Raw genomic sequence first — 144179 nt, forward strand, 5'->3', positions numbered from 1 at the left:
TTAGGTCCACTTCCGGAGTGCCCCACTTGCGGCAGATTGACTGAAACACTGCAGGATGCAGGGACCACTCGCCGCTGTCCACGGTTTGACGGCTGAGATAATCTGCTTCCCAGTTTTCCACGCCTGGGATGTGGACTGCGGATATGGTGGACTTGGAGTCCTCCGTCCATTGAAGGAAGCGTTGAACCTCCAACATTGCCAGGCGGCTGCGTGTCCCGCCTTGGTGATTGATGTAGGCAACCGCTGTCGCGTTGTCTGACTGGACTCGGATGTGCTTGCCCGCCAACAGGTGGTGAAAGGCTAGGAGAGCTAGAAGCACAGCTCTGGTTTCCAGCACATTGATCGAGAGGGCTGACTCGGACGGAGTCCAAGTGCCCTGCGCTCGGTGGTGGAGACATACCGCTCCCCAGCCGGATAGACTGGCATCCGTGGTGAGGATCACCCAGGACGGGGCCAGGAAGGAGCGCCCCTGAGACAGAGAGAGGGGCCGAAGCCACCACTGAAGAGAGGTCCTGGTCTGTGGCGACAGAGCCACTAGCCTGTGCAAGGAGGAAGTCCGCTTGTCCCAACAGCGGAGAATGTCCAGCTGCAGAGGACGCAGATGGAACTGGGCAAAGGGAACAGCCTCCATTGACGCCACCATCTGACCCAGCACCTGCATTAGGTGCCTGATGGAATGACGGCGGGGCCTCAGCAGAGAGCGCACCGCCAGTTGGAGGGACTGCTGTTTGACTAAGGGCAGCTTCACAAGTGCCGGCAGAGTCTCGAACTGCATCCCTAGGTACGTGAGCCTCTGGGTCGGAGTCAGAGTGGATTTGGGCAGATTGACAAGCCACCCGAATTGGGCTAGAGTGGCGAGAGTGAGCGAGACACTCCGCTGACAGTCTGCGCTGGATGAAGCCTTGACTAGAAGGTCGTCCAGGTAAGGAATCAATGCCAACCCCTGGAGGTGCAGCACCGCAACCACTGCTGCCATGACCTTGGTGAATACCCGAGGGGCCGTGGCTAACCCGAAGGGGAGAGCCACGAATTGGAAATGTTCCTCTCCGATTGCAAAACGTAGCCAATGCTGGTGTGAAACTGCAATTGGCACATGCAGATAGGCATCTCTGATGTCGATGGATGCCAGGAAATCCCCTTGGGTCATTGAGGCAATGACTGATCGCAGAGACTCCATGTGAAAATGCCGCACCTGAACATGCTTGTTGAGAAGCTTGAGATCCAGGATGGGCCGGAAGGAACCGTCCTTTTTGGGGACTAGGAAGAGATTTGAGTAGAAACCTCTGAACCGTTCCCGGGCGGGAACCGGTACAATTACTCCGTTGGCCTGCAAGGATGCCACGGCCTGAGAGAAGGCGGCGGCCTTGGAGCAGGGGGGAGTTGACAGAAAAAATCTGTTTGACGGGCTGGAAGAGAATTCTATCCTGTAGCCGTGGGAGATGATATCCCGCACCCACTGATCGGAGACGTGTTGAAACCACGCGTCGCCAAAGTGGGAGAGCCTGCCACCGACTAAGGACGTTGCTGGCGCGGACAGATAGTCAAGAGGAGGCTGCCTTAGTGGCAGCAGCTCCTGCGGTCTTCTGTGGACGCGCTTTTGGGCGCCAGTTGGATTTCTGGTCCTTGGCTGAGTTAGTGGACGAAGCCGAGGGCTTAGAGGATGACCAGTTGGAGGAACGAAAGGAACGAAACCTCGACTGGTTCCTACCCTGGACAGGTTTCCTGGTTTTGGTGTGTGGCATGGGAGTACTCTTCCCGCCAGTAGCTTCCTTAATAATTTCATCCAGCTGTTCACCGAATAGCCTGGACCCAGCAAAAGGGAGCCCAGCAAGGTACTTCTTTGAAGAAGCATCTGCCCCACTCTCGAAGCCACAAGATCCTGCGGATAGTGAGGGAATTAGCCGAAGCCACCGCAGTGCGGTGAGAAGCCTCCAGCATGGCAGACATGGCATAGGATGAAAAAGCTGAAGCTTGGGAAGTTAAGGCAACCATTTCGGGCATAGATTCCCTGGTGAGGGAATGCATCTCCTCTAGAGAAGCAGAGATGGCTTTGAGAGCCCACACTGCTGCAAAAGATGGGGAGAACGAGGCCCCTGCCGCCTCATATACAGATTTGGCCAGAAGGTCAACCTGGCGGTCAGTGGAATCCTTAAGAGAGGTGCCATCAGCCACTGATACAACGGTCCGGGCTGAGAGTCTAGACACCGGGGGGTCTACCTTTGGTGAATGAGCCCACTCCTTGACCACCTCAGGTGGAAAGGGAAAACGGTCATCAGAACCACGCTTTGGGAAGCGTTTGTCAGGACAGGCCCTAGGCTTGGTCACAGTGGCCTGAAAACTGGAGTGGTTAAAGAACACACTCCTTGTCCTCTTAGGCAAGGTAAACTGGTGCTTTTCTGCCAGAGAGGGTTGTTCCTCTGATACTGGCGGATTGAGGTCCAGTACAGAATTAATGGACGCAATCAAATCACTAACATCTGAGTCACTTTCGGACAGATCAATGGGGCACATGGAGGTAGCCTCCGAGCCCCCAGTAAAGGCATCCTCCTCGTCCGGCGAGTCAGCTTCTGAAACAGAGCCGCGGGACGAGGAAGGAGAGGGAGCCCTGCGTCTCCTTTTAGGAGGACGGGGTCTGGGACCAGATGATGAATCCTCTGTGAGCTCCGCTGAGAGAGCCCTATCAGCAGAGGCACCCTGTGAAGGGGGCTGATGCATGTTCAGCAAAGTCCGGGACAGCTGTCCCATGGAGTCGGCAAAAGACTGGGAGATTGACCTAGAGAAGGATTCTACCCAAGCCGGGGGTTCAGCCACAGGAGCCGGAGCAGCCGGAGAGACCACTGGGGGGGCGATTCCAGGCTGAGGCATTGTCAGGTTAGAGCAGGCATCACAATGTGGATATGTGCTCGGTTCATCAGCACGAGCTTACATGCAGTGCATACTGAATATAGCTTTGGAGCCTTGCTCCTCGTGTGAGACATGCTGCTGAAGTGGGGGCTCTGCCAGAGTGACCCCCAGAGAGTATATACAGAGGCCCACAACCAGAGGTTGTGGCTTACCAGACCGCTGGAGCGGTGTTGTGTGCCCTCCAGATCCCGAAGCCCGGACCCCCAAGCACCTCAGCAGGGATGCTGCAGCCAGTGCTGATTGCAGAGAAAACGCTGATAAAATGGCGCCGGAGCGAGGAGAGGGGGCGGGGCCAACCCCGAGAGCGGGATCTGGAGGGCCAAAGAGACTTACAGGGGAGGAGACATGTACTCAGTGAGGAGTGTCTCTCCCCTGTGCAGAACGGCCGCTGGGCGGAACCACACTGTCCCTCTGCATGAATGACATGCGAGGGCAGTGAAACCGAAAGTAGGCCTCCGGCGAAGCCGGGGCCTAAATTTGAGCGGTGCGGCCGGCGCGCAGGCACCCTCGGCGCGGTTCTCAGGCGACAGCCAGAGAACCGGCCGGAAATGTCAGAAAACTCACTCAGCACACTCTCCCCACATAATAAAGTACAGGGACCCCCAGAATATAAACGTCTCAGGTACTTAGCTTGCTGAGACGCAGGGCCATGTCCCTGGGGATGAGTGCTCCGTCCAGCAGGATCCTGAAGGGCTGCGGATGGAGACCGGTCTCCTGCAAAGCATGGAGAACCGTGCTGGCTCCCACTTCAAGCCAGAGCCCGAGGGATGGTGAAGGAGCGCGGCATGTAAGACTCCAGCCTTGGAATCAACCTTAACAGCACCGCCGACACAGTGGGGTGAGAAGGGACATGCCGGGGATCCAGACTTGGACCCGCTTTTCTTCAAAATCTTTCCAAAAATGAAAAATCAGATGAGAATGCATGTGTGGATGTATGCCTCCTGAACACAAAGCAATGAACTGGCTAGATCTGGTTCTCCAGGGGGTGTATAGGCTCAGAGGGAGGAGCTACACTTTTTAGTGTAGTACTTTGTGTGTCCTCCGGAGGCAGAAGCTATACACCCAATGTCTGGGTCTCCCATAGGAACGATAAAGAAAAGTAAAATTTTCATTTTTTCCTTCCACATTGCTTTGGTTCCTGTGAAGCACCTAAAGGGTTAATAAACTTCTTGGATGTTGTTTAGAGCAGTGTGAGGGGTGCAGTTTTTATAATGGATTCACGTTTGGGTATTTTCTGTCACCTCGGCCTTTCAAAGTCACTTCAAATGTGATGTGGTCCCTAAAAAAAAATATTTTGTAAATTTTGTTGGAAAAATTAGAAATTGCTGATGAACTTTGACCCTTTCTAACTTCCTAACGAAAAAAAAATGTCTTTCGAAAATTGCGCTGATGTAAAGTAGACAAGTGGGAAATGTTATTTAGTAACTATTTTGTGTGACATATCTCTCAGATTTATGGGCATAAATTTTCAAAGTTTGAAAATTGCGAAATTTTCAAAATTTTCGCACAATTTCCTAAATTTTCACAAATAAACGCAAAAAGTATCGGCCTAAATTTACAACTGACATGAAGTACAATATGTCACGAAAAAACAATGTCAGAATCGCCAGGATCCGTTGAAGCGTTCCAGAGTCATAACCTGTCAAAGTGACACTGGTCAGAATTGCAAAAAATGGCCCGGTCATTAGGGTGTTTTAGTGGCCGCGGGTGAAGGGGTTAAAGGAATGGGTGGAATGCAGTACTAAGACAGGTTATTAAACTTGGGGTTATTCAGTTTGGAAGAATGAAGGCTTAGGGGCAATATTATTACAATGTACAAATATATGAGGGGTCAGTACAGAACTCTCTCTAATGATCTTCTTATACCTTGGCCTGCAACGGAGAAAATGGGGCATCCACTACAGTTAGAGAAAAGGAGGTTTAATCATAATCACAGATGCAGATTCTTTACCGTAAGAGCAGTGAGACTATAGAACGCTCTGCCACGTAATGTTGTAATGGTTGATTACTAAAATTTAAGAGGCTCGGATGCCTTTCTTGAAAAATATAACATTACTGGTTATATGCACTAGATTCTATGATTGGGCATTGATCCAGGAAACTAGTCTGATTGCCATATATGGAGGCGGGAAGGAATTGTTTTCCCCTAATGTGGCACTTAAGCTGGGGTCACACATAGCGACGCAGCAGCGATTACGACGGGCGACCTGACCTTATCAGGACCGCTGCTGCGTCGTTACATGGTCGCTGGTGAGCTGTCAAACAGGCAGATCTCACCAGCGACCAGTGACCAGCCCCCAGCCAGCAGCGATGCGTGGAAGCGCTTGGTAACGAAGATAAATATCAGGTAACCAAGGAAAGCACTTCTCTTGGTTACCCGATATTTACCTTAGTTAGTAGCGTCCGCCGCTCTCACGCTGCCAGTGCCGGCTCCCTGCTCCCCTAGCCAGAGTACACATCAGGTTAATTACCCGATGTGTACTCCAGCTACTGTGCAGGGAGCAGGGAGCCGGCACTGGCAGCGTGAGAGCACACCGCTTAGCGCTGGCTCCCTGCACTCCTAGCCAGAGTACACATCGGGTTAATTACCCAATGTCTACTCCAGCTACGTATGCAGGGAGCACGGAGCCGGCACTGGCAGCGTGAGAGCACACCGCTTAGTGCTGGCTCCCTGCACTCCTAGCCAGAGTAAACATCGGGTTAATTATCCGATGTGTACTCCAGCTACGTATGCAGGGAGCAGGGAGCCGGCACTGGCAGCGTGAGAGCGGCGGTGCTAGTAACTAATGTAAATATTGGGTAACCAAGGAAAGGGCTTGCCTTGGTTACCCGATATTTACCTTGGTTACAGCTTACCGCAGGCTGCCAGAAGCCGTCTCCGTGCTCCCTGCTCGCTTCAGTTCGTCGCTCTCTTGCTGTCACACACAGTGATGTGTGCTTTACAGCGGGAGAGCGACGAGCAAAAAATGAAGCAGGACATTCAGCAACGAGCGGCGACCTCACAGCAGGGGCCAGCTCGTTGCTAGATGTCACACACAGCGACGGGACGTCGCTGCTACGTCACAGAAAATGGTGACTTAGCAGCAACGTCGTTGTCGGCGTCACTGTGTGTGACACCACCTTTACTGTCTGTCGTATGGGATTTTTTGCCTTCCTCTGGATCAACATGTTAGGTTGGGCCATGGGTTGAACTTGATGGACTTAAGTCTACCTTCAACCTTAAAACTATACTATTTGACACTGAAACTATAATATCTGTCATATCAAGTAAATAGAAATAGTAAGATAAAAAAAACAGTTGTCTTAACAAAATACACTGATAAATGACTTGACATTTGCTATTAGGAAATTAACAGATTATGCTTGTTAGAAACACTAGGACATTTTTAAGGGAAAATTGAACTTTTAGAAAAGTCCAGCCCACACAGTTTTTCTCCTAACGTGGGACAAAGATATAGGATAAAAAGGAGATAACTGTATTAGTCACCAAACTAGCTATTTAAAGCAACATTCCAGTTCAGTTGTTTTTATTGAACATCATATGTTTAGAAATATGACTCAATGAGTCATTACCTGGACAATTCTGGAACCATATCAGACGCTATAAACACTGCATGTCTAAACTATAAGGAAATGAAAACTACAGACTTTTGCAACTGAACCCTCACCTTTTAAATTTGGTGTTGGCTTTTGGTTTCTAGTTATCTAGCGTTAACCTGATGACAACTTTCAAGTGATTGTTATATGTACATTACACCAGCCAATATAGTAGAAACTATAAATTTTAGTAAGAGATGTATTAAATTCTTAATCCTCATGCAATTAGAGTATCATTCGACTAGAAAAGGTCTGGAGACTGATTACACATAACATTGTAACTACAAAACACATACAGCTGCATGCTAAAATGCTAACAATGAATAAGGGTATTGCATTAGTGCTATAAGCATATTTGAAAAAAAGAGATATTTAGCTTATGTATTGGCCAATGCATGTGAGCCCAGTCACCACGGCAAGGTATCTCTATATACTGGGAACTTAACTTGAAATGCCTCTATCTGGGTTAAAAACCTACACGTCTGGGCAGCTAAACTCCAGCTATAAAGGGGAATGAACACAGCCTGGTTACAGGGCGGATTGCTCAATCAGAAAGAAATGCACTACAAATATATTCACCAATCTGAAAGTGAAAAGAAATAAATACAAACACCAAAACCCTTTATTTGAAAAAAAAAAAATTACAACAAAAACAGTACCCTCTTTCACCCCTTTATTAATGCTCAAAACACCTAGGTCCAATGTAATAAACACGATGTCCCATGACAATCCCAGTTCTGCTACATCTGAAGTGACAGCGTGCGGGCATAGAATATGACCACTCACTGTGAGGCAGATAATGAATGAGCCATGTAATGAGCAGTGATGTCACTTAGGTTATTTGCAGTCACAGATGGAGGATCCCATGGTTCTCCACCTGTGATCGCAGGTAACCTGACCTCAGGTGACCTCACTGAGTTCACAGACCTGCATCTCCTGGCAGGAAATCCACGGATTTGGTGCTGAAATTTCTACAGCATATTCCTGTACCCAATATACGCTTCCTGGCAAACAAATACATCAAAACACCAACCGGTTTTGATGCAATAGTGATACGATTGTTTTTGCCAGGAGGTGTACATTTGGTGGAGGAATATGGGGTAAAAAAACTCAGCAACAAATCTGCATCTCTTGGCAAAAGAAAATGCACAAAAACTGTTTTGAAGTCATTTTGATGTGTTTTTCTGCCAGGAGGTGAAAATTTGGTGCTGAAATTTGGTGCAGACATTTCAGCACCAAATTTGTTCCTCCTGGCAGAAAACAACCCAAAACGGCATCAAAACCGTTTTTTGTGCATTTTTTGGGCCATGATAGGCAGACTTGGTGCTGAAATATTTCCACCATATTCCTGCACTACATCTCATCTTTTGGCAAAAAAAAGCGGTTTTCTGCCAGGAGATGCACGTCTGTAAACTGAGTAAGGACACTCAGTTCAATGAGGTTAGCTCAGGTCAGGTTACCTGCGGTCACAGGTGGGGTACCTTTAGCTGAGACCGCAAATAAACTGAGTGACATCACCACTGATCATATTCTATGCCCACGTGCTGTCACTTCAGATGCAGCAGAGTTGGAATCGTCGTGGGACCTTGTGTGGATTATGACGGCCTTGGATGTTTTGGGGGTTAATAAAGGGGTGAAAGAGAGTGAGGATTTTTTGTATTTTATTTCAAATAAAGAATTTTTTTCTGTGTTTTGTGTTTATTTTTTTTCCCACTTACAGTTTAATAATAGGAGTCTTATAGACACCTTCCAGTACTAATCTAGGACTTCTTGGAGGTTGTGAGCTGTCATTAACCCCTTATTATCATGATTGCCATTGCACCAAGACAATTGGGATGACATGGGTAAAGTTCCGGGATTGTCGCATCTAATGGATACGACAATCCTGGGCAGCTGTATGCTGCAATTTAAAGGCTGGTGGGGCCAATAAGCATGGGTCTCCCCACCCTGAGAATACTAGCTCACAGAATAATTTAAAAAAAAGCCACATGCAGTTCCTCTAATTTTGATACACAGCCAGGATAAGTGCATGGCTTGTGGCTGCAGCCTGTAGTTGTATGCTTTATCTGTGCTAGGTATTATAATATAGGGGTACTCTATGCCAATTTTTTTATTTTTACACTCTAGGGACACAGACAGTGAATCTGATTGATTGCAATCAGACATGCTGTGACAGGGTGGGAGCACGTCTGATTGCAACCAGAGATGTGGGGTCTGCCAATGGGCAGGGGAAGAAATGAATATGCATGAAGTTAATGAGCGGCCCCAGAAGTAGCATTGGAGCAGCACGGGAGACTCGCTAAGACGCCTGTTCAAATCCCTTCATCCATTCTAGTACTATTTTTAAGAGCCAGATTCTGGTTCCCATAGATGTATGGGGAGCGCGTCCGATCAGATAACCAGGGTTAATTCCGGGCCAAACCGTTGCTTTTGTAAACGTATCAGTCCTTCTCAGTGATGTCGGTTTCAATGATCATTTTATAAAAATAAAAACTGTCTAACAAATAGAATTAAACTGTAGAATTTCACTGCAATGTTGTAATAGCAGTTACATTAATTTGTTCTATATATGGTAACTATAGCCCTAAAATTCAGAAAGGAGCATGATAGGAGCCAAGAAGGCATTATACTTCTTGTCCAAAATGTGTGACCAAGACAAAGCATAGGCCACTCAATATGCAGTATGTTGTACATGTTGTGTGTACAGTTAGTGATCTTGGCTGAATGGTGTGTGACCACTAATGCTAATTCACTTGCAATCCCTATGACTTGCAGGGAGCAGCCACATAGAAAGGCCTGACAAATTTCATACAGAAGTAACATATAATTGGAGGCTGATTGAGTATTCCAACTTTGCCTGAGTAATGTTACACAGTGACGCACAAAGAAAAGCTGCCAATTCTGAAAGAGTCATAAGCATGGACGCCAGAGGACAAGGATGAGGAGGTGATGGCGGCGGAGTCAAAAGAAATTACAGCTGCTGCTGATCCAGACAATAGAAATGGGCGAATCGGCAGATAGATGTGCTATACACAGCCAGCAACAACTGCGGCTGAGGCTATATGCTGGAGAGAGACGCTCTGCCTCTGACAGAATCTCCTCAGCGTTCACTTCCCGCCTAAACTGCTCCTAACCAATCAGAAGGCGCAGAGTTCTCCCAGCATTATCACTGGACTGAGAATGACGTCATGTTCCAAGCCCGATACTCCCCTCCCCGTCAGAAAGCTGACACTACAGCAATGGCCGCTGGCTCCTCCCCTCAGGCGATCACCTGACCTGTTTCTTTCCTTGCCTGTGCCAGGGTTCAAGTGAAGACCTTCAATGTCTCGTACAAATAAAGGGTAACTGCGGGGTGCGGGAGTTGGGGGGCGCCATAGACGGCGGTGCTGCTCTTCAGGGACTGCCTGAAGTTGTAGCCCAGCTGCCATACACCGTGTGTGACTGCTCGTAGTGTTACTGTAGAGGAGGAATTGTCCTTAGTGTATTGAGTCCTAGCAGCTATAGTATAGGGGTCCAGGTCTCACTGTGGTCCTGTTCTGTTTGCATTCATAAAAGTGCATTAGAATAATGATCTCTCTTAAAAAGAACCCGTCTGGTGTAATATGTACCCAGTACCACGAGCAGTTGTGGGTGCATATTGATAATCCCTACCTAACCATCCCTGTATACACTAGCATAGAGAAAGAGATCTTTAGAAAAGTACTTGTAAAGATCCTATATGTGCTATATGATATATGCTAATGAGCGCGGGGACTAGTCCCAAGAGCATTACTTCCCCTGGCTAGTCGGACAACTTAGCATGATTTACGCTCCTGTGCAGAGTGCGCAGAATCAGACGATGGTCGCGCTCACCTCTCCGCTGCCATCGCGTCTTGAGTCCTGGATTTTGGCTCAGTGCGCATGATCCTGGACTTTCGGTCATGCGCACTATGAAGCTGGGTGTATGCGTCCAAGTTTCAAACCCAAATAGTGCACATGACCGAAAGTCCGGGATCGTGCTCACTGAGCTGAAATCAAGGACTCGGACATGATGGCATCGGAGAGGTGAGCGCTACCATCCTCTGACGCTGCACATTCATTAGCAAGTTCGTACACCCACAGGGGAGTACTAACATGCTAAGTGGACCTACTAGCCAAGGGAAGTAACGCTCTTGGGACTAGTCCCTTTCCTTATTAACATAAGATAAAAGATCATTAGAAATACTTTTTCTAAAGACCTCTTTATCTATGCTAGTGTATACAGGGATGGTTAGGCAGGGATTAGCAATATGCATCCAGGACAGATTCCCTTTAAAGTGGCATTCTCCATCTTGTAAAGTGTCAGCAGAAATTCTGTAATAACAACACTTTTCTCCCATGTCCATAAAAAATCCACAAAAATGTGATGAATCTGTGATATTTTATGACCAGAGAAACTTGTGCCGATTATGACTGTAAAATTGTCCTCACTGTTTACAGTGAATACAGCTGTGGTCACACTGGCGGGCACGGACAGAAAAAGGCTCCTGTGCAAAATTAGACTATGGGCCCATTACAGTCCTGTAACTCATCAAAAATGCACAATTGATATGGAGGTGATATAGACCCCTTACCTCTTGGCTGCATACAGTAGTTTAGACCAAAAATACATCTGCCCCGTGTGATCGTGACACTCATAATCTTGGTGTGGTTTCCAATGTGTAAATAATGTTGGCTGCCAATGATTTTTTTTTTATAAGGTGCTTAGATAACAATAAAAAAAATCTAGTTGATAACTGGATTGGCATATAACTAGAATACACCATTACTGTATAACTGGTGGGGGTCCCGGAGATCAGACCTAAGGTTGGAATACCCCTTTAAAGTGGTTGTCTCAACATTTAATCAAAGCTTTTACTCCATAAAACTGATATCGGAGACTTGGAAAAGTTGAAAAAAAATTTACGCAACTCAGAGTTGCTCAAAAGTTTAGCAACTTTTGGCGTTTTCACGCCAGCTCTGCAAAAATAGGCTTAATAGGGGCGTGACACCACAGCTTGCTTAATTCATGACTGCAATTTTATCCATTAAAGAACATGAGAGTAACCCTTTAACGAACGAGTTCAAGACCTCACAGATTTTCACATAATATATTTTCAGACACGTACAGTAATACACCATCTCTGCCCTCTCCATGGGGAGTCTAGCTCTGACTGTTTCCCTGCTCCTGCAGCAGCACGCTCTCCATGCAGTTATTGACCCTAAAAACCTCCATGCAGCGTCAAATGCTCACCATCCAAACAGTTTAGTATGTGCTCAGTGGTCGCAAATATTTATTTATGTTGTTTCATGTGCCCTTTAGACGTTTGGCTGTCACAGAGACTAGAACTGCAAAGGGCAGTATGTCTCATTTCAAAGAGCAGTGTGTACCGATTCATTTTCCCTATTTTGCTGCTGTGGGGGAAATAATATCTTATCGCTAAGGGTTGAATTATAGAAGCTGGACCCACCGTGATTTGTTAATTACTCTTGCAGCTTTTTTTGAGGGGAGAATCTCTTTAGGCTGCAGACACATTAGCGTATGGCATCCAATGCGAGAGCGACGGATGCGATATGCTAGTTACTACCGGCTCAGGCTCTGCTCTGAATGTGAGCCGAGTGTCTTGCGATCAGGTCACAGCTGTGAAGCTGAGGGCAGGCGCTGCGGAGGAGAGGGAGGGGTTAATCCCCCCCATCACCTCCATTGTAAGCCTGTGCGTATATCGCACTGCACTGGGATAACATCCGGGTACAGTCCGATGTTTCTGGCAGCAAGCCAAGTAGTCCTCTAATGATAATCTGCTGCTGATTAAACAGTGATTTTATCCAAACTACACTAAGCAGCTCAGTAAGTGACATTATTGGAATCAGGATTTCTGCCCCTACGTTATGCTGTCCTCAGATTAAGTGACAAAAACCTGGTGACAGATTCCCTTAAAGGTCTCCTTCACATGTACATATAAACCACGTGTGTGAAAAACTGGTATTGGTGTCATCAGTGTTTTTCCGCTTAAAATAAATGGTTATAAAGCTTCTCCTATACTTTCAAGTTAAACATGTACAGCAAACGGACGGCGTCCTCATTCCATTCGTGTGCTGTACCTGTTTTTCATGGACCCATAAACTTGTATTGGCCCCAGTCTTCTGTGCCGCTGGGAAAAAATGGAAATTTTTCCATGTGGTTCACACAGACACACACACAGTCCACGTGAAAACACAGACGTGTGAAGATCACCATATGATATAATTGGTACGTGTGGTATACATGAAAAAAATATGGATGTCACACATACTGGAAACACGGACATGTGAAGGGGGCCTAAGTGAGATCTTGTTTACTTTAGTCTCTGCTTATGGTCTCATTAAAATATCCGTGTTTGTTCGCATACACAAATAAATTATGAGTGTCATCACTATGTGTTTTCCACTTATGAAAAGTTAAATAAATTACAAAGCTTCTCCTATCCTTTGCAATGGTAATCATGGTCATCAGAAATATTCTTATTTATGTTTAGAGCCCCATTGATTCTATGGTTCTGTACATGTGAAAATGTGTTTACATGCAATTTACAAATATAAATTACAATGCAATGAGCAACTAAAAAAGACAGATAGGAACAGAGTGGGAGAGGACCCTGCCCTCACTGTCTTACAGTCTACAGGTCAGGCCCCCTTCACATATCCATTTTTGGATGTATTGGAGACACATTCACACACATTAATGAAAATGTATCTGGATCTTCACACCTCTATGTTTTAACACGGATCATGTGTCCTTGTGAACAACACATGTGTCCATGTTATCCACACTGAGACATGTTTGTTTTTAACTGGCAGCACAGACACATGGACTCATGAATGTCCATGGGTCTTTGAAAAATACATACACCACACGGATGACATCCGTGTGCTGCACATGTTTAAAGGGGTGGTTCACCCATAGTTTTTATTGTCTAGTTCGATATTATATTGAGAAACAATGTTTCTCTCAAATACCTTGTGTTGGCAATAGTGCCTGTGAGAGGCGCTATTGCAGACTGCTGTTGCTGTTCCCGCTCCAGTGACGTCACCGTCAAGTGCCGCACACGTCATATCCCTGCGGCCGGTCCAGTCTTCCTGACTCACTGAGCTGTGAGCCGTGTTTCACCGCTCGTCACAGCCCATCTGCTCCCTCACAGCAGAACGCTGCACGCAGGAGATGCGCTGTGCTGTGACAAGCGGTGAAACACTGCCCACAGCTCAGTGAGTCAGGAAGACTGCAGCCGGCCGCAGGGATGTGACTTGTGCGGCACTTGACGTGACGTCACCAGAGCGGGGAACAGCGGTCTGCAATAGCGCCTCTCACAGGCACTATTCCCAACACGAGGTATTTGAGAGAAACAATGTTTCTCAATATAATATCGAACTAGACAATAAAAAATATGGGTGAACCACCCCTTTAACATTGCAAAATATAGGAGAAGCGTAATTTTATTCATTCTTTAACTAGGCTGGAAAAAACACAGCACACACGGATGGACAAAATGGATCGTGCAATAGATATGTTTTGATAAACGGACGTATGAAGGGGGCCTTAAAGGGAAGCAGAAATTTCGCAATAAACCTAAAAGATTCCCCTTCTGCAGCTCCAGGGCTGCATTCTAGAAAGGTTCCTGTTGCTATTGTGCTCCCTTTTGAGACCTAAATAAATACTTTATAAAGTCTTACTTTTTTGTATGCAAATTTTTTTTATGGTCACCGGGGCGAGCTGTCTTGCGTCTGTTATTCGCCTCCTGCCGCTGTACGCCGTCCCCCATTGCTCATTTCCATACATGAGGACGCCGCCCAGTGCTCCCGAGGTCTCGCACATGCCCAGTGGCACTATCGCGGGACAGCACTGTGTAAAGCGTGACCGCTGGTGAGGTGATTGCGCAAGCGCGAGATTATGGGCGGCGCTGTGATTGTCATCAGCAGCGTCATCCAAGTACCCGCCCATAATCTCGTGCCTGCGCTTTTCCCACTGCCTCCACCGTTATGCGCAAGCACTGGCCATATGAACCGACGTCGCCTATTATCGCAAGCGCGAGATTATGGGCGGCGCTGTGATTGTCATCAGCAGCGTCATCCAAGTACCCACCCATAATCTAGCGCCTGCGCAATCACCTCACCAGCGGTCACGCTTGACACAGTGCTGTCCCGCGATAGTGCCACTGGGCATGTGCGAGACCTCGGGAGCACTGGGCGGCGTCCTCATGTATGTAAATGAGCGATGGGGGACGGCGTAAAGCGGCAGGAGGCGAATAATGAACGCAAGACAGCCCGCCCCCGTGACCATAAAAAAACATTTGCATACAAAAAGGTAAGACTTTATAAAGTATTTATTTAGGTCTCAAAGGGGGGACAATAGCAACAGGGACCTTTCTAGAATGCAGCCCAGGAGCTGCAGAGGGGGAATCTTTTAGGTTTATTGCGAAATTTCTGCTGACAGGTTCCCTTTAATGGTATTTCACACTGATGCCATCTGTGTGGTGTCAGTGATTTTCACAGACCCATACATGTGTATTGATACTTCTCATCCGTGATGCCGGTAAAAAAATGGATATGTCCCTATGATTTTTGCACGTACACACAGGCTGCAAAAAAAACCATGGACATGTGAACAGCCACATAGATTTTAAAAGGTACGTGTTGTATCTGTGAAACACTGTGTCTGAATGAGGCCTGTAACATTGTTATGACATCTACGGTATGTGGAGTCCTAGAAGGTATACTTGGGGGGATTAATTAAGATTGGCGTAGCGCACGCCAGTCTTAGGGCTGCTTCTCACTTGCGAGTTTCTCGCAGTAGAGCAATGCGAGAAAATCTCGCATTGGAATCGGACACATGTTAGTGAATGATTCAGCTCTCATCTGCGATTTTTTTCTCAGTCCGCATCGGACTGAGAAAAAAATCGCAGCATGCTGCTTTTTTGCGAGTTTCTACTGCGAGTCTCTCCAATGCAAGTCTATGGGAGCGTGTAAAAAATCGGATGTCACGGGACGGCACTCACACCATCTTAGTGACATCCGATTTTCTAAATACATTTCTCGCATGTTTCCTAAAACACTGGAAATGAGCGATGTCTCCCAATGTCTGTCAGTCACTATCTCTGTCAGTCGGTCTCTCCCTCTCGGTCTCTATACTCTCTCTGTCGGTCCGTCACTATCTCTGTCCCTCTCTCACAGTCTGTCGGTCATTTTCCCCTCCTCTCTCATACTCACCGTTCCCCGATCTCCGGCGCGGCGCTGCACGGCTTTCTCACTGCTGCGGCGGCTTTTACTATTTTGAAAAAGCCGGCCGCTCATTAAACAATCTCGTATTCCCTGCTTTCCCCGCCCACAGGCGCCTATGATTGGTTGCAGTGAGACACGCCCCCACGCTGAGTGGCAGGTGTCTCACTGCACCCAATCACAGCATCCGGTGGGCGGGTCTATACTGTGCAGTGAAATAAATAAATAATTAAAAAAAATGGCGAGCGGTCCCCCCCAATTTTAATACCAGCCAGATAAAGCCATACGGCTGAAGGCTGGTATTCTCAGGATGGGGAGCTCCACGTTATGGGGAGCCCCCCAGCCTAACAATATCAGTCAGCAGCCGCCCAGAATTGCCGCATACATTATATGCGACAGTTCTTGGACTGTACCCGGCTCTTCCCGATTTGCCCTGGTGTGTTGGCAAATCGGGGTAATAAGGAGTTAATGGCAGCCCATAGCTGCCACTAAATCCTAGATTAATCATGTCAGGCGTCTATGAGACACCCTCCATGATTAATCTGTAAGTTACAGTAAATAAACACACACATGAAAAAATCCTTTATTAGAAATAAAAAACACAAACACATTCCCTCATTACCAATTTAATAAGCCCCAAAAAGCCCTCAATATCCGGCGTAATCCACGGACCTCCAGCGTCGCTTCCAGCATGAAGGTGACAGGAGCTGCAGAAGACACCGCCGCTCCGGTCACCTCCAAGCAGCAACTGAGGTGAGTAGCGCTATCGGCTGAGCTGTCACTGTTGGAGGATCCAGCGGTGGCCGCGATTAACCTCAGTGACACCTCAGCTGATCGCGCTACTCACCTCAGTTGCTGCTTGGAGGTGACCGGAGTGGCGGTGTCTTCTGCAGCTCCTGTCACCTTCATGCTGGAAGCGACGCTGGAAGTCCGTGGATTACGCCTGATATGGAGGGCTTTTTGGGGCTTATTAAATTGGTAATGAGGGAATGTGTTTGTGTTTTTTATTTCTAATAAAGGATTTTTTCATGTGTGTGTGTTTATTTACTGTAACTTACATATTAATCATGGAGGGTGTCTCATAGACGCCTGACATGATTAATCTAGGATTTAGTGGCAGCTATGGGCTGCCATTAACTCCTTATTACCCCGATTTGCCAACGCACCAGGGCAAATCGGGAAGAGCCGGGTACAGTCCCAGAACTGTCGCATATAATGTATGCGGCAATTCTGGGCGGCTGCTGATATTGTTAGGCTGGGGGGCTCCCCATAACGTGGAGCTCCCCATCCTGAGAATACCAGCCTTCAGCCGTATGGCTTTATCTGGCTGGTATTAAAATTGGGGGGGACCGCACGCCATTTTTTTTAATTATTTATTTATTTCACTCCACAGTATAGACCCGCCCACCGGCTGCTGTGATTGGGTGCAGTGAGACACCTGCCACTCAGCGTGGGGGCGTGTCTCACTGTAACCAATCATAGGCGCCTGTGGGCGGGGAAAGCAGGGAATACGAGATTGTTTAATGAGCGGCCGGCTTTTTCAAAATAGTAAAAGCCGCCAGAGCAGTGTGAACGCCGTGCAGCGCGGCGCCGGGGATCGGTGAGTATATGAGAGAGGGCTGCTAACTTCAGTCACTCGGGGGATTAGTGGTCACCGTTGAGTCCTTCACTGGTGACCGCTAATCAGGACGCGGCACAGACAGAGCCGCAGCATGACAATGAAGTCGGGTTAAGTTCACCCGAGTTCATTCTGATTGTGCGGCTCTGTCTGTGTCTGCTGTCATTTGCCATTCAGCTCTGCTACATGGCTGTCTGTGTCTGCTGTCAGCGGCCATGTAGCAGCGCTGAATGGCAGATGACATAGTAAAAAATACGCATTACACACGCATTACACACGCTAGTAAAATCATTAATTTATTCAGAAATAGCATCGCACTTGCGTTGCACTCGCACCTAACGTGAACTAAAATCAGCCGAGTTTTTTTTCAGCCCAGTCGGACCGATTTTACTCGCATAGATGTGTTTCCACCCTTAAAGGGACTCTGTCACCAGGATCCTACAGCTTGTTACACCACTGTATAATGAAGACGGGAGGCAGGCTTATCTTTCGGGCAGAACACGCCTCATAGCCCGGAAGATAGAAGGTATAAAAGAGGATTTTTTTCCAAAATGACCCCTCATCCAGGAGGCATACAGATATGGCTAATTTCACCTCTATGCTACCTGTATGCCCATATTAATAACTAAAAACCTTCAAAAGTATGACAGATTTCCATTAAAGGGGTTTTCTGGGTTAGATGATAAATTTCTGCAGTCACTGCAAATTGGTGAATCATGACAGCATGCATTATGCACACTTTCAGGATTCCTTTCAATTGCCAGATCAACTTGGAGGTCAGGTGACTGCCATTATACAGCTGCAGCCAGCACATAGAATTTTGTATTGTTTCACAAGTTGCACCTTCTCACCATTGAAATCGCAACACCAAGAACGCAATTTGATGTAGTTATGGAAATCACATGATTGCTGCTTATTAATCGTATGTAAACAATGAAAAACATGGAAACAATGTTCTAAACATTTGTATTTATTCATCATTGAATATCAAGAGTTCTACTTTCAGAAACACATTCACTTACATGCCTTGGGATGTTATTGATAGGGCAGTTTATGGCTGTCTGACAAATGATCTGCCACGCTGAATGCACGCAATTTATTCAAATCTGCTGCTATCTGCTCTCTTTGCAATTGACCACATATGACATCCTAGATATGCTTGATGGGAGACAAGTTCAGAGAAGCTGCAGGACATGACAGAACGTTTAGGCGACTCGTCTGCTCACAGTAGCGTGAACAACCTGCAGCCTGGCGTTCTCATGTTGAAATACAGCTCCTAGGAGACTATTAGGAGAGATGGTCATTACCACCGATCGACTCAGTGTAACCCCAAGCTGTTAGTGTACCTAGAATGAAGACTATGGGGATTGAGCTATCATACATTATATCCACTGTAAACTATACTTCCTGAAGTAGGACTGGTGTGACTTCCTTTTGAAGGCCTTGAGCACATGGTCTCAAGATGTAGAGTGGAGGCTGTAATGGAGGTCTTAGGCTATGTGCGCACTTACCGGATTTTGCCGCGGATTTTTTGCGGTTTTGCTGCATGTTTCGCTGCAGAAAATGTTCATAACATCTCTGCAGTGAATCACCAGCAAAACCTATGGGCAAAAAAAATCCTGTGCGCACTAGGCGGAATTTGACAGCTGCATGTTTTGCTGCGGGATTCCCGCAGCAAAAACAATTGCATGTCAATTCTTTTCCGCACGTCGCTGCGGGATTTCACTCCATTGACTCCAGTGTTAATCGTGAAATCCCGCAGGGAATAACGCAGGCAGCAAATTCTGTGCGGTTCACTGCGTTTTCCTGTGTTATTCCCTGCGGTATTTCGCGGTTTACCTCCGGTAATGTACATCGCCTGTCTGCGGTTTTGCAGGGAAGTGATGTCATTACAGGAAGAGGAAGTCGTGCAGAGAGTAAACACACACACAGATCACACTCACACAGACATCACAGACACAGGTCACAGACATATAGAACACACATAGAAAGAAAACGGGAATATAGAAAACAAGGAACGTGGGCTCCGCTGTATATTTACCTTCCAGCCGAGGTAAGCACACAGCGGCGGCCCGGTATTCTCAGGCTGTGGAGGGAGAGGGGCAGGGTTAATGTCCCCCACCTCACTCCCCCTCCCGCAGTCGAGAATATCAGCCGCAGCTGCCCCGGCACTGTCGCATGCATTATGCGGCAGCACCGGCGTGTCCCCGGCTCTTCCTGCCGCCGTGTAGCAGTGGCGGTCAGGGTAATACAAGGGGTTAATGGTGGTGGATCACCGCCATTAACTCCAGGCTTGATCATGGCAGCGTCTATGTGACAGCTGACATGATCAACCCGTAAGTAAAATGAAAAAACACAGACACCGAAAAATCCTTTATTTTAAATAAAACAAACAAGCCTCGTTCACCATTTTATTAACCCCTCCCGCACCAAAGCTCCGGCGTAATCCACAGCTCCGACGTCCTGCGCTGCTTACATCCAGCCGCGACTGTCACAGACACAGCGCTGAATGAATGCAGCAGACAGCAGAGGTAATTACCGGTCATTTCCCACGGCCGGTAATGTGAACTTACTGCCGACCGTGGGAAATGCAGCGATCTGTCCTCTATCTATCTATCTATCTATCTATCTATCTATCTATCTATCTATCTATCTATCCCTCTATCTATCCCTCTATCTGTCTGTCTATCTATCCCTCTATCTATTCTTCTGTCTATCTATCTACTATCTCAGAATTAAATGACTTTTTTTTTTTCCAATGTGCTTTATTGCATTGAATGCAATAAAGCACATCCCAACCCGCACGCGGCAAAACCGCGGCAATACCGCGAACAATACCACGGTGAAACCGCGGCAAACCGCATGCGGTTTTCGGGTGTGGTTTCCCGCGTTTTTTTACCGCGGGTGCGCTAATCTTTGAGAGCATGCGGAATTTTCTCAAGAAAATTCCATTTCCCAGTGTGCACATAGTCTTATCCTCTTTAGTGATGAGTCACACTTTTGCCAATTATGCAATGATAACCAGTGATTCATCTAGACACCACATGGTCAACACAATGCCAAGATGATTGTATTGGGTGGGATAACTTATGGTAGCTGGCTCCCTTTAGTCTTCATTCCAGGTACCCAAACAGCTTAGTGTTACTTTGATTTGGTCATGGTAACCGTGGAGTGACCGATTCTTCAAAGTATGAAGGATCTGTTTTCAAGATGACAACGTCAAGCTGCATTTTGCTCTTGCGATCAGCCTGTCTGGCTTAAACGTACTAACATGGGCTGTAGCATCTTTAGACTTATCTCCCATCCAGCACATCTGGGACGTCATTTGTCAGCAATTACAAAGGTAGTTGCTGCAGTGAATATTAATGATTTGCGTTCCCAAGTTCATTCTGCGTGGTTGAACATTCCTCAGATAACTATTAATAACCTTATTTATAACATTCCATGGCATTTAAGTTTTTGTATTTCTGGCGTTCATACTCAATACTGAGTAAATTGAGATGTTTTGAAAATTGTGTTTACATTTCTTCATAATTTCCATAATTCTACAACATTTTATTCTTAGTGTTGTCATTTTAATGTTGTGTAGATATGATTCTATTCTAGTTATGAGAACAGTGCTCCCCACATGCCAATAATTGATGGCTAATGATGTAAATCCCTGCAGTCAGCCATTGGGGATGGAGGCAGGAGACTGTTGGGGTCATAAAGCGCAATTATAAATATGACTCATTGGCTTTCTTGTTCACTATTATTAAAATGGCACAATATTTTTGGGTTGTTTAGAATACAGTCATAGCTGAAAGTATTGACACCCTTCAAATTGATTCAGAATATGGAGCATTTCTCCCAGAAAATGATTGCAATTACACATTTTGTTTTACACATGTTTACTTCCTTTGTGTGTATTGGAACAAAAAAAAAAAAACACAAAGAAACTAAAAGACAAATTGGACATAATTTCACATAAAATTTCTTATGACCATCAACAAGCTTCTTAAGGGGGCCTTACACGCTACGATATCGTTAATGTTTTATCGTCGGGGACACGTCATTAGTGACGCACATCCGGCGTGATTAACGATATCGCAGCATGTGACACTTATGTGCTACCTAAAAAAATCGCAAAAGCGGCCAAAAACGTTTGCCGCGGAGAGGTCGTCCTAAAACAAAAAATCGTTTACCTCTCATTAGCGATGTTGTTACTCGTTCCTGCAGCAGCACACATCGCTGTGTGTGACACAGCAGGAGCGAGGAACATCTCCTTACCTGCCTCCATCGGCAATGCGGAAGGAGGAGGTGGGCGGGATGTTTACGTCCCGCTCATCTCCGCCCCTCCGCTTCTATTGGCCGCCTGCCGTGTGACATCGCTGTGATGCCGCACGACCCGCCCCCTTAGAAAGGAGGCAGATCGCCGGCCAGAGCGATGTCGCAGGGCAGGTAAGCCGTGTGACGGGGAGCGCGATTATGTGCGCGACGGGCAGCGATATGTCCGTGTCGCACAAACGATGGGGGCGGGTACGCACGCTAGCGATATCGGTACCGATATCACTACCGTGTAAAGCCCCCTTTACTCTTCTCAACTTCAATTTTAGGCCGCTCTTCTTTTGCAAAGTGCTTCAGATTTCTCATATTTGAAGGGTGCCTTCTCCCAATAGCAATTTTAAGATCTCTCTACAGGCGTTCAATGGGATTTAGATCCGGACTGATTGCTGGCCTCTTCAGAACTCTCGAGTGCGTTCTTTCCATCCATTTCTGGTTGCTTTATGTTTGGGTACATTGTCCTGCTTGAAGATCTAGGATGCAAATCCCGCTTTCAGACACCGGGCACCACATTGCGACCCAAAATCCTTTGGAAATCTTCAGATTTCATGATGCCTTGCCCACAGTCAAGGCATGCAGGACTAGAGGCAGCAAAACAACTCCAAAATATTTTTGAAGGTAAATATTTTTGAACCTTCACCAGGTACTGTGTTCTATATTTTTTGTTTGTAGGCCTCATTCCGTTTTCGTTAAGCAGTAAAATGATGTGCTTTACCAAAAATCTCAAGCTTGGTCTCATCTGTCCACAAGGTGCTTTCCTAGAAGGATTTTGGCTTACGGACATTATGGCAAACTGCAGTCTAGCTTTTTTGTCTCTGTGTCAGCAGTCCTCAGGGTCAGGGTCCTCCTGGGTCTCCTGAAATAGCGTTTTATTTATTCATATATCGACAGATAGTTTGCAATGACACTGAGGCATCTTGAGCCTGCAGAACAGTTTGAATTTATTTGGAACTTGATTGGGGCTACTTATCCACCATCCGTACTATCCTGCGTTGCAACCTTTCATCAATTTTTTTCTGTCGTTCACATCAAGGGAGATTAGATTCAGTGCCATGGGTAATAAACCTCTTGATTATATTGTGCACCGTGGACAAAGAAAGATCAAGATCTCTGGAGATGGATTTGTATCTATGAGATTGTTGAAATTTTTCAGCAATTTTGGTTCTCAAGTCCTCAAACAGTTCTCTTCTCCTCTTTGTGTTCTCCATGCTTAGTGTGGCACATAATACAAAGGTTGTTAACTTCTCCCATTTTACATGGTTGCAGGTGTGATTTTCATGTTGCCCACACCTGTTACTTCTCATAGTCAAGTTTAAATGAGTATCACATGCTTGGAACAAAGTTGTTTTTTCACAATTTTGAAACAATGCCATCAAATTTTTATGGCCCATTTTTGGGGTTTTATCTGAAATTATGTTCAGTTTTCCTTTTCTCTTTTTTTTTGTGATGTTTCAAAACACTCAAAAGAAATGTGTATAACAAAACGTGTAATTGTAGTTATTTTGTATGAGAAATACTTCATTTTCTGGAACAATTTCCAGAGTGCTAACATGCCATGACTGTAAAGCGAGCTTTACACGCTACGATATCATTGCCGATATCGCTAGCGAGCGTACCCGCCCCCATCTTTTGTGCGACACTGGCATATCGCTGCCCGTCGCGCACAAAATCGTGCACCCCCATCACACAGACTTATCTGCTCTTCGATGTCGCTCTGGCTGGCGATCCGCCTCCTTTCTAAGGGGGCGGGTCGTGCGTCGTCACAGCAACGTCACACAGTACGTGTCCAATAGAAGCGGAGGGGCGGAGATGAGCGGGACGTAAACATCCCGCCCACCTTCTTCCTTACGCATAGCCGGTGGAGGCAGGTAAGATGTTCGGCGCTCCTGCGGTGTCACACACAGCGATGTGTGCTGCCGCAGGAACGAGGAACAACATCGCTAATGAGTTTTAAACGATTTTTGGTTTTAGGATGACCTCTCCACGGCAAACGATTTTGGCCGCTTTTGCGATCGTTTTAGGTCGCACATAACTGTTACACGCTACGATATCGTTAATGACGCCGGATGTGCGTCACTAACGGCGTGACCCCGACGATAAAACATTAACGATATTGTAGCATGTAAAGCCCCCTTAAGAGCTAGTCAGTGTGACCTGACATGATGATAATAAGCTTCCCCCTTGATAGAGAAGTACATTTTCATCACTGATCGCCTTTAAATATACAATATACGGTATATCTTGTTACTGAGCTTCTAAATATTTGGGATTTTCCAATTATGCCCTGATATTGCAGCTTATATTAGGTCATTATTTTCCTATTTATAGATTGTATGACTTGTCTTAAGTTTGCTGTGTCTATATGATGATTAATAGTAGAGCATTTCCCAGGCTCATCCCTCTTTTTTCCATAAAACTTAAAAGCAAGTCATGGCAGTGTCTGCTGACTGTACGTGTTATGCTTTCCATAACTTTCCACATTCCAGTTACTTGTATAATCAGGAGGTGGGAAGTTGGCAATAACCTTCACTGCCATTCAAATGATGCAAGACTTCCGGGCAACAAGAAAAAGTTCTTTGTTTTGGTTATGACACATCCCTGCTGCAGAGAAAAGACAGGACCCCGATAAAGTTATACAGACAAGCAGATTAGGTGGGCAGAGCTGTAATTATGTTACAGTGAAATGCCTTTTAATGTGACCTCTGATAATAATGAAAGTCTCATAATCTGACTCGTTTACAACATAGGATCAAACGACAGACCATTCCTCTGAATCAGCACAGACATAAAATCTTAACGGAAATTATGTTATTATTTGGTACTGTCCTGGAGGTTTTCTGTCCCTTCAAGTGAGTTTAATCATCCTATAACCGAAAATCAGGACACAGGACATTCGCAGCATATGCTCCACTGATGCAATTGTACTATCGCTAAAAATAGTCTCATGCGCCACAGAGATGTTGCCAATTGGACTAGTACAAATGTGGCAATTCTTTGACCGTGAAGCTAGGGCCCCACTTTGCGTTTTTAACCTGCGTTTCTGCAGCGTTTTGAGCTGCAGCATTTTATGGCCAAATGGCTTGCGTTTTGTTTTTCCATGTTATCCTATGGAAATTGTGAAATTTCTGACCACACTTTGCGTTTCAAAACGCTGCGTTTAATTTGCATATTTTGTGGCAAAAACCATGCGTTTAAAGAAGCAGCATGTCAGTTGTTTTTGCCATTTTGGGTGCGTTTTGCTAACATTAAAGTCAATGAGAAATGGCAAAAACCAAGATTCTTTCAAATTCCTGCGTTTTACTTGCATTTCCAGTGCAGAAAACATGCGTTTTGGACTTCAAAAACACATGCTTTTTGGACATCAAAATAATGATTTCATATGTCCCTTTACACACACACATAGTCCGACAATTAAAAACAAGAATTTTAATAAATTATTGATATTTTTCCATTAAATATCATATTACCGCTATAATTTAATTAAATTAATCTATTTTCATTATTTTTCACAAAAATATAGATTTGTTTCTTTTTTTCCAATTTTTTCATTGAGTTTGACTATTTAAACTTTATTTAGCAGTGTCATGATGTTCAAAACGCATCTATCAAAACGCAGGTGGAAAAGCAGGTAAAAAGCGCTGAAAACGCATCTACAACGCGGTAAATACGCATGCGTTTTCAGCGATAAAGTTCTGAAAAAGGCAATTTTGGTCAAATCAATTAAGCCCAAAACGTGCGTTTAGAACTGAAAGTAGGAAAACGCAAAGTGGGGCCTGAGAATGCCTTCAGTTGAAGTGTCGTAAGGTAAAAAGTTCACTCTTTTAAGCATACAATAAAACGTATTCATACTTGTCTTTGAAGAATCCTGCTGCCATTCCTTTTTGTTTGTAGGATATTTCATTATCTTTTTGACATTTCTATATAACTTCATATTTAATAATGCAGCCATGTATATGGCAGATTTTGTGTTTGCATTTTTTTTTCTCAAACAGGAGGAGAGAGTTCAGTCCTTTTTCCCTTTCTCAGTCATTGTAAAAATTCTTATACAACATGTATATTTGTCAGGAATAAAACGTTTATAGATGTCTAGGTTTACAATAATGTGTGGTAGTAGTCGTGGTTTCTGTCAGAATCCCTGAAAAGCTGTATTCTGATTAGAACCCTAAGCCCCTTTCACACATCAGTTTTTCTTCATCGTTCCTTATGGGAGACCCAGACCATGGGTGTATAGCTTCTGCCTCCGGAGGACACACAAAGTACTACACTAAAAGTGTAGCTCCTCCCTCCGAGCATATACACTCCCCGGATGACAAATCCAACCAGTTCAATGCTTTGTGTTCAGGAGGTCACACACACACATGCATCCTCTGATTTTTGAATTTTGATTTCAAAGATTTGGAAGAAAAGCGGGTCCAATCTGGACTCCCGGCATGTCCCTTCTCACCCCACTGTGTCGGCGGTGCTGTTAAGGTTGATTTTACAAGGCTGGAGCCTTCACATGCCGCGCTCCTTCACCATTCCCTGAGGCTCTGGCTTGAAGTGGGAGCCATCACGGTTCTCACTGCTTTGCAGGAGACCGGTCTCCATCCGCAGCCCTGTTCAGGATCCTGTCGGACGGAGCGCTCACCTCCCAGGGACCTGGCACCTGCGTCTCACAAGCTAAGTACTGAGACGTTATTACCACAGACAGTGGTCTTTCCAGGGGTCCCTTGTACTATATATTTTGGGGAGAGTGTGTTTTATGACTGTGTGAACATTTCCGGCCGGTTCTCCAGTTTTCACTGGAGAACCGCGCCGATGGTGCCTGCACGCTGGCCGCATGTTTAAATCTAGCCCCGGCTTCAGTTGCGGCCTACTTTCGGTTTCACTCCCCCTGCATGTCAGTCATGCAGAGGGACAGTGTGGCTCCGCCCAGCGGCTGTTCAGCACAGGGGAGGACACTCCTCACTGAGGAAAGATTCCCTCCCCTGTATACCTCATTTGTCCTCCGGATCCAGCTCTCAGAGAGGCCCCGCCCCCTCTCCTTGCTCCGGCGCCATTTTCTCGGCGTTCTCAATGTCTGCATAACACATTGTGACAAATGGGGGCCTGGGCTGGGGGATCTGGAGGGCACAGAGATGTCCCTATGTTAAACGGTCTGGCAGGCCACAACCTCCGGTTGTGCAGCTGCTTATATACTCTGTTTATATACTCTGCTGGGGGTCATTCTGGACAGGAGCCCCCACTTCTGCAGCATGTCTCACATCAGAGCAAGGCTGCAAGGCTGTTCTTATTATGCACTGCATGTAGATCTGTCTGTACCGAGCACATAACCACATTGTGATGCTTGCTCTAACATAGTGGTCCCTCAGCCTGGAAGCTCATCAGTGGTCCCTCCAGCTGCTCCGGCTCCGGTGGCTGATCCCCCGGTTTGGGCAGAATCCCTCTCTCCAGGGGACAGCTGTCCCGGACACTGCTGAGCATGCATCAGCCCCCTTCTCAGGGCGCTTCTGCTGCTACGGCTCGCTCAGCAAAGCTCACAGAGGATTCTTCATCTGGTCTCAGTCCCCGTCCTCCCAAAATGGAGTCGCAGGGTCCCCTTTCCTTCCTCGTCCCGCAGCTCTGATTCACGAGCCGACTCACAGGACGAGGAGGATGCCTTTACTAGGGGCTCGGACGGATCTGTCCGAAGGTGACGCAGATGCTAATGATTTGATTGCGTCCATTATATTTGTACTGGACCTCAATCCGCCTGTATCAGGGGTACATTCCCCTCTGGCAGAAAGGCATCAGTATACCTTAAGAGAACAAGGAGTGTGTTCCTTAACCACTCCAGTTTTCAGGCCACTGTGACCAAGCCCAGAGCCTGTTCTGACAGACGCTTCCCAAAGCGTGGTTCTGATGACTGTTTCCCCCTTCCACCAGTGGTGGTCAAGGAGTGGGCTCATTCACCAAGGGTGGACCCTCCGGTGTCTAGACTTTCAGCCCGGACAATTGTATCAGTGGCTGACGGCACCTCTCTAAGGATCCCACTGTCCGCCAGGTTGTCCTTCTGGCCAAATCTATATATGAGGCGGCGGGGGCCTCGTGCTCCCCATCTTTTGCAGCAGTGCGGGCTCTCAAAGCCATCTCTGCTTCTCTGGAGGAGATGCATTCCCTCACCAGGGACTTTATGCCCGAAATGGTTGCCTTAACTTCCAGGCTTTAGTCTTTTCATCCTATGCCATGTCTGCCATGCTGGAGACTGTCACCGCACTGCGGTGGCCTCGGCTACTTCCCTCGCTATCCGCAGGCTCCTGTGGCTTCGAGAGTGGAAGGCAGATGCTTCTTAAGAAGTTCCTTGCTGGGCTCCCTTTTGCTGGGACCAGTCTATTCGGTGAACATCTGGATGAAATTATTAAGGAAGTTTTTTGGCAGGAAGAGTACTTCCATGCCACAAACCCAGGAAACCTGTCCAGGGCAGGAACCAGTCGAGGTTTCGTTCCTTTCGTTCCTCTAACTGGTCGTCCTCTAAGCCCTCGGCCTCGTCCACTAACTCAGCCAAGTCCGTAATCCAACTGGCGCATGAAGCCGCGTCCTCAGAAGTCCGCAGGAGCTGCTGCCACCAAGGCAGCCTCCTCTTGATTATCTGGCCGCGCCAGTAACGTCCTTGGTCGGTGGCAGGCTCTCCCTCTTGGGCGACGTGTGGTTTCAACACGTCTTCGATCAGTGGGTGTGGGTTACCATCTCCCACGGCTACAGAATAGAATTCTATCCAGCCCGCCAAACAGATTTTTTCTGTCAACTCCCCCCTGCCCCAAGGCCGCCGCCTTCTCACAGGCCGTGGCATTCTTGCAGGCCAATGGAGTAATTGTACCAGTTCCCGACTGGGAACGGTTCAGAGATTTCTACTCAAATCTCTTCCTAGTCCCCGAAAAGGACGGTGCTTTCCGACCTGGATCTCAAGCTTCTCAACAAGCATGTCAGGTGCAGCATTTTTGCATGGAATCTCTGCGATCAGTCAATGACCCAAGGAGATTGCTTAGCAGCCATCGACATCAGAGATGTCTTTCTGCTTGTGCCAATCGCAGTTTCACACCAGCGTTGGCTACGTTTTGTAATCGGAGAGGAACATTTCCAATTCGTGGCTCTCCCCTTCGGGTTAGCCACGGCCCCTCGTGTACTCACAAGGTCATGGCAGCAGTGGTTGCGGTTCTGCACCTCCAGGGGTTGGTAGTGATTCCTTACCTGGACGACCTTCTAGTCAAGGCTTCATCCAGTGCAGACTGTCAGCGGAGTGTCTCGCTCACTCTCAGCGGCGTGTCTCGCTCACTCTCGCCACGCTTGCAAGTCCACTCTGACCCCGACCTAGGACCTTACGTACCTAGGGATGCAATTCGAGACTCTGCTGGCACTTGTGAAGCTGCCCTTAGTCAAACAGCTCCTTCATCTGGCGGTTAGCTCTCTGCTGAGGCTCCGCCGTCATTCCATCAGGCATCTCATGCAGGTGCTGGGTCAGATGGTGGCGTCAATGGAAGCGGTTCCCTTTGCCAGTTCCATCTGCGTCCCCTGCAGCTGGACATTCTCCGCTGTTGGGACAAGCGGACCTCTTCCTTGCACAGGCTGGTGGCTCTGTCGCCACAGACCAGGAGCTCTCTTTAGTGGTGGCTTCGGCCCCTCTCTCTGTCCCAGGGACGCTCCTTTCTGGCCCCGTCCTGGGTGATTATCACCACGGATGCCAGTCTATCCGGCTGGGGAGCAGTGTTTCTCCACCACCGAGCACAGGGCACTTGGACTCCGTCCGAATCAGCCCTCTCGATCAAGGTGCTGGAAATCAGGGCTGTACTCCTAGCTCTCGTAGGTTTTCACCACCTGTTGGCGGGCAGGCACATTCGTGTCCAGTCAGACAACGCGACAACAGTTGCCTACCTCGATCACCAAGGCGGGACTCGCAGCAGCCTAGCAATGTTGGAAGTTGAACGTATCCTTCAGTGGACGGAGGACTCCAAGTCCACCATATCCGCAGTCCACATCCCAGGCTTAGAAAACTGGGAGGCAGACAGCGGCGAGTGGGCCCTGCATCCGGCAGTGTTCCGGTCAATCTGCCGCAAGTGGGGCACTCCGGAAGTGGATCTAATGGCATCCCGGCACAACAACAAGGTCCCGGTTTACGTGGCTCGCTCCCACGATCCTCAGGCCTTGGCAGCGGACGCGCTGGTTCAAGATTGATCCCAGTTCCGTCTGGCCTACGTGTTTCCCCCTCTAGCTCTCTTGCCCAGAGTCCTGCGCAAGATCAGAATGGAGGGCCGTCGGGTCATAATCATTGCTCCAGACTGGCCCAGGCGAGCTTGGTTCCCAGACCTGCTCCGTCTGTCCGTAGAGGTGCCGTGGCATCTCCCGGACCGCCCAGACCCTCACAGGGTCCGTTTTCCGCCAGAATTCTGCGGCTCTCAGATTGACGGCATGGCTCTTGAGCCCTGGATCCTTACGGCTTCAGGCATTCCTTCCGAGGTCATCTTCACTATGACTCAGGCTCGGAAGTCTTCCTCGGCCAGGATTTACCACAGGACTTGGAGAATTTTCCTGTCCTGGTGTCGTTCTTCCGGCCATGCTCCTTGGCCGTTTTTCCTTGCCGACCATCCTGTCCTTTCTACAGTCCGGTCTGCAGCTAGGACTGTCCCTCAATTCCCTCAAGGGACAGGTCTCGGCTCTGTCAGCGTTGTTCCAGCGGCGTTTCGCCCGGCTGGCCCTAGATGCGCACCTTTATACTGGGCGCATCTCACATCATTCCGCCTTACCGGCGGCCTCTGGATCCCTGAGACCTTAATCTGGTCCTCACGGCCTTACAGAAACCCCCCTTTGAGCCTCTTAGGGAGGTTTCGTTGTTTCGTCTTTCTGGTGGCCATAATTTCTCTCAGGAGAGTCTCTGATTTGACTGTGCTCTCTTCGGAGTCACCCTTTTTGGTCTTTCACCAAGACAAGTTGGTTCTCCGTCCGACTCCGGGCCTTCTCCCTAAGGTGGTGTATCCTTTCCACCTTAACCAGGACATTTCTTTGTCTTCCCTTTGTTCGGCCCCTGTGCATCGCTTTGAGAAAGCGTTGCATGCTTTAGATTTGGTGCGGACGCTCCGGATCTATGTGTCACGCACCGCTGTTCTTAGGCGGTGCACCCCTTTTTTTGTGCTGACCACAGGTCAGCACAAGGGTCTCTCGGCTTCTAAACCGACCCTAGCTCGTTGGACTAGGTCGGCCATATCCGATGCCTACCAATGTTCTCAGGTGCCTCCCCCGCCGGGGATTAAGGTGCACTCGACCAGAGCTGTCGGTGCCTCTTGGGCTACGGCTCAGCAGGTCGGTCAGGCTGCCACTTGGTCTAGTCTGCACAACCTTTCGAAGCACTACCACGTGCATGCTCATGCTTCGGCAGATGCGAGCTTGGGCAGACGCATCCTTCGGACGGCTGTCGCCCATTTGTGAAGTTAGGTTTTGCCTACTTCTCAGTTTCTGTTTATTTCCCACCCATGGACTGCTTTGAGACGTCCCATGGTCTGGGTCTCCCATAAGGAACGATGAAGAAAGAAGGGAATTTTGTTTACTTACCGTAAATTCCTTTTCTTCTAGCTCCAATTGGGAGACCCAGACAGTGGGTGTATAGCTACTGCCCTCTGGAGGCCGCACAAAGAACTACACTTAAAAGTGTAAGGCCCCTCCCCTTCTGGCTATACACCCTCCCGTAGGAGTACAGATTCCTCAGTTTTAGTACCAAAGCAAGAAGGAGGAAAGCCAATAACAGTTTCAAAAACAAATTCAATCCGATAACACGATCGGAGAACTTAAGAAACAACATGAACAACATGTGCACCCGAAAAACGAAACCCTAAGAACAAATAGGGCGGGTGCTGGGTCTCCCAATTGGAGCTAGAAGAAAAGGAATTTACGGTAAGTAAACAAAATTCCCTTCTTCTTTTTCGCTCCTAATTGGGAGACCCAGACAGTGGGACGTCCAAAAGCAGTCCCTGGGTGGGTAAAAAGATACCACATGAACGGGCTGTCAGACAGCCTCTTCCTACAGGTGGGCCACCGCCGCCTGAAGGACCTGTCTACCTAGGCTGGCATCTGCCGAAGCGTAGGTATGCACTTGATAGTGTTTGGTAAACGTGTGCAGACTCGACCAGGTAGCCGCCTGGCACACTTGCTGAGCCGTAGCCTGATGCCGCAATGCCCAGGACGCACCCACGGCTCTGGTAGAATGGGCCTTCAGTCCAGATGGAATCGGAAGCCCAGCAGAACGGTATGTGTGAAGAATTGGTTCCTTGATCCACCGCGCCAGGGTGGATTTGGAAGCTTGCGATCCCTTATGCTGACCAACGACTAGGACAAAGAGCGCATCAGAACGGCGTAGAGCCGCCGTGCGAGAAATGTAAATCCTGAGTGCTCTCACCAGGTCCAACAGATGTAAACCCTTTTCAAATTGGTGAACTGGATGCGGACACAAAGATGGTAAAGTGATATCCTGATTGAGATGAAAGGAAGAAACCACCTTGGGAGAAAACTCTGGAATTGGACGCAGTACTACCTTGTCTTGGTGAAACACCAGGAAGGGAGATTTGCAAGATAACGCCGCTAGCTCGGACACTCTTCGAAGAGACGTGACCGCCACAAGAAAAACTACCTTTTGTGAAAGCCGAGAAAGGGGAACCTCCTTCAAAGGCTCGAAAGGCGGCTTCTGGAGAGCAATGAGAACCTTGTTCAGATCCCAGGGTTCCAATGGCCGTCTGTAAGGAGGAACGATATGACAAACTCCTTGGAGAAACGTGCGTACTTTAGAAAGCTGTGCCAAGCGCTTCTGAAAGAATACGGATAGCGCGGAGACTTGACCCTTAAGAGAGCTAAGCGACAAACCTTTTTCCAACCCAGACTGCAGGAAGGAAAGAAAAATTGGCAATGCAAATGGCCAGGGAGAAAACCCTTGAGCCAAGCACCACGCTAAGAAAATCTTCCACGTTCTGTGATAGATCTTAGCTGAGGATGGTTTTCTAGCCTGTCACATTGTGGCAACAACTTTATGGGATAAACCTGAGGCCGCTAGGATCCAGGACTCAATGGCCACACAGTCAGGTTCAGGGCCGCAGAATTCAGATGGAAAAACGGCCCTTGAGACAGCAAATCTGGACGGTCTGGAAGTGTCCACGGTTGGCCTACCGTGAGATGCCACAGATCCGGGTACCACGACCTTCTTGGCCAATCTGGAGCGACGAGTATGGCTCGATGGCAGTCGGACCTGATTTTCCGGAGAACTCTGGGTAACAATGCTAGAGGTGGGAACACATAGGGGAGTCGGAATTGCGACCAATCCTGAACCAAGGCGTCTGCCGCCAGTGCTCGGTGATCGTGAGACCGTGCCATGAAAACTGGGACCTTGTTGTTGTGCCGTGACGCCATCAGATCGACGTCCGGCGTCCCCCAGCGGCAACAGATCTGCTGAAACACGTCCGTTGGACTTCTTGAAAAGCTTGGCGACTGCGTGTTCCCCCTTGGTGGTTGATGTACGCCACCGCCGTAGAATTGTCCGACTGAATCCGAATCTGCTTGCCTTCCAGCCATTGTTGGAAGGCTCGCAGGGCAAGATAGATTGCTCTGATTTCCAGAACATTGATCTGCAGGGTGGACTCTTCCAGAGTCCACATCCCCTGAGCCCTGTGGTGGAGATACACCGCTCCCCACCCTGATAGGCTCGCATCCGTCGTGACCACTGCCCAGGACGGGGGAAGGAACGACTTTCCCTGTGACAATGAGGTGGGGAGAAGCCACCAACGCAGAGAGTCCTTGGCAGTCTGAGAGAGGGAGACAGTCCTGTCGAGGGACGTCGATTTCCCGTCCCATTGGCGTAGAATGTCCCATTGTAGAGGGCGCAGATGAAACTGCGCGAACGGGACTGCCTCCATTGCTGCTACCATCTTTCCTAGGAAATGCATGAGGCGCCTCAGTGAGTGCGACTGGCTCTGAAGGAGAGATTGCACTCCAGTCCGTAGCGAGCACTGCTTGTCCAGTGGAAGCTTCACTATCGCTGAGAGAGTATGAAACTCCATGCCAAGATAAGTCAGAGATTGGGTCGGGGTTAGATGAGACTTTGGAAAGTTGATAATCCACCCGAAACTCTGGAGAGTGTCTAGTGCCACCTTCAGACTGTGTTGGCATGCCTCTTGAGAGGGTGCCTTTATAAGCAGGTCGTCTAGATACGGGATGACCGAGTGACCCTGCGAGTGCAGAACAGCTACTACTGCTGCCATGACCTTGGTGAAGACCCGGGGGGCTGTTGCCAGACCGAAAGGTAACGCTACGAACTGTAGGTGTTCGTCGTGTATGACGAAGCGTAGGAAACGCTGATGCTCTGGTGCGATCGGCACGTGGAGATACGCATCCTTGATATCTATTGATGCTAGAAAATCTCCTTGAGACATTGAGGCTATGACGGAGCGTAGGGATTCCATCCGGAACCTCCTGACTTTTACGTGTCTGTTGAGCAACTTTAGATCCAGGACGGGCCGATACGATCCGTCCTTTTTTGGGACCACAAACAGATTGGAGTAAAAACCGTGACCTTGTTCCTGAAGCGGGACGGAGGTCACCACTCCTTCCGCCTTTAGAGCGGCCACCGCCTGCAACAGAGCATCGGCTCGGTCTGGTGGTGGAGAAGTTCTGAAGAAACGAGTTGGCGGACGAGAACTGAACTCTATCCTGTACCCGTGAGACAGAATATCCCTCACCCAACGGTCTTTGACGTGTGACAGCCAGATGTCGCCAAAGTGGGAAAGCCTCCCACCGACCGCGGGTGTGGGAATCGGAGACCGCAAGTCAGGAGGACGCCGTCTTGGCAACGGTTCCTCCGGCTGTCCTTTTTGGGCGTGACTGAGACCTCCAAGAATCTGAGCGTCTCTGGTCTTTTTGAGTCTTTTTTGACGAGGCGAATTGGGACCTGCCCGGTCCTCGAAAGGACCGATAACCAGACTGACCCTTCCTCTGTTGGGGTCTGTTTTGTCTGTGTTGCGGTAAGGATGAGTCCTTACCCTTGGAGTGTTTGATGATTTCATCCAAACGCTCTCCAAACAATCGGTCACGAGAAAAAGGCAAATTGGTTAAGCACTTCTTGGAATGAGAATCTGCTTTCCAATGTCTCAACCACAGGGCCCTACGCAAAACAACGGAGTTGGCTGACGCCACTGCCGTGCGGCTTGTAGCGTCAAGAACAGCATTAATCGCGTACGACGCGAATGCCGCCATTTGCGAGGTCAATGGTGCTACCTGCGGGGCACATGCACGTGTGACGGAGTCAACTCGCGCAAGCCCGGCTGAGATAGCTTGGAGTGCCCATACGGCCGCAAAAGAAGGCGCTAATGACGCTCCCATCGCTTCATAGATGGATTTCAGCCAGAGCTCCATCTGCCTGTCAGTGGCATCTTTAAGTGCCGCTCCATCTTCAACTGCAACCAAGGATCTAGCTGCAAGCCTGGAAATTGGAGGATCCACTTTTGGACACTGGGTCCAACCCTTGACCACCTCAGGGGGAAAAGGATAGCGTGTATCTTTAAGCCGTTTAGGAAAACGCCTTTCAGGATAAGCGTGGGGTTTCTGGATTGCGTCTCTAAAGTCAGCGTGGTCCAGAAAAGTGCTTAAAGTACGCTTAGGGTATCTGAAATGGATTCTCTCGTGCTGCGAAGCTGACTCCTCCACAAGAGGAGCTGGTGGGGACAGGTAGCCGCTGGGTCCGTGGAGCCTGCCGGTAGAAAAGTCCCACAAGCGGTGCAGGAAGCATATAATGTCTGTGCCTTGGCACCCTTGCGTTTTACGGACGACATGCTGCTGGCTCTCTGCAATGTGAGAGAGTCTATAGCCAAAGGGCGACCAGCGCTATGCAATACAAAGTATTTGTAGAAACAAAATACTAAGAATAATACTGGCACAAGAGGGGGTGAGCCCTGAGGGCTGCTTACCGCCCGCTGAATAGCGGGTAAGAGGCTGCAGATTCCTTGTCTGGGTCTCCCCGGCTCCCCTCTGCAGCTCAGCGTGTCAGCAGGAATGGCTGCCGGCGTCTGTGGAGAGGGGCGGTCCGTGGGAGTTCCCAAACAAAAGTGCGGGAAACAGTGTCCCCTCTGTGCCGATTGTGAGGGCTGGAGTATGTAAAAACGACTCCAGCCCTCAGCGCTGATGCACTGGCCAGCGTCCCGCCCCTCTCCTGACTGGCAGGTCTGGGGGCGGGAACGAACGGAAGCAGGCCGCAAAAGCCGGGGACTCGAGTTATCAGCACGGCCGCCGTAAAAGCGCGGGCCGCGCTGAAGTCCCCGGCGCACCACAAGTGCCAGCCGCGCCGCAGTCCCAGCGGCCGGCATGACCGATTCCTAGACGTGGCCAGCGTCCCGCCCCTCTCCTGACTGGCAGGTCCGGGGGCGGGAACGAACGGAAGCAGGCCGCAAAAGCCGGGGACTCGAGTTATCAGCGCGGCCGCCGTAAAAGCGCGGGCCGCGCTGAAGTCCCCGGCGCACCACAAGTGCCAGCCGCGCCGCAGTCCCAGCGGCCGGCGCGACCGATTCCTAGAAGTGTGCCTGCTTCAGCGAAGCTGAATGAGGCCATGGCACAAGCGCCGCAGCGCTGATGTCCCCGGCGCACTACAACACCCAGCATGCTGCGGTGTGAGCGCCAAATGCACGGGGACACAGAGTACCTTGAGGAAGCAGGGCCATGTCCCTGATGTACTCCGCTCCATCCAGCATCTTCTCCAGGGGCTGTAGATGGAGCACGGTCTCAGTGCCTGGAGACCGGTAAATCCCACTTCACCCAGAGCCCTGTAAAAAGGGATGGGGAAGGAATCAGCATGTGGGCTCCTGCCGCCGTACCCGCAATGGGTACCTCAACCTTACAAACACCTCCGACATACAGTGGGGTGAGAAGGGAGCATGCTGGGGACACTATATGTGTCCTCTTTTCTTCCATCCGACATAGTCAGCAGCTGCTGCTGACTAAAAACAATGGAGCTATGCGTGCGTGTCTGACCTCCTTGCGCACAAAGCTAAAACTGGGGAATCTGTACTCCTACGGGAGGGTGTATAGCCAGAAGGGGAGGGGCCTTACACTTTTAAGTGTAGTTCTTTGTGCGGCCTCCAGAGGGCAGTAGCTATACACCCACTGTCTGGGTCTCCCAATTAGGAGCGAAAAAGAAAAGAGAATTTTGTTTACTTACCGTAAATTCTTTTTCTTATAGTTCCGACATGGGAGACCCAGCACCCTCCCTGTTGCCTGTTGGCAGCTTTCTTGTTCCGTGTGTTTTCACCGGCTGTTGTTGTAGACAGAGGTTCCGGTTATTCCGGGTTTTACTCTATCTCTACTTATGGGTGGATGTCCTCCTTCAGCTTTTGCACTAAACTGGTTGGATTTGTCATCCGGGGAGTGTATATGCTCGGAGGGAGGAGCTACACTTTTAGTGTAGTACTTTGTGTGTCCTCCGGAGGCAGAAGCTATACACCCATGGTCTGGGTCTCCCATGTCGGAACTATAAGAAAAAGAATTTACGGTAAGTAAACAAAATTCTCTTTTTTGCCATCAGTCACAATTCGTCAAATTTTGAAAAAAACGAATCCGGCGATTGATGCCGCTGGTTCCATTTTTTTCTCATCGACTTGTATTAGCGACGGATGGCCTCACGTTTCATCCGTCGTTCAGCGGATCTGTCGAATAATGTTTGGCCGTCGTCTCCGTTCCACAGACAAAGTAACGTTCTTTGTGTATGTCGAAAAAAACGGAGAGCGGCGGATCCGTCGCCGTCCGTCATTTGGTAGAATGAAAGCCTATAGGCACAGGATCCGTCGTCATCTGTCAAATAATGGAGTCTGGCAACAGATTCCGTTTTTTTTAACTGAGCATGCTCCAATTATTTAGCTAGTCGGATCCGTCGAAAAACGGATCTGTCGCATCAGTTTAGCCACAATCTGCAACAGATCCGTCGAGAAAACAGATTGTGACTGATGGCAAAAAATTGATGTGTGAAAGGGGCATAAGGGAGCCATTCACTTGAATGAAGCTGACAGAGACGCTGGACACTGCTTAGCCTCCGTCCTGGCAGTATTTTTCATATGACAAAAAGGTAGATGAGGCACTCACCACTTTGCATTAAATCTGTATCTTTATTTGTGGCTTCACGTACAAAACAGTGATTAATGAGAAAACCTTGGCGAATAGCTGTTTCGCCTGGAGATCACGCTTTCTCTGACTCAGAGGTAAGTGAGTTACCCATCTACATTTTTTTAATATATATCCAGGGTGAGCACCAGCAGATTATACTGCTGATCGAGTTTGTATACTCGAAAATGGATATTTTTTCAGCCATTTTCCACTATACTACAGTTTTGGATTCATATTTTTCAGACATATACAAAAACATGACAAGCAAAGTTCTGTGCAAATCTGAATGAATACTGCCCGGACGAAATGCAGACAGTGTCCACAGCAACTCAGTTTCATTCAAGTAAATGGTTTTGTAAAGGCTCTCGAAGGAAAATAGTTTACAGCTGATTCTGACAGACAGGTAATTTTATTAATGTTAACTCAGCCTAAGGCTATGTGCGCACGTAGCGTTCTGCCCTGCAGAAATTTCTGCAGCGATTTGAACAGCACATGTGCGCTTCAAATCGCTGCAGAAAGAGTCTGTAATGAAAAAAAAAAAAGCCGATTCCATGCGCTCTGAGTGCAGCCCCTCCCATAGACAGAGCGGGGGCTGCATGCAGAGCGCAGGAAAGAAGTGACATGTCACTTCTTAGAACGCGCGCTTCGGGCAGCAGCCAAAGCACAAAGCTCTAATACGCCACGTGCGCACGTCTCCTGCATAATCTTCATAGATTATGCTGGGGATGCAGGACGCATGCAGTTACACTGTGGTGCAGATCGCAGCGTAACTGCATGCAAATACTCTACGTGCGCACATAGCCTAAAGGTAATACATTTAGATTTTGTTCACTTGCTTCAATAATTTAGTTTGCATTGCAGGGGGAAATTATGGAACCTCCTGTTGGCACAACATTCTAGGAAGATCTTCTCCTGCCACAAACAATACCAGCCTGCTTGCTACATGAGCAGTAGAAGCATAGTATTGCCTGATGTGAGTCCTGAAGAAGCCCAGCATCATTCGGCCTTGGAAGAATTGAAAATGCCCTTTTCACGTGCATTCATTGGAAGCTTTTTCCAAGATCAACCTCGGTTGGGAAACCAATTTCTAGAGGATTCTCTTCTTCAGGGTTACCTCAAGAGACATCTTCCTCCTGTGGTATGTAGACAGTTTTTTTTCTGTGCCTCTAAAGTGTTTATTCATTGTCCATCATCCTCATTTACATATCAATTCAAACCTGATTTCTCCAGTAAAGCCCTGATTAGACTGGGCAAAAATTGCTCGGAAAATCACAATAACGTTCAAAAAAGTGCAATATTGGCAGTGTGTAATAGCTGCTACCGATTGTAATATAATTTGATTTTCACGAAACCAGATCTTTCAACTTGCTTAAAAATTATTGCTTGTTGGCATAAAATTTGACAGTGTAATAAGTCACTACCACCTTGTTAATACATCGCACTAGAAGAGTGGATTCGTCTTTATGGGTTTATAGTGGCGTGCAAAAAGGTGAGCCTACTAAATTTCAATCTGTCACCATTGGCTGATTTCAAAAGTAAATGTGCATGTGTAGAGCGAACATACCCTCAATTCACAAATACCACCCCCAAATGCTAAAATCTTGGTTTGACCTTAAGATGCAATAAATGCTTTTATGAACGACTAGCAAGTTTCCATCAACCGCAACAGCGGTTTTGAGCAAACTTTTGCTTGTGTAATGACGAGCTTGTACTCCTGATAATGGCGCAATAAATATTCGTTCGTCATTCACGATCTTTGAAAAATATTCCTGTCTTAATAGGGCCTTAAGGGAAGAAAGGATGGGCTATGTAAAGGTATTGCTGGACTTGTCTTCGAAAGAGCTACATGTGCATATAAATAGTTTGGGGTGTGAAATCCTACTGACAGATTTCCTTTAACCCCTTCATGACCTTGGATATATGGGTACATTCAAGGTCGTGTCTCTCCCTCCCCCTAATCATGTCGAGCCTGCATGTTTCGGCAAATCTGATCGAAGATCCACCTATACCTGTTAACCAGTTAAATTCCACTGATAATCTCTGACAACGGCATTTTATGCCCACTTGCGGTCAGCGCTCCCTTCTCCACTCCCATCGGCAGCTTGATGATACGACAATGGGGTGCCGATGGGTTGTCATGACATCTTGGGGGTCAGCTGATGACCCCTGTCACTATGTAGCATTTCTGCTGTACAGAGTGGTGCTGTAGCATCGCTCTGTAGAGAAGAAGCGGTCGGACTATGTCAGCTTCAAGTCCCCTAAGGGAACTAGTAAAAAGTGGAAGAAAAACATTTTTAAAAATATGAAAAAAACATAAGCTCAAATCGCCCCCCTTTTGCCCAATAAAAAAATACACATATTTGTTATCGCCACGTTCAGAAATGCCCGATTTTATCAAAAAAATGATATGAGAAAAAAAATCAAATCACCAGAATTAAGTTTATTTTGGTCTCTAGCATTGCAATAAATTAGAATGAGAGGCAATCAAAACATTGCATCTATCCAAAAATGGTATAATTAAAAACGTCAGCTCAGGACACAAAAAATAAGTCCTCATACAACCCCAAATCCCAAATATTGATAACGTTATGAGGCTTGCAAAATGGTGACGAGCGCAATTATTTTTATTTTGACAAATTTCAGAATTTTCTTTCACCACTTAAATAAAAAAAAACAACATACATGTTTGCTATCTGCGAACTCGTACTGACATGGGGAATCATAATGCCAGGTCAGTTTTACCACATAGTGAACATGGTAAGTAAAAAAAAAAAAAAAAACCTAAAAACAATTTTGAAATTGCACTGTTTTTTTGCAATTTTACGTCACTGGAACATTTTCCCGTTTTCCAGTACAAGATGTGGCAGATTGAATAGTGTCATTCCAAGCTACAACTCATCCCACAAAAAACAAGCCCTTATAAGGCTATATTGATGGAAAAATTAAAAAGTCATGGGTCTTGGAAGAAAGGGAGGGAAAAATGGAAAATCGCCGGGTGGTGAAGGGGTTTTCCTTAATATTCATTTCTATGGGTTCACTACCAGAGCACAGCTGTTACACAATGTACAAAGCTGTGATGTCCCGGTTCTTTAGGCTATGTGCGCACGGTGTGTTTTTCGCTGCATTTTTGCGCGTTTTTCGGGTGCGTTTTTGGTCTTTAAACTGCATGACTTTGATACCCCAGCAAAGTTTGAGTTTTCATTTTTTCTGTCCGCACAGTGCTTTTTTTTTTTTTTTGCTGCGTTTTTGAGGTAAAAAAAAATCAACATGTCAATTCTTTTCTGCATTTTAATGTGTTTTTCCACCCATGCAATGCATTGGCAAAACGCAGTGATCAAAAACGCAGCCTTTTCGCACCAAAATGTGGAAAAAATGCATGCGTTTTTACCGGTGCGTTTTTGCCGCGGGAGCGTTTTTTTGCGGCCAAAAACGCAGCATCTTTGTGATCACAAAAAAAGGTAACATGCGCACATACCCTTACTCTGTTTATTATTAGCCCTCATAGAACCTGCAAACACATGTCAATTCTTAGACCCCATTAAAAGGATATTCCTATCTCTCCTATCCCAATATATAGTAGGTATAATAATAATATTATCAAATACCTCCAATTAAGGTGGTGTCACACACAGCGACAACGACGTCGCTGCTACGTCACCATTTTCTGTGACGTTGCAGCGACGTCCCGTCGCTGTCGCTGTGTGTGACATCCAGCAACGACCTGGCCCCTGCTGTGAAGTCGCCGGTCGTTGCTGAATGTCCAGCTTCATTTTTTGTTCGTAGCTCTCCCGCTGTGACACACACATCGCTGTGTGTGACAGCGAGAGAGCGACGAAATGAAGCGAGCAGTGAGCCAGAGCTGGCACCTGGCAGCTGTGGTAAGCTGTAACCAGGGTAAACATCGGGTAACCAAGGGAAGACCTTTCCCTAGTTACCCAATATTTACCTTCGTTACCAGCGTCCGCCCTAGCTGCCAGTGCCGGCTCCTGCTCTCTGCACATGTAGCTGCAGTACACATCGGGTAATTAACCCGATGTATACTGTAGCAAGGAGAGCAGGGAGCCAGCGCTAAGCACGGCTCCCTGCTCTCTGCACATGTAGCACAGCGTCGTTCTGATCGCTGCTGCGTCGCTGTGTTTGACAGCTAAGCAGCGATCATAACAGCGACTTACAAGGTCGCTGTTACGTCACAGAAAATGTTGACGTAACAGCGATGTCGTTGTCGCTGTCGCTATGTGTGAACCCAGCTTTAGATATGTAGTATAGTTCTCCTGATTAGCTATGTTGTTTACTTCTTGTGCAGGACATTGCAGTTTAGGTATCCATGATTACAACCACTCATATAGTGACAGTTAGTTGCTCGTGGTCGTAACCATGGATAACTAAGCTACAATGCCCTGCACATAAGGTAAGTGACAGCTAATCAGGAGAATTATACTACATTTCTAATTGGAGGTATTTGCTAATTTGATTATTATTACACCAACTAAATATTGGGATACGATATTGAAGATGGGAATACCCCTTTAATCTGATATTGATGACCTATTCTGGACTGTCTTTTTTTTTAAATCAGTTAAGATGAAGAGAGGCTGATGGTAGCTGACTTGTTCAGAAAAAAGTCCTTACGTGTTTGCTGTCCACTATCTTCCTAGATATCACCGGGTAAGAAGTGAGGGAAATGCAGCGCAGTCATCCAGTAATTAAAAACTGGTTTTATTTAATCCATTAAAATGTATATGATCCAGCAACAAAGGGTTAACACTGACGTATTACTGGCAATCACTTGCCCTTAATCATAGTATAGTAGTATATCATTATACTATGATTAAGGGCGGGAGATTATGATAAACGCGTTAGTTGTAACCCTTTGTTGCTGCATAGTTTACATCTTAATGGCGTAAATAAAGCCAGTTTTTAATTACCAGACAGCTTTGCTGCATTTTCCTCCCTCCTTCCTCGTGCTTCTCCCATGCTGTGCTGCACCAGATTTGGATAAGCATCCTACAGATCCACGGATCTGCCCGCTTATAAAAATAAATAAATAAATCTTTATTTTTATATAGCGCTAACATATTCCGCAGCGCTTTACATACATCAGGAAAACTGTCCCCATTGGGGCTCACAATCTAGAGTCTCTATCTGTATGTCTTTGGAGTGTGGAGGAAACCGGAGTGCCCGGAGGAAACCCACGCAAACACGGGGAAACATACAAACTCCTTGCAGATGTTGTCCTTGGTGGGATTCGAACCCAGGACCCCAGCGCTGCAAGGCTGTAGTGCTAACCACTGAGCCACCGTGCCGCCAAATGAACTTAACGGCATGGTAAGTTCCTCTTTCATTCCTTGTTCACATTTTTCTAGATCCCTCTCACCCATAAACATATAGGGTTCAATTGGTAAAGCTTGCACATTGAACATGAAATTTAGCATGCTTGAGTCTTCTTTCTCCTGATGTCTTCTGTGTCTGGACAGTAAGGTTATCTACCGTACTGTAGATCATTGGCCGATCATGGCAAATTGGCCAATTGAAAACTACAGCTAGATGGTGTGATGACACTCAATATAATAACTTGTGGATGTGATATTGTGAGCTTCACTGCCCTGGTATATATGGTATTGGCAAGCAAAATCAAGGAGGAAACTATCCTTTATAAGAAAGTTACCCTGCATACTTCACCCACTGCAAGCAGCAAAGCTGCCAGAAATTCTGTTAGGCTAGATTCACATTTCCGTTAAAATGTATCAATCACAATCTGCGGCTATGGTAAACAACGCAATTCGTTTAGCGGATTCCGTTGTGTCCCACAGACTTGTATTAGTGGCGGATTGCGACTGATGACCTTGCATTGCATCTGCTGCGTTTTTTGACTGACCGCCGAGCGGGAGCAGCGAAGAATGTAACTTTTTCGGGCCGTCAAAATGAACGCACCTCGCAGGAATCTGTCGCAGTCGGTCACGCTTGTAATGTATGTCTATGGTGCTGGATTCCATCGTAATCCGTCTTACAACGGAATCCAGCTCTGGATTCCGTCATGTTCTACTGAGCATGCCCAGCATGTTTGGCACGCCCACTGGGCTGTCCCAAACACAAACGGATCATGACTGATCCGTCAAAAAACGGACGCACAGCGGATGTAACGGACACGACGGATCAGTTTTATCACAGGATTCCAGTGAAAGGAATCCTGTGAAAAACGCATCCGTTGCGTCAGTTAACATCTAAAAAACGACTGATCAGTTGCTGACGGATTTAAAACAACGGAAATGTGAACCTAGCCTAAGTGACAGATTATGTTACTGTCATCAGATTAAGAGCCCGCATCTCCTGATCTGTTTGGTGGATGCATAACATTAAAGTAATACAAAGATATATTGTGCAATGCTAAATTTACTTGATATGTCTATAAAGACCATGTAAAAAAATTAATCGTATACTAATTTTTCCCATTAGGTTAACTTTGTTCTATAGGATAGCTCTGCTGGTGGAATGAAAACAATCTGCTTTAATATATTAATCTATATACTTTTATGTGTAGGTTTTGAAAGAAGCTAGCCAGGATCTGGAACGTTTTGGACAACGTTTAGTAGATGAGATTGACGCGCTTGGGCGTGAATGTGAGCTTAATCAGCCACACTTGCAGCATTATGATGCCTGGGGACAAAGAGTTGATCGTATCGTCACTTGTCCTGCTTGGCAAAGGATGAAGGTGGTGTCGGCAGAGGAAGGCTTGGTGGCACAAGGATATGATAGAAAATATTCTAGTTGGAGGTAAATCTAAACATTTTTAAACACTGAAACATTTACAGTACATGGAAAAACTGTTACACATCAACATTATATAATATTTTTCTCCCCTCCTTATAAGTCTCAGCATTTAGAACACTTAAATAACAAACACATGATTTGTACTCCAACATTTTAATTTTCATAACATATATAACTTTTAATTCTCATAGTCTTCAACAGGGCTGTGGAGTCGGAGCTCATTTTGGTGGAGTCGGAGTCTGTATAAAATGCACCGACTCCGACTCCTAAAATATATAATTCATTGGGGACAGTAGTGCAATGCAGAATGTGCTGAATATTTTACTAAATAATAACATTTTAGTTTGTAATCTACTGTATATTACATAGTGTATTACATATTTACAATTTATTACAGTTTTTTGTGTTCTAAAGTTGTATTCCAATAAATATATTTTCTTTGTCGCTCTATTGGGAGACCCAGACAATTGGGGTGTATAGGCTATGCCTCCGGAGGCCGCACAAAGTATTACACTCAAAAGTGTTAAGCCCCTCCCCTTCTGCCTATACACTCCCCGTGCTCCCACGGGCTCCTCAGTTTTTTGCTTTGTGCGAAGGAGGTCAGACACGCACGCACAGCTCCACAGATTGGTCAGCAGCAGCTGCTGACCATGTCGGATGGAAGAAAAGTGGGCCCATATAGGGCCCCCAGCATGCTCCCTTCTCACCCCACTCTTGTCGGTGGTGTTGTAAGGTTGAGGTACCCATTGCGGGTACGGAGGCTGGAGCCCACATGCTGTTTTCCTTCCCCATCCCCCTCAGGGTTCTGGTGGAAGTGGGATCCTATCGGTCTCCAGGCACATGAGACCGTGCTTCATCCACAACTCCTGTGGAGCCTGCTGGATAGGAGCCGGGTATCGTTCAGGGACATGGCCCTGCTACTTGGAGGTACTCTGTGTCCCCGTGGGGACCGCGCACAGCAACACTCCAGCTTTGCTGGGTGTGCTAGTGCACCGGGGACCGCGGCGCTGACCGGGTTAATATGTGCCATTACACACTCAGCGTTGCTGAGTGTGTTTATGTATAGGGACTGCCGCATTGACCGCCGCTGCCTTGGAAACACTGCGGCGCGGCTGGGACTTGTAGTGCGCCGGGGACTTCCACGCCGGCCGCGCTTTTACGGCGGCCGCGTTTATTACTAGAGTCCCCGGCTTTTTGCGGCCTAGTTTCCTTTCCTCCCGCCCATAGCCCTGACAGGCAGGGGAAGGGCGGGACGCTGCATAGAACGAGCAGCACTGAGGGCTGGAGCATGCTTTGCATACTCCACTCCCCTCACTGTGCACAGTGCAGGCACCAGTTCCCGCTCTTTTTGGGTCACGCCCACGGCTCCCTCCTCTCCTCAGGACGCATTCCTGTCAGCTCCTCGGACGCTGCAGAGGGGGACAAAATCTGGGAGACCCAGGCAGGGACTCTGGTGGCCTCACAACCGCTTTAAGCGGGTGGTAAGCAGCACCTGTGGTGCTAGCCCCATTGTGCAGTAGTGTAACATTATATCTTTATTTTACACTGTATAGTGCACAGTTGATTTCTGGCTATATACCCTATTGTGTTGCTCAGGGAAGATAATAGCATGGCGCCCACAAAAGGCAGGGGTGCCAAAACACAGGCTTATTATGCTGCCTGCGCCGCATGTACGACCCCGCTGCCGGCAGGTTCCACTGACCCTCATTGTATACAGTGCTCGGGCCCTGTGACACTTACTCAGCCAGAGCCTCTGCTAAGAGGGGCCCAGGGGGAGCCACCTGCTGACAATGTCCAGGTGACGGGGACAGAGTTTGCAAAACTCTCTGAGACTATGGCTAAGATACTAGAAGCCTTGCAGTACAGGCCGGTATCTCAGCACAGGGACTCTGTTGAATCTTTGTTCCCTGGCCCCCCTCAGTTGGACCAACAATGTCCTCCCGGGGTATCTCATAGATCCCAGGCTGAGGGTTCTGACACAGACCCCAGCCCCAGACCGACTAAGCGAGCTCGCTTAGATTTTCCCTCGACATCATCATATTGTTCAGGGTCTCAGCGAGGGGAATCTCGAGTTGATGAAGCGGAGGTAGCTGATCAGGATTCTGATCCTGAGGGCGCTCTCAATCTTAATACTCCAGACGGGGACGCCATAGTGAACGATCTTATTGCATCCATCAATCAAATGCTGGATATTTCTCCCTCAGTTCCTCCAGCAGAGGAGTCGGCTTCTCAGCAGGAGAAATTCCGGTTCAGGTTCCCCAAGCGTACACCGAGTATGTTTCTGGACCACTCCGATTTCAGAGAGGCAGTCCAGAATCACCATGCTTGTCCAGATAAGCGTTTTTTCTAAGCGCCTTAAGGATACACGTTATCCCTTTCCACCTGACGTGGTTAAAGGTTGGACTCAGTGTCCCAAAGTGGATCCTCCAATCTCCAGACTGGCGGCTAGATCCATACTTGCAGTGGAAGATGGGGCTTCACTCAAGGATGCCACTGACAGGCAGATGGAGCTCTGGTTGAAATCCATCTATGAAGCGATCGGCGCTTCTTTTGCCCCAGCATTCGCAGCCGTATGGGCGCTACAAGCTATCTCAGCAGGTCAAGCGCAAATTGAAGCAGCCACATGCACGTCCGCGCCACAAGTGGCGTCCATTACCACTCAGACCTCGGCATTTGCGTCTTACGCTATTAATGCTGTCCTGGACTCTGCGAGCCATACGGCGGTGGCAGCCGCCAATTCGGTGGTACTCCGCAGGGCCTTGTGGCTACGGGAATGGAAGGCAGATTCTGCTTCCAAAAAGCGCTTAACCAGTTTGCCAATTTCTGGCGACAGATTGTTTGGCGAGCGTTTGGATGAAATCATCAAACAATCCAAGGGAAAGGATACATCCTTACCCCAGCCCAAACCGAACATACCCCAAAAGAGGAGAGGGCAGTCGAGGTTTCGGTCCTTTCGGGGCGCGGGCAGGTCCCAATTCTCCTCGTCCAAAAGGCCTCAGAAAGAGCAAAGGAACTCTGATGCATGGCGGTCTAAGTCACGTCCTAAAAAGACCACCGGAGGGGCAGCTAACAAAGCGGCTTCCTCATGACTTTCGACCTCCTCATTCCGCATCCTCGGTCGGTGGCAGGCTCTCCCGCTTTTGCGACACCTGGCTGCCACGAATAAAAGACCGCTGGGTGAGAGACATTCTGTCTCACGGTTACAAGATAGAGTTCACCTCTCGTCCCCCGACTCGATTCTTCAGGTCATCCCCGCCTCCCGAGCGAGCCGAGGCTCTTCTGCAGGCGCTGGGCATTCTGAAGGCAGAAGGAGTGGTGGTTCCTGTTCCTCTTCAGCAACAGGGCCATGGTTTTTACTCCAACTTGTTTGTGGTCCCAAAGAAGGACGGGTCTTTTCGACCTGTCCTGGACCTGAAACTTCTCAACAAACACGTAAAGACCAGGCGGTTCCGGATGGAATCCCTCCGCTCCGTCATCGCCTCAATGTCCCAGGGAGATTTCCTTGCATCGATCGATATCAAGGATGCTTATCTCCACGTACCGATTGCTCCAGAGCACCAGCGCTTCTTGCGCTTCGCCATAGGGAACGAACACCTGCAGTTCGTGGCACTGCCGTTCGGCCTGGCAACAGCCCCACGGGTTTTCACCAAGGTTATGGCTACTGTAGTAGCGGTCCTCCACTCTCAGGGTCACTCGGTGATCCCGTACTTGGACGATCTGTTGATCAAGGCACCCTCTCTAGAGGCATGCCAACACAGCCTCGACGCTACCCTGGAGACTCTCCAGAGTTTCGGGTGGATCATCAATTTTCCAAAGTCAAATCTGACACCGGCCCAATCGCTGACATACCTTGGCATGGAGTTTCATACCCTCTCAGCGATAGTGAAGCTTCCGCTGATCAAGCAGCGGTCACTACAGACAGGGGTACAATCTCTCCTTCAAGGTCGCTCACACACCTTGAGACGCCTCATGCACTTCCTGGGGAAGATGGTGGCAGCAATGGAGGCAGTTCCTTTCGCGCAGTTTCACCTGCGTCCTCTTCAATGGGACATCCTTCGCAAATGGGACAGGAAGCCGACGTCCCTCGACAGGAACGTCTCCCTCTCGCAGGCGACCAAAGCTTCCCTTCGGTGGTGGCTTCTTCCCACTTCATTATCGAAAGGGAAATCCTTCCTACCCCCATCCTGGGAGGTGGTCACGACGGACGCGAGTCTGTCAGGGTGGGGAGCGTTTTTTCTCCACCACAGGGCTCAGGGTACGTGGACCCAGCAAGAGTCATCGCTTCAGATCAATGTTCTGGAAATACGGGCAGTGTATCTTGCCCTGAAAGCGTTTCAGCAGTGGCTGGAAGGCAAGCAGATCAGAATTCAGTCAGACACTTCCACAGCGGTGGCATACATCAACCACCAAGGCGGCACACGCAGTCGGCAAGCCTTCCAGGAAGTCCGGCGGATTCTACTGTGGGTGGAAGCCACGGCCTCCACCATCTCCGCAGTTCACATTCCAGGCGTGGAAAACTGGGAAGCAGATTATCTCAGTCGCCAGGGCATGGATGCAGGGGAATGGTCCCTTCACCCGGACGTGTTTCAGGAGATCTGTTGCCGCTGGGGGGTGCCGGACGTCGATCTCATGGCGTCCCGGCACAACAACAAGGTACCAGCGTTCATGGCACGGTCTCAAGATCCCAGAGCTCTGGCGGCAGACGCCTTAGTTCAGGATTGGTCGCAGTTTCAGCTCCCTTATGTGTTTCCTCCGCTGGCACTGTTGCCCAGAGTGTTACGCAAGATCAGGGCCGACTGCAGCCGCGTCATCCTCGTCGCTCCAGACTGGCCGAGGCGGTCGTGGTACCCGGATCTGTGGCATCTCACGGTCGGCCAACCGTGGGCACTACCAGACCGACCAGACTTGCTATCTCAAGGGCCGTTTTTCCATCTGAATTCTGCGGCCCTCAACCTGACTGTGTGGCCATTGAGTCCTGGATCCTAGCGTCTTCAGGGTTATCTCAAGACGTCATTGCCACTATGAGACAAGCTAGGAAACCAACGTCCGCCAAGATCTACCACAGGACGTGGAAAATTTTCCTGTCGTGGTGCTCTGCTCAGGGTATTTCTCCCTGGCCTTTTGCCTTGCCCACTTTTCTGTCCTTCCTTCAATCTGGACTGGGAAAGGGGTTTGTCGCTCGGCTCCCTTAAGGGACAAGTCTCGGCGCTCTCTGTGTTTTTTCCAGAAGCGCCTAGCCAGACTTCCACAGGTACGCACGTTCCTGCAGGGGGTTTGTCACATCGTCCCTCCATACAAGCGGCCGTTAGAACCCTGGGATCTGAACAGGGTGCTGACGGTTCTTCAGAAACCACCATTCGAGCCAATGAGGGATATTTCTCTCTCACGCCTTTCGCAGAAAGTGGTTTTCCTAGTTGCAGTCACTTCACTTAGGAGAGTGTCTGAGCTAGCAGCGCTGTCATGCAAAGCCCCTTTCCTGGTGTTTCACCAGGACAAGGTGGTTCTGCGTCCGGTTCCGGAATTTCTCCCTAAGGTGGTATCCCCCTTTCATCTCAATCAGGATATCTCCTTACCTTCTTTTTGTCCTCATCCAGTTCACCAATGTGAAAAGGATTTGCACTTGTTAGATCTGGTGAGAGCACTCAGACTCTACATTTCTCGTACGGCGCCCCTGCGCCGCTCGGATGCACTCTTTGTCCTTGTCGCTGGCCAGCGTAAAGGGTCACAGGCTTCCAAATCAACCCTGGCTCGGTGGATCAAGGAGCCAATTATCGAAGCTTACCGTTCGGCTGGGCTTCCGGTTCCCTCAGGGCTGAAGGCCCATTCTACCAGAGCCGTGGGCGCGTCCTGGGCTTTGAGGCACCAGGCTACGGCTCAGCAGGTGTGTCAGGCGGCTGCCTGGTCGAGCCTGCACACTTTCACGAAGCACTATCAGGTGCATACCTATGCTTCGGCGGATGCCAGCCTAGGTAGACGAGTCCTTCAGGCGGCGGTTGCCCACCTGTAGGAAGAGGCCGTTTTACGGCTCTCTTACGAGGTATTATTTTACCCACCCAGGGACTGCTTTTGGACGTCCCAATTGTCTGGGTCTCCCAATAGAGCGACAAAGAAGAAGGGAATTTTGTTTACTTACCGTAAATTCCTTTTCTTCTAGCTCTAATTGGGAGACCCAGCACCCGCCCCTGTTTTTTTGTGTACACATGTTTGTTCATGTTGAATGGTTTCAGTTCTCCGATATTCCTTCGGATTGAAGTTACTTTAAACCAGTTTATAATTCTTTTTCCTCCCTCTTGTTTTTGCACCAAAACTGAGGAGCCCGTGGGAGCACGGGGAGTGTATAGGCAGAAGGGGAGGGGCTTAACACTTTTGAGTGTAATACTTTGTGCGGCCTCCGGACGCATAGCCTATACACCCAATTGTCTGGGTCTCCCAATTAGAGCTAGAAGAAAAGGAATTTACGGTAAGTAAACAAAATTCCCTTCTTATGTTCTATCCAAATATCTTGATTATTGTATCATAAAAATTATTAAATGTCTGATGTTCACATACACATTTTCATGTACTACAATAAATTTTTCACCTAACTATAAGCAATATATATATAGGAGTCTGAGTCGGAGCAAGAGAAATTGAGGAGTCGGAGTCGGAGTCGAAGGTTTGGCTTACCGACTCCACAGCCCTGGTCTTCAAGCACTCTAGAAGATACCCAAAACATAAAGGGGTTATCCGGCTTATTTTGCCTTTTTTTGTCATTTCACTATTGGGCCAGCCCCTCTCCCCGACTCAGAGTGGTCATGTGACCGCTCCTGCTGTGATTTTGCTGCTTCCTGTGATGTCACGTCGACACGGGCAACACAGGAGACTTCATGTTGCCGTCCTGCTGGGTGGGTACAGTGCGTGGAGTCCCCGTCCACCTTCCCCGCACCACCTCACAGTTTAATTGAATTTTTGTATCTTGATTTTTTTTTCTTTTAGCGCAGAGGCCAAAAGTATATATTACAGATTTTTTGATTATATCAATTTCTATACATAGAAAGAACACTGCTTAGGGAAAAAATAACACAAGGACGTACATTTTCTAAAATAACACCCTAAGATACTGACCACAGATAAAATATTTACACTTTGCTGATTTCCTGTAAGCATTTTGTGTTGATCTAGATGATACAAATTATCATACGATCAGTGCTCTAGTGATTTAATGCCACTATTTCACAATTTTATTTTGAAATGTTGCAACTTGACATAAATTGAAATAAGTCTATGTCAACACATTCCGGATGTACTATAGGCTAATTCAACTTGTATTTTTCAAAGAATTGACATTTCAATATCTGTCACAAATAGCTTCATAGTGTTGAGGTTGAAAGAAGACACAGGTTGAAAATATAATCTCTCATGTTCATCCAGATGAAGGAAAAACCCAATGAGACAGTTGCTAATTGCTCCATATTAGGGAAAACATTTCTTTTCAACTTCATTTACAGCAATCTGACTACTTCCCTGGATCAACCTCCCATCACAGAATCCATTATCCATATCTTGTAATATTCTATTTCTCAATAAAGGAATCCAGGGCCTCTTAGTGACTTGAATATTACAACATGTTGTAGCAGAGTGAGCCAGAGTATCACTGTTTGTTCAGTAAAAAATCACTGTTTTTGAAAACCTTTCTTGTCTGTAGACATGGAGGATGGTTCTTTGTCATTATTGCAGGACAAGCTGTGAAAAGATCATTAGTAATGAGTTTGATAAACTATCTCAATATTGTAGTTCACCCATTCCTGTCATGTGGATAGGAGGAGGTGGAGCAGGACAAGCCAACTACAGATGGGTTTTATAGGCATCCTTCCTCATCACTTACGGTATATGATAACATATCTGTGAAGCTTACCTGGCTAGTCCAAGCCCCTCCTTTCACCAAAATATAGCCGACTTTCCCCCTGTAGTTGCAATCAGTCCCTGAAAACTGCTGGCATTATCAGCAGGCACGTGTGAACACTACACTTTTACATTGTAGAAATCGGTTCCGGATAATTACTATGGGCTTCAGCTGACACTGCCTTAGGTTCTAGACATCCAGTGTCTCATGGGTAATACAACCCAGCATATTGGAAAACTAATTGTCATAAATATTCCTGATGGCTGGAAAAAAATGTAAGCCACCTGAGTGCTTTTTTTTTCTCTGAATCCATGCAGTACTATAGGCTGGCTTTTTCTAGCCCATTATATGATGGGAATACTTCTATACAATTTTTATTTTTAACCCTTTAATGACCCATGACCTATTGGGTACGTCATGGATCGTGTGCGGTTAATCCCATCCCCCTGCCGTGGGCAGGCCGCGGCGATCTGCGCACATATCAGCTGTTTTCAACAGCTGCCATGTGTGCCTGCTATTCGCGGGTGGAATCACTTCCACCCGCGACTATTAACCCCTTGCATCGTGCTGCCAAAATCTGGCAGCGAGATGTATATGCGCGCTGCCATTATGCTGACTTACCGCGCCCCCATCGGAAGTCACGTGACATGATCACGTGACTTCCGGTGGTTGCCATGGTAGTACAGGGTCATGTGATGACGCCTGTAGCTAACATGAGTCATTTACTCTCAATGCCGAAATACTGCCGGCATTTAGGCTATGTGCGCACGTTGCGTATTTGCATGCAGTTACGCTGCGATCTGCACCGCAGCGTAACTGCATGCGTCCTGCGTCCCCAGCATAATCTATGAAGATTATGCATGAGACGTGCGCACGTATCGTATTAGAGCGCAGCGCTTCGGCTGCTGCCCGAAGCGCGCGTTCTAAGAAGTGACATGTCACTTCTTTCCTGCGCTCTGCATGCAGCGCCCGCTCTGTCTATGGGAGGGGCTGCACTCAGAGCGCATGAAATTGGCTTTTTTTTTTTCATTACGGACTCTTTCTGCAGCGATTTGAAGCGCACGTGTGCTGTTCAAATCGCTGCAGAAATTTCTGCTGGGACACGCTACGTGCGCACATAGCGCATAGAAGTAAAGCAGCATATATGCAGATCTTAGCTCACTGTGATCTGGAGATATGGCAGAGCGATCAGATTGCTGATCGCTATAGCCCCCTAGGAGGACTAGTAAAATAAAAAAAATAAAAAAGCCTAAAAGTTCAAATTACCCCCCTTTCACTCCATTGAAAATGAAAGGGTTAAAAAAACAAAAAGTATACACCTATTTGGTATCGCCGCTTTCATAAATGCCCGATCTATCAAAATCTAAAATCAATTAATCTGATTGGTAAATGGCGTAGCAGCAAAAAAAATTCCAAACGCCAAAATTACGTTTTTTGGTCGCCGCAAATTTTGCGCAAAATGCAATAACAGGCGATCAAAACGGAGCATCTGCCAAAAATGGTACAGGTAAAAACGTCAGCTCGAGACGCAAAAAATAAGCCGTCACTGAGCCATAGATCCCGAAAAATGAGAACGCTACGGGTTTCGGAAAATGGCGTAAAACGTGCGCCACTTTTTTTGGACAGACTTGTTAATTTTTTTTAACCCCTTAGATAAAAGTAAACCTATACATGTTTGGTGTTTACAAATTCATGCCGACCTGAGGCATCACATCCACACATCAGTTTTACCATATAGTGAACATGGTGAATAAAATATCCCAAAAACTATTGTGCGATCACACTTTTTTTTTGCAATTTTTCCACACTTGGAATTTTTTTGCTGTTTTCCAGTACACTATATGGTAAAACGTATGGCTCCATTTAAAACTACAACTCGTCCCGCAAAAAACAAGCCCTTATGTGGCATCACATCCACACATCAGTTTTACCATATAGTGAACATGGTGAATAAAATATCCCAAAAACTATTGTGCGATCACACTTTGTTTTTGCAATTTTTCCACACTTGGAATTTTTTTGCTGTTTTCCAGTACACTATATGGTAAAACATATGGCTCCATTTAAAACTACAACTCGTCCCGCAAAAAACAAGCCCTTATGTGGCAAAATTGACGGAAAAATAAAAAAGTTACGGCTCTCAGAAGAAAGAGGGGAAAAAACCCACCCGGAAAAGCGCAAAATGTCCGGGGGCTGAAGGGGATAATGTACCCCTTCCAGTAAATAATATGATATCATATTAGATGTCACCAAGGAGTTCTGTAACCATATCAAATCACAAGATATATATATATAGATAATATCAAAAGTAATTGTGGCTTTTATTACTCATTTATTATTTTTATACAGAACACGGCTATTGCACATCATGATTTCATAAAGAAAGTGTAAATCTTCTGCCAATCATTAATTCTACTTTGAAATGAGTTTTAGTGCCAATTACTGCAGTGCCATCCATACCAGTGCAGTCATATTGCACGCCCTTGTACACCTGCCACCATTTTACGCTCCTCAGTTCCTCACAATTTCAGGAGTCCTCCTTTCTGTTCATTGCATTTAGAGGTTAGGATCCTGTTTTGATCATAACAATTGACAGTTGTGCACATCAGTTAGGCTGCTTTCACACATCAGTTTTTTGGCATCAGGCACAATCCGGCGAAAAAACTGATGCGACGAATCTGGCGAAAAAATGGATCAGTTGTAACAGTTTTTTCTTCAGTTCCTTCAGTTTTTTGACAGATCTGGTGTGATGCTGAGCATGCTCAGTTCAAAAAAATGGATCCGGCGGCCGGATCTGTTTTTTTGCCGGATCCGGCGTCCATAGGCTTCCATTATAAAACATGCCGTACGGCGCTGGATCCGGCGTGATCTGTTTTTTTTTTTGCCAGACACAAAAACCTTCACTTCAACGTTTCCGGCCGCCGGACAAGTACCGGATGAAACGCAAGGCCATCCGGCACAATCCAGCGCTAATGAAAGTCTATGGGGGAAAAAACGGATCCGGCGGCAACAGACACCTGATTTGTTTTTTCATGTTTTTGCCGGATTGTGCCTGATGCCAAAAAACTGATGTGTGAAAGCAGCCTAAGTTGGATAACATTACATTTAGTTTTGAGCCCCTGAATGAAACAAGAATCATTTACGTAAAACAGACCTTTTGAAAAATTGTAGCAAACTAAACTATAGACATTCTGTATGTGAGCACGACATTCATTGTGTAATAAAGTGTGCTCTTCTGAATTCAGAGATCAGAACTTAGGTCAGAGCTGATATGCGTTTACTGTCTTAGTTTTTCTTTAAAAAGAACCAATTAGCATAATTTTAATGTCTTCTGACGCCCTCGTAATGAAGAATTTGCTGCAATAGTGATAAATGCTAATGAGCAGGAGCCAGAATTAAAGTCCATGATGGCAGCAGGGGGAGGAAGGCCAGGCGGGCAGACAGGGGCAGGAATACATATTCCCGCCCCTGTTGCACTTGTCAATCAAATAGCAGGGCTTTTCTGTAACTTTGCTTGCAAACATTACTGTAATAAAACATCCAATCTCAGAACTGAAGATATGCCTAGTGCCACTATAGCACTGGCTTTACTTTATAAATGAAAATTCTGCTGGTTGGTTCTCTTTTAGTCATCATTTTATTAAAAGGTCATTACTATACTCCAGATTCCAAAACGTATTGGCTATATGAATGTAATCAACATTACTTCTTTCTTCATCGTTCCTTATGGGAGACCCAGACAATGGGTGTATAGCTTCTGCCTCCGGAGGACACACAAAGTACTACACTCAAACGTGTAGCTCCTCCCTCCTAGCATATACACCCCCTGGTAGCCAGTCCTAGCCAGTTTCAATGCTTTGTGTTCAGGAGGTCACACACACATGCATTCTCTGATTTTTGATTTTTGATTTTTTATTTGATTTCAAAGATTTGGAAGAAAAGCGGGTCCAGTCTGGACTCCCGGCATGTCCCTTCTCACCCCACTGTGTCGGCGGTGCTGTTAAGGTTGACTTTATAAGGCTGGAGCCTTCACATGCCGCGCTCCTTCAACACCCTCTGAGAGGCTCTGGTTTGAAGTGGGAGCCATCTCGGTTCTCACTGCTTTGCAGGAGACCGGTCTCCATCCGCAGCCCTGGTCAGGATCCTGTCGGAAGGAGCGTTTAACCCCTCTCCAGGGACATGGCCCTGCGTCTCAAAGCTAAGTATTGAGACGTTTTTACCGCTGAAAGTGGTCCTTCCAGGGGTCCCTTGTACTTTATTTATTGGGGACAGTATGTTATATCACTGTGTTAACATTTCCGGCCGGTTCCCCAGTTTTCACTGGAGAACCGCGCCGACGGTGCCTGCACGCTGGCCGCATTCTTAAATCTAGGCCCCGGCTTCGCCTGAGGCCTAGTTTCGATTCTCCACCCCTGCATGTCAGTCAGTGCAGAGGGACAGCGTGGCTCCGCCCAGCGGCTGGTCAGCACAGGGAGCGGACACTCCTCACTGAGGAAGGATTCCCTCCCCTGTATACTTCATTTGCCCGCTCTCAGAGTAGGCCCCGCCCCCTCTCCTCGCTACGGTCGCCATTTTCTCAGCGTTCTCTGTGTCTGCATAGGCACAGAGATACCTCATTGTGACAAATGGGGGCCTGGGCTGGGGGACTGAGGGCACAGTAATGTATGTTAAACGGTCTGGCAAGCCACAACCTCCGGTTGTGCAGCTGCCAATATTCTCTGTTTATATACTCTGCTGGGGGTCGTTCTGGAGATGCATTCCCTCACAGAGCCCCCACTTCTGCAGCATGTCTCACATCAGAGCAAAGCTGCAAGGCTGTTTTCTTAAAGACATCAGTATACCTTAAGCACTGCATGTACATCGTACTGTCTGTACCGAGCACATAAACACAGTGATTCCTCAGCCTGGAGGGTCCCTCCAGCTGCTCCGGCTCTTGCTGAGCATGCATTAGCCCCCTTCTCAGGGCGCTTCTGCTGCTACGGCTCGCTCAGCAAAGCTCTCAGAGGACTCTTCATCTGGTCTCTGACCCTGTCCTAAAATGGAGACGCAGGGTCCCCTGTCCTTCCCCGTCCCGCAGCTCTGATTCACGAGCTGACTCACTGGACAAAGAGGATGTCCTTACTGGTGGCTCGGACGCTACTTCATGTACCATTGATCTGTCCGAAGGTGATGCAGATGCTAATGATTTGATTGCGTCCATTATATTTGTACTGGACCTCAATCCGCCTATATCAGGGGAGTATCCCCCCTCTGGCAGAAAGACATCAGTATACCTTAAAGAGAACAAGGAGTGTGTTCCTTAACCACTCCAGTTTTCAGCCCACTGTGACCAAGCCCAGAGCCTGTCCTGACAGACGCTCCCCTTAAAGCGTGGTTCTGATGACTGTTTTCCCCCTTCCACCAGAGGTGGTCAAGGAGTGGGCTCATTCACCAAGAGTGGTCCCTCCGGTGTCTAGTGTTTCAGCCCGGATAGTTGTATCAGTGGCTGACGGCACCTCCCTAAGGATCCACTGTACCTTACTTCGGTACTGGACCTCAACCCGCCAGTATCAGAGGAGCAACCCTCTCTGGCACTAAGGGGCACCAGTTTACCTTGCCTAAAGAGAACAACGAGTGTGTTCCTTAACCACTCCAGTTTTTCAGGCACTGTGACCAAGCCCAGGGTCTGTTCTGGCAAACGCTTCCACAAAGCGTGGTGCTGAGGACGGTTTTCCCCTTCCACCAGAGGTGGTCAAGGAGTGGGCTCATTCACCAGGTGATCCCTCCGGTGTTTAGACCCTCAGCCAGGGCCGTTGTACCAGTGGCTGATGACTCCTCACTTACGGCTTGCTGTCCGACAGGTTGTCCTTCTGGCCAAATCTGTATAGAGGCGGCAGGGGCCACGTTCTCCCCAGCTTTTGCAGCAGTGTGGGCTTTCAAAGCCATCTCTGCTTCTCTAGAGGAGATGTATTCCCTCACAGGGAATCTATGCCCGAAATGGTTGCCTTAACTTCCAGACTTCAGTCTTTTTCATCCTATGCCTTATCTGCCATGCTGGAGACTCTCACCGCTCTGCGGTGGCCTCGGCTAATTTCCTCGCTATCCGCAGGCTCCTGTGGCTTCGGAAGTGGAAGGCGGATGCTTCTATAGAGTTTCCTTGCTGGGCTCCCTTTTGCTGGGACCAGACTATTCGGGAACAACTGGATGAAATTATTAAGGAAGCTCTTGGCGGGAAGAGTTCTTCCATGCCATAAACCTAAACCAGGAAACCTGTCCAGGGCAGGAATCAGTCGAGGTTTCGTTCCTTCGTTCCTCCATCTGATCGTTCTCTAAGCCAGCTCAGCCAAGGATCGTAAACCCAAATGACGCACGAAGCCGCGTCCTCAGAAGACCGCAGGAGATGCTGCCACTAAGTCAGCCTCCTCCTGGCTATCTGGCCACGCCAGCAACGTCCTTGGTCGGTGGCAGGCTCTCCCATTTTGGCGACGTATGTTTTTAACACGTCTCCGATCAGTGGGTGCGAGATACCATCTCCCACGGCTACAGGATAGGATTCTATCCAGCCCGCCAAACAGACTTTTTCTGTCAACTCCCCCCTGTTCCAAGGCCGCCGCCTTCTCACAGGCTGGGGCATTCTTGCAGGCCACTGGAGTAAATGTGCCGGTTCCCGAATGGGATCGGTTCTGAGATTTATGCTTAAATCTATTCCTAGTACCCGAGGAGGGCGGTGCCTTCCGACCTGGATCTCTCGCTTCTCAAGCATGTTCAGGTGCGGCATTTTCGCATGGAGTCTCTGCGGTTAATCATTGACCTAAAGAGATTCCCTAGCATCCATCGACATCAGAGATGCCTATCTGCATGTGCCAATCGCAGTTCCACACCAGCGTTGGCTACGTTTTGCAATCAGAGTGGTCCAATTCGTGGTTCTTCCCTTGGGGTTAGCCACGGCCCCTTGAGTATTCTCAAAGTCGGGGCAGCTGTGATTGCGGTCCTGCACCCCTAGGGGTTGGCAGCGATCCTTTTATCCTAGACAGCCTTCTAGTCTGGGCTTCATCCAGTGCAGTCTGTTAGCGGAGTGCCTCGCTCACTCTCGCCACTCTAACCAATTCGGGTGGTTGTCTTCTGTCCCAGTCTACTCTGACTTCGACCCAGAAGCTCACATACCCAGGGACGCAATTCGAGACTCTGTCGGCACTTGTGAAGCTGCCCTTAGTCAAATAGCAGTCCCTCCGCTGGCGGTCGACGTCGTTCCATCAGGCACCTAATACAGGTGCTGGATCAGTCGGTGGTGTCAACGGAAGCGGTTCCCTTGCCCAGTTCCATCTGCGTCCTCTGCGGCTGGATATTTTCCGCTGTTGGAACAAGCGGACTCCCTCCTTTCACGGAGTGGTGGCTTCGCCACGGACCAGGGGCTCGTTTCAGTGGTGGCTTCGGCCCCTCTGTCTCAGGGACGCTCCTTCCTGGCTCCGTCCCGGGTGCTCCTCACCAAGATGCTAGTCTATCCGGCTGGGGAGCAGTATATCTCCGAATCAGCCCTCTGGATCAATGTGCTGGAATTCAGAACTGTGTTTCTAGCTCTCCAAGCCTTTCACCATCTGTTGACGGCCAGGCACATTCGAGTCCAGTTAGACAACGCTACAGCGTTTGCCTACATTAACCTCCAGGGCGGGACATCACTGTTGGAGGTTCATCGCATTCTTCTGTGGACGGAGGACTCCTAGTCCACCATATCCGCAGCCCACATCCCAGATGTGGAAAACTGGGAGGCAGATTGTCTCAGCCGTCAAACCGTGGCTCTACGATCCTCAGGTGTTTGCGGCAGACGCACTGGTTCAAGTTTGGGCCCAGCTTCGTCTGTCTTATGTGTTTCACCCTCTAGTTCTTGCCCAGAGTCCTGCGCAAGATCAGAAAGGAGGGCCGTCGGGTCATTCTCATTTCTCCAGACTGACCCAGGCAGGCTTGGTACCCTGACCTGCTCCGTCTGTCCGTAGAGGTGCCATGGCATCTCCCGGACTGTTCCTCTCACGAGGTCCGTCTTTTCCGCCAGAATCTGCGGCTCTCAGATTGACGGCGTGGCTTTTGAGTCATGGATCTTGACAACTTCTGGTATCCCTCCTGAAGTCATCTCCACTATGACTCGAGCTCGGAAGTATCCTTTGGCTTTTTGGCCTTGCCGACCCTCCTGTTCCTTCTACAGTCCAGTCTGCAGCTGGGACTATCGCTCAATTCCCTTAAGGGACAGGTATCGGCTCTGTCAGTGTTAAGTACCAGCGGCGCATTGCCCGGCTAGCTCAGATGCGTTCCTTCATGCAGGGCGCATCTCACATCATTCCGCCTTACCGGCGGCCTTTGGAGCCCTGGGACCTTAATTCGGTCCTCACGGTTTTTGGAAACCCCCCTTTGAGCCTCTTAGGGAGGTTTCTTTGTTTAGTTTTTCATAGAAAGTGGTCTTTCTAGTGGCCATTACTTCCCTCAAGAGAGTCTCTGTTTTGGCTGCACTCTCTTCGGAGTCCCCCCTTTTTTTCATCAAGACAAGGTGGTTCTCCGTCCGACTCCGGATTTTCTCCCTAGGGTGGTTGCTGCTTCCACCTTAACCGGGGCATTTTCCCTGCCTTCCTTTTGTCCGGCTCCTTTTCATCGCTTTGAAAGGGCGTTGCATACTCTGGATCTGGTGCGGGTGCTCCGGATCTATGTGTCTCGCACCGCTGTTCTTAGGCGGTGCACCTCTCTTTTGTGCTGACCACTGGTCAGCGTAAGGGCCTCTCGGCATTTAAGCCGACCCTGGCTCGTTGGTTTAGGTCGGCCGTTTCCGATACCTACCAGTGTACTCAAGTGCCTCTCCCGTCGGGGATCAAGGCACACTTGACCAGAGCTGTTGGTGCCTCTTAGGCTTCAGGCCTAGGCCACGGCTCAGTAGGTCTGTCAGACTGCCACTTGGTCTAGTTGGCATACCTTTTCGTAGCACTACCAAGTGCATGCTCATGCTTCGGCAGATGCGAGCTTGGACAGACGCATCCTTCAGGCGGCTGTCGCCCATTTGTGAAGTTAGGTTTCGCCTACTTCTCAGTTTCTGTTCATTTCCCACCCATGGACTGCTTTGGAACGTCCCATTGTCTGGGTCTCCCATAAGGAACGATGAAGAAAAAGAGAATTTTGTTTACTTACCGTAAATTCTTTTTCTTATAGTTCCGACATGGGAGACCCAGCACCCTCCCTGTTGCCTGTTGGCAGGTTTTCTTGTTCCGTGTGTTATCACCGGCTGTTGTTGTAGACAGAGATTCCGGTTATTCCGGGTTTTACTCTATCTCTACTTATGGGTGGATGTCCTCCTTCAGCTTTTGCACTAAACTGGCTAGGACTGGCTACCAGGGGGTGTATATGCTAGGAGGGAGGAGCTACACGTTTGAGTGTAGTACTTTGTGTGTCCTCCGGAGGCAGAAGCTATACACCCATTGTCTGGGTCTCCCATGTCGGAACTATAAGAAAAAGAATTTACGGTAAGTAAACAAAATTCTCTTTATTGTGAATTCTGCAGCCGCCTGATCCAGATCGTAAAGCTTTATCTCTATACACCATCCTCTGGATTCTTCAGTTGTCCTCTTGCTATGACTGATGGTGCAGCAAAGGTCATAGAGGTAAGATGATGTCTGACTGTAGTAGTGGAGAGTGCACTGTGTTCTGAAAGCATAACGGTTGGACACTTAATAAGGGGGGTTCATCAAGAGGGACTTGTGTTGTTGTTGTTGTTGTTGTTAAAAATATATATTTTGAGCTAAAAATAAATTCTGCGATTGGGTTCCAATAGAAATTTTTACTCTGTTTTTTTTCCCCTAATATAACCTCTCTTATACTGTCTATTGCTGCCTGTAAACTGTTAACTGAGAATCCACTATGATGGTCTTACAGGAGCGTTTATAACTCTTATATCTGTCTTTTTATGAGCTCCTCTTAGATCACTTATGAGCACAGATAGCGTCAATGTGCAAAGGAACGAAGACACTGTAATTGCCAAACCATTGAACATTTGTAATGAAATCCAGTTACAAAAATTGAAAGTGGAAAACCTTAGTATTCTTCATTAGGCCTTCAGAGTTATCATTTACTAAAACACTAGACCACTTTGGATGTTCATTTTAAACAGCTAGATGTCAAGGGATATTAAAAAACTGGAGCAGGAGGCATGGTCATTAGAAGATCAGGAATGGCCAAAGAGTAGAGGAAACTAAACAAAATTATTCACTTTAGGTATAGTGAGAATTTCTGTAAATGTGCAATCAAGAATATAAAGAATGATGATAAACTTCATTATGTACATTTCTTCATCGTTCCTTATGGGAGACCCAGACCATGGGTGTATAGCTTCTGCCTCCGGAGGACACACAAAGTACTACACTAAAAAGTGTAGCTCCTCCCTCCGAGCATATACACCCCCTGGATGACCACATCTAGCCAGTTCAATGCTTTGTGTTCAGGAGGTCACACACACATGCATTCTCATCTGATTTTTGATTTCAAAGAGTTGGAAGAAAAGCAGGTCCAAGCTGGACTCCCGGCATGTCCCTTCTCACCCCACTGTGTCGGCGGTGCTGTTAAGGTTGATTTTACAAGGCTGGAGCCTTACATGCCGCGCTCCTTCACCATCCCTCGGGCTCTGGCTTGAAGTGGGAGCCATCACGATTCTCTCTGCCTTGCAGGAGACCGGTCTCCATCCGCAGCCCTTTCAGGACCCTGCCGGACGGAGCGCTCACCCCTCAGGGACCTGGCCCTGCGTCTCATAAGCTAAGTATTGAGACGTTATTGAAGGGTCCCTTGTGCATTTATTGTGGGGAGAGTGTGTTATTTCACTGTGCTGTGATTTCCGGCCGGTTCTCTGGTTTTCTCCTGAGAACCGCGCCGAGGGAGCCTGCTCATCGGCCGCATGAGAAAATTTAGGCCCCGGCTTCGGCTGCGGCCTAGTTTCGTTTTCACTGCCCCTGCATGTCAGTCATGCAGGGGGACAGTGCGGCGCCGCCCACCGGCCGTTCAGCTCAGGGGAGGACACTCCTCTCTGAGGAGATGTTTCCCTCCCCTGTATTTCTCCTTGGCCCTCCGGTTCCCGCTCTTGGACTATTCCGCCCCCCCTCCTCACTCCGGCACCATTTTATCAGCGTTCACACACTGATCGGCGATGGCTGCTGCAGGTCTGCATCTGTCTGGGGGTCCAAGCTGTGGAATCCGGAGGGCACACAAAACGGTCTGGTAAGCCACAACCTCTGGTTGTGGGCTTTCTTGTACACTCTCTGGGAGTCATTCTGAAGGAGTGTGTTCTTTACTGCAGAACCTCCACCTCAGCAGCATGTCTCTCACTAGGAGCAAGGCTGCAAGGCTTTACTCTATATGCACTGCATGTAAGCTCATACTGCCTGAACCGAGCACATATCCACATTGTGATGCCTGCTCTAACATGGTGGTGCTTCAGCCTGGAGTCCCCCTAGGGGTCCCTCCGGCTGCTCCAGCTCCGGTGGCTGAACCCCCGGCTTGGGTAGCATCGTTTTCTAAAGCTATCTCCCAGTCCTTTGCCGACTCCATGGGACAGCTGTCCCGGACTCTGCTGACCATGCATCAGCCCCCTTCTCAGGGCGCCTCTGCTGCTCCGACTCGCTCTGCAGAGCTCACAGAGGATTTTTCTTCTGTTCCCGAACCCCGTCCTCCTAAACGGAGACGCAGGGACTCTTCTCCTTCCTCGTCCCACGGCTCTGATTCACGAGCTGAATTGCAGGGCGAGGAGGATGCCTTTACTGTGGGCTCGGACGCTACCTCTATGTACCCCATTGATCTATCTGAAGGTGATGCGGATGTTAGTGACTTGATTGCGTCCATTAATTCCGTACTGGACCTCAATCCACCAGTGTCAGAGGAACAAGCCTCTCTGGTAGAAAAACACCAGTTTACCTCACCTAAGAGAGCAAGGAGTATGTTTTTTAACCACTCCAGTTTTCAGGCCACTGTGACCAAGCCCAGGGCCTGTCCTGACAAACGCTTCCCAAAGCGTAGTTCTGATGACCGTTTTCCCTTTCCACCAGAGGTGGTCAAGGAGTGGGCTCATTCACCAAAGGTAGATCCTCCGGTGTCTAGATTCTCAGCCTGGACAGTTGTATCTGTGGCCGATGGCACCTCACTTAAGGATCCCACTGACCGCCAGGTTGACCTTCTGGCCAAATCTGTATATGAGGCGGCAGGGGCCTCGTTCTCCCCGTCTTTTGCAGCAGTGTGGACTCTTAAGGCCGTCTCTGCTTCTCTGGCGGAGATACATTCCCTCACCAGGGACTCTATGCCCGAAATGGTTGCCTTAACTTCCCAGGCTTCGGCTTTTTCATCCTATGCCATGTCTGCCATTCTGGAGGCTTCTCACCGCACGGCGGTGGCTTCCGCTAATTCCCTCGCGGTCCGCAGGATCTTGTGGCTTCGAGAGTGGAAAGCAGACGCTTCTTCCAAGAAGTACCTTGCTGGGCTCCCCTTTGCTGGGTCCCGGCTGTTCGGTGAACAACTGGATGAAATTATTAAGGAAGCTACTGGTGGGAAGAGTACTTCCTTGCCACAAACCAAAACCAGGAAACCTGTCCAGGGCAGGAACCAGTCGAGGTTTCGTTCCTTTCGTTCCTCTAACTGGTCATCCTCTAAGCCCTCAGCCTCGTCTACTAACTCAGCCAAGGATCGAAAACCCAGCTGGCGCACGAAGCCGCGTCCTCAGAAGAGCGGAGGAGCCGCTGCCACTAAGGCAGCCTCCTCTTGACTATCTGGCTGCGCCAGCAACGTCCTTGGTCGGTGGCAGGCTCTCCCACTTTGGCGACGTGTGGTTTCAACACGTCTCCGATCAGTGGGTGCGGGATATCATCTCCCACGGCTACAGGATAGAATTTTCTTCCAGTCCGCCAAACAGATTTTTTCTGTCCACTCCCCCCTGCTCCAAAGCCGCCGCCTTCTCTCAGGCCGTGGCATCCTTGCAGGCCAACGGAGTAATTGTACCGGTTCCCGCCCGGGAACGGTTCAGAGGTTTCTACTCAAACCTCTTCCTAGTCCCCAAGAAGGACGGTTCCTTCCGGCCCATTCTGGATCTCAAGCTTCTCAACAAGCATGTTCAGGTGCGGCACTTTCGCATGGAATCTCTGCGATCGGTCATTGCCTCAATGACCCAAGGAGATTTTCTAGCATCCATCGATGCCTTCCCTTTGTCCGGGCCCTGTGCATCGCTTTGAGAAAGCGTTGCATACTTTAGATTTGGTGCGGGCGCTCCGGATCTATGTGTCACGCACCGCTGCTCTTAGGCGGTGCACCTCTCTTTTTGTGCTGACCACAGGTCAGCGCAAGGGTCTCTCGGCTTCTAAACCGACCCTAGCTCGTTGGATTAGGTCGGCCATATCCGATGCCTACCAATGTTCTCAGGTGCCTCCCCCGCCGGGGATTAAGGCGCACTCGACCAGAGCTGTCGGTGCCTCTTGGGCTTTCAGGCACCAGGCTACGGCTCAGCAGGTCTGTCAGGCTGCCACTTGGTCTAGTCTGCACACCTTTTCGAAGCACTACCAAGTGCATACTCATGCTTCGGCAGATGCGAGCTTGGGCAGACGCATCCTTCAGGCGACTGTCGCCCATTTGTGAAGTTAGGTTTTGCCTACTTCTCAGTTTTCTGTTTATTTCCCACCCATGGACTGCTTTGAGACGTCCCATGGTCTGGGTCTCCCATAAGGAACGATGAAGAAAAAGAGAATTTTGTTTACTTACCGTAAATTCTTTTTCTTATAGTTCCGACATGGGAGACCCAGCACCCTCCCTGTTGCCTGTTGGCAGTTCTTGTTCCGTGTGTTTTCACCGGCTGTTGTTGTAGACAGAGGTTCCGGTTATTCCGGGGTTTTACTCTATCTCTACTTGTGGGTGGATGTCCTCCTTCAGCTTTTGCACTAAACTGGCTAGATGTGGTCATCCAGGGGGTGTATATGCTCGGAGGGAGGACCTACACTTTTTAGTGTAGTACTTTGTGTGTCCTCCGGAGGCAGAAGCTATACACCCATGGTCTGGGTCTCCCATGTCGGAACTATAAGAAAAAGAATTTACGGTAAGTAAACAAAATTCTCTTTTTCTTAATTATATCTTATTGTTATTAAAATATCCTTTTAATTCTTGTATTTTCCATTCGCAGTCACTGGGCATGCCTGAGGCACTTCACGATGCTTTCAGACACCTTACCTCCAGAGATCCCAAAACATTTTGGACATCTGGTCAGTGGATGACGGAACGCAAAGGAGGATCAGATGTTGGTGAGTGACTAAAACCATCAGTGCAAAACTTGTATAGCCAGAATAAACCAGCATGTTTTCTGTTTTCAGCACATGGCACAGAAACAGTGGCTCATGCCCAGGGCGATGGCACTTACAAGCTTTATGGATACAAATGGTTTACATCAGCCACGGACGCTGACATGACTTTGACTCTAGGCAGATCGATAGATGCACAAGGACACATTATACCGGTAAACCTCATTTAAGTACATATTTGGAGAAAAACAGAGAATACCTTTTTTTCCCCTGGAATTTTTATAAGCTTACCAGTATCAAATTTTTGCTGTAATTATGAAAAAAAATCACCAAACCGTCAGTCTCATGTTGTAATACACAACATTCATATACATAAAGAAAGTTAAATATTGTAATAAACTGTTAACTAGCTGTTTGCATTTTGCAGGGCACAAAAGGACTGTCACTTTTTTACTTAGAGGTCAGGGATGCGGAAGGAAGGCTAAATGGAATTGAGGTTCAGAGGCTTAAAGACAAGTTGGGTACTAGGCAGGTGCCAACAGCAGAATTGCTCCTCGATGGGGTAAAAGCCCTGCGGGTAAGTATTTTTCTGATCATTGTTTTGTTATATGGAAAATTCTTAACCATGTAAGAAACTAATTGTACCCAAAGATGATTACTTACTCCATAAATTAGAAGATGTAAGTAAATAAGTGCCTGGACACCTAATGGTAGTTCTTCAAAACTTGCAGTGTTGCTGAGTTGTTTTGACCAAATGGTAGATTACTGCCAAATCTGATGTAATCCAAGCCTATCAAGGGTGTGTTGAAATATATGTCATACCTAAACCTGTGGCCATTTTTCAAGGTAAAATTTAAATGAGTATCAGTGTTGTCACTTTTCAATATCAACTTACAACAGATACATGAGGGTATGGAACAGATCAGGAACAACTGTATTTGTATCTTTTCTTTATAGATGCACACATGCTTTTCTTTCTGGCAGATGCTTTTTGAGAACCTTTTCCAGAAGACATTTAACTATAAACAGTTTCAGCTCGCATAGTGATGAAAATTACATGTCTTGCCAAGAAACTAAACAGACCGAGAATAAGACAGAGGGTGTAACAATTCTGTTAACCTTTAGGTAATGACAGCTACAAACACAGCCATGCAAACAATAACACATTTAACACATGGTGTAATGTGTCCCATAGAATTAAATGGTATAAACTTAGTGTCCCTTCAACATTTTTTTTCATCAATTCATTAAAGAAGCTCTTTCGCTGGATTCACTGGTACCTATTCCAATTGCAACTATTTCACTGATTCCGGAACACGTTTTTTTTTTTTGTTTTTTTTTTACCCTCTTTTCCAAAGTTCTGATCCTCGGTAGTAAAAAAGCTACTTATCTCTTCAGCAATCTGAGCATATACATCTCAGTAAATGTTGGCTTTTTCTTTTCTGATTGATGTTTTGAGGTATGCCTCCAGTTGGTTGAGGGTAAATTTTCCTTCTTTACTACTGAAAGGCATAACTTTGTAACAGAGGGGCACAGAAAAAGAAAAACAGTTCCAGAATCAGTGAAACAGCAGCATTTGTGGGAGCTACTGTTTAAATTAAAAAAAATCCAGTAAAAGGTACTATTTAGGCAGATCCATAACAATCCCAGTGGCATGTTATCGGGTACATTCACATGGAATGTAAAGGCCCCTTTACAAACTGCAACAACCCTAGCGATATCGCTGTAACGTCACCGGTTTTTTTACATAATAGCGACCTCCCCAGCGACATTGCAGTGTGTGACACGCATCAGCGACCTGGCCCCCGCTGTCAGGTCGCTGATCGCTACAAGTCGTTCAGGACCATTCTTTGGTTTTTTGTTTCCCACTGCGCAGCATGTATCAGTGTGTTTGACACCGTTACAACGACATCGTTAGCGACCCAGCCCATAGGCGTGCTAGCGTTGCCTTTCCAGGTCGTTCTGCAGGTCTGTATCGCTGCTGCGTCGTTGGCCAGATCTGCCTGTTTGACAGCTCACCAGCGACTGTTAGAGACTTTCCAGCGATCCCGGCCAGGTCGAGAACGCTGGTGGGATCGCTAGAAAGTCTGTGTGTAAAGGGGCCTTTAAGCTAAAGGGGCTGTCAACTACTCAGACAACCCCTTCTCAATCCCCAGCAAAACAATAATGCCTATACTCTCCACCGGTGCCTAATGTCACTCAATCCCTCCTGGCAATTAGCACTAGATTCCCTATCCCCTCCCCCCATCAAATCTGGGGGAAATGTGAGCTGTGGCTGTCCTCTCACTTCCTTTAGATAGGAGAGAAGAATGAATCCAGCGCTGACTGATAGAGTAATTGCGTGACAACAATGTTACTTGGGAGAACCAGTGTCAACACTGATGGAATAGCACCAGAGAGGACTATGAGTGTCACTATTTTACTATGCTGAAACATAGGGATTCAGAAGGAGTAAAAACTTTAAAGACTATTTAGTGCTAATGTGTCACACACAAATCGGATTGAAAAAATATTTAACCACAGGTTTTAATATAACAAAATAGGTAAAACAAGGGGATAAATATTTTCGCAAGACATTATAGCAGACTTATGGCCGCTTTACACGCTGCGATCTCGCTAGCGTGCATGCCCGCCCCCATCGTTTGTGCGTCACGGGCAAATCGCTGCCCATGGCGCACAAAATCGCGCGGACCTGTCACACTACTTACCTGCCTAGCGACGTTGCTGTGACCGGCGAACCGCCTCCTTTCTAAGGTGCGGTTAGTTCGGCGTCACAGCGACGTCACTAAGCGGCCGCTCAATAGAAGCGGAGGGGCGGAGATGAGCGGGACGTAACATCCCGCCCACCTCCTTCCTTCCTCATTGCAGGCGGCCGCAGGTAAGGTGAGGTTCCTTGTTCCTGCGGTGTCACACATAGCGATGTGTGCTGCCACAGGAACGAGGAACAACATCGTACCTGCAGCAGCAACGATAATTGGGAATGGGGGGCATGTCACCGATTAGCGATTTTGAACGTTTTTGTGACGATTCAAAATCGCTCATAGGTGTCACACGCAACGACATCGCTAACGCGGCCAGATGTGCGTCACAAATTCCGTGGGCCCCAACGACATCGCTTTAGCGTAGCGTGTAAAGCGGCCTTAAATCTAAAACATGTTTTTGTGTTTAGAAAATGTTTTTGCATATAAGCCAAGCCTTCAAGTACTGGTCTTGTCTCTACAGTGACGGCTAGAAGCCGTCAGTCTGCTTGATTAATAAAAAACCCTAAAACATAAAACTGATGAGTATGGGCAGTGAATTAAACTTCCAATTCACTTCTCTTCTGGTGTTGATCAACACCATTAAATAGTTTTGTTTGATAAAGCAAATAGTAACTGATTAGACAGACTCCCAGCTCTGCTGGCACGCCAAGAAATCTCCTGGACTGACCGTTAGGTTTGGCAAGTGCGATTTCCTTATATATGATACATGAAAAAAGCTCTCAAGTATTCTTTAGAACCCAGATTACTACAGAAATATATCTAGATGCTCTGGCTCAGATTACAAATCGCTTCACACTGTGAAAAACAGCTATTGCTTGCGAAATAATGGAGCCTGCATTTCAGTGGAATTTCTCCATTAATTTCTTGTATAAGATGTTAAAAACATGCTGATCAAGAGCATCAATCCTTTTTTTTTCTTTTACTACATGATTTTCATTTGAAAGGTGACTAGGCAGCTAGCGAACATATACTTTCCAAAGTACAATTACACTTAATAGGAAGTTGGAAGATTACAACATGGGCAGCATGAAATCTACACAGGCTCACTCATTACAAAAAATTATTTTACTATGAAACACTGCACAGAGAAAACCTGTCTTGAGAAGGAGCCAGGGAGAAGTGTTGACTGAGCGCCTTCCTGTCTCTTCTGCTCACTACGCTTGGATTGATTGATAGTATCCTTTACTGGGAAAAAAAGATATAGATTTTTGTGTAGTGTGTGAAAAAAAAATATTTTTGCACATTAGGGAGCTACTGTCAATCAAGCTGAGGGAGGCATGGAGAAGCTGGTCAGAGCGGCAAATCAGACTCCTTTCTCTCTGCATAGCTTGTTTGTAAGCTTGGTTTTCTCTGAACAAATTAATTATTAATTCCGAGTATAAATTAGCGTCCTGAAATGAGGGAACATGGTTATTTCTTAAGGCCCAGTCACACACGACGACTTACCAGCGATCCCGAAGAGGTCGCTGGTGAGATGTCACACAGTCAGACCTTACCAACGATGCAGGAACGATACAGGTCGCAGTAGCACCTGTATAACGATCTCAGCAGTCACTGTGACCCTGTCACACAGTGTCAAACACAGCGATGTGTCCTGACCAGCAGGACATCGCCTTTGAAGAAAATGGTCTGGACCATTCTGCAATGAGTAGAGATCTCACAGCAGGAGTCTGATCGCTGGTAGATGTCACACATAACGAGATCGCTAACGGGATCGTTACTGCGTCACAGAAACCGCAGCAGCGATCTCCCTAGCAATCTCGTTATGTGTGACGGTACTTTTAGGCTAGGTTCGCACACTGCGTCTTTTTGACGCTGCGTTTTTGGGCGTTTTTGGCCGCTAAAAACGCCCAAAAACGCACCTGCGTCGAAAAAACGCATCAAACGCATGCGTTTTTGCCGCGATTTGGTGCGTTTTTGGCTGCGTTTTGCTGCGTTTTTGATCTCTGCGTTTTGCTGCGTTTTTCAAATGCATTGCATGGGCGGAAAACGCAGAAAAACGCAGGAAAGAACTGACATTTTTTTTTTTTTTAACTCAAAAACGCAGGTAAAAAAAACAGATGTGTGCGGACAGCAAAAATGAAAACTCATAGACTTTGCTGGGGAAGCAAAGTCCTGCAGTTTTGAGGAAAACGCACTGTGCGCACATAGCCTTACTGTAGTGTGGTTGGAGCAGCATGGAACTGCTGACCGATTCCATTTTAAGATATTTTGCTGAAGCAACTCTAAAAGCTTTTGTCTGTTTATGTTCATATTTATCCTGTGTGAGAAAATGATAACAGAGAAGACTCCCACAGAAGCACAAGGCACATACTGAGAGATAGTGTACCTTAATTAGAATCTAATCCCAAGGACCCACTGGCAAAACATGTAGTCATTAGGTGATAATCATGTAAAGCAGCAGATTGTGGATCCCATTGTGCTCATTTTATTTAGCTTGTCCTGAGAACAACAGCATGAGCTTCTCTCAGTGGGAAGATCTTCTGCATAACAGTAGTGTGTATTAATCAGAAACATAAATGCCTCTGGCAGTGTTTAGTTTCGGCATGACCATGTGCTATTTCAGACTGTAATGGTTTACAGATATGTTTTCAACTGATATCATAAAAGAAGTTTACTTTATGGAGGGGATTTTTCTGTGCTAGAGTTTAACTCTTTAAAGATATATAGTAATGTGGTAGTACATTGATACGATATAGAGACTCTTACTAAGTTCAGCCATGTCTGTAATACATTAGGGGCACATTTATAAAAATGGTCAGACCAACTTGAAAAAGATAACAATTACCAGTTCTCAGTGGTTGACACCTGTTTAATAGCTAACTGAAGACATGATGACAAATAGCAGGCTTTTCAAGATTACAGCAGACTCTTAAGCTGGGTTCACACATAGCGACAGCGACAACGACATCGCTGTTACGTCACCATTTTCTGTGACGTAACAGCAACCTTGTAAGTTGCTGTTATGATCGCTGCTTAGCTGTCAAACACAGCGACGCAGCAGCGATCATAACGTCGCTACATGTGCAGAGAGCAGGGAGCCGCGCACACTGCTTAGCGCTGGCTCCTTGCTCTCCTAGCTACAGTACACATCTGGTTAATTAACCCGATGTGTACTGCAGCTACATGTCACAGTGCAGAGAGCAGGGAGCCGCGCACACTGCTTAGCGCTGGCTCCTTGCTCTCCTAGCTACAGTACACATCGATTTAATTAACCCGATGTGTACTGCAGCTACATGTCACAGTGCAGGGAGCCACGCACACTGCTTAGCGCTGGCTCCTTGCTCTCCTAGCTACAGTACACATAGGGTTAATTACCCGATGCGTACTGCAGCTACATGTGCACAGAGCAGGAGCCGGCACTAGCAGCAAGAGCGGCGGAGGCTGGTAACGAAGGTAAATATCGGGTAACCAGGGAAAGGTCTTCCCTTGGTTACCCGATGTTTACAGTGGTTACAGCTTTCCGCAGCTGCCAGATGCCGGCTCCTGCTCCCTGCTCGCTTCATTTCGTCGCTCTCTCGCTGTCACACACAGCGATGTGTGCTTCACAGCGGGAGAGCGACGACGAAAAAATGAAGCAGGACATTCAGCAACGAGCAACGACCTCACAGCAGGGGCCAGCTCGTTGCTGGATGTCACACACAGCGACAGAGACGGGACGTCGCTGCAACGTCACAGAAAATGGTGACGTAGCAGCGACGTCGTTGTCGTCGTCGCTGTGTGTGACACCACCTTTATATCAGGCTAAGTTAACTTTGAGTCCTTATCTTTTCAGATAGCCAATGTAAAAACACACATGATTTCGTCTCACTAAGCAACATCGTTAGCAACATCGCTGCTGAGGCACAACTTTTGTGACGCAACAGCGATGTTGCTAGCGATGTTGCTGTGTGTGACATCCAGCAACAACTTGGCCCCTGCTGTGAGGTCGCTGGTTGTTGCTGAATGTCCTGGACCATTTTTTAGTTGTTGCTCTCCCGCGGTGAAGCACAAATCGCTGTGTGTGACAGCGAGAGAGCAACAACTGAATGTACAGTGAGCAGGAGCCGTCTTCTGCGGACGCTGGTAACCAATGTAAATATCGGGTAACCAAGAAGCCCTTGTCTTGGTTACCCGATATTTACCTTCGTTACCAGCGTCCGCTGCTCTCACGCTGTCAGTGCCGGCTCCCTGCTCCCTGCACACATAGCCAGACTACACATCGGGTAATTAACCCGATGTGCACTCTTTCTAGGAGTGCAGGGAGCCAGCGCTAAGCGGTGTGCGCTGGTAACCAAGGTAAATATTGGGTTGGTTACCCGATATTTACCTTAGTTACCAAGCGCAGCATCGCTTCCACGCGTCGCTGCTGGCTGGGGGCTGGTCACTGGTTGCTGGTGAGATCTGCCTGTGTGACAGATCACCAGCAACCCGTGTAGCGACGCTCTAGCGATCCCTGCCAGGTCAGGTTGCTGATGGGATCGCTGGAGCGTCGCTTAGTGTGACGGTACCTTTACCAGCGATCCGGACAACGACACCTCCTGATAAGGATCGCTTTGTAAGTCGCTGGGAGGTCGCTGGTGAGATGTCACACAGTCAGACCTTACCAACGATGCAGTAACGATCAGGGACCTGTATAACATTCTCGGCGGGCGTTGGGACCGTGTTAGGAGGTCGTTGGTAGGTGTCAAACACAGCAATGCGTCCTGCCCAGCCTTTGAAGAAAATGGTCCGGACCATTCGGCAATGACTAGCGATCTCACAGCAGGGGTCTGATCGCTGGTGTCACACATAACGAGATCGCTGTCGAGATCGTTGCTACGTCACAGAAACTGTGACTCAGCAACGATCTTGTTAGCGATCTCGTTGTGTTTGACGGGGCCTTTAGGCTATGTTCAAATGATCAGTATTTGGTCAGTATTTTACATCAGTGTTTGTAAGTCAAAACCACCAGTTGGTGCAAAATACAGAAGTGGTGCATGTGTTTCTATTACAGTTTTCCTCTGACTGTAGCACTCCTGATTTTGACTTACTAATACTGATGTAAAAGACTGACCAAATACTGAACGTGTGAACGTGGCCTAAAAGCTATATTCAGCTGTGATAATTATACCATATTTCAAGGGATGTAGTGCATTAACAAGACAAATTCTTTGTTTTATCTTTGGTAAAGGCTTTTTCTTGCTTTAGTCCATGTACTCTGGTAGATTAGCCCTCATTTGTTTCTCATTAATACCTCTAGTAGGTGGCACTAGAGTTGCTGTCCTCCTTCTTCTCTAAAGAGGCTATTGACATACCTCCTTACTAGAGGACTGACATTTCTCAGATTCATTTTATATAAAATATATCAGATTGTCTGTTATATGTAAGAGCTGATATGTATTTTATTTATTTTTTTAAACCTAAGATCTCACCTGAAGGTCGCGGTGTTGCTTCAATCGCCAATATGTTGACAATAACTCGTATTCACAACACCATTGCTGCAGCTTCTGGCATGAGAAGGTAAAATCTCTCTGTAGTATTTTGTATTGTGTATTCAGACAGATAACAGCATATATTTTTTAACTCTAGGATAATTAATCTGGCTCGGGAGTATGCATCAAAGAGATTTGTATTTGGCAATTTGATAAAGGACCATCCTTTGCATACGCAGACTCTTGCACGCATGGAGGTAAGTACTTTGTCTTCATTCTTTTATTGATTTTTACCAGCTCCGATAGTCAGTCTGCAATCTGCTCCTAGTTTCAAGCTTAGAGAATAGAGAGGAAATCAAAGAATGACCAGGCTCTAAGTAATGCTAATGGATGCCATCAGCCTCAAGTCAACAGCAGCCTGAAGCTGTGCACTATCTGCATCTGTCAGAAGGAGCAGTACTGTCAGTTATGTGAAGAAATTGCACAGAGCCTACAAAAACTAAAGGGTAGAAATTTTTGAATGAAAACGGTTTGTAAAATTGCTTAAATTTGAATTTAGGAAATGAATAAAAAATGATGAAAAAATAGCTTTTAGTTTATGGCTTGTGCAGCACTAACTTTCCATTTTAAAAAGTATATATATATTTTTTTATTTTTTGTAATACAGTAATGCATGTAAACACTGTCAAAGTCAGACCTGGGCGTACCGAGGCAGCCGAAGGGTTGGATACAGTGGTATACTGCGCTATGCAGTCACCCCTGCCCTGCATCTCAATTTCATTGGTATCTGCTCCTTCAGGATGCAGGTACTGCTGAATAAAATGATGGAAGAGGAAGATGTCGGCCTGTACAACTTAAGGCCGCTTTACACACTGCGATATCGGTATCGATATTGCCATCGTGCGTACCCGCCCCCATCTGTTGTGCAACACGGGCAAATCACTGCCCGTGTCGCACAACATCGCCCGGACCCGTCACACTACTTACCTTCCCTGCGACGTCGCTGTGACCGGCGAACCGCCTCCTTTCTAAGGGGGCGGTTCGTTCAGCATCACAGCAGCGTCACTGAACCGCCGCCAATAGCAACGGAGGGGCGGAGATGAGCGGGACATAACATCCCGCCCACCTCCTTCTTTCCACATTGTGGCCGGGAGGCAGGTAAGGAGAGCTTCCTCGTTCCTGCGGTATCACACGGAGCGATGTGTGCTGCCGCAGGAACGAGGAACAACTTCGTTACTGCTGCAGTAGCGATATTTGAGAATGGACCCCCATGTCGCCGATGAGCGATTTTGCACATTTTTGCGACGATTCAAAATCGCTCATAGGTGTTACACGCAACGGCATCGCTAATGCGGCCGGATGTGCGTCACAAAATCCGTGACCCCAACGAGATCGCTGTAGCGATCTCGTAGCGTGTAAAGCCCCTTTAGTCTCTGGTAACCGGACGCAACTACGTCACCAGATTACATCTGCTGTGCAGAGATTCTGTGTACAGAGCTGAGCAACGCATTGGTGGGGACGTAAGTAGTTTTATTTATTTAATTTTAATTATTGGTTATTACTTGAATGAGGGACATATGGGGTCCATAGTACTGTGTTAGCGGCTGTGGGGACATCATGCTTCTAGGTGGGTGCCATAATACAAGTGTTATGGGGCTGTGGGAACATCGTGCTTGTTTGGGGGTGCCACAATAAAATGTGAGGGGCTGTGGAAACATGATACTGGTTGGGTGGCAATTATAGAGTGTAGTTAGCTTCGGAGTTATCAAAATTGTGAGTGGCTGTCAGAAAATAATGGTTTAATGGCCCCCACATAAGTATGTGAGGGGCTGTGGGGTCTGTCCATGATACTGTGTGGTGTGGGAGTCTGTGGGATCAATATACTGTGTGTGTGTGTCTCTTTGTGTGTGAGGGCTGTTGGAATATCATACTGTGTGATGAGGGGCTGTTGATCAGGATACATCTATTTTTGTTAGCTATAATTAAAGAGAACCTGACATCTGATATATACTGCCTAATCCATGTGCAGCATGTATCAGGCACTGGTGGTATGACCTTAGCCAGGTATGTTTGACTCTGAAACACTGCTGCGTTTTAGAGAAAGACAAGCATATAGCTGCCGGAGATAATGTATCCAATGTCAGGGCCTCATTACAGCTAAATAACAGGAGCAGTATGATTTTCTGCTTTATATAATCATTATAAAAAGCACTAAGTTTATATGATTTTCTTTAGCTGCTGCAGGTAAGTATACCTTACAATAAGCCTTTTATTAACATGTATTAACAGTAGCTGCTGTTCGACATACTTAATTTTGATCACTTAATATTGAGCAGCATTAATTTAAAATAATAGTATTAATAAGAAGATTTAAGCTGGTTGGTTCAGTGTTCTCCAACGGTAAAGCTATCTCATGTGGCTCCTTGGGAAAATGACTTTCCCATCCCTTGTCTAGAGGGTGCTTTACACGCTGCGACATCGCTAGCGATAGCACCCGCAACCATCGTTCGTGCGACATGTGGTGATCGCTGCCGTAGCGAACAATATCGCTATGGCAGCGTCACACGCACATACCTGTTCAGCGACGTCGCTGTTGCTGCCGAACAATCCCTCCTTCAAGGGGGAGGTGCGTTCGGCATCACAGCGGCGTCACAAAACGGCCACCCAATAGAAGAGGAGGGGAGGAGATGAGCGGCCGGAACATGCCACCCACCTCCTTCCTTCCTCCTTTCCGATGGACGCAGGTAGGATGATGTTCGTCGTTCCTGCGGTGTCGCACACAGCGATGTGTGTTGCCGCAGGAACGACGAACAACCTGCGGAATGAAACAGCAACGACATTATGATTTGGAGCGATGTGTCAACGATCAGCAATTTTTGCCGTTTTTGCGATTGTTGATCGTCGCTCCTAGCTGTCAAATGCTGTGATGTCACCAATGACGCCGGATGTGCGTCACAAACACAGTGACCCCGACGATATATCGTTAGCGATGTCGCAGCGTGTAAAGCACCCTTTAGGCATGCTTACATGGCATGGATTGTCCACTGGAAAATCCACTGAGAATTTCAATTTAACTGGGTCTAATCCATGGCTTTGCTGTGTGACATTGATGAGAAAAAAAATTAAAACTTCACAGCGTATCCTTTTCTTTATCGCTTCATTGGGGGACACAGAGACCATGGGTTGTATGCTGCTGCCACTAGGAGGCGACACTAAGCAAAACAAGGAAAACTCCTCCTATGCAGTATTCACCCACCAACTGGCAATCATTCCTCTGTTTAAGCTTAGTGTCCATAGGAGGTGGACACACTTGGGGCTGCTCCCAGCCCCTCAGGTTTGTATTTTTAATATTTTCCCTTTTTTCGTTTCAGACACAGCTCGTCGGGCGACAGGGTGTAATAGCTCACCCTGCTCTCCCCCCTAGAGACCGGTCGCACAGAAGTGGGGTCCGTCCGCCACTTCCGTTGTCCTCCGTGTCTGTCTGGCAGGACCCTACCCCCCTAACACTCTCAAGACTGTTTGGGGGGCATCCGCACAGAGGGACAGGCGGATGGTCCTTGCCCCCCTCCCCCTGCACGCTCGCCCTCCACAGCTGGCCTGATCAGGAAGGGGAGACAAAAAATTACCAGAAGATACCCGTCTCCCTACGTATTTCCCAGGAGGCCAGGATCAAGCCAGGATCAAGGAGGACTTTCAGCCATCGGGACAGGTACCCATCCCTTGTCCCGGGTCATGGGGGGCTCCGTTTAATTAAAATCAAAAAAAAAAAAGGGGGGGAAAAGAAGGGATTAGGATCCATAGCATAGCTTACCCCTGGTCAGCCCCCCTTCTGACAGGCTCTGCCCCCGCTCTCGCCCTCGGCGCCGTTCTCCGGTTCCCCCTGCGGCCTCATTCCAAAATTTAGCCCCCGGCTTCTCTCCAGGCCTAGCTCCCGTCTGGCCACGCCCCCTCCCGGCCGGCCTATCGCGCGGGTACTTTCTTCCCAGCAGGCCCGCCCGCTCTAGCAACCATTCCCAGCAGGCCTCTGCGCGCTCTTTTCTGTCCACTCACGGCCCTTCTTTCACTAGCCAATCCCTGCTCCCTGCAGCGCGCCGTTTTTTCGCGCTTCTTTCCTGCTCCTCCCCCAGCCCGGACACCACAGCAGCGCCATTACAGCCTGCGATCCCTCTGGGCAGCGGCAGCGTCCCGGTGCAGCTTTCCACTTAGTAACCTGCAGCTCTCCGGAGCCCCCACCTCTGCTCCCTCAGCCTGCAGCTTCAGACAGGACACAGCGCCAGCACAGGACGCCAGAATCTGGGTAAGCTCTGCCACTGGGAGGCAGCTCCTTCCCCAGTCCCCATCCACCTGGCACCCTCTGCTCTGCTCTCTTCTCTCTCTCTCCCTCTCTCTGCGGTCCCATGTCCAGCACAAGAGCGACCCGCTCTCAGCCACAGGCCATAGTACTTCACTTCGCCTGCACCTCTTGTCTAAAAAAGTTTCCCTCAGGGCAGTCCTCCCCCATCTGCCTAGCCTGTAGCACCCCTAGCATGACTACTACGGAGCCCCCCACCGCCCGTAACGAGGACTCGGCCCCCATGCCTGGGTGGGCCTCAGCTCTCTCTCAGTCCGTGGACAACCTAACTAAGGTATCTCAAACCTTAGCCTCGGCCATAGAGCGTCTGCCCGCCTCCACCTCTGGAGTCTCCCCGGTGACCCAGAGCGAGTCTGAGCCCGCAGCGCCACCAGCCCGGCAGGGCAGAACACACAGGAGGTCTAGGAAGCGGTCCTTCTCGGGGTCATCCTCCAGCTCCCCTAGCCCATCTATGGCCTCCAGAGCAATACGCTCTCTATCTCCTACCTCATCTGCGGCAGTCCCAGATTCGGACCAGGACCCTGATTCTGACTCCGATCTGGACTCTGAACATATCTCCAAGCTGACCAGTATGATGGACAGTCTGGTCATTGCTGTCAATCAGACCCTAGAGGTGAAGGATGTAGATCCGGCTCCTACCAGTCAATCGGTTCCTTTCAAAAGGGCCTTCCCCAACGGAGGATCCCCCGTGCCCCTCCCAAACGACGGGCTTTTCCCTTTCGCCCCTTTCGTCAATTTTCTACCAACACCAACACACGTCGGGAGCGGTCCCCAGCACGTCAGGAGAGACGGAAGCCCTCCTTTAAGGCAACACCCCACTGGCGTTCCTGGCGTTCCCGTGGCCAGCAGTCCAAGCCCTCCAGCTCCAGATCCAACAGATTCTCCTCCGCATGACTGGGCTCCCGTCCCTGGATCCTCATCCAGGGTCGGCGGTCGTCTCCGCATGTTCAGAAGCGCGTGGCTTTCCGTGATAGACGACGCCTGGGTCCGAGACGTCGTCGCTCACGGCTACAAGATAGAGTTTTCTTCTCTCCCATGCTCGTGCTTCGTCAAGTCCAAACCCCCCAAGGATCCCTCTCTCACCAAGGGATTCTTCGCAGCCATCCAGTCCATGCGAGACTCTGGGGTCATCACCCCCGTCCCCCCTCAAGACCGATTCCGGGGTTTTTATTCAAACCTCTTCATTGTCCCGAAGAAGAATGGCACAGTCTATCCCATTCTGGATCTCAAGCGCCTCAACAGGCGGGTCCGTCTCCGGCGATTCCGCATGGAGTCTCTGCGCTCAGTGATAGCATCCATGGAACCCAGGGAGTTCCTTTTGTTCAGTGGACAACCAGGACGCCTATCTCCACATCCCGATCTTTCCAGCTCATCAGAGATTCTTACGCTTCGTGGTTCAGGAGCAACACTTTCAATTTACAGCTCTCCCATTCGGGCTCTCGACTGCTCCCAGAGTCTTCACCAAGGTGATGGCAACGGTCATGGCTATTCTTCGGACCCGGGGAATTCAAGCCATCCCGTACCTGGACGACATTTTGATCAAGGCTCCCTCAGCGTCGGAGTTCCGCGACAGTCTCAACATCGCTCTCGGCTGGTTGATCAACAGACCAAAGTCATCTCTGATCCCGGCTCAACGCATCTCATTCCTCGGCATGATCTTCGACACCACGCAGGCGAGGGTTCTTCTGCCCAAGGACAAGCTCTCAGCTATCCTCAGGGGAATTTGGAAGCTCCAACGCGCACCTCGTTGCTCTCTTCGGTACTGCATGAGCATTCTCGGGAAAATGGTGGCGTCAATGGAAGCGGTGCCCTACAGTCAATTCCATACTCGCCCTCTTCAGTGTCTCCTTCTAGCAACATGGGACAAGTCTCTTCACTCCCTGGATCGGCCAATTGCGCTCCCTCCTTGAGTCAGAGAGTCATTGGAATGGTGGAAACGCTCTCCCCTCACCCTCCAAGGGAGATCATTTCTTCCCCTTCGATGGAAGATCATCACGACAGACGCCAGCCTGCTAGGCTGGAGAGCCACATTCCAGGACCTCACAGTTCAGGGTCGCTGGACCGAGCCGGAAACCAAGCTTCCCATCAACATCTTGGAACTCAGGTCATTTCGCCTAGCTCTCTTTCATTGGAAGTCCCTGCTTCTCGGACACCCAGTTCGGGTACAGTCCGACAATGCGACCACTGTGGCCTACATAAACCATCAGGGCGGAACACGCAGCCGAGCGGCGATGAGGGAGGTATCTCAAATCCTCGACTGGTCCGAACTGAACATCCCAGCGATCTCGGCGGTGCACATCCCGGGAGTGGACAATTGGGCCGCCGACTTCCTCAGCCGAGAAGGACTCGACGCGGGAGAGTGGTCCCTCAATCCCAGAATCTTCCAGCAGATCTGTTCCAGGTGGGGGACCCCCGACGTGGATCTCCTGACCTCCAGGTGGAATCACAAGGTGCCCCAGTTCGTCTCCAGAGCAAGAGACCCACTGGCGCTCGCAACAGACGCCCTAGCGATCCCCTGGTCGCAGTTCTCTCTGCCGCACCTCTTTCCTCCGCTTCAGCTTATCCCCAAACTAGTCAAGAAGATCAAAGCGGAAGGAGTACCGGTGATTCTCGTGGCCCCAGATTGGCCCCGTCGCCCGTGGTACGCAGAGCTCATGCTCCTTCTCGCCGACGTTCCGTGGAGACTTCCAGACGTCCCGGACCTTCTCACTCAGGGACCTTTTCTTCACCAGAATTCACAGTCGCTCAATTTAACGGCATGGCTGTTGAAGCCGCAGTACTAACCTCCTCGGGATTCTCAGAAAGGGTCGTCCAGACAATGATTAAAGCACGGAAGCCTTCCTCTTCCCGCATCTACCACCGTACGTGGAAGGCCTATTTCCGCTGGTGCGAAGCTAACCAGGTCACAGCCATGACCTTCTCCTTGCCAGTTCTGTTGTCCTTCCTGCAGTCTGGTCTGGATGCAGGGTTAGCACTCAGCTCTCTCAAGGGGCAGGTGTCTGCTCTTTCCATTCTCTTTCAAAAGAGGATTGCCTCTCGCTCACAGGTTCGCACATTCATTCAAGGGGCTGCTCATTCGGCGGCCCCCGTTCAGCCTCCTGTGGAGCCCTGGGACCTCAACCTGGTTCTGTCTGTTCTTCAGCATTCCCCCTTCGAACCTATTCAGGAGGTGTCTCTAACGTTCCTCTCTTGGAAGGTCGCCTTCTTAGTTGCCATCACGTCAATCAGGCGGGTATCTGAACTAGCGACGCTTTCCTGTCGCTCTCCCTATCTTGTCTTCCACCAGGATAAGGTAGTCCTCCGTCCGGTACCGTCCTTTCTGCCCAAGGTGGTCTCCTCTTTCCATCTTAACGAGGACATTGTTCTTCCCTCCTTTTGCCCGAACCCTTCGCACCCTCGTGAGATTCTCCTCCACAAGCTGGACTTGGTCAGAGCCCTCCGCCTGTACATTTCCAGGACGTCTCAATTCAGACTGTCAGATTCCCTCTTTGTGCTTCCATCCGGCCCGCGCAGAGGCCTACCTGCCTCCAAGTCCTCCATTGCGCGATGGATTCACTCTGCCGTGCTGGAAGCCTACCGGGTAAGAGGGAGAACGCGCCCACTCAGGATTACGGCCCATTCCACCAGGGCGGTGGGAGCCTCGTGGTCGGTCCGTCACCACGCTCCAGCGTCGCAGCTTTGCAAAGCGGCCACCTGGTCTTCGCTCCACACATTCACAAAGTTCTACAGGGTCCACACTTTCGCATCCTCCGATGCAAGCCTCGGTAGATGAGTTCTGCAGGCTGCAGTGGACCGAGGTCAGCCCTGAGAGTAACATTAGACCCACCCATGGGACTGCTTTAGGGCGTCCCATGGTCTCTGTGTCCCCCAATGAAGCGATAAAGAAAAGTAGATTTTGGGTACTCACCGTAAAATCTCTTTCTTGGAGCCTTCATTGGGGGACACAGCCCTTGTGTTGGACATATGTTACTGTTGAATGTTGAGTTTAATGTTCACTTCTGTAAGATTGTTCGTTCTTTACTTGTTGTCTCCTATTGCTTTCTCACTAACTGAGGAATGATTGCCAGTTGGTGGGTGTATACTGCATAGGAGGAGTTTTCCTTGTTTTGCTTAGTGTCGCCTCCTAGTGGCAGCAGCATACAACCCATGGTCTCTGTGTCCCCCAATGAAGGCTCCAAGAAAGAGATTTTACGGTGAGTACCCAAAATCTACTATTTTATAGAGTATGTGATTGTGGAATGTAATGCCCCATTCCAGGAAAATGTTAGCAGCTGCAGAATCCAGAACATGTATACGTGGCTTTACCTGCTGTTCCAGAATGTAACATTTACATCTAATATTTAAAAAAAAAAAAAAAAGTATTGTGATATTTGGTGTGATTTTTTTTTTTTTTTCTTTTTTTTTAAATATATTTTTTGATCCTGCAGAGTCAATATTCTCTTGTGTTTGAAAGTTCCCTGGTGACTGCCTGTCTCCATATCAATATTGCCCTCATACAGCAGCCTACATCTTTGATTTTTGGACCCTTGCAAGTATGGCCTGTTGACAGTAGTGTGGGCTGTAATTATTAGCACTTGTCTCTCGGCTGATTGACATATCTTATTTAATAACCCCAGCTAAGTGAAAACTAAGGTGGTCTAACAGGTTTTTACTAGCTGAAGTCCTTTAATAATTACATCCTGGGAGAACAATAAAAACTGAACTGGGGTCAAAAAATGCTTGAGAAGCTGGAAGCTCTCCTAATTTTTTAGTTGTTTTTTTTCTTTGCTTTAAGAGTATCCATAAAAAATTCAATAAAACATGTATATTAGTAAATAGTACGGACTAGGAACTAAAATAGTTAAGAATTATGCATTTCTTATTGACAAAATTGTAAACTTTATGACATCAATGAGACCAGATATGCCTGATACAATAGTGGCGATAAACAGGTGTTATTGTATCCTGTTCTGTAGGAATGTTAAAGGGGTTCTGTGAGAATTGTTATAAAATAAATAAAATACATTTAAATAATGTTTTTCTAAATACCTTTATTTAGCAAAAAGTTATGTTTTACCTAGTGCACTCTGTCAGGAATTTAAAGATGGCAACTTCCATATACTAATTTACACACCATCCTAGATTTCAGAGGTCACACAGTAGGACAGGCTGCGTGAAGAACATCTCAAGACATACGTCAGATCAGAGCAGCATTCTGTCAGGTGACGTCAACTTGCATTCCTGACAACATAACAAGACAGTGAGTGGAATCAACTAAAGGAGAAGATAAACTGATAAGCCGATTCAGAATGAACATCCTTTTCAGTCAGCCTGACAGTTTTAGTGCTGTGCAGGGAGTACATCTATCTCGCAGAAGAGCAGCGTTCTGTCAGGTGTCATTGTGAACTTTCATTCCTCTGTTCAGTCAACCTGACAGGACACTGAGCTGAGTGAACTAAAGGATAAGATTATTGAATGTTCTCAGTGAGAGGAACAAAATTATAATCTTGTGATACCTTTTGGCTACTGGCTAACACGGTACCAAAACCTTTTCACTTGTAACTAAAGGATAAGATAAACGCCTTTCTTTAATGGACATCCATCTCAGTCAGCCTGACGGTTTTGGTGCTGTGCAGGGAGTACATCTGTCTCGCAGATGCTCTTCACACAGCTCGTCCTAGGATGGGCTGAATATTATTAGAAGGCAGTCACTATCTTTAAAATCTTGTCACAGTCCGCTAGATAAAGCATAGCCTTTTGCTAAATAAAGGTATTTAGAAAAATGTTTAATAATTAAAAGTATTTATTTAATTATATCACATTTGTCGACGAACCCCTTTAAACCAGTTGTAGAGAGAAACGCCTAATTCACTGTTGTTATTTTTACAAGCTGAAATAAGTGTTTGGAGGAGAACTAATTTAGTTATCAGGACCATAGTTGCTTGTGCTTTCCACAGCCCCTTCATACTATTCCTGTAATAGAAGAGGATGAGAGAAGGACAGATAAGGAGAGAGCTCATGCTTCAAGTATATTGTATAATTGTATTATTCCATTTGTAAATACATGTCTGCGAATTTCAATTGCTAGACGGTTAGTCATCCCACATCATCAAAGTTATCTATGTTATCCTTTAAATATGCAAGTTTAATTATTCGAACATATGTCCTGCACGTAGCAGTGTGGATTGTTTCACTCACAGGGGAATGACATCACATAGAGGAAGGAATCTAGGGGTGTAGTTACTATGAAAGTGAAATGAATGATGGGATATAAGGATGCGGTGTTTATATCTATTCATTGTATGTAAATACATTTCAGTTTGCTGCCAATATGAGTAAAAGGAAATCTTTATTTTACAGAGATGAAATCTGCTATGCACCACAAAATGATACTTTTAATTGCAGATGTTCTAGTACATGCATGCACTCATGTGTAGTGGCATGTTACTCTGCAGATGATGGCCGGGTCACTTCATGGCTTTTATCATTATTGCCATCTGCTGATTAAAGACCGGTTTAGAGAAGTGCCTGTAACCACAGACTACTCACTCACTTTATTATGCTGTTGTTCCTACAGTCATAAGAGTGGATAGTGTTTTTTTATAATTATAATAGTATGCAGACAGATAAATTTCATAGGCTTACTTTCAAGTTTAATGTTTGAATAAAAGACATTAAATGGTTTTACAGTTCACATAACCTTTTAAAAACAAGATTGTTATCTATTTGAAATTCATAGTATTATATTTCCCTCTGCCCCCCAAACCTCTTTCCAGAGGCCCCTTCCCACACCACTATCTATCTTTTGGAAGCAAGAAGTCCTTTCCAGGGTGTTTCTCTTTCTCATAATCAAAGTATCTGTAAATCACTAGTCATGCCTTATCCGTTCTTTGCTTTTTTCATTTAGGAATACCAAACTATTAATATTCCGCTTGACCTATAAACATCAATGTAAAAAATGACAGATGGAAAGAAGTATTTTTTTCAGCATGAAGTCTATCACCGCAAAAAACACTGTAAACCAAGCACATGGTCATAAAAGGGATTTAGCCCTTTACACAAATCATACTTATACTGTAAATATCTGTCCTTTTGCTATGCAAAAAATGCTTTTTTATACCAATGTGTTAATTAGGGTATAGCCTTGTCCTGGCAGAAGAGTTTCATTCTCCCCTGAATTTGAATGAGGCTATGTTCACATGATGTATCTTTTACTGCGTTTTGATGCATTTTTGACATAAAAAGGATGCACCTAAATGCATGTATTTCCTTCTCACAGCAAAGTCTATGAGATTTCTATTTTGCTGTCCGTACAGTGCTTCTTTTTTTGGCTGCATCTTGACTGCGTTTTTGAAGACGCAGCCAAGATGCAGCATGTCAATTCTTTTTGCATCTTGTCGCTGCGTTTCAAGGTCGGTGGGGGATTGATCCCTGGTATCTGGCTAGATGCCGGTTGCCATAAAGTCAATGGAGACCAGAATCTGATGCAAAGGGGTAGGAGCAAGTGCTTCATACTTACCGAATCACTTTTGCGGCTGTCACACTACTCCTGCGTACGCTAATTCACTTCCCGAGCCGCTCATTACCTTCATTGAATATGCACTGCTTCCCCTGCCCACCGATGGCTGTGATTGGTTGCAGTCAAACGCGCCCCCATGCTGAATGACAGCTGTCTGACTGAAACCAATCACAGCCGCCGGTGGGCAGATCTATATTATACAGTACAATAAATAAATAATTTAAAAGAAACAGAGTGCGGTCCCCCACAATTTTGATACCAAGCCAAGATAAAGCCTCACAGCTGAGGGCATAGTATTCTCAGGCTGGGGAGACCCACGTTATTGGGAGCCCCCTAGCCTAAAAATATCAGCCAAAAGCCACACGATATTATCGCATCTATTACATGCGACAGTCCCGGGACTTTACTCGGCTCATCACGATTACCCTGATGCGTTGGCAATCGGGGTAATCAAGAGTTAATGGCAGCCCATAGCTGCCACTAAGTCCTAGATTAGTAATGGCAGGTGTCTACCCAAGACACCCCCATCACTAATCTGTAAGTGAAATGAAATAAACACAAACACCAAAATAATGCATTATTTGGAATAAAAGACAAAGCACCCTCTTTCACCACTTTATTAACCCCAACGCAACCCTCCAGGTCTGACATAATCCACACAAGGTCCCACGATGCTTCCAGCACTGCAACATATCTGAAGCTCACAGCGAGCGCAACAGAACAGGACTGCACACTGTGTAGTTCAGAGCGCATCTGAAGTGAGCCGCGCTCTCAGTGGTGACGTCACTCAGGTTAGCCATGGCCACGGCCTCCACCTGTGACAGCAAATCACCTGAGTGACGTCCCGCTGATCGTGCGGCTCATTTCAGTCACTCGGGTGATTTGCTGTGAACAGGTGGAGGACTCCAGCTGTGGCCGTGGGTAACCTGAGTGATGGCACCGCTTACCATGCGGCACAGTTCAGCTGCTGCGTGGAGCTCACAGCGAGCAGTCTTGTTCCATGGCGTTCGCTGTGAGTTTCAACTATGTAGCAGTGCTGGAAGCGTCGTGGTACCTCGTGTGGATTACATGGAGTTAATTAAGTGGTTAAAGAGGGTGCTTTTTTTGTCTTTGATTTCAAATTAAGGATTTTTTTGGTATTTTTGTTTATTTACTTTTACTTACAGATTAGTCATGGGGGTGTCTCATAGACAGGGCTTAGTATCAGCTGTGGGCTGTTATTAACTCCTTATTAAAAAGATTTCTACCATACCAGGGCAATGGGAAGAGGCGGGCCTAGCGCCAGAATTGGCACATCTTATGGATGCACCACTTCTGGGGCGGCTGTGGGCTGCTATTGTTAGGCTGGAAAGGGCCAAATAACGATGGCCCTTTCCACCCTAATAATATCAGCCCCCAGTTATCTGCTCTACCTTGGCTGGTTTTAAAAAAAAAAAATGGGGGGACCCCACGTCTATTTTTTTTAATTTAAATAAATCAAAATTAAAAAAACGTGTGGGATCCCCTTTATTTTTCATAGCCAGCCAAGGTACAGCAGACTGCTGAGGGTTGCAGCCTGCAGCTGCTGCTGTTCCTGTGCTAGATATGAAAAATGGGGGTGATCCCACGTCCTTTTAAAAAAATAAAAAACAGCTTGCCAAGCTAGCTCTCCCTCTATCAAGCTATTCTGTTATTTCTTTCTATTTATTCTATATGTTCTTTCTATCTATTATCTATCTATTGTCTATTTCTATTATCTATTATCTATCTACCTATTATCCACCTATTCTCTATCTATTCTAACTATCAATTAATTATTCTAGCCTATGATATTTTATTTCTCCTTTAAAAAAACGCATTCACAAAAACGCAGCAAAACATCATGCATTTTTTTGGGCCACAAGCTGCATTTTCTGAGACCACAGGAAAAAGATGCAGTCAAGATGCACTCAGGAAAAAGATGCAGCATATGAACATAGCCTAACTCTGTCTCTCTCAGTGGTGATAATTGTGACGACATGGACTCTCATGGGTTAAAGTTTCTTAACATTCAGCCAGACGTATTGTTCTTTTGTGTATTACCTCATGTTTGCTTAGCTATTGTTTCTCCAGACCCTTCCAGTAATCTGGGCTTGCCCAGAGCCATCACTATCTCAGGGGAAAGCTTTTTTCTGCCCTCCCTCATTGTTGAAGTTCCTAGTGCAGAGTGGGCATGCACACAGCTTTCTCCTCTCTGCTGTCACTGCATACTACACAATATAGTGGAGCTGCTGCAGCAGAGGAGAGAACTGTGTGCCCAACAGTGCAGTATAGGAACTTTGACACTGAGTGAGCTCAGGCACCAGATTGTTTTCTGAGATAGCGCTGGCACTGGACAAGTCAGCGCTGTCCATCGTTAGTGCATGAGATGAGGGTATCCAAATTCAGGGGGTGTGATGGTCTACTGAAAGTGGTCGGCCACACCAGGGATGCACTGAGCACCCAAATTAGCATATGGGAATAAAAAGCATTTTTTTGCACTATGAAGGGATATACAGTAGGGTAAATAAGTATTTGATACACTGCTGATTTAGCAGTTTTTCCCACCTACAAAGAATGGAGAGGTCTGTAGGTACATTTCAAATGTGACAGACAGAATACGCAAATAAATCCAGAAATTTACATTGTACGGTATGATTTTTAAATAACTAATTTGCATTTTATTGCATAAACCAGCAAGAATTCTGGCTCTTACAGACCTGTTATTTTTTATGAAGCCCTCCTACTCTGCACTCATTACCTGTATTAATTGCACCTGTTTCTACTCCTTACCTGTATAAAAGACACCAGTGCACACATTCAATCAATCACACTCCAACCTCTTCACCATGGCCAAGACAAAAGAGCTGTCTAAGGACACCAGGGACAAAATAGTAGACCTGCACCAGCTGGGATGGGCATCTCCACAGCATGATGCTGCTACCACCATGTTTCAAAGTGGGGATGGTTTTCAGGCTGATGTGTAGTGTTAGTTTTATGTCACACATAATGTTTTCAATTTTGCCCAAAAAGTTCTAATTTGGTCACATCTGACCAGAGCACCTTTTTACACATGCTAGCTGTGTCAGCTATATCGCATTTTGAAGAAATAAATATTATTAGTGAGAAGAGATCTGGAAAAGATTGTAATGATGCACAGCTCAGCCCTGCTGTACTTTAGCCCAGTCACTGAAGAGATCAGTTAGCGGAGGAGAGTGTGTTCTTTTATCCCCTTTATGTTGCTGCCGGGTTACGATTGGTCAACCTCATACGAGAAAGAAGTACACGTCCTCAGAGACAAATCTCTGGTAGCGCCCAATTAATCCTAACATAAATTCTAACCTAAACTTTACAAGTGAACATCTCTATAATGGAGAGGAGACATTATGAAATAAAAACTGTTTTAGTCCTCTCTGGTGTAAGGCCAAAAGTGGCTAAGTCCTTAAAGGGAATGTGTCACCAGGTTTTTGCCATCTAATCTGAGAGCAGCATAATATAGAGACAGAGATCCTGATTTTAGCGTTGTTTCACTTACTCGGCTGCTTAGTGTAATTTTGATAACATCACTGTTTAATCAGCAGGAGATTATCATTAGTGGACTACTTGGTGTGCTGCCAGGTAGTCCAGCATATTCATGAGCTCAGTTTAACTGCTAGATCTACAGCAGAGAAAACATTGATTTTATCAATATTACAGCAAACAGCTCAGGTAGTGACAGATCACTGGAATCGCATTCTCTGTCTCTACATCTATCAGATGGGGTAGCAAAAACCTGGTGGCAGATTCCCCCATCCGAGAGCAGCATAATGTAGAGACAGAGATCCTGATTCCAGCAATGTGGTACTTACAGAGCTATTTGCTGTCATTTTTATAAAATCATTATTTTCTGTGCTGCAGATCTAGCAGTTATACAGAGCTCATGAATTTTCTGGACTACCTGGCAGCAGGCCAAGCAATCCTTTAATGATAATCTGCTGCTGATTAAAGTGATTTTATCAAAACTAGACTAAGCAGCCCAGTAAGTGACACACCGTTGGAATCTGGGACTCTGTCTCTACATTATGCTGCTCTCAGATTAGGTGGCAAAACCTGGTGATAGAGTTCCTTTAAAGGGGTTAAAGGATGGGGATCAAAAATTCAAATTTTTGCATATAGCATTAACTGTCTATTTTACTAATGTTTCACCTATCTGTAATTATAGATTTAACAATGGTTGAAGGTTCAATTTGATGTTTATAACACCATCTGAGTGATGGCAGCCTTTTCAACTTTGTAGTTGATGTAAATTCATTAACGTTTCATGTGTTGTGTTTTTTTAGGTGCAAGCCCGTGGAGCTTTTCTTCTATCTATGGAGGTTGTGCGCTTGCTGGGGCTGGAAGAAACAAACATGGCAACTGAACAGGACCTACATGTTCTCCGTCTGCTAACTCCCATTGCCAAGCTTTACACTGGGAAGCAGGTACATTTGTCCAGATATATCTGTATATACAGTGTATGTGTGTGTATATGATAATATATTTTAAATACTTGCAGTCTATCATGTATGTATTCATTTGTATAACCGCTAGGCTATTGCTGTCATATCGGAAGGACTGGAGTGCTTTGGCGGTCAGGGCTATATGGAAGATACAGGTCTCCCAGCTTTGCTGAGAGATGCCCAAGTAAGAACTATGTAACTCAATTACAATAGTGAACCAGATTCACCTTGTAGTTCCAATTTTATATATATTTATATTGTCGTATATCTATGGTAGGTGCTAACAATCTGGGAAGGAACAACCAACATTTTATCTCTGGATGTCCTTCGGTCTGTCATAAAGAGCCAAGGACAGGTTTTAAATGCTTATTTCTCTTCTACTCAGGTAAAATCCATCTCTTATAACCAGCATTACCATGTTACAAAGTAAAGTCTTGTAGTGCTTACTAGTTTCCTTGTAGCATTTAGGTTTCAGACTGTTAAAGCACCACTCCCGCATTTATTTTTATTTCAGCACTGGAGTTGGGCGTTAACACTAGAAGTCCCAGAAATTTTGAGCTCCCCTCTGAAGTCCCGAAAGAGGGTCAAATGACATACAATAAACTGAATAGAACTAATGCTGGGTTCACACATAGCGACGCAGCAGCGATCACGACGGGCGACCTGACCTTATCAGGATCGCTGCTGCGTCGTTACATGGTCGCTGGTGAGCTGTCAAACAGGCAGATCTCACCAGCGACCAGTGACCAGCCCCCAGCCAGCAGCGACGGGTGGAAGCGGTGCTGCGCTTGGTAACTAAGGTAAATATCGGGTAACCAAGGGCTTGGTTACCCGATATTTACATTGGTTATCAGCGCACACCGCTTTGCGCTGGCTCCCTGCACGCCGGAGTACACATCGGGTTAATAAGCAAACCCTTTCTTATTTACCCGATGTGTACTCTGGCGTGCAGGGAGCAGGGAGCCGGCAGCACAGGAAGCGTGAGAGCGGCGGACGCTGGTAACGAAGGTAAATATCAGGTAACCAAGGAAAGGGCTTCCCTTGGTTACCCGATGTTTACCTTGGTTACAGCTTACAGCAGGCTGCCAGAAGCTGGCTCCTGCTCCCTGCTCGCTTCAGTTCGTCGCTCTCTCGCTGTCACACACAGCGATGTGTGCTTCAGAGCGGGAGAGCAACGTCCAAAAAATGAAGCAGGATATTCAGCAACGACCTGCGACCTCACAGCAGGGGCCAGCTCGTTGCTGGATGTCACACACAGCGGCAGCGACGGGACGTTGCTGCTATGTCACAGAAAATGGTGACGTAACAGCGACGTCGTTGTCGCCGTCGCTGTGTGTGACACCACCATAACTAGAAACTAAATGGCTAAACTCAATAGAAAACAACAACCTCCTGTGGTGCGACAGTAATGGCCTTAATTACAGAACAAAAGACGGTGATTATAGGATGTTAGCTAAAATCCTTCAGGTCATTCGACCGTCTCTTGGTTCCAAAGGTAGAAATGTTAAATGACCCCTCTCTGGGACTTCTAGTGTTAAATGTAAGTTCCCTGCCCCCCCTGTCTTATACTCTCCAGCTGCCATCTTGTTCTTTTTACAGTGTTTCTCTGCGTTTCTCCCATCGTTCTCCTGCAACTTGTAACTTGCTGTCAACTCCAGTGTTTCATTGAGCACGCTGGCGGTGCATCTGTTTGAGAGCCTCGTTCTGACTCTCGTAGAGAAGCATTAAGCGCTTATGACATAACTTCTGACTTCCAGGCCAGTCAGAAATAACGGGAACAAAATGGCATAGCAGTACTGGTGCGGCACCGAAAAACTATGAAGCCGCCAGAGGATGGATATAATACAGGGGACATTTAAAGTGCCATTCCAAACCTAAAAAAAAACAAAAAAAAATCTTGAGTTGTACGTTAACTGATATTCCCAGACAACTTGTGTTGTTGTGTGTGTTGTGTTATGTGTATTTTTTGTTGCAGGAAATGCTAGAAGCCTCCACTAGTGTTCCTGGTCTGTCTCAGCCTGTCTCGCGTTTGCTGCAAGCTCTGGAGAACATAAAAGACTTCACACAGAAGGCGGGAGTGAGAGGAAGCAACTTTATGGAATTGGCAGCACGGGATTTTGCTTACAGTCTCGCCAGAATCTACATAGGTAATGTTCACATAGTGCACTTTTTGCATGGTATAGTTTAGTTTACAATTTTTATTATAGCAACACCTGCAGCAAAGCAAAAGGTTTTATAATGACCCTTTGTATTAATAAATCCGTTAATTGATTTATTTATTTTTTTTAACATGACTTTCAGATGCCCATTCATTTGCCATTCATAGTATGCATCATAATTCACATTTTTTAAACTGTTTTATTGCTGAAACAGATCTCTGTATAAGCTTTAACCTCTTACCGACATTGGTTGTACTCGGTACGTCCTGCCTCATGTCGGTATACTCACCGCCGACTGATTTGTACAGCTGATATGTGCGGCTATCAGGCACAAGTGGATGCGCAATCCACTCGGACCGATTAACCCCTTGCTCCACACTGTCAAAATGTGACAGCACGGGCCACATCCCAGCTGTGGTAAGCACTCACTCACCCAGCTCCATCGGAACTCACGTAACGTGATCACATGGAGCTGATGGTTGCCATGGTAGCACAGGGTCATGTGAAGACTCCTGTAGCTATCATGAGTCAGTTACTCTTACAGCCGGCAGAGCGCCGTCTCTAAGAGGAGAGCAGCTTTTCTGCAGATCAGAGCAATCTACAGAAATGAACCAGCGATCAGACTGCTGATCCTTATAGCCCCTAGGGGGACTAGTAAAATAAAAAACAAAAGTTTTAAAAAACTAAAAAGAAACTAAAAGTTCAAATAACCCTCTATTCGCACAATTGAAAAGTAAAGGATTAAAAAATATATATATATGTATATATATACATACATATATATACATACATATTTGGTATCGCTGCGTTCAGACATGCCCGATCTATCAAAATATGAAATCATTTAATCTGATTGGTGAACGGCCTAACGGCAAAAAAATTCCAAACTCCAAAATTACGTTTCTTGGTCTCTGCAAATTTTGCGCACAATGCAATAACTGGTGATCAAAACGTAGCATCTGCGCCAAAATGGTACCATTAAAAACTTCAGCTCGAGATGCAAAAAATATGCAGTCACTGAGCCATAGATCCCGAAAATGAAACTGCTATAGGTTGTGGAAAATAGCGCAAAAAGCCACTTTTTTTTTTACAAAAGGCTGAATTTTTTTTTAACCCCATAAATCACAGTAAACCTATATATGTTTGGTGTCTACGAACTCGTACCAACCTGAGGCATCACACTGACACATCAATTTTACCATATAGTGAACACGGTGAATAAAATATCCCAAAAACAATTGTGCAATCACACTTTTGTTTTTTGCATTTTTTCCGCACTTGGAATTTTTTTGCCGTTTTTTCAGTACACTATATAGTAAAACATATGGTTTCATTTAAAAGTACAACTCGTCCTGCAAAAAATAAGCCTTCATATGGCAAGATTGACAGAAAAATAAAAACATTACGGCTCTTGGAAGAATGGGAGCAAAAAAACAAAAACGGAAAATCGCCTGGGGGTGAAGGGGTTAAAGGAGCAGGGAAGGGAACCTGTCAGCCTGGCTTGTTGACTGCCAAGGATTTGCTGTGTAGCAGCTGCTACTGTGGGAGAATATTGCTGTAATATGATGCTGCAAGTAGCAGCTCCATTGTGTAGCTCTGTCATGTACATGATGCCTTTCAGTGTTGTTTGAATATTTCCATAATATGTTGCCTCTTAAAGGGAATCTGTCAGTGGGTTTTGTTCATCTGAGAGCAGCCTGATGTAGGCAAAGAAATGCTGAATCCAGTTATTTATCACTTCGATTACTAGGTGCAGCAGTTCTGACACAATCAGAATCTTTAGATGTGCCGTCTAGCACAGCTGAGTGAGCTTCTGAGCACACAACAGGCTCTCTAAAGAGATTGTACATTGACAGTGAGGTGACAATCAGAGGAAGAGGGGGTGTTGTACTGCCAGTGCTCATGACTTTATAGTCTGAGCAACAATAAGGCGTAAGCCACACGGCGAGAAAATCGGTGCAAGTGGAGTGCGATAAAGGATCGCATTCCCCTCGGACCAATTCTAGCCTGTGTGTCAGCGCACATGAGCGATTATTTTCTCGGCCCTAATCGGACCGAGAAAACAATCGCAGCATGCTGCGATTGTAAAGCGAGACTCTTTTATCTCGCACCCATTCAAGTGAATGGGGCGAGAGAAAAATCGCACTGCACTGGCGGTGTACCGCGTGTGCAGAGCGAGAATCGCAATAGCCGGCTACGGAGGTGAGAGGGAGAGAAATCCCTCCTCCGTGCCGGCCCGCCCCTCCGCAGCGCTGGTCCGCCCAACCTTAGTGCCAGCCCGCCCCCCGCAGCTGAGGTCCGCTCGCAGGGTCGGACCTCAGACGCAGGCACACTCGCATGACACTCGGCTCCTGCTGTGCTGCCAGCGCAAGCCAAGTCTCATGCAAGCATCGCAGTAGTGCCCCGTGTGGCCCCAGCCTTAGAGTCTTACTGCTTAAACAAACATAGCAAATAAACATCAGATCAGACTATGATGGCATCCCATGTTGTCTTCAACTTACATAGCAAAAACCCGCTGATAGATTCCGTTTAAATGTTGGTTAAAGGGATTGTCCATTGCTTCTGCAATTGATAAACTAATTTAGACATCATCAGTAACAATCACTATGGTTACAACACCTAACATCCCCAATGATTAGCTGACCCCACCGTCTATGGCAGCAGCCAGATGTAAACCTTGTCCAAAGTCGGAACAGCGAAGAACACTCTGTACACTATTTAGTAGCTGCTCCAGCGTATTACAACTGGGCTCTGATTCAGTTGGTATTGCCAGGTGTTGGCGCCTCACCAACAGGTCATCAATATCAAAGTAGTAGATAAATCTTTCAATCAGTACTGCTATAAAATGTTTTTTTCTTTTTCGCTCCTAATTGGGAGACCCAGACAGTGGGTGTATAGCTACTGCCTCTGGAGGCCGCACAAAGAACTACACTTAAAAGTGTAAGGCCCCTCCCCTTCTGGCTATACACCCTCCCGTAGGAGTACAGATTCCTCAGTTTTAGCTTTGTGCGCAAGGAGGTCAGACACGCACGCATAGCTCCATTGTTATTAGTCAGCAGCAGCTGCTGACTATGTCGGATGGAAGAAAAGAGGGTCTATACAGACTCCCAGCATGCTCCCTTCTCACCCCACTTATGTCGGAGGTGTTTGTAAGGTTGAGGTACCCATTGCGGGTACGGCGGCAGGAGCCCACATGCTGATTCCTTCCCCATCCCTTTTTACAGGGCTCTGGGTGAAGTGGGATTTACCGGTCTCCAGGCACAGAGACCGTGCTCCATCTACAGCCCCTGGAGAAGATGCTGGATGGAGCGGAGTACATCAGGGACATGGCCCTGCTTCCTCAAGGTACTCTGTGTCCCCGTGTATCTGGCGCTCACACCGCAGCATGCTGGGTGTTGTAGTGCGCCGGGGGACATCAGCGCTGCGGCGCCTGTGCCATGGCCTCATTCAGCTTTGCTGAAGCAGGCACATTTATGGGAATAGTCCGCGCCGGCCGCTGGGACTGCGGCGCGGCTGGCACTTGTAGTGCGCCGGGGACTTCAGCGCGGCCTGCGCTTTTACGGCGGCCGCGCTGATAACTACAGTCCCCGGCTTTTGCGGCCTGCTTCCTTTCGTTCCCGCCCCCAGACCTGCCAGTCAGGAGAGGGGCGGGACGCTGCCCACGCTAGAACTCGGTCGCGCCGGCTGCTTGAACAGCGGCGCGGCTGGCACTTGCGGTGCGCCGGGGACTTCAGCGCGGCCCGCGCTTTTACGGCGGCCGCGCTGATAACTCGAGTCCCCGGCTTTTGCGGCCTGCGTTCGTTCGTTCCCGCCCACAGACCTGCCAGTCAGGAGAGGGGCGGGACGCTGGCCAGTGCATCAGCGCTGAGGGCTGGAGTCGTTTTTACATACTCCAGCCCTCACAGTCAGCACAGAGGGGACACTGTTCCCGCACTTTTGTTTGGGAACTCCCACGGACCGCCCCTCTCCACAGAAGCCTGCAGCCATTCTTGCTGACACGCTGAGCTGCAGAGGGGAGCCGGGGAGACCCAGACAAGGCATTCTGCAGCCTCTTACCCGCTGTTCAGCGGGCGGTAAGCAGCCCAGTGGGCTCACCCCCTCTTGTGCTCGTAGTATCCTTAGTATTTTGTGGCTACAAATACTTGGTATTGCATAGCGCTGGTCGCCCTTTTGGCTATAGACTCTCTCACATGCAGAGAGCCAGCAGCATGTCGCCCGTAAAACGCAAGGGTGCCAAGGCACAGACATTGTATGCTTCCTGCACCGCATGTGGGACTTTTCTACCGGCAGGCTCCACGGACCCCCATTGTGTGCAGTGCTCGGCCCCTGCGGCGCCTGCACAGTCGGGACCTCTGCTGGACGTGTCCCAGGGTGTACCACCTGTGAATGCTGTCCAGGTGACAGGGACTGAGTTTGCAGCTTTTGCTGACAGAATGTCTCTCACTATGTCACAAATTCTTGACACATTGCGAGCTAGGCCTGTACTTCAGACCACGGACACTGTGCATGTATTGCCCCCTGGTCCCCCTCAGCTCCTAGCTCCGGGACGGGCATCTACACCTCAGGGTGAAGACTCTGACTCGGACGATGGCCCCGGGCAGCCTAAGCGGGCTCGTTATGACGGGCCTTCACATTCATCTCAATGGTCTGGATCCCAGCGGGATGAATCTATGGGTGATGAGGCGGACTTAACTGATCAGGATTCTGATCCTGGGACCGCTCTCAATCTAGATACACCAGATGGTGACGCCATAGTTAATGATCTTATATTTAACATCAATAAGATGTTGAATATTTCCCCACCAGCTCCTCCTGTAGAGGAGTCAGCTTCGCAGCACGAGAGAATCCATTTCAGATACCCTAAGCGTACATTAAGCACTTTTCTGGACCACGCTGACTTCAGAGACGCAATCCAGAAACCCCACGCTTATCCTGAAAGGCGTTTTCCTAAACGACTTAAAGATACACGCTACCCTTTTCCCTCTGAAGTGGTCAAGGGTTGGACCCAGTGTCCAAAAGTGGATCCTCCAATTTCCAGGCTTGCAGCCAGATCCTTGGTTGCTGTTGAAGATGGAGCGGCACTTAAAGATGCCACTGACAGGCAGATGGAGCTCTGGCTGAAATCCATCTATGAAGCGATTGGAGCGTCATTAGCGCCTTCTTTTGCGGCCGTATGGGCACTCCAAGCTATCACGGCCGGGCTTGCGCGAGTCGACTCAGTCACACGTGCATTTGCCCCGCAGGTAGCACCATTGACCTCGCAAATGGCGGCATTCGCGTCGTACGCGATTAATGCTGTTCTTGACGCTACAAGCCGCACGGCAGTGGCGTCAGCCAACTCAGTTGTTTTGCGTAGGGCTCTGTGGTTGAGACATTGGAAAGCAGATTCTCATTCCAAGAAGTGCTTAACCAATTTGCCTTTTTCTCGTGACCGATTGTTTGGAGAGCGTTTGGATGAAATCATCAAACACTCCAAGGGTAAGGACTCTTCCTTACCGCAACACAGACAAAACAAGCCCCAACAGAGGAAGGGTCAGTCTGGTTATCGGTCCTTTCGAGGACAGGGCAGGTCCCAATTCGCCTCGTCAAAAAAGACTCAAAAGGACCAGAGACGTTCAAATTCTTGGAGGTCTCAGTCACGCCCAAAAAGACCAGCCGGAGGAACCGTTGCCAAAACGACGTCCTCCTGACTTGCGGTCTCCGATGCCCACACCCGCGGTCGGTGGGAGGCTGTCCCACTTTGGCGACATTTGGCTAGCAAATGTCAAAGACCGTTGGGTGAGAGATATTCTATCTCACGGGTACAGGATAGAGTTCGGTTCTCGTCCGCCAACTCGTTTCTTCAGAACTTCTCCACCACCAGACCGAGCCGATGCTCTGTTGCAGGCGGTGGCCGCTCTAAAGGCGGAAGGAGTGGTGACCTCCGTCCCTCTTCAGGAACAGGGTCACGGTTTTTACTCCAATCTGTTTGTGGTCCCAAAAAAGGACGGATCGTATCGTCCCGTCCTGGATCTGAAGTTGCTCAACAGACACGTAAAAGTCAGGAGGTTCCGGATGGAATCCCTACGCTCCGTCATAGCCTCAATGTCTCAGGGAGATTTTCTAGCATCAATAGACATCAAAGATGCGTATCTCCACGTGCCGATTGCACCAGAGCATCAGCGTTTCCTACGTTTCGTCATACACGACGAGCACCTACAGTTCGTAGCGTTACCCTTCGGTCTGGCAACAGCCCCCCGGGTCTTCACCAAAGTCATGGCAGCAGTAGTAGCTGTTCTGCACTCGCAGGGTCACTCGGTCATCCCGTACCTAGACGACCTGCTTATAAAGGCATCCTCTCAAGAAGCATGCCAACACAGTCTGAAGGTGGCGCTAGACACTCTCCAGACTTTCGGGTGGATTATCAACTTTCCAAAGTCTCATCTAACCCCGACCCAATCTCTGACTTATCTTGGCATGGAGTTTCATACTCTATCAGCGATAGTGAGGCTTCCACTGGACAAGCAGTGCTCGCTACGGACTGGAGTGCAATCTCTCCTTCAGAGCCAGTCGCATTCACTGAGGCGCCTCATGCATTTCCTAGGAAAGATGGTAGCAGCAATGGAGGCAGTCCCGTTCGCGCAGTTTCATCTGCGCCCTCTCCAATGGGACATTCTGCGCCAATGGGATGGGAAATCGACGTCCCTCGACAGGACTGTCTCCCTCTCTCAGACTGCCAAGGACTCTCTACGTTGGTGGCTTCTCCCCAACTCATTGTCACAGGGAAAGTCGTTCCTTCCCCCGTCCTGGGCAGTGGTCACGACAGATGCGAGCCTATCAGGGTGGGGAGCGGTGTTTCTCCACCACAGGGCTCAGGGGACGTGGACTCAGGAAGAGTCCACCTTGCAGATCAATGTTCTGGAAATCAGAGCAATCTATCTTGCCCTGCGTGCCTTCCAACAATGGCTGGAAGGCAAGCAGATTCGGATTCAGTCGGACAATTCCACGGCGGTGGCGTACATCAACCACCAAGGGGGAACACGCAGTCGCCAAGCTTTTCAAGAAGTCCAGCGGATTTTGACGTGGGTGGAAAGCAGAGCGTCCACCATATCTGCAGTTCACATCCCAGGCGTGGAAAACTGGGAAGCAGACTTTCTCAGTCGCCAGGGCATGGACGCAGGAGAATGGTCCCTTCACCCGGACGTGTTTCAACAGATCTGTTGCCGCTGGGGGTCGCCGGACGTCGATCTGATGGCGTCACGGCACAACAACAAGGTCCCAGTTTTCATGGCACGGTCTCACGATCACCGAGCGCTGGCGGCAGACGCGTTGGTTCAGGATTGGTCGCAATTCCGACTCCCCTATGTGTTCCCACCTCTAGCATTGTTACCCAGAGTTCTCCGGAAAATCAAGTCCGACTGCCAGCGAGCCATACTCGTCGCTCCAAATTGGCCAAGAAGGTCGTGGTACCCGGATCTGTGGCATCTCACGGTAGGCCAACCGTGGGCACTACCAGACCGTCCAGATCTGCTGTCTCAAGGGCCGTTTTTCCATCTGAATTCTGCGGCCCTGAACCTGACTGTGTGGCCATTGAGTCCTGGATCCTAGCGGCCTCAGGTTTATCTCAGGGAGTTGTTGCCACAATGAGACAGGCTAGAAAACCATCCTCAGCTAAGATCTATCACAGGACGTGGAAGATATTCTTAGCGTGGTGCTTGACTCAAGGGTTTTCTCCCTGGCCATTTGCATTGCCAATTTTTCTTTCCTTCCTGCAGTCTGGGTTGGAAAAAGGTTTGTCCCTTAGCTCGCTTAAGGGTCAAGTCTCCGCGTTATCCGTATTCTTTCAGAAGCGCTTGGCACAGCTTTCTAAAGTACGCACGTTTCTCCAAGGAGTTTGTCATATCGTTCCTCCTTACAGACGGCCATTGGAACCCTGGGATCTGAACAAGGTTCTCCTTGCTCTTCAAAAGCCGCCTTTCGAGCCTTTGAAAGAGGTTCCCCTTTCTCGGCTTTCACAAAAGGTAGTTTTTCTTGTAGCGGTCACGTCTCTTCGAAGAGTGTCCGAGCTGGCGGCGTTATCTTGCAAATCTCCCTTCCTGGTATTTCACCAAGACAAGGTAGTACTGCGTCCAATTCCAGAGTTTTCTCCCAAGGTGGTTTCTTCCTTTCATCTCAATCAGGATATCACTTTGCCATCTTTGTGTCCGCATCCAGTTCACCAATTTGAAAAGGGTTTACATCTGTTGGACCTGGTGAGAGCACTCAGGATTTACATTTCTCGCACGGCGCCTCTACGCCGTTCGGATGCGCTCTTTGTCCTAGTCGCTGGTCAGCATAAGGGATCGCAAGCTTCCAAATCCACCCTGGCGCGGTGGATCAAGGAACCAATTCTTCACACATACCGTTCTGCTGGGCTTCAGATTCCATCTGGACTGAAGGCCCATTCTACCAGAGCCGTTGGTGCGTCCTGGGCGTTGAGGCATCAGGCTACGGCTCAGCAAGTGTGCCAGGCGGCTACCTGGTCGAGTCTGCACACGTTTACCAAACACTATCAAGTGCATACCTACGCTTCGGCAGACGCCAGCCTAGGTAGACAGGTCCTTCAGGCGGCGGTGGCCCACCTGTAGGAAGAGGCTGTATGACAGCCCGTTCATGTGGTATCTTTTTACCCACCCAGGGACTGCTTTTGGACGTCCCACTGTCTGGGTCTCCCAATTAGGAGCGAAAAAGAAGAAGGGAATTTTGTTTACTTACCGTAAATTCCTTTTCTTCTAGCTCCAATTGGGAGACCCAGCACCCGCCCTATCTGTTTTTAGGGTTTCGTTTTTTTCGGGTGCACATGTTGTTCACGTTGTTTCTTAAGTTCTCCGATCTAGTTATCGGATTGAATTTGTTTTTGAAACTGTTATTGGCTTTCCTCCTTCTTGCTTTGGTACTAAAACTGAGGAATCTGTACTCCTACGGGAGGGTGTATAGCCAGAAGGGGAGGGGCCTTACACTTTTAAGTGTAGTTCTTTGTGCGGCCTCCAGAGGCAGTAGCTATACACCCACTGTCTGGGTCTCCCAATTGGAGCTAGAAGAAAAGGAATTTACGGTAAGTAAACAAAATTCCCTTCATTTTGTCTAGATATTGGGGCGAGCGCAATATTCTTGGCTGATGTGATGTAGTTATGTGTTTACAGTTGGACTTTTGCATATCTTACGATTATGGTACATTCCCATTGTAGGTTGTCTTTTTGTGGACCATGCAGCGTGGGCTGGAGCAACAGAATCAGATTTATACTGTGCCCAAAGGTACTCTTCTTCAAAAAGTTGTGAACAAGGCTGTTAATCTAGAGATTTGAAACCAAGAAAGGACATTTGCAACTAATTTTAAATACATTTGTCTTTGCTTTCTTCTTAGATGGAGTGAACAAGACTTGTGTCCTGTCAGCACTGCCGAAGCTTCTGGATGCTATAGTTCAGAGGCAACCTCCATGGATAGTCGGCTTGTGTATGAAAAAAGCCCTTTATTAAAGGGAAAACTATAAGCTATTAATTTTTCCTGATATGCCTTTATCCTGTTAAGGACCCATTTAGTGGTTTCTACCTAATTTTTAAGTAATATAAATACATGAATATCTTTGACAATTGATTTCAAGATAAGTAACATTTTTGATATTTACATGCACACATTAGTTGAAATGGTAATAGAACTATAACATTCAGCTTTTAAAAAGATCTGTATGGGTTTAATCTATACATGTTTGGTCAAATATTTAGTTTTTATCATAGCTCACATTTTGTATGTATGACAAGAAATCGTTTGAGGCTCCTTCACATGTCATTATTCCTACATGATTATGCAATATAGTGCAGAATGATTTATTAACTCTGCCCTAAATTTAGGATAGAACTAGATCTGTCAGACGCAAAGAAGTCATATTTATCAAGATAAATGTGCCAGAATTCTGGTGTATTTTGCACCAAGAAACTGTATTTCATGACATGCACCATATTTGTGTTTTAGACACTTTTTACAACTTGTCCAACAAGAATGCTTAGCATCACTTTAAAGGATTCTGGCCTAACAGTTAAAAGAATGCACCAGAATTGCTGTGCACTTTTTTGGCTCAAAGTAAGCCAGTTAACATGTGGTGTAAACGTAAAATTTATCAAAGTGATTCATGCTGCCAATTTTAATATTTTCTAGGCTAAGACTGTCTAGTTTGCACTTTCTATAAATTAGATAAATATGCCCAATGTATGTAAAATTTCAGACAATGAAATAAATTTGACGCAGATATGTCAGTTCCTCTTCTATCTTACACCAGCTAAGAAGTACATTGGTAATCAGTGCTGTGCGCCTTTCATAAAACTGGTGCAATTTACAACTTTTTAGTCAAAACTTCTCTTTTCCTTAATGTTTTCTACATCTGAGCAAAAATGTACACAACACCATAAATTTGTCATAAACTATGTACTCCACCATTTCTGTTATAATTCTAGCTAATGTACTTGCCAAACAGTGAAAAATACCTCTATTCTTGTTGCCTTAACATATGTCTCAGGTTTACATTCCTAACTTCTAATCAATAATTCTCTATTTCAGTGAAGAATCTTTAGTAATCAAAGAGGACCTGTCACCAAAGTGGCCAGTTTTTACTTGTATTTGCTCTACTACCATGAGTATTTCAGTTATTTTTTTTTTAGATTTCAAAATACAATATATATGTCTGAGATAACAATAGCAAAAGTTTAGATAGTAAAATATCAACATGAGCCCAAACAGTGCCCCCCCTTTCCTCTCTGCGTGAACCCTCTAACTCAGTCATGGCGAACCTTTTACATGCCGAGTGCCCAAACTGTAGCCCTAAACCCAATTTTTTTTCCGAAGTGCCAACCAATCCTATTATGTAAATAATTGATTTTAACCTTACCTTTGCAGTTTTCTCTTCAGCAGGGGGCATCACGCTCATGCATGCTTACCACACATTGAAGCTGAGCCCTTTCCAGCCCTTTCCAGACACAGCAGTTGGATTGATCTTTCTGGAAAAAATTGCAGCATATTAGACAGAGAATTTAGCATGGAATGCAATCAGATTTCACCCTGTAATCCACATCTACATTTCAAAGTCTGAACATCTTGAAATCCCATAAAGACGTACGAGTTGCTACCCTCCCCTTTCATTGTATAGTTATGTCCCCCTTCCTGGGCCACTTCTTGGTAAACATGTCCCCCATCCTGATATATATTTCCTACATTCTGGTATATTTGTCCCCATCATGGCTCCATCCTAATAAATATACCTCATTCTGGTAAATGTCCTCCATCCTGGTAAATGTACCCCATTCTGGCATGTTTCCCCGTGCTGGTAAATGTTCCCCATCCTGACATATTGCCCATCCTTGTAAATGTTCACCCATCTCAACATGTACCCCCATCCAGGTAAATGTCCCCCTTACTAGCATGTACCCCCATCCTGGTAAATGTCCACCTTCTTGGCATGTTCCCCTTCCTGGTAAATGTTCCCCATCCTGGTAAATGTACCCTATCGTGTCATGTTTCCTCCATCCTGGCATGTATATTTTCCCCATCCTGGCACGCATGTTTCCTCTATCCTGGTATGTATGTTTTCCCCATCCTGGCATGCATGTTTCCTCCATCTTGGCATGTATGTTTTCTCCATCCTGCCATGCATGTTTTCTCCATCTTGGCATGCATGTTTCCCCATCCTGGCATTAATTGTTCCCCATCCTGGCATGTATGTTTACCCATGCTGGCATGTATGCTTCCTCCATCCTGGCATGTATGTTTTCCCCATGCTGGCATGCATGCGTTCCACATGCTGGCATGCATGTTTCCCCCCCCATGCTGGCATGCATGTTTCCCCCTCCCCCCATGCTGGCATGCATGTTTCCCCCCCCCCCCCATGCTGGCATGTATGTTTCCACCCCATGCTGGCATGTATGTTTCCACCCCATGCTGGCATGTATGTGTGTCCCCCCCATGCTGGCATGTATGTTTCCACCCCATGCTGGCATGTATGTTCTCCCCCCCATGCTGGCACTGGCCCCCTCATCCCCACCTTGGCACAGCCGCACACAAGTTATAAAAAAAACCCCACAAAACTCCCCTTCCAGCACCCGCTCCCCCGCTGCGCGACGCTGGGTCCTCAGTTCCCACGCGGCCAGAAGACATCATTACGCCAGTGCCGCTCACTGATGCTCCTCCGTCTCTTAGGCAACAGACATGCGGCCTGGGAGAGGAGGAGTGTCAGAGCGAGGAGAAATGTCTCCTCTGCTCCAGCACAGCTTTGAACTGCCGGCGCCACCGCTCCAGCAGATCAAAGCAGCAGGATGAGGACACAGCACGCATGCCAGCAGAATGGGCTCTGCGTGCCCCTGGTGGCACGCGTGCCATAGGTTCGCCGTCACTGCTCTAACTTATATTGACTATTATTATGGAATTGGGTTGTGTCCACTTATAGTTTCTAACAGGTACCACGATGTGTGTTCAAACTGGGATCTAAGCCTGGCTCTTCTGGCATCTGGTAATGTGGGTATGAATGGAGCCCATATTTCAAAGAATTTCTTTGTCAACTTTTCTTTGTCTGAGAGAGCATCCAGCCAGTCCATTTTAAATATGAACATAACCTTTGTTTGAATGAGTGATAGTGTTGGGGGTTCCGGGCTAAGCCACTTATGTAGTATACTTTTCCTAGTGGCCGAGGCCCATATTATAAGAACTGCTTTAAACTTCAGTAATTTTTATATCCACCATATGGGCTTTTTAACTTAGAGTGCCCAATATGCTAATTGTTATGGTCTTTACCCAAGAGGGTGGTGCATGGCTCACATGGTAGTTATGCACAATAGCCTAAAGACATCTTCATAGAATCCTGTACGGAACACTCCCTTGGAACAAACCATAAAATTAGCATATTGGGTGCATTAAATATAAAGTAACCAGATCTGTCAAACTGCATGGCGGTTTAAAAAAAAAAAAAAGCAAATACTCAGGGTAGGTATAAAATAAGAGCAAAAAGTGGCCATTTTTTTACTCTTCAGTGGATATTGTAGTATTTAGGCTTGTAGTAGGAGCACCATTTCATCACTGCACAGGGATAAAGAAGAATGTCATTGGAGAGCTGTCACAACACATAACTCTGCACAATGGCCCCAAACGAAAGCTGTGCCATGTCTATTGTACATTGTCTTTTATTATGGAGTATATCCGGGATTAATTCTAATGTCCAAGCAACAGTTTCTGATCAATCTATTAAGTGAGTTAAATCAACTAAATAATCACGCTTCTCAGCTTAACTGAATGAGGTGCAGCTGATGCATATTCTCAACTACATAGTTAAAATACTGTGGCTTTATAAAACACAGTCACCATCTCCTAGAGTACGGTGCCTCCTGCTGAGACATTCAACGATATGAAAACTAAAGACGTTTGCTGCCACTTAAAGGTTGAACTTGAGTGAGCAATTAGATGTAATGGATTGTCATCTAAAGCAGAACTTACAATATTAGAATTTTAGCTTTGTTCTTAATCTACTTATATTTGCTTCAATTGGTGTAACTGTAACAGTTACTGAAAAATGGATTTTGCTTTGATAAATTCCTGTATGCTGAAACAATTTTATAGAATTTTGCAATAAGCATATGACAATAAACATCTAAAGTCTACTTTTATTACTACGTGTGTTTAGACAGTTCTACCTCTGCTTATTCCAATTGTCAGGTTGACTTCTTATGGAAATAGAGAACACTTTTTAAAATTCATGCTATCTCAATTGTTTTCTATTATTATCACTTAGTTCAGTTGACTTCTTAACTTGTTGGTTAAATACGAATTATTTTATTAAAAAAAAAGTCATGTAGGAGGGGAGACCACTTGCGGTAATCATCTGGTTTAAAGCCTGTTAAAAGCCATTGGTAGCTAAAGCCTGCTTTACACGTTACAATGTATCGTGCGATCTTATTTGCGATCGCACCCGCTCCCATCATTTTGTGCGGCACGGGCAATTTGTTGCCTGTGTTGCACAATGCTGTAACCACCCCTCACACATACCTTCCAAACGACCTCGCTGTGGGCGGCGAACATCCACTTCCTGAAGGGGGACGGACGTTCGGCGTCACCGCGACGTCACACAGCGGCCAGCAAATAGAAGCGGAGGGTCGGAGATGAGCGGGACGTAAACATCCCGCCCACCTCCTTCCTTCAGCATTGCCGGCGGCCGCAGGTAAGCTGCAGTTCATCGTTCCCGGGGTGTCACACGGAGCGATGAGTGCTGCCCCGGGTACGATGAACAACAGGACGTTCGATTTTTAGAAAATTAGCGACGTGTCAATGATGAACGAGAAGGTGAGTATTTCTGCTCGTTCATAGCTGTCACACACTACGATATCACTAACGATGCCGGATGTGCGTCACTTCCGACATGACCCCGCCGACATCTCGTTAGATATATCGTAGCGTGTAAAGCCCGCTTTACAGTCTTCAACCTTGAAATTTCAACCCCAAGAAGGAAAGGTCGTAGAATTATGGAAATCATTGGATCCTAAGACCTGTTAATGATTTGCAAGTGAAGAAAAATTGGATATAAAATTTTCAAGACAACTCAGTGTATCAAGTATGAGTACAAAGTGCAGAAGGACATGCTCTTACACGTCTTGGCATGTTGTCCATGAGATGTTTTAATGGATGTGTGAGGAATGCTTTGCCACACTGAATTCATATGGGCACGCAAATTGTTAAGATCTGTTGGTGGCAGCTTCCTTTGCAATTGCTGACCAATGAATTACAAGATGTGCTTGATTCTATATGGTTGAGGTGATAGGCAGTAGGCAGCCAAGTTTAGGCTAGAAATCTAAAGCGACAAGTGGATCCAGCAGGATGGAGAGGAATAAGTAGTTCCTTTGCCTTTTCCATTCCTTCTCAACCAAAAGTGACAGTAACAAAACTAGAGGGGGAGAGAAATTTTATTCGTTATCTCGACTTCATCCTTTCTTCATTTCACAGATTTAACCCCTTAACGACTACCGATGCGCATATAATAAGGCCCCTTAACAGACACTGGTTGTAAGTAAATAGCGCCCCCCCCACCGCCGATAACCCCACTAGTGTCCACTGTATATGACAGCTGACACTCGTGGGCATCGGTCCCTAACCAATTTTGGAGTCCATCAAGACAAATCAACCCCTTAAATACCTCTGTCAATCGCGACCACGATATCTTGGAGGCTAAAACAGGGTTAAAAGTCCTCCCTTTGGGTGCCGATCGTGGCCATGGTACCGTGAGGTCATCTGATGACCGGAGGGTACGGTGTCCTGTTAGATCCCGCTATAAGCAAGATACAACAAGCACAGTCAATGAGACACTGACAGATTATTATTATTATTATTATTTATTATTATAGCGCCATTTATTCCATGGTGCTTTACAAGTGAAAGAGGGTATACGTACAACAATCATTAACAGTACAAAACAGACTGGTATAGGAGGAGAGAGGACCCTGCCCGCGAGGGCTCACAGTCTACAGGGAATGGGTGATGGTACAATAGGTGAGGTAGATCTCATGTACTGGGGTTTAAAGGTACATTAGACCTTGCATAGGGCTCTGCAAATGCAGCAGAATGTCCAAATTTGCATTCTAAAAATTAAATAGCGTTCCCAAGTTTTGCATGTGCCAAAACATTAGTTTTTAACCACGTATTGGGTATGACTTTGTTCGGGAGAATATGCATAATAAATTATGGGGTCAGTTTCTCAATTGCTTCATTGGGGGGCACAGGAAACCATCGGTGTATTTGGCTGTCACGAAGAGGCTGAAACGATGCAAAAAAGTATACACCCGCCAACCAGAGACATGCTGGTCAGTTTAAGCTTAGTGTTTGTAGGAGGTGGGCATGGGACTGCTCTCAGCCCCGTTTCTCCCTTAGCTTTGTATTATATATTAGTATTAAAAAGTGTTAGGGTGGCCCAGCAGGGTACCTAATCCCCTTTCCAGGCATTTAATCCACGTTCCTGGGCTCTGCCACTACCTCCGTGTCTCCCTGGTTCTGTCGTCAAGTTACATATATAATGTAGTTCCCGGTATTTGCCGAGGCCTACTTCTCTAGCCAGACCACATCACCAGCCCCAAATCATGCTTGCGGGGTAATTGCACTCACTTTTCCGTCCCCGCTCATCATTCTCTCACTCAGACTCCTCTCTTTTCAGTCGCACGAGAATTCACTTATATTTTGGCACCGCCCCTGTGCCTTGCGCTCCTTGATGCCATTACTGCATATGTCAGCACAGTGCTGTACACCCCTGCCCATATAGACCTCAAGGGACCTTGTTCTGTCCCCAACAGTTCTTCAGAGATGCAGGCTCCATAACCAGGGTAAGCAGTGCTTGTCCCCTGCATCGCTCTTCCCCTGGCTCATTTCTCCCTGGTAAAATGTCAATCTCACATAATCCCCCCACAAGTCGCCTTCATCACAATAAAGACACTATTCCCCCCTCCCTGGGTGATTAATGGAAGGCTAGCTGTTCCGGGGAAAACTTCTGGACTCTGACTTCTGTATACTTATAATATATCCCTTGGGACCCCCTAGATGTCACCTGCCCTTGCATGCTCTTACTAATAGCCCGACCACTGCATGGAGCATTTACCTGCCAATACCCCAGTTCGCTGTCTACCATCCACAATGAGGGTCCACTATCCAATGCGTCTGAGCCACTATCTACCATGGACCACATTCCTGATACTAGATCACACCTATGTTCATCTCACTGCTCAGTGACTCAAAACCACTATCTAAAATGATTCACATGCATAATTCTTTATTGCTCCTAGTGCTCTATCCATCATCCAGTGAGTCAGAACCACTTTCTACCACAAACTATATACCTTATACTACAGTGCTCTCCCCAGCATCCAATGAGTCAGAACCACTATCTACCATGATCCACATGCCTAATACTACAGTGCTCCTAGTGCGCTGTCCACAATCCATTGGATCAGAGCCACTGTCTACCATGTACCATATGTCTGTTACTACAATGTTCCTAGTGCTCTGTGCACCATTTAGTGACTCAAGTCTACCACAAACCATATGCCTGATGCAGCAGCAGGCCTAGAGCTCTGTCCACCATTCAGGGAGTCGGAGCCTCTATCTACCACGTACCACATGCCTGATACTACTGTGCTCCCAGTGTTGTCCACTATTCAGTGAGTCAGTTCTACCAATAACCACATGCCAGAGGCAGCAGTGGGCTCAGTGTTCTGTCCACTATTCAGTGAGTTAGAACCATGGTCTACCACTCACTACTTATTAGATATAGCAGTGGGACTGGTGCTCCGCTGCCATCTGTTGAGACGGAAGCATCATCTACGACGCTCCACATAACTGATCGCAGCAGTAGACCTACTATTCTGGCCACTATTCAGTGAGTCATCCTCACCATTTACCACAAACCACTTGCCTGAGGCAGCAGCAGGCAAATTGTGCTGCCCAGTAGCCAGTAATTTGGGCACTTTACCTTCCATCAGCCACATGGCCAACGCAGCAGAGGTTTTAGTGCTAAATCCACTATCTAGTGAGGCCTTTTCACAATCTGCCAGGAACCACGTGATCGGCCTCAGCAGCGATCCAAATGTTCTGTCCACTATCTAATCAGTTCCACTACCTGCCACCACCCACATGATGGTTCTCAAAAGAGGTCCAAGTACACTGTCCACTATCCAGTTAGTTCCATCTCCTGCTGCAATTCATATGGTGGTTCGCGACGGTGGTCCAAATTTTATGACCACTATACGATGAGTCATCTAGATATCTACCACGAGCCACACGATAGATAGTGGCAGCGGCCTAAGTGCTCTGACCTCTCCTAGCTATTCCTTCACGATCCAGTGAGTCAGACCACCACCTACTACCTATTGTTTCAAACCTACCTTCTAGCATGAATCACATAACTGATCACCGTGCGGTCCGAGTGGCCTCGAGCATGGCATCACTTCAGTTTTCGTGTCTGTTGGCCGGTGCTTACATTCTTTCTTACAGAGATTGGATTAGATCATGTCCTTTGCAGGCTACTGACAAGGTACCAACTAATTTTCCCCTGCAGGAACCAGCTCCTGATCATCAGGAAAGTGGATCCTTTTCTCCTACAGGAATTTGTATTTTTTTCAATATTTCTAGGTGGTGTTACCCAGAGTGTCCATACTATTAGACAGAATCCCTTGCTCACCGACCCCTGTGGTCCACAGGGTCAGCTCTCATGTCCAGTCTTTCCTCGCTGGTTGTGCCGACGAGGCCATCTCTGCCTGTCCAGTTTCCTACTACAGCCATCCTTACGGGGTCCCTTCTATAGGTTGCTGGACCTTGTGGAGCTCACTTTTAGAGATAGGCGATCAATGTTTAAGTAGTGGACAGCCTCTTTAAAATCTCTCATGCAAATGTATTATCAGACTTGGTGAGAGAACAGAGAATTGTAGATCTGGCCAAATTTCTGCAGCAATTTCTCTTCCAGAAGGTCTCATAATCCATATGACATTTCCTTATTTTTTCCCTTTTATTTTTGTAATATTTTTCCCTTGTATGTCTTTCTGCCTTTTCATCTTTTTTGTAACTTTGTAAGTACTGTACCGTTTTTTCATATAGTAACTTTAAAATTGTTTGTTCCTTGTTGCTCTAAATGTGTTTACAACCTCAAAGAGAGAAAGTGTAGCCTGGTTGTTTTACCCTGTCTATGCCACAGGACAAGCAGCATACCTGTCGAGAATCTAAGTTATGCTCATGTATCTATTATAGTGTTACCCGGGGCCGATATCTTGCTGTCCTAGCAAAATGGCGTGGATGTGTTAACTGGCAACGCGTTGCACATAGCTCGTTGTCAGCTTATTGCGATATGTGAGTGTACGAGTGAGTGTTAGAAGCAGAGCTCCCCTTCATAGTCGCTTATGAGATTTGTGTGCAGCCAGTGTGTGGTATTCGTGACATATACCTCAACATGTATTGACTGATAAAAAAAAAAAAATGAACCCCTCATCTCCACCTGTTCTCTCGCTGCTCTAGTCTTTGTGTATGGACTGCGGTTCTGAACAATTAGTGCGATCCAGTGATGTCTGTTGCGCTGAGACTCGAATGTGCAGGCTGAATAATGTTAGAGGGAGCTGACTGCTCCCTTTTCTACCATTGCATTCCTTCAGGATCCAAATGCCAATGACAGAATGGCTGCATGATGCAGTACACCACTATTTACAGCTTCTCGGCTGTCCTGGTCCACAAGACTTAGGAACAGCCAACGGCTGAATGCACAATTTGCCCTGGTCAGCTTTGATCCCCTATAATCGTGTATTGACCTTGGTGTAAAAAGATCATTAGAAACATCTCTGTACTCTCCAATCATATTTGTATATTGTAATATTGTAATTAGATAGCACTTAATGTGTAACTATTCTTTCAGGAGAACTTGCAGCAGAATGTCTGTCTACCTGTAGACCCTCCTTTTGCAACTGTCATCTCCTATCTCAGTAATGTGAAAATCTGTGTTCAGTTAAAACTATTTTTTTTTATACATGAGTTGACATTAAAACATCAACCCAGGAGAAAGAAATAGACTCAGACACCTACCGATCAGCAACACTGCAATGCCTACTATATATAAAAACTTTTATATAATGATAGTCATAATCCAGTAGTTTGTTTTTTCTGCTCTGGAGTTGTGCTTTTAGCCTAAGTCCCTGTCCCTAGTGATTTGCTCACCCTATGGTGTGTTCACCTGTTTTCGGCGTCGCTACAGACCCACGGTGCCATATTGTGACAGCAACTTCTGACAGGCCAGAAGTCAGAAGTTAAGTCACAAGCTTTCAAAGCAAGTCTATGAGAGTCAAATGAAGCTCTCATAAACTTGCATTGAGTTGTGACCTCTGGCTTACTCCATCAAACACTGCAGCAGCCAACAGGTCACAAACTACAGAAGACTGACTGGAACAACACTGATAACAGATGAAAACGCTAGAGTGTGAGTATAAAACTAGGGGCAATTGACTTGTGGGCAAAAACAAATGCTGGAGTGCTGCTTTAAACGGAATCTGTTAGCAGGTTTTTGCTACCTCATCTGAGAGAAGCATATATAACAAAATATTGAGATGAACTTTTGTTATTGACCAAATACCTATTTTCCACCATAATTTGCAACAAAAATCTTGCCAAATCAGACAAGGTGATTTTCTGGATTTGTTTTCTCATTTCTTTGTCGCTCCATTGGGAGACCCAGACAATTGGGTGTATAGCTTCTGCCTCCGGAGGCCACACAAAGTATTACACTTAAAAGTGTAAACCCCTCCCCTCTGCCTATACACCCTCCCGTGCATCACGGGCTCCTCAGTTTTTATGCTTTGTGTTGAAGGAGGCACACATGCACGCAAGCTCCACATTTTAGTCAGCAGCAGCTGCTGACTTTATCGGATGGAAGAAAAGAGGGCCCATAAGGGCCCCCGGCATGCTCCCTTCTCACCCCACTCTGGTCGGCGGTGCTGTTAAGGTTGAGGTACCCATTGCGGGTACAAAGGCTGGAGCCACATGCTGTTATCCTTCCCCATCCTTTCGGGGCTCTGGGTGAAGTGGGATCCTAACCGGTCACCATGCACTGGGACCGTGCTCCCTCCGCAGCCCCTGGGGGAATCTGCTGGACAGGAGACCGGGTATCGTCAGGGACAGGCCCTGCTCCTCTGAGGTACTCTGTGTCCCCTTGGGGACGGCGCATAGAGCGCCTGTGTAGCGGACGCTGCAGCAGCTGCTGGGTGTTTTGTGTCGCCGGACTACCGCGCCGACCGCGCTTGTTTGCTGGCCGCGCTAATAAATTTAGTCCCCAGCTTTTGCGGCCTAGTACCGCAAACTCCCGCCCCCGGGCCTGCCAGTCAGGGGTAAGGGCGGGACGCTAGACTAGACATCAGCGGTGAGGGCTGGAGCATACTGAGGTATCCTCCTCCCCCCTCACTAAGCACTGCGGGGCACCAGATTCCCGCACTTTCTGAGGCACGCCCACGGCTCCCTCCTCCTCTCAGAACGCTGGCAGCCATTCCTATCAGCACTTCTGACGCTGGAGAACTTCAGAGGGGAGACAACAGCCGAGCTCCATAACTCTGGGAGGCCCAGGCAGGGAATCTGGTGGTCACACAACCGCTGAGGGCGGTCGGTAAGCCGCACCTGTTACTAGGTGCTGGCCCCCCTGGGTGCCGAAGTGTATATTTATATACTTATATTGTATACATTTACTTTGTTCGGCCGCACTATTTGCTTTTGGCTATATACCCTCACTGATTGCTCTAAGAGGAGACAACAGCATGTCGTCCGCAAAAAGCAAGGGTGCCAAGGCACAGGCTTATTTTGCAACCTGTACCTCTTGTGCGGCTATGCTACCTGCAGGTTCCACCTACCCTCATTGTGTGCAATGCTCGGCCCCTGTGACACTCACTCAGCCGGAGCCTCAGCCACTAGTGGGACCCTCGGCCCAGGTAGAAACACCGGCTGCCACTGTCCAGGTGGCAGGGACAGAGTTTGCAGTATTGGCTGACAAACTTTCTGAGTCAATTTCTCAATCCATGGCTCAGTCCATGGATAGATGGTCTGCTAAGATACTAGAAGCTTTGCAGTCCAGACCGGTAACACAGGCCCCGGGCACTGTTGAATCATTGCCCTCAGACCCCCGTCGGTCGGCGCAGCAAAGTGCTCCTGGGGCGACTCATAGGTCCCACGGTGAGGACTCCGACACGGACCGCAGTCCCAGACCGGCTAAGCGGGCTCGCTGGGAGCTTCCCTTGACTTCATCACACTGCTCAGGGTCTCAGCATGAGGACTCTCTGGAGGATGAAGCGGAGGTGGCAGATCAGGACTCTGATCATGACGCCGCTCTCAATCTTGATACACCTGAAGGGGACGCCATAGTAAACGACCTTATAGCGTCCATCAATCAGGTGTTAGAACTTCCTTCTCCAGCTCCTCCGATTGAGGAGTCAGCTTCTCAGCAGGAGAAATTCCAATTTAGGTTTCCCAAACGTACACGGAGTGCGTTTCTTGATCACTCCAACTTCAGAGATACAGTCCAGAAACACCGAGCTTTTCCGGACAAGCGCTTTACCAAGCGCCTTAATGACACACGTTACCCCTTCCCCCCTGACGTGGTTAAGGGTTGGGCTCAGTGTCCCAAGGTGGATCCTCCAGTCTCTAGACTGGCGGCTAGATCCATAGTTGCAGTGGCAGATGGTTCATCGCTCAAGGATGCCACTGACAGGCAGATAGAGCTCCTGATGAAATCCATCTATGAAGCTATAGGCGCGTCTTTTGCTCCGGCATTCGCAGCCGTCTGGGCACTCCAAGCTATATCAGCTTGTCAGGCTGAGATTAATGCAGTCACATGTGCCTCTACTCCACAGGTTGTGTCTTTAACCTCTCAGGCGTCGGCTTTTGCGTCCTACGCCATGAATGCTGTCCTGGACTCTGCGAGCCGTACGGTGGTATAATCCGCCAATTCAGTGGCAGTCCGCAGGGCCATGTGGCTACGCGAATGGAAGGCAGACTCTGCTTCCAAGAAGTTCTTAACCGGTTTGCCATTTTCTGGCGACCGTCTGTTTGGCGAGCAATTGGATGAAATTATTAAACAATCCAAGGGAAAGGACTCGTCCTTACCCCAGTCCAAACCAAACAGACCTCAACAACGGAAGATACAATCGAGGTTTCGGTCCTTTCGGCCCTCAGCCAGGTCTCAATTCTCCTCGTCCAACAGGCCACAGAAGAACCAGAGGAGCTCTGATTCATGGCGGTCTAAGTCACGACCTAAAAAGACCGCCGGAGGAACCGTGCCCAAAGCGGCCTCCTCATGACTTTCGGCCTCCCCAAACCGCATCCTCGGTCGGTGGCAGGCTCTCCCGCTTTTGCGAAGCCTGGTTGCCACATGTCCAAGACCGATGGGTGAGAGACATTCTGTCTCACGGTTACAGGATAGAGCTCAGCTCTCGTCCTCCGACTCGTTTCTTCAGAACATCTCCGCCCCCCGAGCGAGCCGATGCTCTTCTTCAGGCGGTGAGCACTCTGAAGGCAGAAGGAGTGGTGATCCCTGTTCCCCTTCAGGAATGGGGTCACGGTTTTTACTCCAACTTGTTTGTGGTGCCAAAAAAGGACGGATCTTTCCGTCCCGTTCTGGACCTCAAACTGCTCAACAGACATGTGAAAACCAGGCGGTTCCGGATGGAATCTCTCCGCTCCGTCATCGCCTCGATGTCCCAAGGAGACTTCCTAGCATCAATCGACATCAAGGATGCTTATCTCCACGTGCCGATTGCACCAGAGCATCAGCGCTTCCTGCGTTTCGCCATCAGGGACGAACACCTTCAGTTCGTAGCACTGCCTTTCGGCCTGGCGACAGCCCCACGGGTCTTCACCAAGGTCATGGCAACAGTGGTAGCAGTCCTACACTCTCAGGGACACTCGGTGATCCCTTACTTAGACGATCTTCTAGTCAAGGCCCCCTCCCGGGTGGCATGCCAACACAGCCTGAACATTGCTCTGGAGACTCTCCAGAGATTCGGGTGGATCATCAACTTCCCAAAGTCAAAATTGACACCGACCCAATCACTGACATATCTCGGGATGGAGTTTCATACTCTCTCAGCGATAGTGAAACTTCCGCTGGACAAACAGCGTTCACTACAGACAGGGGTGCAATCTCTCCTTCGGGCCCAGTCACACCCCTTGAGGCGCCTCATGCACTTCCTAGGGAAGATGGTGGCAGCAATGGAGGCAGTTCCATTTGCGCAGTTTCATCTGCGTCCACTCCAATGGGACATTCTCCGCAAATGGGACAGGAGGTCGACGTCCCTCGACAGGAACGTCTCCCTTTCTCGGGCAGCCAAAGCCTCCCTTCAGTGGTGGCTTCTTCCCACTTCTTTGTCGAAGGGGAAATCCTTCCTGCCCCCATCCTGGGCTGTGGTCACGACGGACGCGAGTCTGTCAGGGTGGGGAGCGGTCTTCCTCCACCACAGGGCTCAGGGTATCTGGACTCAGCCAGAGTCCTCCCTTCAGATCAATGTTCTGGAGATAGGGGCAGTGTATCTAGCCCTAAAGGCGTTCCAGCCGTGGCTGGAAGGCAGACAGATCCGAATTCAGTCGGACAACGCCACGGCGGTGGCGTACATCAACCACCAAGGCGGCACACGCAGTCGTCAAGCCTTCCAAGAAGTTCGGCGGATTCTGCTGTGGGTGGAAGCCACAGCCTCCACCATCTCCGCAGTTCACATCCCGGGCGTAGAAAACTGGGAAGCAGATTTTCTCAGTCGCCAGGGCATGGACGCAGGGGAATGGTCTCTTCACCCGGACGTGTTTCAAGAGATCTGTTGCCGCTGGGGAATGCCAGACGTCGACCTAATGGCGTCCCGGCACAACAACAAGGTCCCGGCATTCATGGCACGGTCTCAAGATCACAGAGCTCTGGCGGCAGACGCATTAGTTCAGGATTGGTCGCAGTTTCGTGTATTGTATGTATTTCCTCCTCCGGCACTACTGCCCAGAGTGTTACGCAAGATCAGGTCCGACTGCCGCCGCGCCATCCTCATCGCCCCAGACTGGCCGAGGAGGTCGTGGTACCCGGATCTGTGGCATCTCACGGTGGGTCAACCGTGGGCACTACCAGACCGACCAGACTTGCTGTCTCAAGGGCCATTTTTCCATCTGAATTCTGCGGCCCTCAACCTGACTGTGTGGCCATTGAGTCCTGGATCCTAGCGTCTTCAGGGTTATCTCAAGAGGTCATTGCCACTATGAGACAGGCCAGGAAACCAACGTCCGCCAAGATCTACCACAGGACGTGGAGGATCTTCCTATCCTGGTGCTCTGATCAGGGTTTTACTCCCTGGCCATTTGCCTTGCCCACTTTTCTGTCCTTCCTCCAATCCGGAATGGAAAAGGGTTTGTCTCTCGGCTCTCTTAAGGGACAAGTCTCGGCGCTCTCCGTGTTTTTTCAAAAGCGTCTAGCCAGGCTTCCGCAGGTACGCACGTTCCTGCAGGGGGTTGGCCACATTGTCCCTCCTTACAAGCGTCCGCTAGAACCCTGGGATCTGAACAGGGTGCTAACGGCTCTTCAGAAACCACCTTTCGAGCCAATGAGGGATGTTTCTCTTTTACGCCTTTCGCAGAAGGTGGTCTTCCTAGTGGCAGTCACATCACTTCGGAGAGTGTCTGAGCTAGCTGCACTGTCATGCAAAGCCCCCTTCCTGGTGTTTCACCAGGATAAGGTGGTCCTGCGTCCGGTTCCGGAATTTCTCCCTAAGGTGGTATCCCCTTTTCATCTCAATCAGGATATCTCCTTACCTTCTTTTTGCCCTCATCCAGTTCACCAATGTGAAAAGGATTTGCACTTGTTAGATCTTGTGAGAGCACTCAGACTCTACATTTCTCGTACGGCGCCCCTGCGCCGTTCGGATGCGCTCTTTGTCCTTGTCGCTGGCCAGCGTAAAGGGTCGCAGGCTTCCAAGTCAACCTTGGCTCGGTGGATCAAGGAACCGATTCTTGAAGCCTACCGTTCTTCTGGGCTTCCGGTTCCTTCAGGGCTGAAAGCCCATTCTACCAGAGCCGTGGGTGCGTCCTGGGCATTGCGGCACCAGGCTACGGCTCAGCAGGTGTGTCAGGCGGCTACCTGGTCGAGTCTGCACACTTTCACGAAACACTATCAGGTGCATACCTACGCTTCGGCAGATGCCAGCCTAGGTAGGCGAGTCCTTCAGGCGGCGGTTGCCCACCTGTAGGAAGGGGCCGTTTTACGGCTCTTTTTATCAAGGTATTCTTTTACCCACCCAGGGACTGCTTTTGGACGTCCCAATTGTCTGGGTCTCCCAATGGAGCGACAAAGAAGAAGGGAATTTTGTTTACTTACCGTAAATTCCTTTTCTTCTAGCTCCTATTGGGAGACCCAGCACCCGCCCCTGTTCCCTTCGGGCTGTTGTTCTTTTGTGTACACATGTTGTTCATGTTGAATTGTTCTTTGGTTCATGGTTTTCAGTTCTCCGAACATCCTTCGGATTGAATTTACCTTAGACCAATTTATAAGTTTCCTCCTTCCTGCTTTTGCACCAAAACTGAGGAGCCCGTGATGCACGGGAGGGTGTATAGGCAGAGGGGAGGGGTTTACACTTTTAAGTGTAATACTTTGTGTGGCCTCCGGAGGCAGAAGCTATACACCCAATTGTCTGGGTCTCCCAATAGGAGCTAGAAGAAAAGGAATTTACGGTAAGTAAACAAAATTCCCTTCTTTGTCCCTCTTCGTTGTGGTCTACCTATGATGTCAATTACAGGCCTCTCTCATCTTTTTAAGTGGGAGAACTTGCACAATTGGTGGCTGACTAAATACTTTTTTTTCCCCACTGTATATGCCAGGATAGGGAACATACTAACCAGGATGGGGGGCACATATACCAGGATGTGGGACATATTTATGAGGAAGGAGCCCAGGATGGGGGACATTAAAACAATGGACATTACTACATAATGGGGGGCATCTTGTATATCTTTATAGGATTTAGAATGTTAAATATATACATATATATACATACATCTGACCAACATAAAGGGGAGGGTGGGGGGCAATTCCAAATTTTGCACCAGTGCCCATAGAACTCTAGTTACGTCACTGCATCTGTCTATATTTTGAGAAATGAAGTCCAACTTGCCTCAAGAAAAAAAAGACATAAAATTCAATGCAGCCAAGGCTCTGATGTAAGAGTTTGTTTCAGACAAGAATGTTGGCAAAGTTGACCTGACGGGAGTATAAGATGTCTATGCGTGATGAATGTAAAATTCCTGATTTTTTTTCTATTGTGAAGTCTTGTTTTACCTCTGGTTGTGCCTGACTTGAAAGGACAATTTGTTTCACTATGTAAGCAGCCACTCTACTTTGGATGAAAAAAGTGTTTTGTCTTCAGATTTTTCAGCTGATAATGGGTTAATACATAGTCCTATACTGGACTAATTTTTTTTATTATTATATACTAGCTGTAGTAGTGTTGCCTGGGATAGTAACTGTCTCTCTGTCTCTCTCCCAGTCTCTGCCTCTCTGTCTGTATCAATCTCTCTGTCTGTCTCTGTATCAGTCTCTGTCTATCTCTGTGTCTCTCTATCTCTGTGTTTGTCTCTATCCCTGTGTCTGTCTGTGTCTGTCTCTATCTGTCTGTCTCGTTCCAGGTCTGTCTCGTTCCCCGTCTGTCTCTTTCCTTGTTTCTGTCTCTTTCCTTGTTTCTGTCTCTTTTCTCGTCTGTCTCTTTCCCCGTCTGTCTCTTTACTTGTCTGTCTCTTTCCTTGTCTCGGTCTCTCTGTCTGTTTCTTTCCCTCTCTGCCTGTCTCTTGCCCTGCCTGTCTGTCTCTCTCTGTCCCTGTCTGTCTCTTTCTGTCTCTCTAGCCATCTCCCCACCGACATCATATTACCTCATACATAAGCTTCCAATACTATGAATGTCCTTTGTTCCTATAGCAACCAATTACAGCTCCTATTAATAACCTAACAGCTCGCAGCTCCATTCACTTTAATGGAGGCAGGATTTTTGAAGAGTAATTGTAAAGCCCGGGATTATATTTTCCGGTCAAAACATAGTCTATGACGTTCCCTGAGTCACATGAGATGTCTGTGCAACATTTCGTGATTGTAAATGCGATGGTGCAGATTCCTTTAGCGGACACACACACATACACACATACACTCAGCTTTATATATTAGATTTTTTATTGAAAATTTTAAACAGACAGTAAACAATATGATTAGCATTCCCATCAAAATATAATAATGATCTTTCACCCAGTATGCAGACTGGGATAACACAGCTTGTAAATACACTATATTTATGATAAGCATTTTTGGAAATTCCTTTATCGGCACTTGGGAAGATAATTTACCATGCAGTCAAAAGGTAAAAGTAAAAAAAAGTAAAAGGTTGCACCATTTTTTCTTTTTCCTCCTTATTGCAATATTTTACTACAAATTATTTCCACTTTAATAGAAATCTACCAGCCTGCGTGTGCTTCCTTATTTATGAGTGCGTCACCCTGCTCAATCTCCATATAATGCTCTGTGGAGGATGTTATTCAATATTTAAGGATCAACTTTTTTAACAGCAATAAAATAGTGCAAAAGTCTTGGAATACCGCTACTTATATTACTGTCTATATCAGAGTTTTCCCAGTAATGCAGAAGTGCTGCTTGAGTCGATAGGGGGCGCATAGAGGTCCAAAGCGTTTTTGCCAGATCCAAGACTGACCCCCAGAAGGAAGCAGTGTCGTGGCAGAGACAAATCCCATGATAAAGGTCCGAATTGTGCAATTGGCATTTGGGGCATGCAATTAACATGTCCGAACTAGGATCCACTCTTATCTTAGAAGGAACATCAATATCATTCATGAGAAATCTCCAGTATTCGAAGAACGTCTTGGATGTACTCCCAATAATCTAGGCTTCATTATTAAGTATAACTCTGATATTGAAGGAGTTCCCATTGGATGGAGAAGAATAGTATTAAGATCATTCTGTTTATATTCAAAAGTAATGTCCCTTAAGTTGGACATAATGGAGAGCTTAAAGGGAACCTGTCACCAGTTTTATGGCCTATAAGCTGCGGCCACCATCAGTGGGCTCTTATATACAGCATTCTAACATGCTGTATATAAGAGCGCAGGCCGCTATGAGAACATAAAAAACACTTTATAATACTCACCTAAACTGGTCGCTGCGGTGCTCGTTGGCCCCGTGGGCGGCGCTGTTCTCCGGGACCGGCGCCTCCTCTCTCGGCCATCTTGCTCCTCCGTCTTCTGAAGCCTGTGTACATGACGCGTCCACATCATACACACTCGCCGGCACTGAGGTGCTGCGCAGGCGCACTTTGATCTGCCCTGCTCAGGGCAGATCAAAGTATTGTAGTGCGCCTGCGCAGGACCTCAGTGCCGGCGAGTGTGTATGACGTGGACACGTCATGCACACAGGCTTCAGAAGACGGAGGAGCAAGATGGCCGAGAGAGGAGGCGCCGGTCCCGGAGAACAGCGCCGCCCACGGGGCCAACGAGCACCAAAGCGACCGGTTTAGGTGAGTATTATAAAGTGTTTATGTTCTCACAGCGGCCTGCGCTCTTATATACAGCATTCTAACATGCTGTATATAAGAGCCCACTGATGGTGGCCGCAGCTTATAGGCTATAAAACTGGTGACAGGTTCCCTTTAATTTGTTCATTTTGGAAATAATGGGAAGGATGTGGATGGTATTTTTCAATGCACTCCCTGCTTGTTAACCAACTCCCTTCTGTTGAATGTATAAGATGAGAAACCTTAGATACACCAGCTCAACACCACACAGAATAGAGTTTATTCTACATACCTTGGGGAAACTCTGGATTACACCACAAAGGAAGATGCTTTGATATTCTAAAGGAAAAGCTATATTTTTTTCCGGACCGCCTTCCAGGTTGATATCGTATCCCTGAAAACTAGCGAGAATAACAATTAAGGCTAATCGTCATCGATTTAGGTGCTCAGGAGAAAACAGAATGCAAAGCTAAATAGGGAAACTCCGGCACACTAATGACCCCCCAAAAAAATAATCAAGTCAAGTTTATGCTGGGAAAATTTTATTGATCAAAAATTGATGCAATTGTTGTATATTGCTGTATATCGAAGTGTCCACAGAGGTCGACGTTTCGGCCAGCAGGCCTTAGTCAGACTGGACTTATATTTATCTAATATCAGTACACAAGGGAAATAATTCTCAATGATAAACTGGATACTGGTTGCTAGACCACAAAAGTATATGGAGGTCCAAAAGATGATCTGCTCTCATATGTGTATCAGGTTACAAAGAGGATAACGGTGTGAGGTCCAGAAAAACACTCTGGATGGGAATCCAATCTACTAGATGAGTCTCCAAGAATCATGAAGGAATTTTAATGTATTATGCAAATAATCTTTATGTAGTATATCATATCAAGTAGACATGCAGGGTACTGTATATCAATTAATCCCAGGAAATGGAAACGATTCCTGTTGTATTGAGAAACAATATGCATGTAGTAAAGGCCACCATGTATCTATTGATCCCAGGAAGCGAAAACAATAACTAATGTATTGGAAACAGTGTACATGTAGCGTATCAGGCAAAAATATAGGGCACTATGCATCTGTAAAGGTGAACACAAATCATGAACAGTGAAATGTGTGTCACTAGAAAAAACTGGGGCCATGAATATATTACCTACTAGAAGGTGGCCCGATTCTACGCATCGGGTATTCTAGAATTTACGTATTGTGTAGTTCATGTATGATTTTTGTTATATATATATATATATATATATATAGATGTTGTTGTGTGTAGTTACCAAGTGTTTGTGTAGGGCGCTGTACATGTTCTGGGTGTTGTCTGGGTGTGACGGGGGGTGAGAGCGGTGTTGTATGTGTGTTGCGTTGTTTGTGGAGCGCTGTGTGTCTGTAGCGTTGTGTGTGTGTGTTGCGCGGTTTGTGTGTGTGTGGTGTGTTTTGGGGAGGTATGTTTTGTGCAATGTGTGTGTTGTGCGGTATGTGCGTATATTTGTGTGTGCAGCGTTGTCTGTGTGTGTGGGTGTCTGTGTAGGGCAGTTGTTTGTGGTTCCCAGTGTGTGTGTGTGTGGTGTGTTGTGCAGTGCGCGCGTGTGTGTGTGTGTTGGGGGGAGGTGTGCACTTCCCATCGTGCTCCATCCCCTATGCTGCGCACCCCACATCGTGCTCCATCTCCCATGCTGCGCACTCCCAAACGTGCTCCATCCGCCATGCTGCGCACTCCCAAACGTGCTCCATCCGCCATGCTGCGCACTCCCAAACGTGGTCCATCCGCCATGCTGCGCACTCCCAAACGTGCTCCATCCGCCATGCTGCGCACTCCCAAACGTGCTCCATCCGCCATGCTGCGCACTCCCAAACGTGCTCCATCCGCCATGCTGCGCACTCCCAAACGTGCTCCATCCGCCATGCTGCGCACTCCCAAACGTGCTCCATCCGCCATGCTGCGCACTCCCAAACGTGCTCCATCCGCCATGCTGCGCACTCCCAAACGTGCTCCATCCGCCATGCTGCGCACTCCCAAACGTGCTCCATCCCCCATGCTGCGCACCCCTCATCGTGCTCCATCCCCCATGCTGCACCAGCATCAGCCTCTCTACCCGCAGCATCAGCCTCTCTGCCCGCAGCATCAGCCTCTCTCCTCCCAGCATCAGCCTCTCTCCTCCCAGCATCAGCCTCTCTACCCGCAGCATCAGCCTCTCTCCTCCCAGCATCAGCCTCTCTGTCCCCAGCATCAGCCTCTCTACCCGCAGCATCAGCCTCTCTCCTCCCAGCATCAGCCTCTCTGTCCCCAGCATCAACCTCTCTGTCCCCAGCATCAGCCTCTCTCCTCCCAGCATCAGCCTCTCTGTCCCCAGCATCAGCCTCTCTGTCCCCAGCATCAGCCTCTCTTGGTCCCAGCATCAGCCTCTCTCATCCCAGCATCAGCCTGTCTCCTCCCAGCCTCCTCCAGCATGCCGTGCTCCTTTGCCGACACTCACAGATCCGATCGCATACACTCTCACACACACACCCGATCGCATACACTCACACACACCCGATCGTATACACTCATGCACACACACATTGACGATATTGCACATACGCGCTCATACTCACAACATCCGGAGATACCACATGCTTCTGGCCATGTGATCCTCCGGCAGGTCCTGGAAGCTCACAGCACAGTATCGCCGCCGAGAAGCAAGCGATATCCCAGGATGTTGTGAGTATGTGGATGCGATGTGATGTGTGTGTGAGGTGTGTGTGAGAGTAAGTGTGATCTGATGTGTGTGTGTGTGCTGTTATGTGCGTGCGTTGTTATGTGTGTGCGTGTGTGTATGTTCCGCCGCTGCAGGACCTTGATGTGTGGATGCGATGTGATGTGTGTGTGAGGTGTGTGTGAGAGTGAGTGTGATCTGATGTGTGTGTGTATGTGTGTGTGTGTGCTGTTATGTGTGTGCGTGTGTGTATGTTCCGCCGCTGCAGGACCTTCATGCGCTGGTAACTATGCTACCATGGTTACCAGCGTATCTCGTCCCCCGCTCGCACGGGAGCCCACACCAGCATACGCCGGCCAGCCACAGCAATGCGAGGGTATGTGTCGGCTGGTTTGGCGGCGTACACTGATGTGGGCTCCCAGGGGTACAGTACTCACCTGGTAGTCGTGGCTCCGTGACCGTGTCGGTTCGGGGAATGCGTGGGGGGGCGGGGCCAGAGCTAGCGTGCATTGCGTGAGGGGGCGGGGCGTGGCCGAGTTGCCAATGCCTGCAGGGTGCCGGGGCGAGAGGCCAATCTGTGGGGGGGCGGAGCCTGGGCAAGCGGCCGGCCAATCCGTGTGGGGGAGCAGCCTGGGCGAGTGGCCAATCCGTGCGGGGGGGGCGGGGCCATGGCGAGCCCAGCGGCCAATCAGCTTTGTGTCACCGTAAGGACACAATTTTGGAGCAAGACAGACAGACAGACAGAATAAGGCAATTATATATATAGATTAGCAATCACAGGTGAGGGAGACAATTGCAGTCGCTCATAAGGCAGAGGTAGTATGAGACACTCCCTATTAGAACCTATACCGAGTCAGAGGAACGTGGAGTGTGCCCGCCTGTCTCCTGCAGTCATACTGACCTAAGCCGCACGTAACTATGTCAATTATTCATGTGGAAATATCTGCGGAATTCCCGCTCCTCCACTATGGAGATACAGGGCGGGAATTCCTTAGGAATTCTGCACGAAATCAGCACTGTTTCCGCAGGTTTACCGCAACAACTCCGCAGAAATACGGCAGCAATGGATAGCTGCGGATTCCACGGAGCAGCTGCGGTAAACCTGCGGATAAACCTGCAGCAAAGTCTGCGGGTACGTTGTCCCGTGGGCACATAGCCTAAGGGTGAGTGCACACGATCCGTATGAGGGAGTGTTCTGGGTGCAGTGTACTTTCTCTTGCGGAGATGCTTGTTTCCTGTGCAGGAGAACATGTGGTATGTGCCCACAATCAGGATTACTGACACAGTGTACTTTTGCTGTGTTCTCCCGCTGATAACTCTACCATCTCTGCAAGAATATATTGACATACTGCGGCATGGAAAGCTGCGCTTCAGTTTATAGAGCACCTAAAAGAAGCACAGTGGGCAAAGGATTTCTATAAATCCTATCCACTGTGCTTGTACTGTGCAACACAGCGTTTTGTAGGTAGCAAAAACATGCTGGGTCCAAAATGCTGCTAATCCTGATCCTGTGCACTCACCCTAAGGTTTTAGTTATTTTGTCTAAGGCTCTCCTCAAATTCAGATCCATTTGTTGGATTTATCATGAAAGTATAAGAAATTTCCATATGATTAATTGAAGATGATCAGACATAATTTTTCTCGTAAGATTCTGTAAATAACACTCTCTAGTAAAGTAGAAAATCCCTCTTAGGCCTGTTTCACATGTCAGTGAAAAACACAGACTTTTTCACTGATGTGTTAAAAACGCCGCACATGTGTGTTCTCCATGTGCTATACGTGATAAACTCACCTGTCCCACTCGTGCTGTCTGTAGTGCTGGTCTCCCGGATGCCGTGCCCGGCCGCAGTGTCTCTCATCACTGCAGCAACTTCCGGATTGGCTGTGCAGTGCATAAATGCATATTAATGAGGGTAATCAGCCGGCTTGGAAGCAGAGGCAGCAACAGACGGAAACAGCGTCACTGGAGACGGGTGAGTTTAAAAAGCTTTATATTTTCAATGTCCGTGTTTTTGTGGTACGTGTTTCATGGATTACACCATAGTGTGGTGCATGAGACATCAGTGATGCCAGAAGAAAACGGACATGTCTCCGTGCGAAAATCACGGACACGCTTGTACACCACACGGAGACACGGCCAGTGAAAAATCACTGCTGTGTACGTAGACACATTGATTTTAAATGGTCTGCATATGTCCAGGATTCTGGTATGTACCAGAACTGTTACAAACGTACCAGAATCACTGACGTGTGAATGAGGTCTTAAACTCTGTCAGCACATAATGACTGTCAAACTTAATACAGATGTTTTCCCATGTATCCCCACCCTTATCTGGCTCTATGTCAATGAAAGAATAGGTTAAGGTGGAGATAGAGGGAAAACAAGCAGGTGTAAAGGTGTACATGTGCCGACCCCGTGCCAGCAGCCGGGCTGCTCAGATCCGGATCCGCGGTGGCTCGAGGCTCTCCGGACCCGGGAGTCGTGCGGCCACTCAAATGAAGGGGGATATTTACAGGGGATTATAGAGTTTGTGACGCCACCCGTGGTGTGTGGTAATTTGGAGTACCACCGCTGCAGTTAGGAGTACCCGGAGGTGTTGGAATGGGGCAGCTAGGTGTTGTGACCCTCCACGGGTAGGGGGGAATACCCCGGGACTCGGTGATGGGGAGAGAGGAGTGCCGTTGGATGCGAATGGGGGTCACTCTTGTACTCACTCAGTCCATTAAGATGACACCGACAACTAAATAAACCAAAGTTCTGTATACCGCTGCCGCTGAGGGGAGCTTAGTTCAGGTCCCGTCCCCAATGGTGCTGCCTGGTGATCCATGACCTGCCTCCTGGCACTAAGTTTACTTCTCTGTTGGTCCCGGTAGTATGGAACTTGCCGGGTCCCACTCCCCACTATGGCTAAGTGTGGAAGCTTGCTCTCAGGGTTCATGCTTTGGATTTTCTGGACCGTTTGAGTGGAAAGTCCTATCCCCCTCATTGCGCTAGTACCCCGATTTTGGAGCGGGTGGAGAGCGGATCTTGAAGGCTCCATTCTCGTCGGGTAAATTGTCAGGTTGCCTGAAGCTACTCCCTGACCTAGGGTCACGTACCCCGTCGTGCCTTGGTCCCAGCCCGGTGATGGTGCAAGGCCGCCGGCTGTCCTCCTCGACAGATCCGTGCCCCTTGCCCGTTCCCTTGCGACCAGGGGTCCAGCTCCTCTAGGCCCAGACCACCGTCTGCCACATAGATAGCTTCCTAGGAGCCCTGCTCCTGACCTCTCTCCACTTCCAACACACTTCTCTATACTCCTGACACTCCTGACCTCCCCTATCCAACCCCCCAAGTGGGCGACCCTATTCCACTCAGGCCGTCCACTGGTGTGTCTGGTGGGTGTGGTGCAGAGTGTACCAAGGATTTGATTAGCTGATGTAGGCAACACCATATAGTTGGGGACCCATAAACAACAAGGAGGTGGATACTGCACAGGAGGGCAGATTGTGCAATACCCTGAGACGACCCGATAGTCCAGGGGCGTCACATACATACAGTATATGTTTGGCCACACCATGATGCACCGAGAACCTGTATTTGGTTTAACCAGTAATTCTGTTTTGACAGAGACCAATTAAAGCCACTTCTGGAAATAAAAAGTGTTTTGGAATTTTGCAGGGTATGTCTTTATATTTTGATCATCTTAATTATTCATTTTCTTCAAAAGGGATTTGAAATGTGGTTGAGGTCAGCTACACAAAGTTTAAATTCTGCTCTGTCTTTCTTAATCTCCAAAACCAGAATAAAACCATGGAAGAAGAACTCTGCTGCTGTAGACATGTATATGAGAGGAAGGTCACTGGTTGTGTGCTCGTTGTGGGTTAAACAACCACACAAGGTGAGCAACCAGCTATTTTGATCTCTTCTCTGTTTTTGGGTAAGACCCTATTGCGCTTGTCTATTCACAGTAATCTATCTGCCTTTCTGAATAGCAGCTTGCTTATCATAGACACATAGTTAGGTTCAGGGCCGCCATCAGGGCATTACTAGTGGAACTCCTGTAGCGGGCCCGGTGAGCAGGAGGCAGGAGGGGGGGTCCAGACACGCTGACTGGCCCCTCCCCTTTCCTTCCTCTTCTCCCCGGGCCCCAGGGCAGGGGGCGTTGACTACATTTCACAGGGCGGGCTGGTCGTGCAGTGAGCAGGAGGCGGAGCCCGGCTACACTGACAGGCCCCTCCCCTTTCACTACTCTGCTCCCCGGGCCCCAGCGCAGGGGGCGTTAACAGTACACTTCGCAGGGCGGGCTGGCCGTGCAGTGAGCAGTAGGCAGGGCCTGGACACGCTGACAGCCCGGGCCCCTCCCCTTTCATTTCTCTGCTCCCCGGGCCCCATGGGCAGGGGGTGGGGACGTTGCACTGACTGCACCTGCAGTCGCACAGGGGCCCCAAGCGGGAGCGGGCCCCTGGAACCTGAAAACGTACTGGGTATGTCATAGCTCCCTGGTACTTAAGGACCCATGACGTACCCAGTACGTCACGGTGAGATTGTGGCCCCGGTGGCTGCGATCGCTGCATATATCTTAGATTCGGGGAGGAGGGGCCCTCTGCCTGACCTCAGGAGGGGTGGTGTCTCCTCCCTGGACCTAAGGAGGCTGTGATTGGCTGACGAACGCCGCTCAGCCAATCACAGCCACTGTAATGTTCCAACCATTGAAAATGGCTGTTAAATTAAAATCCAGCCCTGATCAGTGCAGCTGTAGCACCGATCATTGGCTGGAGCTGGGTGACCTCTGCTGCACCCGCCCCCAGCTCTTATTGGAGAGATGGCCTTGTGACCAATCTCTCCAATCACTGTGGATCTGGGGCCGGTGACCACTACCCTCAGCTTCACTCCAGCGTTCGTGGAAGCTGAGAGCGATCGGTAAGTTTAAAGACACTGTCTCCTTTCAGACGCCGCCATTGCCCCAGCCTCACCCTTCAGCTGCCAGCTGCAGCAGTCACTGCCCCTGATCCAGCAGCACTGAACCCATCTGCTGCGTCGCCTCCATCTGCCACCGCTCTCCACCATCAGCTGCTGCCCCCCTCCCTCATATGCTGCCCCCTCTCCACCTCTCACCTTCCTCCATCTGCTATGACCCCACCCCCATCTGCTGTGACCCCACCCCCACCTGCTGTGACCCCCCCCCCACCTGCTGTGAGACCCCCCCACCTGCTGTGAGACCCCCCCCACCTGCTGTGAGACCGTCCCTCTGTCCATCCATCCCTCTGTCCCTCCGTCTCTCATATATCTGTAGCACCCACGGGGCAGGGGTTAAACGTTACTCGTCGCCGGGCAGGTGATGTCGGGTCAGGGATTTCACAGGTGGCCCTGCCCGGCTTCGTGGCCCCGAGGTGTACAATAAAAGGGGATTTGGATGATGGTGGGGAATGATGAGGATGATAGTCTTGTGATGCCACCTGTGGTACGTGGCCAGGGATTAGCCGCCGCTGCTGTCTCTGTCCTCCGGGGCGGATGGTGTTGTAGCAAGGATGGTTCTGCGCCCCACAGGTGGAGCAGGGCCCCGGGGAGGATGATGAAGAGAGTAGTGGCCGAAGCGCGAGGCGACGGCAATCAAAAGGCTGAATCAGCTGCTGTGGTTCCAGCCATGATGGGCCCCAGCCGATCCCAGATCCGTTGGAGGTTAGAACCGGTACGGTGGTCGATGGGCCCTTCCTTCTTGCGCCTTTACAGATGGATCCCCGTGGCCTGATGCTGCTTGGGGATCCCGGTTCGTGTAGTGTTAGCTCCTGTCCTGTTTGTAGGTGACGCAGGGCCGCTGTGGGGCTTGACTGTAATCACGACTTCGGACCCTATGTGGCACTGTGCTCCGGGATCTCGTGGTGGTCAGAGGGACTTGCAATCCCCCTGTCCTGCAGATTCTGGTGATACAAGGTGAAGCCTGTTCCACCCTAAAGCCCACTTTACACGTTGCAATTAGTTGTACAATCGCATTTGCGATGTGACACGCCCAGGTTGCATACGGGATCTTATGAGATTGCACGTAGGTCGTTCATTTGCTGTCACACGTGCGTTAGTAGTCTATGTTAAATTGATCAATTTTGTATGCGATCCTTTAGATCATGTGTTCTGTGACGTATGCATTGGGCACCTTTTTTTTTTTTTTATTTATTGACTTCACAAGCGTGTGTAATGTGTAGGGATGCGTTTTTACTATGTCATCTGCCATTCAGCTCTGCTACATGGCCGCTGACAGCAGACACAGACAGCCATGTAGCAGAGCTGAATGGCAGATGACAGCAGACACTGACAGAGCCGCACTGTCAGAATGAACTCGGGTGAACTTCACCCGACTTCATTGTCATGCTGCGGCTCTGTCTGTGTCGCGTCCTGATTAGCGGTCACCCCTGAAGGACTCACCGGTGACCGCTAAACTCCTGAGTAACTGAAGTGAGCAGCCCTCTCTCATATACTCACCGATCCGCGGCGCTGCACGGCATTCACACTGCTCCGGCGGCTTTTACTATTTTGAAAAAGCCGGCCGCCCATTAAACAATCTCGTATTCCCTGCTTTCCCCGCCCACCGGCGCCTATGATTGGTTACAGTGAGACACGCCCCCACGCTGAGTGACAGGTGTCACACTGCACCCAATCACAGCAGCCGGTGGGCGTGTCTATACTGTGTAGTGAAATAAATAATTAAATAATTAAAAAAAACGGCGTGCGGTCCCCTCCAATTTTAAAACCAGCCAGATAAAGCCATACGGCTGAAGGCTGGTATTCTCAGGATGGGGGAGCCCCCCAGGCTGGGGGAGCCCCCCAGCCTAACAATATCAGCCAACAGCCGCCCAGAATTGCCGCATACATTATATGCGACAGTTCTGGGACTGTACCCGGCTCTTCCCGATTTGCCCTGGTGCGTTGGCAAATCGGGGTAATAAGGAGTTATTGGCAGCCCATAGCTGCCAATAAGTCCTAGATTAATCATGTCAGGCGTCTATGAGACACCTTCCATGATTAATCTGTAAATTACAGTAAATAAACACACAAACCCGAAAAAATCCTTTATTAGAAATAAAAAACACAAACATATACCCTGGTTAACCACTTTAATCAGCCCAAAAAAGCCCTCCATGCCCGGCGTAATCCAGGATGGTCCAGCGTCGCTTCCAGCGCTGCTGCATGGAGGTGACCGGAGCTGCAGAATACACAGCCGCTCCAGTCACCTCCACACAGCAACTGAAGACAGCCGTGCGATCAGCTGAGCTGTCAGTGAGGTTACCCGCTGTCACTGGATGCAGCGGTGGCCGCGGGTAACCTCAGTGACAGCTCAGCTGATCGCGCTACTCACCGCCGCTCCTCTCACCTCCACGCAGCAACTGAGGTGAGTAGCGCGATCAGCTGAGCTGTCACTGAGGTTACCCGCTGTCACTGGATGCAGCGGTGGCCGCGGGTAACCTCAGTGACAGCTCAGCTGATCGCGCTACTCACCGCCGCTCCTCTCACCTCCACGCAGCAACTGAGGTGAGTAGCGCGATCAGCTGAGCTGTCACTGAGGTTACCCGCTGTCACTGGATCCAGCGGTGGCCGCGGGTAACCTCAGTGACAGCTCAGCTGATCGCGCTACTCACCTCAGTTGCTGCGTGGAGGTGAGAGGAGCGGCGGTGAGTAGCGCGATCAGCTGAGCTGTCACTGAGGTTACCCGTGGCCACCGCTGGATCCAGTGACAGCGGGTAACCTCAGTGACAGCTCAGCTGATCGTGCGGCTGTCTTCAGTTGCTGTGTGGAAGTGACCGGGGCGGCGGTGTATTCTGCAGCTCCGGTCACCTCCATGCAGCAGCGCTGGAAGCGACGCTGGACCATCCTGGATTACGCCGGGCATGGAGGGCTTTTTTGGGCTGATTAAAGTGGTTAACCAGGGTATATGTTTGTGTTTTTTATTTCTAATAAAGGATTTTTTCTGGTGTGTGTGTTTATTTACTGTCACTTACAGATTAATCATGGAGGGTGTCTCATAGACGCCTGACATGATTAATCTAGGACTTATTGGCAGCTATGGGCTGCCAATAACTCCTTATTACCCCGATTTGCCAACGCACCAGGGCAAATCGGGAAGAGCCGGGTACAGTCCCAGAACTGTCGCATATAATGTATGCGGCAATTCTGGGCGGCTGCTGGCTGATATTGTTAGGCTGGGGGCTCCCCATAACGTGGAGCTCCCCATCCTGAGAATACCAGCCTTCAGCCGTATGGCTTTATCTGGCTGGTTTTAAAATTGGGGGGGACCACACGCCGTTTTTTTTAATTATTTAATTATTTATTTCACTACACAGTATAGACACGCCCACCGGCTGCTGTGATTGGGTGCAGTGTGACACCTGTCACTCAGCGTGGGGGCGTGTCTCAGTGTAACCAATCATAGGCGCCGGTGGGCGGGGATAGCAGGGAATACGAGATTGTTTAATGGGCGGCCGGCTTTTTCAAAACAGTAAAAGCCGCCGGAGCAGTGTGAACGCCGTGCAGCGCCGGTGATCGGGGATCGGTGAGTATATGAGAGAGGGGGATAGACTGACATGGACAGAGAGTGAGGGACAGAGATAGTGACCGACTGACAGAGATTAGTGAATGACAGACATTGTGAGGCGCTTCAGAACGCAGCTTTTCAGCTGCGCTCTGAAGCGGACCTTTTTTAACCCCATAGCGACGGCCTAACGTCTGAAGACGTCGGAAAAACAGGGTACTTATTCTGTTCCGACGTCTTGAGACGTCAGGCCGGAAAAAGCTTGTAGCGCCCCCCAGTGACGAAAAATCTCGGGGGTTTCAGCTACCGGAGGTAGCTGAGACCCCCAAGATTATGAATCGGGGTGTTTTTTTTGGACCCCGTTAATGCGATCGCCGGTATACACCGTATACCGGCGACAACATTAAAAAAAAAAAAATGGCCGGTAAAATTGATTTATTTCTCATCTGACGTGATCAAACATGTCAGATGAGAAATAAATATAATCCTCTAGTGCCCCCAAAGCCCCCGGTACCGGAGAGTCCCCCCACCACCCCTACCCCCCCTCCGGAAAATCCAAGATGGCGCCGACGCGCGCTGAAAACTGCCGCCGCCTCTGTATTCATTTCCCTCCGATCTGAAATGATCAAACATTTCAGATCGGAGGGAAATGTCCTCCCCCTGACCCCTCCTCCGGTACACCGGAGATCTCTGGTCCCCGGAGCCCCCTCCGGTTCTCCAGAGCCGCCTCCCCCCTCCCCCCTCCGGAGCGTGGAAAATGGCGGCCGCATTCATCCTACTCTTTCTGCCGCATGTGACACGTCACATGTGGCAGAAAGTTGTCCCCAGGTCCCCCCGTCACCCTCCGTCACCCTCCGTCACCCCCCCCAGCCCCCGGTCATACGTTACCTGTCTGCTGGTGCTCCGGCCCCGCGATCACGCCGCCTCCTTCTCTTGAATGCTGGCGGCGCATGCGCAGACAGCGGCTGTCAGCTGGATCCCTGCAAGCAGGGATCCTGCTGACGTCGCTGATGCACAGGCTCCACTGTGGACCGGGGGAGGGTGAGTGCAGTGATCTGCAGCCACACTCCTCACATGGAGAGGCTGCTGTTCCAGAAAATGGGGGGTACGTTCTGTGAGCGTGCCCCTCATATTCTGGAATGAGGTTACTGCAGGTCACTCTGCCCTAGGTTGGACCGGGGCAGTGTGAGTGCAGTATTCTCAGATTACTGCACCCACACTGCTCATGGAGAGCTTGCTCTTCCAGAAAATGGGGGATACGTTCCCTGAACGTGCCCCCCATATTCTAGAAGATCCAGAGACGGCGTGGGACCTCAAAAATGGATTACAGCGACCGAAATTTATTTATTTACAATAAATTGGTAAAAGAGGAATGTTTCGGGGAGTTTTTTTTCAAATAAATTTTTTTTTTTGTCTTTATTTTTTTCTATTTCTTGACTGGGTTAGTGATGTCGGGTATCTGTTCAGATGCCGTGACATCACTAACCCCAGGGCTTGATGCCAGGTGACATTACAGCTGGTATCAACCCCATATATTACCCCGTCTGCCACCGCACCAGGGCGCGGGATGAGCTGGAGCGAAGCGCCAGGATTGGCGCATCTAATGGATGCGCCACTTCTGGGGCGGCTGCGGCCTGCTATTTTTAGGCTGGGAAGAGTCCAATAACCATGGCTCTTCCCACCCTGAGAATACCAGACCCCAGCTGTCTGCTTCACCTTGGCTGGTGATCTAATTTGGGGGGACCCCACGTTTTTTTTTTTTTTTTTTAAAAAACGCCTGGGGAGCCCTCCAAATTGATCACCAGCCAAGGTGAAGCTGTCAGCTGTGGTTTGCAGGCTACAGCTGTCTGCTTTACCCTAAGCTGGCTATCAAAAATAGGGGGGACCCCACGTCGTTTATTTTAATTAATTTTTTGGGGGGCTAAATACAAGGCTAGGCACCCTTTAGTGCCACATGAAAGGCACTAAAGGGCGCCAGCTTAGAATATGCAGGGGGTGGGACGTTATATTTGTTTGACATCTATCCATTCATCCATTGTAGCATTTTAGGCTGTGCGCCCACAATCGGGATTTGCAGCGTTTTGGGCGCAGAGTGTTTTCCCTGCGTCCATAACGCTGCATTGTGCAGTAGAAGCACAGTGGAAGGATTTTTAGAAATCCCATGCCCAATGTGCTTGCCCAATGTACTTCTCTTCTCCGCAGCATAAACCGACCTGTGGCGCAGCTTCCCGAGCCTCAGCATGTCAATTTATGCTGCGGAGATGAGTGTTCTCTGCAGGTAGCATAGAGCTCCACAGCGGCCTGAACCCAAATCGTGGGCATGGGCAGCTGCGTTCTCCCGTGGACAACACTCACATCTCTGCAGGAGGCTGACACTGTGTACTAGACGCCGTGTCGCTGGATCATGGCCACATAGCCTAAAAGTGAGACATTTGTTGCTACAGCAACATTTTTGTGAAGTACCTGTGGATTCAAAATGCTATTATACTCCTGAATAAAATCCAGTTTCCAAAATGGAGTCACTTGTGGGGGGTTTCGAATGTATAGGTACCCAAGGGGCCCTGCAAATGTGACATGGTGCCCGCAATTTATCTCAACTTTTCCAGAATTCAAATGGTACTCCTTCCATTCCAAGCCCTCCCATTTATCCAAACAGAGGTTTTTGGCCACATGTGGGGTATCCCTGTGCTCATAAGACATTGGATAACAACCTGTTGGGTCCACGGTTTGTTGTTGTCTCTTGAAAAAGTGAGAAATTTGATGCTGAAGCAACATTTTTGTGAAAAAAATGAAAATTTTCAATATGGCAACCTAAGCTTATCAAAATCTGTGAAGTATTCGTGGATTCAAACTGCTCACTATACACCTAGATAAAAGCCTTGAGGTGTCTTGTTTCCAGAATGGAGTCACTTGTGGGGGACAGCCACTGTTTAGGCACCTCAGGGGCTCTCCAAATGCAATCTGGCGTCCGCTATTGATTCCAGCCAATTTTGCAGTCAAATGGCGCTCCTTCCCTTCCGAGCCCTGCTGTGCACCCAAACAGTTGATTTCCACCACATATAAGGTATCGCCAAACTCAGGAGAAATTGCACAATAAATGTTATGCTGAATATTTTCCTTTTACTCTTGTAAAAAAAAAAGCTACCTGGTTGAAATAACAATTTTGTGGTAAAATTTTATTTTTTTTTTTTCATGGCTCAACGTTATAAAATTCTGTGAAGCACCTGGGGGTTCAGGGTACTCACCAAACATCTAGATAAATTCCTTGAGGGGCCTAGTTTCCAAAATGGGGTCACTTGTGCGGGGTTTCTGCTGTTTAGGTACCTTAGGGGTCCTCCAAATGTGACATGGTGCCCGCAATCTTTTTCAGCCAAATTTCCTTTCCAAAATTCAAATATTGCCCCTTTCGTTCCAAGCCCTCCCATTTGTCCAAACAAAGGTTTCAGACCACATGTGAGGTATCACCGCGCTCATAAAAAAGTGGTTAACAAACCTTGAGGTCAAATTTTTGGAATTACCTCTTGAAAAAGTGAGAAAATTGATGCTAAAGCAACATTTTTGAGAAAATTATTAAAATTTTCAATATGACAACGTAACGTTAACAAAATCTGTGAAGTACCTGTGGATCTAAAATGCTCACTATACCCCTAGATAGAATCCTTGAGGGGTCTAGTTTCCAAAATGGTGTCACTTGTGAGGGATTTCTTCTGTTTAGGTACCTTAGCGGACCTGTAAATGCAACATGGTGCCCGCAATCTATTTCAGCCAAATTTGCTTTCCAAAATTCAAATATTGCTCCTTCTGTTCCGAGCTCTACCATTTGTCCAAACAGAGGTTTCTGATCACATGTGGGGTATTGGCGCGTTCATAAGAAAGTGGGGAACAAGTTTTGGGGTCCATTTTGTTGTGTTATTTCTTCTAAAAGTGAATAAATTTGGGTTAGAGCAACATTTTTAGGTAAAATTTAATTTTTGCTTTTTTTTCATTCCACATTGCTTTTGTTCATGTGAAGCACCTGAAGGGTTAATAAACTTCTTGAACGTGGTTTTGAGTACTTTGGGGGGTGCAGTTTTTAGAATGGTGTCACTTTTGGGTATTTTCTATCATCTAGGCCTATTGAAGTCACTTCAAATGTGATGTGGTCCCTAAAAAAATGGTTTTGTAAATTTTGATGTAAAAATGAGAAATCGCTGATAAACTTTGAACCCCTCTAACTTCCTAACAAAAAAAAATTTTGTTTCCAAAATTGGTCTGATGTAAAGTAGATAAGTGGGAAATGTTATTTATTAACTATTTTGTGTCACAGAAATCTCTGGTTTAACGGTATAAAAATTCAAAAGTTGAAAATTGCAAAATTTTCAAAATTTTTGCCAATATTCAATTTTTTTCATAAATAAACGCAAAAAATATTGTCCTAAATTTGGTACTAACACGAAGTCCAATATGTGACGAAAAAACATTCTCAGAATCACCGGGATCCGTTGAAGCGTTCTAGAGTTATAACCTCATAAAGTGACACTGGTCAGAATTGCAAAATTTGGTCTGGTCATTAAGGTGAAAATTAGCTCCGTCACTAAGGGGTTAAGCTGCGGTGCAGAGCGCACACCTGCGCACATAGCCTCAGACACCAAAATCGTATGAGGGATGTCACACGTTACAATTCACTAGGTTAGTGCAACAAAACGCTCAATTCTAGACAAAGATACGATGTGTTTGCGATCAACGGTTTTGCGTTCAATCCTGATCGCACGTAGATGTCACACGCAGATACCTCACAAACGATGCCGGATGTGCGTCACTTACAACTTGACCCCAACGACGGATTGTGAGATATATTGAAGCGTGTGTAGCGGGCTTAAGGCTCTGCACCCTGAACCGCACCGGTCCCACTGCTGTTCTCTCCTGCTGGAGAACACTCTAACTGTTGTGTAAGCTCCTAACTCCCCCCCCGGTGGCTGCTCCTCCCCCGTTTCCCTGTCACTAGTAGGTGGCCGCCCCCCATGTTTGGTGACTAGGCTAAGACCCGACCCTAGCCTGGTCCCCAATGGGGAGGGCAACCTGGTTGTGCATATGAGTTTGTGTTGTGGAACTGGTACCGACCTCCTCTGGATCCAAGATGAGTACTGCACCTTAAGTGAGGTGCAGTACCATGTGGTGACTGAAGCCACAGGGGCGCCACATATCCATCTATCTAGCCATCTATCTATCTAGCCATCTATCTGCTGAAAGAGCCTTAAAGGGAATCTGTCAGTAGGTTTTTGCTCCCCCATTTGAGAGCAGCATAAAGTAGAAACAGATATCCTGTTTCCAGCGATGTGTCACTTACTGGGCTGTTTGCTTTCATTGTGATAAAATCCATGTTTTCTCTGCTGAGGATTTAGCAGTTATACAAAGCTCATGAATATGCTGGACTACCTGCAGCATGACAAGTAGCCCTGGAATCAGGATCTCTTCCCCTATGTTATGCTGCGCTCAGATTAGGTGTTAAAAACCTGGTGACAGATTCCCTTTAAAGGGGATGTTAGGTCTAAATCCACAAGTCTGCATTATCACAATTTGGTTTCAATTAGTTTAAAAACTGTGACACATTCCCTTAAAGAAAAAAAATAGATATAGACCAAAGAAGTTAGGTTTAAAAAGAAAAAAAAAAAAAAAGTTAGAGTAAAGTAGGGCCCGGCCAAAAGAGTCTACCTTGTCGTGGAGTCAGGCTTAAAAAAATCTTTTGGCCAAAACAAAATCTGATGGCTGTGTGTGTGATACGGTGTTCAGTGTAAAGGGTTAATGTGTGATTGGTGAGGCTGTAGTGCAGAAGTGAAGTTTTCCAAGAGTGGCGGTGGGACTGTGGAAGATTCGTGGGGTGGAGGCGGAGCTGGGATGGAGGTGGAGGTGGAGCTGGGGCGGAGGTGGAGCTGGGGCGGAGCCTCAAGGGGGCCCCGAACTTTTTCCAGTATGGGGCCCTGAAATTCCTAGTGACAGCCCTGGTTAGGTTTATTAAAGAAGTATGCGGGAGAAATTGGACCGTCATTACACCAACTGCAGCACAGCGAAATGTAGGCTTCTGCATAGAAATGTTCACTCTTGAGATTACTAATTATGCAGCCCGCTCATGTGTGCCTCTCAACTGGAGGAAAGTTACCTGTCCCACCGTGTCACTGTAGATAGAGAGGGTTAATGACATTATGCATATGGAGGACCTGACATTTTCGATTCATGACACGAGAAGTTCTGGGCCACCAGGTACTATTGGCTCGACTTCCAACAGACAGACGAATATAAGCAGGCACCGAGATAAACGGAAAGAGATACCATGAGGATGAAGGTGTGTGGAGGGACAGCTCTTGCCCCCACCACCCTTACCTTTCTCTGCTCTTGCTATTGTTCGTTCTTTCATTGTTCCCTCGCTAGCTCTCTCTTTTCTACGATTTTTCCTTTCTTACTCTCTCTCCCCTTTGGTTGGGCTGTTTCGTCTTCCAACCGCTGGTGGCTGTCGGAGCTCTGTAAAAACATTTGACTGTCCAGTTTATATCTTGTTTTACCTAAAATGGTTTGTATTCTTCTATGTGCAGTGTATCTTTATGATTTACATTTTGTTTATTGATGTCAAGTTAAATAAAGAATTATAAAAAAAATTAGCCACGTTTAACAGCTCATAAGATTATATGTTACCAGATTTTCAAATTATAAAGTAAATACAGTATTAACCCGTTCAAGATTGTAGCATTTTCTACCGTTCATGCTCAGGTACATTTTAGCATTTTATCACATATCTAAAATTTGTTCTCGTTCAGATATTCAGTTTTTGCTTTTTTTGTGGTACATAAGTTTTTCATTTTAGGTGATTTTTTCTATTCCTATCTTGCTGATATTGGGCACAAAATGTAAGAAGTTGGAATTATATTTACCAATAATTAGGTTTTCGTAAGCCAGATGACGGCACTGACATAAGATTGCCTGTAGGTCTTAATAAGAACAGGAAACAACAAGGATAAAAGTTCCTCTCCTTCTCCATTGTGGACTAACTAAATTAGAGACACAAGAGAGAGTTTGAACAAAGGAGGACTTAATATTTTTAATGACAGAACAGGGATGAAACATAATAGCGCTGTCATGATGGCAATAGAAACACTAATTATTACTAAGTATAATTCCAACTTTACATCGTGTCACCATGACAATACTGACATGAGAAATTCCAGATTAGCATTTTTTAGGGAAGGACAACACAAGAATGTCTTTATGTCTGAAAAGTAAGTCCTGACCTACAGCATTGTCTACCCTATAGTGATCGAGAAAAGTATGTGACGTTTTGACGACATCACTTTTCTGCATATCTGCTCTGTGAATGCTGAAGACTTCTCAGACGAGGATACGCCATAACTCAGATGGAATATGCATTTAATTGTGGAGTTCGATTTGGTAGTTTATAGGATTCTCAGATTGCCAGTTTTAGCCATTGGAAACCTAGAGACTTTGGAAGCTTTCAGACCTGTTTGTGTTCTGAAACTGGATTTCCTGACTCTCTCCAGGGTTTTGTTACTGAAAGGTAATTTAGAATTGCTCATCTTAGGTTTTATTTTCTTTCCGATTTCAGCTTGTCAAAGAAACTTGTAAGAATTATTTCCTGTAATCTATGAAAACTTGACATCACCTTGATGGATTTAGCTTGAGGGGACTGTTGTTAGGAATAATAAGATATGGTTCTTGGATTGATAAGTCCTGGAGTTCTCATACACTTCAAGAATTAAAAGTTTGATGGATGAATTTGTAGTAGGCTCAAAAAGAGTCATACTGTAGTAAGACCGGTCAGGACCCAATTCAGGTTCCAGGGAGAAGGCAAATTCTTATGTGTTTTTGGCATTAATCTTGCCACTGCCTTAAAGGACCAACTTATCCAGCAATGATTTGCTGATAGTTGAAAATCAAACATAAAGCACCACTCCAGCGTTTTATTTTATTTCCTCTTACTGGAGTGGTGCTTTAAATCTAAGTTCCCCACCCCTGTCTTAAGGCCCAGTCACACACAACGACTTACCAGCGATCCCGAAAACGATGCGATCTGATAGGGATCGCAGGTAAGTCGCTGGGAGGTCCCAGGTGAGATGTCACACAGATAGATCTTACCAGCGATGCAGAAACTACAGGTCGCAGTAGCGACCTGTATAACGATCTCAGCAGTCACTGTGATCCTGTCACACAGTGTCAAACACAGCGATGTGTCCTGCCCAGCAGGACATTGCCTTTGAAGAAAATGGCCTGGACCATTCTGCAATGACTAGAGATCTCACAGCAGGGGCCTGATCGCTGGTAGGTGTCACACATAACAAGATCGCTAACGGGATCGCTACTGCGTCACCAAATGGTGACTCATCTGCGATCTCGCTAGCGATCTCGTTATGTGTGACGGTACCTTTACACTCACCTGCTGTCGTCTTCATCTGTTTGCAAAGTCACTCCTGTCAGTCTCCAGTAATTTGTGACCTGCAGGCAGCTCCAGTGTTTCATGAAGTGCTCTGGAGGTTACAGATCAATGCAACTCTCCTTTTTCTGGCTGGATTTACCCGCAAGTCTAGAGATTTTCTTGCGCCTGAAGACATCCGTTCCCTACATCCTTTCCATATCACAAAAATCAAGTCTGCAGTTTTCATTTTTTTTTTTTTTTATCAAAAGTTAATGTACAAAACTTATAAAGTAAAGTGTTGGCTGCAGTAAGAAGAACCAAACAGCATGAGGATTATTCCAGGCTGGCCTCCAATGTAAGAAAAAAACAAGTGCAATCTTTCTTGGCTTCTAAAAATGGCAAGTGTGAGATGGAACAGGACCATAAGGCCAGCAGAAGCATACTTCTATTTTAGGGATTTTGCCACACGCATACACCTGTCCTGTTTGCTGATCAACTTCGGCAGCTTTTCTTTTCTCTTGACTTAAGGCTCCCTTACTAGGGCTGAGCGGACTACGACTGTAAAAGTCCGGATCCACACGGTTTCAGTACTATCTGTGGGCCGGACCCGGGATTCCAGGTGCATGATCCGTATTCGGCAATTAATAAAAATAAACAAAACAAGAAATAAATGAGAGTTTCATACTTACCGAGACTCTGTGTCATGGCGGCACACTGCTTCCGGGTTGCGCATTCACTTCCTGTACTGTCCATCGCATACACACAGCTTTCCGTATTTTCCCCACCCACTGGCCGTCCTCTCATCTGTGATTGGTTCCAGCCTGACATGCCCCCAGCCTGTGACAGTCTCTGCTGCAGTCATCGCTACACTCAGAGCTGGCAGTCTTCTCTATGTCTGCTGGCTGTGACATGTATCAAAGCTGGATGTTTCGTCGTGGGACGTCGTTTAGAATACGCCGGAGCTGCAGGGTGTTGGGGGTTAATAAAGTGGTGAAAGAGAGTGCGTTTTGTACTTAAATCAACTCAAATAAAGGATTTTTCTCTGTGTCTGTGTTTATTTACATTCACTTAAAGGTTGTGATGCAGGTATCTGATAGACGCCTGTGCCATCACAAACCTAGGGTTTTAGTAGCAGCTGTGCGCCGCTATTAACCCCTGCTATTACCCTGATTCACACCGCATCACGCCACCAGGAAAAGCCGGTATCACACCGGGACTGTCACATCTAATAGATGCGGCAATACTGGGAAGCTGCGGGCTGACAATATACCAGCCCCCAGTCAGCGTTATCATGGCTGGGGATGAAAATTGGAGGGGACCGCACGTCATTTTTTTTTTTTTAAATTATTTAACGAAAAGCCGCATGCGGTTCTCTTTTGATACATAGCCAAGATAAGCAAAGGGCTTGGGCACAAAAACAGCGTCTAAACGTTTTTTGTTTCTTTTTAATTTTTGGACCAAGGGATGTAAATTTGGTGATTATTACATTTTTATACCATATTCCGGCACCCAATCTACACCTCCTAGTAGAAAAAAAAATGCAAATTTAGTGTTTTGGTGCTGAAGTCTGGTGCAGACGATTTCAGCACCAAATGTGCACCTCCTGGCAAAAAAAACGCGGCAAAAATCGTGGAAAAATAACTGTGGCAAGAAAAACGAGGTGCAGATTGGATGCAGGAATATGGTGTAAAAATTTCAGCACCAAATTTGCATCCCTTGGCCCAAAAAAGAATTTAAAACAAAAATCTGCCAGCAGGTGGAAATTTGGTGCTGAAATCTGGTGCAGACGATTTCAGCACCAAATGTGCACCTCCTGAAAAAAACCGTGGCAAAAACAAATGCGTCAAAGCACCGCGTTTTTTTGCCAGGAGGTGTAGATTGGATGCAGGAATATGGTGTAAAAATTTCAGCACAAAATCTGCATCTCTTGACCAAAAAAACTGCAATTTTTCTGCTAGGAGATGCAAGTCTTTGAACTCAGTGACTTCCACCTGAGGTCAGGTTACCTGCGGTCACAGGTAAAGGACCTGAGTGACGTCACCGCTCATTTCACAGCTCATTCATTCTCTGGAGTTCACAGAGAGGGGTCTTGCTCTATGTCCTCTCTCTGTGATATTCAGATGTAGCAGAGCTG

At 47.6% G+C, this 144179-nt stretch overlaps 1 protein-coding gene across 1 annotated transcript; it reads left to right on the forward strand.

Moving 5' to 3' along the window:
• Positions 1–9736: 9736 nt before the first annotated feature.
• Positions 9737–103638, forward strand: LOC142247400 (acyl-CoA dehydrogenase family member 11-like). Its single transcript, XM_075319961.1, has 15 exons — positions 9737–9842; positions 38681–38957; positions 44358–44590; positions 61984–62083; positions 66622–66739; positions 66809–66951; positions 67164–67313; positions 74885–74979; positions 75049–75148; positions 91057–91197; positions 91307–91399; positions 91493–91600; positions 93191–93362; positions 102581–102647; positions 102757–103638. The coding sequence occupies exons 1-15, from the start codon at positions 9823–9825 to the stop codon at positions 102881–102883; spliced, it is 1944 nt and encodes a 647-aa protein (XP_075176076.1). The 5' UTR covers positions 9737–9822; the 3' UTR covers positions 102884–103638.
• Positions 103639–144179: the final 40541 nt, after the last annotated feature.

This window comes from Anomaloglossus baeobatrachus, chromosome 1 (assembly GCF_048569485.1).
Source record: "Anomaloglossus baeobatrachus isolate aAnoBae1 chromosome 1, aAnoBae1.hap1, whole genome shotgun sequence".
In the NCBI taxonomy this organism is placed as follows: domain Eukaryota; kingdom Metazoa; phylum Chordata; class Amphibia; order Anura; family Aromobatidae; genus Anomaloglossus; species Anomaloglossus baeobatrachus.

Coding starts and splice junctions, on each gene's coding strand:
- LOC142247400 (XM_075319961.1), top strand. CDS start 9,823: ATGTCTCGTACAAATAAAGG. Junction 62,084..66,621: donor GTGCAGCAAAGGTCATAGAG/GTAAGATGATGT, acceptor TTCCATTCGCAG/TCACTGGGCATGCCTGAGGC. Junction 66,740..66,808: donor CAAAGGAGGATCAGATGTTG/GTGAGTGACTAA, acceptor TTCTGTTTTCAG/CACATGGCACAGAAACAGTG.